We start from the raw sequence: 144,179 nt of genomic DNA, 5'->3' as shown, positions 1-144,179 counted from the left end.
CATAGAATCATAGAATAGTTAGGGTTGGAAAGGACCTTGAGATCATCTAGTTCCAACCCCCCTGCCGTGGGCAGGGACACCTCACACCAAACCATGTCACCCAAGGCCTCATCCAACCTGGCCTTGAACACCACCAAGGATGGAGCATTCACAACCTCCCTGGGCAACCCATTCCAGTGCCTCACCACCCTCTCAGTAAAGAATTTCTTCCTTAGATCCAATCTAAACTTCCCCTGTTTAAGTTTTAACCCGTTACCCTTTGTCCTATCACTACAGTCCCTGATGAAGAGTCCATCCCCAGCATCCTTGTAGGCTCCCTTCAGATACTGGAAGGCTGCTATGAGGTCTCCACGCAGCCTTCTCTTCTCCAGGCTGAACAGCCCCAACTTTCTCAGCCTGTCTTCATACGGGAGGTGCTCCAGTCCCCTGATCATCCTCGTGGCCCTCCTCTGGACTTGTTCCAACAGTTCCATGTCCTTTTTATGTTGAGGACACCAGAACTGCACACAATACTCCAAGTGAGGTCTCACGAGAGCTGAGTAGAGGGGCAGGATCACCTCCTTCGACCTGCTGGTCACGCTCCTCTTGATGCAGCCCAGGATGCAGTTGGCTTTCTGGGCTGCGAGCGCACACTGCCAGCTCATGTTCATTTTCTCATCAACCAACACCCCCAAGTCCTTCTCCGCAGGGCTGCTCTGAATCTCTTCTTTGCTCAACCTGTAGCTGTGCCTGGGATTGCTCTGGCCCAGGTGTAGGACCTTGCACTTGGCATGGTTAAATAATCCTTAAATCTGAATGCTGCACTATACATTCTGTGGTTCTGGCTGAATAATCTGCCACATAGCATTAGTTCATCAAGTTTTTGCTACACAAATTGTCAGATGACTCAATTTTCTGGGCTCCATAGACTAAAATTCAGTTTTCTTTGCCTAAAAGCAGCAGTCATTAAAAAAAAAAAAAAAAAAAAGAGAGAGAGAGAGAGTTAATGAAATTCGAGTTGCCTCTATTTAAATTGAGAGGAAAATGCTGTTAAGGGAGGAAGTGTCTGGTAGACATGAAGATAGAAGTTCACTACACAATTACAAATGAGTTGCATGTAAATTGCTCTTGTTGAGCTGTAATAGACCCTACTTCTGCAAGGAGCTTTATGAAACCATTGGCATGAAGCTGCCCACTTGAATTTGATAGCAAATTTCCCAGCAACTTCAGTGCCTCTGGGCTTCGTTGAAGACTAATGAATAACAGCATCCTCACTTAACAGCTGTGAAGTTCCAGACAGTATTTCACATCTATGGCAAAATATCCAATGGACCATAGGATCCATAGGAGATTTTTGCGAGGTCTGGGACACAGAGCTCAATTATTTAAGTGTTGTAGCAGGGAATTTGCAGAAAGACTAAAGATCATCATAGGCATCACCTTGTCTCTCCTCTTTGTCTCTATTTAAGCGCAATGAATGTGACAAATAGAGATGAACATCTGAATGATTTGTGTGTAATGACTACTAGGTTACAGAGAGGCTTTTTGGCGGTAACAGTAGTGAAATCAAGTTTATTTTGCCTTTAATGATGATTTTAGCAATATGCCACTTTATGATTTTAAAAAAGCTGGTAAAGAATTAGCTACTACCAATCGTAATATATTAATAGTCAGAGGTAAATCTCATTGAAATCAGTAGTAAGGCATGTATTAACTTTAACAGGCATGGGATCAAAACTTTAATGGTACATGACTTGAGCTAGGTACCTTTTAAAGATCTCACTTCAGAATAAAAGAGGAAAAATTCTTAAAGTTCTCTTTCTGTAGGAAAGGAAAAGATGTGGGTTTAGGTTAAAGTTGAAAAACCTATTAAATGACTTGGCAAATCTGATTATCCGACATGAAACTATTTAGCAGATTCCTATATAGAATATCAAACTAGCAACTGTTTTCATGGCATTATTAGTAATCACAGCTTTATTATTTAGAAATTGCATAAGATGAAAACAAATATAAAGGATATGTAAGTTATTTAATCCTTGGACTATGAAGCAGTAAGAATGATCCTGTTAAAAATGCTTGAATGCAGAAGAGGGTTTTCTCCCCCTATTTTTAATCCACTATTTTTCTGGGTCCCCTTTGACACCTTTTAGCAACGCGTTGGTTTTCTGAAAGAAGGGCTGGGTGAAACATTTACCACAAGAGCAGGTTATGGGTGAAATTTCCATCTTCCCACTTCATACTGTTTCTGCAATATAATATCAACAACATCTTTATTGAATTTTCAGGAAAACAGTCCTTAGGCATGGGTGAAACTGAAGAGTGAATTTTATTGAATTTTGCTGTTTGGCCAATCAGATATTTTGTGATGTAGCTCAAATGATTTCAATAGTTCTCTATTTCTTATAACCCAAAGCCTATGCGTTTTAAAACATTTTAAATTTCCTCAAGGTCTCCATTTTGCACAAAGGGCAACATCTTTGAGGTGCAGAACTGGGAAATGATATGCAATGAAATTAAGGCTAAAGTTCATACAAACAGGAATACTAAACTCGTGAATGCTTGGTTTCAGTGACAGCTGCAGTATTCAGCCCTTGGGAAGTAAGCAGGGAGACCTGTGTAAGCATTTATGTCTGTAAAACTTTTGAGATAGCTTTCTTGGGAGGTGACACAGAAGCCAACAGACCTGAGACCTAATACTAGTTCTACTACCAGCTGCCTGTAATACAAGCAGCACAGATACAGGTAAACATGGTAAACAGCACAAACATCAGCTTTCTTCCACTTGCCTTACTCTTGAAGCAGAATACTTGCAGTAATGAAAAGCTCATTCTTTCATCTTGGACCTAACAGTTCTGAATGATGTCATGTGCTCTGTCATAAGCATGTTTGGTCTTCTTGAAGGTGGACTGAGATCCTCTCACCCCTCTCATAGTCCATAAACCCCTCTATTGCACTGAGTAGGACTTTCATGCTCATTTTTGGGAGACTACAGTTCATTTTTTCCATCTTTTAGAGGTTCCCTTCATGTTCATCACTGTAATATTTGAGCATATTACTCACCTCCCAGTTAGCTGCCAGTGGTAGCACTGTAAAGAAGATAAATGGTCACATAAACATTATTTTCTTTGTGTTTTGCTGCATTTAAAGATGCTATTGTGTTCTTACTGTTTAATTTCATTATATAATTCAGATTTAAAGCACCAGCCTGTGACTTTCCACTGGAGTGTTTTAAGAGGGTGTCTGATTTCCCATCTATTTTATAACTGTTCAAAAGAAACAGAAAATTTAGGATACAGATTTTCAACACAATGGAGGGGAAAATGCTGAAACACTAAATGTGCTGAGGCTTCTCTGCTAATGTGAAATTGGGCTTGTCTCTGCCTATCAACATGGGCTGGGATCTGGAGCAGCTGTGAGACCTGTGCAGCCTCCAGTTCTGCACACTTACTTACCCTGCACAGCCAGAGCTATTGTGTTGTGATGGAAGGGCCACAGGTGAAATAGGAGACCTTTTTCCCCGTAATCCAGGGTGAATTACCTTTCCAATAACATATGGGTGCATCCTTCAAAGCATCCGGATTCAACCATGAAGGTTATTCAGAATGCAGAAATCATAGAAGTGAAAACACAAAATTCATTCAAATAAGCACTTGTTTTCTAAGAAGGATGAATGCTGAACCTCTTTTGGAGCCTAGCTGGAGTTCTGGACACTCATGAAAATCAGTCTTTTTATGCCTAGAGATCGAATACAAGCCACACCCAGGCATATTAAGCACAAATGTTGCTTCGCAGAGAAATGCAAAAAATAGGCTGAAATGTCAACAATTCATGACTGAGATTTTTCTTTTAATTGAATCCTGGTCTTCAGCAACTTTTATTGGTGGTTTTCTGCCTCAGACCTAAATTAAGGATGATTGTAGTTAAACTTGACTAGATGTCCTCTGGCTATTCTCTAGAAAGGCAAATAAGACCTGTGTACAAAACACAACTCTAAATACTAACAGGGTTCCTACTAGCACCAGGTAGCCTTTGTTCAAACACTGTTTCTTTTTTCTTGATGAGTTTTTGCTGTGTTAAGAAATAACCGCTTGGCCTTTTTATTCTGAAGAGTACTGGTCTAGAAAGGCATAGTATTTTTCAGTAATTCCAGAATTTTTAGCTCTTCAATATCTTTAATGTATTCTTTTGGCAGCAGTTCATGCTGCCAAAGATGAGTCCCATTTTCTTATTTATTGGAGTATTATACATAATACTTTCATAATACTAAAGGTTACAGCACAGGGAGTTTCATAATCTTGTGTGGTGTTTACCTGTACCTGGACAGTCCCAGACCATCTGCTAGGATTGTTTTTCCTTGATTATGGATCAGAACAGTTATAGTGACAATGAATAATTATTTTCCATGATAAATCAGGAGGTGGATGACTCAAAAGACTAGTAATGCCTAGAAAACAAGCCTTTGGCTTCCAGTTCACTGATTCAAGTGCAACTTGAGCAATGATGGACCAGAAATCAGGCCCAACTAATTCTCCAGGTACCGTACAGGATAAGCTTGGTCATATTATTTTGGCTGTTGTGGCACTTTATGAGTAAGTGTGGGAGAATGAGAAAAGAGTCAACAGAGTGAACCTCTGGACAGATTCAAAATTAAGTTGAGGTAGATAAAATGATTTGTGGAAGGATTATGTATACTAGCTCTGTCCATCATTTACTCTCTCCCGTTCTTTAACTGAATGTACTAACATGCTGGGGCACGGGGTGACACAAAACTCACCATTAGACAAATATATACCAAGATCTTCCCCAGCCTGCAAATGATGGCGTTTTACTGAGTAAGAATAGATCTGGGCATTTACACTAGCTATCTTAGCAGAAAGGTTGTCAAAATAGTAGGACATGGAAAATAGACTCTCTGTTACAGGGAGCTAAATCTTCACTTAACTTGTACTTGTCCTGGGAGATGGGTAAACTAAAATACAGTCCTAATATGAGTGCCAATAAATGCCTTTACTCTGAGCTCTCCACACCAATGGGAGCTGCAGAAAGAAAAAAGCTGTGAATATAGCTGGAGTTACAGCATTGCTGCAGGGGTAAAGCATTGGGCTGGGCCAATACCTGCCTTGGTGGGAAGGGGTGCCTAATATTGTTGTACTTCAGGAATCAGGTGCTGTCCATTGCTCTCTTTATCTATCTCCTTTATTATTCCCTTCAAGATAATATTGTTAAGATGGTTGATTGGATTGCCTAAGAGAAAGTCAATGCAGAAAATTGAGTTTATTTTTCCCTGGGTTTCTGAGCAGATATTCCAGCTGGCATTTCGTTAGTGATCCCTTTAAATTTGAACCCAACGCTTGTTGCTGTCAATCAGTGCTTGGCAGAAAGATTAGAATAATAACATTAAACATCTACTTCCATGTCAGTAATATGATGCATCAAGAAAAGGACAGCTCCTAGTGGCCATGGAAAAACATCCAGTATTTAAGTGTCTCTCCTGGCACACATGGGAACCAGGCACCAGGCTGTGATTGCATCTGCTGAGGAATATTAGCAAAGCAGCTGAAATACTAGCGTAATAGAGGCAGTAGGAAATCAGTCCTTGCAAATGGTTATTAAAATATTAACGATTTATACACTTAACGTATAAGCTTTCATCTGCATGTCTCAAATGGTTTTATAAATTCCAATGAATTAAGTTTCCATGCACCCTTGTGAGATATTTTACTCCCATTTTGCTCCCATAATTATTGTATAAATAAACGCATAGGGAGCTGAAGTGATCCGGCAATAGAAGAGCTGTAGGTTTATGTGATATAGTATAAAAATAAGGCCTAATGGTCTCAGGTCTTTGTACCACAGCCATTAGATCATTGAGCTTCCAAGGGCATCAGTTAATATACTCGGCTTGTCGATTAGCTGCTGGAAAGAAACAATTGAAATTAAGTGGATTTCTGTGAAATAATTACAGATATATTCCCATTGATCAACTGATGTCTAGCTAGGTATGCTAGTTTTCCTGGTTACTTAAAGAGATGTTTCCCCATGCACAATGATCTCTCTCCCCTATTAAAAGGTGCTAGCAGAAATACCCCTTTGAGTTTTTTTAAAAACTATTTAAAGGTTAGGGAGAATTATTATGTATAATGATCAGCTATACCAACAGGGAGTATGGAAAGAAAAGGCTCAGAGATTTATACTGAACTTCTTTCTTCTTAAATTCTCACTGTGTCAAATAGATTTCAAGTTTGAATAGCTGCAGAAAAGATGTATTATAATGTCTCTTTTTTGATCTAGCAAATGGAACAAGTTCTTATTCTTTGAAAAATATAATTCTGAGCAAAACCAATATCAGCTGTCTTCCTGTAATCAAACACTCTTCCCTTTAATGATTGCTGTATGTGTAAGGAACCTTGTTGTTGTATCTTCTGGTTTCAATATTTGGTTCAAAGCTCTGGTCCACTTACAGGTGCTTTCCCCATCCTTTGAAATTGTTTTGTAAAGGAGACTTTGTTTGCCTTATTTCAGGAGAGTATTCTTTATTTATATCACTGGGAAAGGAGGAGTGGCTGGGAAATGACAGGGTGGGGCTAGAGGTACAGCAGGCAAATCAGGAGCTCTTAATAACAGCTCTGCATCTTACTGTCAGTCTTAACTTTCTGCTTTGTTCTGTACTTCAATCTCAATCACATAAAGCCTATGTTTAGTGTGTAGGTAATTAACAATAATAAGCACTGACTTATATATATAACAGGGATGAAGCACAGCCTTCTGCACAAGTAACTTTGGTTACAGTACATGGGGAGAGAGAAATTCCAACATGCACAGTTTGAACTGCATTGGCTTTCCCTCTTTTTCCTTCCAGAAATGTGGGGATAACGTTAACTTTTTTTTTGTTTGTTTTTTAATTTTATTTGTCTTCAGTTCCAATTTCAAAATATTAGCTGCTCCTATACTCTTACCTATAGATGTACATAAATCTGCTTCCAGAAATATGAAATGTCTTTTGGGGGAGATTGTCAAAATCTTCCTTAAAATAAAGGATTAGGGAGCACAAATAATTGAACTTTCAAATGTTCACCTCCTGTTTTAAACCTTTTTGCCTGTACATCTGAGATTTTATACAAGACAGTATATTTGTTTCAGTTTCTTCATAGCTTGGTAGGCTGGCCACTGAGCTGTCAGTCAGCTCAGGTGATGGCATATATGGCAGACATGCTAGGATGTTTGAAACCGAGACCCATCCTAGCTCTTTCATATATAAATCTTTTTCTACTCCTTTAGTCACTCATACCACTGAGTACTTTACTTGACTCTCTTCTGCAGCTGTGAGAGCCACTGTACAAGGCTTAAAAAATAAGCCCTTAGCTTGCTCTCTTAAGTGATGTATTAGAAAGCAGGATTTACTTGAAAAGATATACTCTCATTACATGTTTAACTGGAGAGAAAGGTTGGATTGGCCTCATGTCATCCTTTTTTGAATACCTGCAGTGCAAATCTCTCAGTTACCATGGCCCTGTAATTCTACCTGCTTCTCCGCACTGAACTATTCTTCCATAGCCAGTTGTGTTATTTGGTAGAAACACTATCATTCAGGGAGCAACTGGGGGATGGACAGTGAAGGACTTCAACCATTCAAAGTCAGCTTACCTTCATGATTTCTGCAAAGTGAGCCAGTTCTGAATGAAAGCAGCCTTATGAATTGTTTGCATTGTAGGTAAGCAGCCCTGCAGCATTGCTTGAACATGCTCCCTTAGTCAAGTAAATTAGCCTGAATACAGAGTACTTCCTGACATGGGTTACAGGTTTTCCTATGCCAAGGGATTAAAGTTTATTCCAAGGGAGACTCCTATTTAACTGTATATTAATAAAGCAGACTTTCAGCACTGACAGAGATAAATGATGCCCAGCACTGCCTGCAGGGTAATTAGACTTTATATGATACTGTGCATAAGCTGATAAAGTTTTCTATGAGAAAACTTTTCATACATTTCATACACACATTTCATACACACAATTAGAAATAGAAAGTGAACCTGGAAAATAAACTGATTGAAAAATCTTTCTTGTGGCTGGAGCTTGGTTGGAAGTTTTATCCAGCTAAAAGTGGCAGTAGCTAGCCAGTCTATGCTTCATGTCTTCACGGTTTCCTCCACAGCTGCACAGGATGGGATCACAGCCTTGGATCTCTTTTGTCTTACAGTTTCCCTGCTAGGGAAAGGACGTGGAGCATGAACAATGTCCTTCAGTTCACCTGCTTTCTCCATCTTCTTTTTCTTTTCGAGTTGTGCCTGTAGGTATTTTATTAAAGGTTTAATTTTTTAGAGGGGCTTAGGGAGATGTTTTACCGTGTGTGAGAGCAAGAGTGAATCTTTATGCGCCTCCCACTGTGCAATCAAGTTTTTGGAGCTTGTATGTTGTCTTCTGGTCTTATATTCCTCTGTCCCAGTATCTTTGTGACTGACATGGAAAGATTGTCATGTGTTTATGTGTCAAAGAAATCTGGTTTTAAAAGCAGGGTTTTTAAAGGGGTTTCAGGAGTCTAAAAGGAAGAAAACAAGTAGAAAATGAATGTGAATAGTGAAATGTATGGCTAAGGCAATTTTAGACAGCAGGCACAAGCCTTTATGTGATGCCAAGATACAGGGGATGCTTGTGTTAAAATAAAGTGCCTGGAGTACTAAAGAAATCAGCAATTTCTCAATTCATTGTAGGAACTGGACTTCCAAGGAAGTGAAGTAATTGAAATCAGACACTATTAGCCAGAAGTGAAGGCATAAATCACTAGCTGGGAAAATGAAATGACAAATGGATAGAAGTGTTGGGTACTTATCAGTACCTAGCCTACCCTAGTACAGCTAAAATGACAACAATAACAACAAAAGATAAAATCCATAGCTGTTCTACAGAACCAAGTTTTGTGGGTGGAGAGAAATAAGGTATCCTGATTTACTTATTTTTATTAATTTAGACTGCTGATTTCTTACTACACGCTTGTCACTTTTATTTTGCTAGTGACAAAATGCCATGACAGTGGGAAGTGTGCAACATATTTGGAAAGGCTCCTCTAGGAACAGTGTAGTTGGATTTCATAGGCAATGTGTATACCTGCATAATCACTGGTATTTTATGTACATGTAATGATTTTATTCTATAGAAGACACTGGCTATTTTGCAGTAGATTCAACTGTTTTCTACTCCAGACTTACATCCATACTTCAAGCTGGGACTTTTTGTCAAGGAAACTTGACTCCAGACTTTCTGGACTGTTTTTAATCTGAAATTATTTCAGTTTAGATTGCAAAATGCATTTTATGATAAGGGAACATGAAGTAACAGAAGCTAAACTTTTTCTCAAAGGTAATTCAAGGCTGCAGTATTCAAATATAAATCTGTACATCTGACATGCTATTTTTTTCACCAAAAACCCCCCAAATCCTCAAAACAACAACACAATTTAATGGCATTATTTAGATATAGAAAGGCTGATCTGACACAGCACAGCACTTTCCACTGAAAGTTTTATTCTTTGACATGTTTTAAACACAGTGTTACATAAAATTAAATACTTAACCTTTTGTTTCCTTCACAGGAGCCTCCATAAAGCATTTAGCATGTATTTCAAAATCTTTTACTGTGCAAATTCTCTTAAATCTCAGGTGAATATTCCATTTAATTCACACCAGCAATCTTGCTGGGGAAACCAGCCCACCTATGCTTTGGACCTCTGACTTGACAGTATCACAGTATCACAGTATGTTAGAGATTGGAAGGGACTTCAAAAGATCATCTAGTCCAATCCCCCTGCTGGAGCAGGAACACCTAGATAAGGTTACACAGGAATGTGTCCAGGCGGGTTTTGAATGTCTCCAGAGAAGGAGACTCCACAACCTCCCTGGGCAGCCTGTTCCAGTGTTCCGTCACCCTCACTGAGAAGAATTTTCTTCTCAAGTTTAAGTGGAACCTCTTGTGTTCCAGTTTGTACCCATTACCCCTTGTCCTATCATTGTTTGCCACTGAGAAGAGCCTGGCTCCATCCTCGTGACACTCCCCCTTTATATATTTATATACACTAATAAGGTCCCCCCGCAGTCTCCTCTTCCCCAAACTATAGAGACCCAGCTCCCTCAGCCTTTCCTCATAAGGGAGATGCTCCACTCCCTTAATCATCTTAGTTGCCCTGCGCTGGACTCTCTCCAGCAGGTCCCTGTCCTTCTTGAACTGAGGGGCCCAGAACTGGACACAATATTCCAGATGCGGTCTCACCAGGGCAGAGGAGAGGGGAAGGAGAACCTCTCTCGACCTACTAACCACCTCCCTTCTAATACACCCCAGGATGCCATTGGCCTTCTTGGCCACAAGGGCACAGTGTTGGCTCATGGTCATCCTGCCATCCACTAGGACCCCCAGGTCCCTCTCCCCTACACTGCTCTCTAACAGGTCGTTCCCCAACCTATATTGGAACCTGGGGTTGTTCCTGCCCAGATGCAGGACTCTACACTTTCCCTTGTTATATTTCATCAAGTTTCTCCCTGCCCAACTCTCCAGCCTGTCCAGGTCTCACTGGATGGCAGCACAGCCTTCTGGCGTGTCAGGCACTCCTCCCAGCTTAGTGTCATCAGCAAACTTGCTGACAGTACACTCAATTCCCTCATCTAAATCATTGATGAATATATTATATAATACTGGTCCCAATACTGACCCTTGAGGCACTGCACTAGATACAGGCCTCCAACTAGACTCCGCCCCATAGACTACAACTCTCTGGCTTCTGTCCTTCAGCCAGTTTGCAGTCCACCTCACTACCTGATCATCCAGACCACACTTCCTCAATTTAGCTATGAGGATGCTGTGGGAGACTGTCAAATGCTTTGCTGAGGTCAAGGTAGACCACATCCACCGCTCTGCCATCATCCATCCACCGTGTTATTTCCTCATAAAAGGCTATGAGGTTGGTCAAGCATGACTTCCCCTTGGTAAAGCCATGTTGACTGCCCCTCATAACCCTCTTATCCTTGACATGCCTTAAGATGGCATCAAGGATAAGGTGTTCCATCACTTTCCCAGGGATGGAGGTGAGGCTGATCAGTCTATAGTTACCCGGGTCCTCCTTCTTGCCCTTTTTGAAGACTGGAGTGACATTTGCTTTCCTCCAGTCCTCAGGCACCTCTCCCGTTTCCCAAGACTTGGTAAAGATGATGGAGAGTGGGCTAGCAATGACTTCCGCCAGTTCCCTCAGCACCCACGGGTGCATCCCATCTGGACCCATGGATTTATGGATGTCCAGATTGCTCAACTGGTCCCTAACCCATTCCTCATCGACTAAGGCAAACTGCTCCATTGACCTGACTTCATCTGAGGTCTCAGGAGTACAGGGCTCTTCAGGACTGCCTCCGGCAGAGTAGGCTGAGACAAAGAAGGCATTCAATAACTCTGCCATCTCTGTATCTTCTGTCACCAGGGCACCCACCCCGTTCGCCAGTGGGCCAACCTTGCCTCTGGTGTTAGTTTTATCAGCTATGCATTTGAAAAAGCTCTTTCTGCAGTCCTTGACCCCTCTTGCCAGATTTAATTCTAAGGAGGCCTTAGCCATCCTAGCTGCCTTCCTACATCCTCTAGCAGCAGCCTTATATTCCTCTCGAGTGGCCAGCCCCTCCTTCCATGACCTGTAAACTCTCCTCTTCCACTTGAGCATACCCAGCAGTTCCTTACTTAGCCACGCAGGTCTCCTGGCCCTCTTCCTTGACTTCCTACGTGTCGGGATGCTCTGCTTTTGAGCTCGGAATAAGCAATTCTTGAATGTTAATCAACTATCTTGGGCCCCTTTACCTTCAAGCAGCCTTGCCCATGGGATTTCCCCTAGCAATCACTTGAAAAGGCCAAAGTTTGCCCTGCTAAAGTCCAGGGTTGCCATTCTACTTGCTATTGTACTGGTCCTACCACACAAGATCCTGAATTCCACCATCTCGTGGTCGCTGCAACCAAGGCAGCCCTCAACATTTACTGCTTCGACAGACTTCTGCTGTAAATATTCAATCTGTCTTTCTGTTTCTCTATGTGACATTTTCTGCCCTTTCATTCATTCCAAACAGGTTTTCTCTTTAACCTTGTGGTACCAAAACATTTCATTGTATTTGAAAGTAATGTCATTTGGTAACTGGCGATGCACCAAGTGAAAAAGGGCACCTCCAGTAATTTACTTGAACGCTGTCTGTATAAAAGCTGAAATAATTTGATTCTTCAGCAAAGGGGTATAAGCATACTAACAGCATCTTCCAAGCCATTAGTGTAGAGAGGCTGATAGCAGGATGTCTTGGATCTGTATTTTCCCTTTTACTGGTTTAATTAAAATTAATCAACACCTATTGATAAGAGGGCAAGTAGTACAGTTTTTAAAGGGTTTTGGAGGGTTTTCCATAGTTGTTTTAGTTGCATAGGTTGTATAGTAACATTACTGTAACTCTACATTTCAATATTTAATTAAAAGGAGTCAGGAGCTTTTAGTGTTATGAATAATTTTCTGCTATTTATTTGAAAATTCAAAATGTTTCACATGATGAAATTTTTATTTTCTGACCAATCCTAAGTATTATCTGTATGCATAATGATGGAGAAAGAAAATGTGTATAAATATACATTTGCGTGTGGACATGAGTGGACACAAAAGGAAGAATGTAAAAGCATCTTTGTGGACTAAAAGCCAATGTGAGCCACAGGGCTGGGTACAGGGCTGAGAGTTAGAACCTAAGAAGGATATAATGCTTGAAAGAAAATTACTGAAATACAAGATTGACCATATGACATTACATGAATTGTCTAGTGTGGTTTAAGTTTCTCTTTCTTCAGAATGGATACAACAAATTAATTCTGTGGAGCATTTTGAGGTCATTAAATATTTGATCCAGACAAGGAGGGACAGGCAGAACAGGGATTCTTGCTAGCTGCTATTATTTTCTTCTGCTGATACAAAACCAGAAACATCCATTTTGACCAAGTCTATTATCTTTAAGTTAGTCTTGTTCATCTGAGTAGGCATTATTATCTAATTATTATAAAATCATTAGCTAAGTGTATGTATATTGTTAAGCTACAGGTGAGAATAATTTGCCTGAACAGAAAAGGGGAAAGGCACAGGTGCATAAAGTGATTTGCAAAACCATATGGCTGAGAACCCCCACTGGAAATAGAAGAGTTTTCTAGATACGTATTTTGATTTGTTAGGCGCTTTTTTTTTTTGTCTACTATTTCTCATTCAGGGCAATCCTTACTCATTTGCATGTCATTATACAATGCTGATGGGCTTCTTAGTAACAAGAATTGCATAAGTCTGCAGGTTCAGCAGTAGTTCAGCTACATAGATAGATGTTCATTCATTCTTAATGGCATTAGTTTGGGTGACGTTTGTCTTTCAGTGCACATAATTCATGTTCAATTATGGTGGAATAGATAAAGAATTGAAAGACACAGCCACATCTGTGTTCCTGAATGAAATGTCACTGTGTCATGCTGATAGAGACTGAAGTGTCATCCAAGTGAATTAATTATAACAATCTGTTTTCCCATTCAATCTGGCAATTATTCCCTTTTCAGAATCCTCAGCTTTCATTTTGTTTACAGATTTTGTACAGATTCTGCAACAGACCCATAACCATGTCACCAAGTCACCACCTCTTCGAGAGTATAGGGAGACAGCTGTGCAGCTGTGGAGGTTACAGTGGCATTGAGGCTGGAACGAGGGCTCTCCATTCTATGCCATCACCTGAGAGCATCAGGGGAAGTCTATCTATGTGAGTTATGGATCAAATTCCTGAATATGGATAATGAAGCAGTTACCTCAAATTACTCTGGTTCTCAGCCCTTTCAGTTCTGAAATCTTAATTTGTCCATAGTGCATAAGATCTACTTTGTGGAAGTGATAGTATAATTGTTTTTCATAAAGTATTTTGATTCATTCATATTGGAATCTCTAGGTCGAGAAAAGCTGAATGTGGCTCATGTCTGTCAGTGTGAAAGTATGGAAACACCATTTCTTGTTAGAATGAAGTCCCTTTTTAAAATTGTTATAGTGTCTTGTGATGTTTCTTGCTATGAGAGTTGTCTTCAAACTGCAGCTGAATTTCATATATGCTGCCAGGGTGCCTTTATCCTCAGCTCCCTTAGAATTACATACTTCTGTGCTAATACTTTTTTGGCCTCTACAACTTTAAAATAACTCTGTCCCTTTGGACATTTTAAGGTTAATATAAACTATTATTTTTCCTTCTATAAACCTAAACATAGTGAAATATAACAATCATTAACATTCTTTCCCAATAGTGGAATATCTCCAAATTAATCCTTGAAATAACTGGCAGTAAACCTTGAAGTATTCAAGACAAATTCAGATCATGAATAAACAGCATCTGGATTTACATCTTATTACAGCAAGTCTGAAACTGTCTCTTACGCTTCTTTAGTATCCAGCACAGTTTAACTAATGGTCATCCGCAGTAAATTTTGGATGGATGTGTGCGTACAGGTATATGTGTATAAAACTACGTTTTTTCTATCAAAAAAGATTTCATTGAATTTTTCAACTTAAGTGAAGAACTTAAGGTTGAGGGGGAATTTTTTTTAATTGAAATATGTTAAGCATCTCATGGTTGTTCAATGAATGAATCCGTCATGATAGTGCTGTCTCCAGAGAAAATCTGAAAGCTATTACCTGGAATCTCAGTGAAGATCAATTATCTCCTACCACCTCCATGCGTTTAAAAGATGGCAACTGCATGTAATGGAAATAACGTCAATGAAAGGTTTTTTTTCTCCTTCTGTGTATCAGTCATAGTAATCAGCTGCTTCTTTCTGTGTCATAAAAGATAAATTATGAGGAGAAAGTGCTTTGAATACAAGGAGAGATGTTGTCTTGCCCTCACTATAGGATGCTGAAGGAGCTGGCAGAGAGCTTGCTAAGCCACTCTCCATCATCTATCAGCAGTCCTGGTCTAGTGGGCAGGTCCCAGAGGATTGGAGGTTGGCCAACATGACACCTCTCTATAAAAAGGGCAGGAAGGAAGGCCCCAGAAACTACAGGCCTGTCAGCCTGGCCTCAGTGCTGGGGAAGGTCATGGAGCAGATGGCTGTAAGTGAGATCATAAAGCACATGTGAGAAAATGGAGAGATCAGGCCCAGTCAGCATGGGTTATGAAGGGTAGGTCCTGCTTGACCAACCTGATCTCCTTCTACAATAAGGTGACCCACCTGGCTGATGAGGGAAAGGGTGTGGAAATTGTCTATTTGGACTTCAGTAAAGCATTTGACACTGTCTCCCACAGCATTCTTCTGGAGAAATTCAGAAGGAGAAGGCTCATGGCCTGATAGGAGGACTGGGTTGGAAACTAGCTGCATGGCTGAGGTCAAAGAGTGGTGGTAAATGGTATCACATCTAGTTGGCCACCAGTCACCAGTGGTGTCCCTCAGGGCTCAGTGTTAGGGCCAGTGTTGTTTAATATCTTCATTGATGATCTGGATCAAATGCACCCTCACTAAATTTGCAGACAACACCAATTTGGCTGGGAGTGTTGATCTGCTGGAGGACAGGAAGGCTCTGCAGAGGGATCTGGACAGGCTGGATAAATGGGCTGTGGCCAGTGGTATGAGGTTCAATAAGGCAAAGTGCCAGCTTCTGCATTTGGGCCACAACAACCCCATGCAACGCTCCAGGCTTGAGGAAGGGTGGCTGGAAAGCTGCTTGGCGAAAAAGGACCTGGGGGTGCTGACTGATGGCCAGCTGAACATGAGCCAGTGTGTGCCCAGGCAGCCAAGAAGCACAATGGCATCCTGGCCCGTATCAGAACTAGTGTGGCCAGCAGGGCTAGGGCAGTGATCATCCCCCTGTACTGGGCACTGGTGAGGCTGCACCTCGAATCCTGTGTTCAGTTCTGGGCCCCTCACTACAGAAAAGACACTGAAGTTCTGGAGCGGGTCCAGAGAAGGGCAAAGGAGCTGGTAAAGGATCTGGAGCACAAGTCTTCTGAGGAACAATTGAGGGAACTGGGGTTGTTTAGTCTGGAGGAGAGAAGGCTCAGGGAGGACCTTATCACTCTCTACAACTACCTGAAAGAAGGTTGTAGTGAGGTGAGGCTGTTGGTCTCTTCTACCAAGTAACAAGTGATAAGACAACAGGTAACAACCTCAAGCTGTGCCAGAGCAGGTTTAGATTGGATATTAGGAAAAAATTCTTCATAGAGAGGGTGCTCAGGCATTGGAACAGGCTGCCCAGGGAAGTGGCAGAATCACCATCCCTGGAAGTGTTCAAAACCTGAGTAGATGAGGCTCTCAGTGATATAGTTTAGTGGTGGTCTTGGCAGTCCTGGGGTAAGGGTTGATGATCTTAAAGATCTTTTCCAACCTAGTTGATTCTATGATTCCATGATTGTTTGGGCCAGTGTGCCATCTAAAGCAATCTCAAAAACAAGGAGGGCCCCCTACTAGCTAGGTTTCTACAACAGAGCAGACTTTCTCTGATAGATCAGCTGAAAGTCGTACCTTGGGTTTGCTTTATCAGCAAGCACTGCTAATTACCAGAAATGGCAAAGCACAGGGAAACACAGTCAGAGCTCTCCCTGCAGCACTGTAGGAGAAGAAAAGATTTTTACAGGTGAAAGAACAGTATGAACTGCTGCAGAAGTGATTCCTTTAATGAGTCATGGATCTAATTATTATTGTTATTAATGATGATACCATGGTTAGAGCCATCAGTACAAATCTTAAATGCAGGGCAAGCACTTTTTTTAATAGCCTGGAATTACACAGTCTAAGGAATATTCATACTGGAAAGCTGCATTATAAAAATATGCATTAGGATATCAGTTCTGCTGAATTTGTCTCATTTATGGATTTGCTTACAAATCTTTATTAGCCACTGTGGAATTGAAAGCAAATAAGAGATTACAGAAAACAAAATAAAACTTTTAGATAAAATCTGTTAAATTATGAGAATGAATTATCTCTCTTACCAAGAATAATAAATTAGCTGACTTTAGGTTGTACCACAGCCATAGTACAAAAGCATATTTTAGTCCTGGTTTTCAATATTCAAAGCAAGTTGGCTTTTATTTGCATGGAAGCAAGGACCTAAGAATATCGATTCTTATGAAGGTGCCATCAATATATATAAGACAAGGAAGCTGTGGGTTTGGCAATGTCCTACATCCTCTGAAGTTAATGGCAAGTATCTTCAAAAATAATATGCTTATGTAAAATGCAGACTAGCTTTGCCACTTTCAGCACTAAAGTGTTACATACACCACCAAGAAAATTAAATATACAGTGACTGGACACTTCGAAAGTTTTGGGGTGTTGATGAGAAAAATCCCATCACTGACAAAGATCATCAAAGTAACCGAAGAAACCAGGGCCTTGGGGCGAATGGTGAAAGAGTCTGGGGCTCAAGTGATCTTCTCCTCACTTCTTCCATCTTCCGGAGATGATGTGGGACTGAATGGGAAAATTCAGTCCATAAACAATTGGCTACAAGACTGGTGCTGCAGGCAGGGCTTTGGGTTCTTTGATAACAGCTGGTTTTATAAGGCTCCAGTCCAGATGATGGCACGTGGGAAAGGTTTATCTCACAGAGGCAAAAGGATGCTGGGGCATGAATTAGCAGGGCTCATTTGGAGAGCTTTAAACTAGATTCGAAGGGAGATGGGGTTGTAACTGGGCTTGCCCCAGTGGGGCAGCACTCTAGGATTGATGAAGACTGGGAGGCCTCCTATAATCCTAGGGTGAAATTGGTGAGCTCAGCTCCCTCCTTGAAATGCCTGTACACCAATGCGTGCAGCATGGGAAATAAGCAGGAGGAGTTGGAGACCTGTGTTAAGTCAGGAGATTATGATCTGGTGGCAATTACAGAGACGTGGTGGGACAGCTCACATGACTGGAATGTAGTCATGGAGGGCTATGTCCTTTTCAGGAAAGACAGGCCAGCCGGGCGGGGTGGTGGGGTTGCTCTTTATGTGCGAGAGCAGCTGCAATGTACTGAGTTCTGTTCAGGGACAGGGGACGAGCAAGTTGAGAGTCTGTGGGTGAGAATTAAGGGGCAGGCTGGCAGGGGTGATACTGTTGTGGGTGTCTGTTACAGGCCACCAGATCAGGGTGAGGAAGTTGACGAGGCCTTCTACAGGCAGCTGAGAGTGGCCTCACAGTCACAGGCTGTGGTCGTCGTGGGGGATTTTAACTTCCCTGATGTTTGCTGGAAGGACTACTCAGCAACCCAGCCACAGTCCAGGAGGTTCCTCCAGTGTATGGATGATAACTTCCTCATGCAAATGGTGGATCAGCCAACCAGGAGAGGAGTGCTGCTGGATCTCATCCTCACTAACAAGGACGGTCTGGTCGAAGCACAAAGGTTGAGGGCTGCCTTGGTTGCAGTGACCATGAGATGGTGGAATTCAGGATCTTGTGTGGTAGGACCAGTACAATAGCAAGTAGAATTGCAACCCTGGACTTTAGCAGGGCAAACTTTGGCCTTTTCAAGTGATTGCTAGGGGAAATCCCATGGGCAAGGCTGCTTGAAGGTAAAGGGGCCCAAGATAGTTGGTTGGCATTCAAGAATTGCTTATTCCGAGCTCAAGAGCAGAGCATCCCAACATGTAGGAAGTCAAGGAAGAGGGCCAGGAGACCTGCGTGGCTAAATAAGGAACTGCTGGGTATGCTCAAGTGGAAGAGGAGAGTTTACAGGTCATGGAAGGAGGGGCTGGCCACTTGGGAGGAATATAAGGCTGCTGCTAGAGGATGTAGGAAGGCAGCTAGGATGGCTAAGGCCTCCTTAGAATTAAATCTGGCAAGAGGGGTCAAGGACAGCAGAAAGAGCTTTTTCAAATACATGGCTGATAAAACTAACGCCAGAGGCAAGGTTGGCCCACTGGCGAACGGGGTGGGTGCCCTGGTGACAGAAGATACAGAGATGGCAGAGATATTGAATGCCTTCTTTGTCTCAGCCTACTCTGCCGGAGGCAGTCCTGAAGAGCCCTGTACTCCTGAGACCTCAGATGAAGTCAGGTCACTGGAGCGGTTTGCCTTAGTCGATGAGGAATGGGTTAGGGACCAGTTGGGCAGTCTGGACATCCATAAATCCATGGGTCCCGATGGGATGCACCCGTGGGTGCTGAGGGAACTGGCGGAAGTCATTGCTAGCCCACTCTCCATCATCTTTACCAAGTCTTGGGAAACGGGAGAGGTGCCTGAGGACTGGAGGAAAGCAAATGTCACTCCAGTCTTCAAAAAGGGCAAGAAGGAGGACCCGGGTAACTATAGACCGGTCAGCCTCACCTCCATCCCTGGGAAAGTGATGGAACACCTTATCCTTGATGCCATCTTAAGGCATGTCAAGGATAAGAGGGTTATGAGGGGCAGTCAACATGGCTTTACCAAGGGGAAGTCATGCTTGACCAACCTCATAGCCTTTTATGAGGAAATAACACGGTGGATGGATGATGGCAGAGCGGTGGATGTGGTCTACCTTGACTTCAGCAAAGCATTTGACACAGTCTCCCACAGCATCCTCATAGCTAAATTGAGGAAGTGTGGCCTGGATGATCAGGTAGTGAGGTGGACTGCAAACTGGCTGAAGGAGAGAAGCCAGAGAGTTGTAGTCTATGGGGCGGAGTCTAGTTGGAGGCCTGTATCTAGTGCAGTGCCTCAAGGGTCAGTATTGGGACCAGTATTATTTAATATATTCATGAACGATTTAGATGAGGGAATTGAGTGTACTGTCAGCAAGTTTGCTGATGACACTAAGCTGGGAGGAGTGCCTGACACGCCAGAAGGCTGTGCTGCCATCCAGCGAGACCTGGACAGGCTGGAGAGTTGGGCAGGGAGAAACTTGATGAAATATAACAAGGGAAAGTGTAGAGTCCTGCATCTGGGCAGGAACAACCCCAGGTTCCAGTATAGGTTGGGGAACGACCTGTTAGAGAGCAGTGTAGGGGAAAGGGACCTGGGGGTCCTAGTGGACGGCAGGATGACCATGAGCCAACACTGTGCCCTTGTGGCCAAGAAGGCCAATGGCATCCTGGGGTGTATTAGAAGGGGGGTGGTCAGTAGGTCGAGAGAGGTCCTCCTTCCCCTCTCCTCTGCCCTGGTGAGACCGCATCTGGAATATTGTGTCCAGTTCTGGGCCCCTCAGTTCAAGAAGGACAGGGACCTGCTGGAGAGAGTCCAGCGCAGGGCAACTAAGATGATTAAGGGAGTGGAGCATCTCCCTTATGAGGAAAGGCTGAGGGAGCTGGGTCTCTATAGTTTGGAGAAGAGGAGACTGAGGGGTGACCTTATTAGTGTATATAAATATATAAAGGGGGAGTGTCACGAGGATGGAGCCAGGCTCTTCTCAGTGGCAAACAATGATAGGACAAGGGGTAATGGGTACAAACTGGAACACAAGAGGTTCCACTTAAACTTGAGAAGAAAATTCTTCTCAGTGAGGGTGACGGAACACTGGAACAGGCTGCCCAGGGGGGTTGTGGAGTCTCCTTCTCTGGAGACATTCAAAACCCGCCTGGACACATTCCTGTGTAACCTTATCTAGGTATTCCTGCTCCAGCAGGGGGATTGGACTAGATGATCTTTTGAGGTCCCTTCCAATCTCTAACATACTGTGATACTGTGATACTGTGAAATGTTCATCCTCAACAGAACTGGAAACCAATTGCTGTATTCAGGGCACCTATCTGGATACCAGCACACACTCCACTTCTCAGATCCAGTGGAAACAACTAGTCTAAGAGAAAACCTGATAGCCAAAGGGGAACCAGCAGCTGCCAGTACTGTGGGACAACTGGAAACTCAGAGAATGAGTGAAAGGCCTGGAGGTGCCCTGTGCTGTTTGATTCTGATTACTGAATTTCAGCAGTAGTGGCTGTAGATGCGATACTGAGGGAGCAGCAGGAATGAAACTTTTCCAAGGCCCTGTTCTCCCCTTCATGTTGCGTAGAGCAGATAAAACACACTCCCACACTAGCTGTGCAGGAGAAGGGACAGCTTTAGCTCCTACAGCCACCCTAGGAAATCTCTGCTTTCATTCAGGATAAGTGGTGAGGATTCACTGACTCAAGGGCCAGCACAGCCTATCCTGCTTATCTAGTTTGGAGCCTTGTACACGGAATATTCACTAGAAAAAATGGTTTATAGGTATTTTTTTTTTAAACTATCTTGCATCATTTTCGAGACCCAAAGTGATGCTGCTACTGCCTAGGGAAATTACCAATGTTTAAACACCTCTGTTACAAGGAAACTTTGCCTGTTTAACTGTTAAACGGCACCTTCTGAGCCACTTGGTCATGTGGTGCCTTTCTGGCTAGCCAGGCAGAGAAGCTGCCTCCTGTCACACACGTTTTCAATGTCTAAAAGCATAAGGAAGTGATCAAATGACTTCTCAGCTTTCTTTTCATGTAGTCAAATATATTGAATCCTTGTGACATGCAATATGGTTTTCTAGCTCCTGGAAAATTTTTTGTGAAATTTAGACTGCAGCAGAAAGGAATTCACATCTTTTAAAAATTGACAAGCAGTTCAGATTTTATCATACAAAATAAGCAGCAGAGAGATGCTTCTCTCTTATTGTGGGCTTATCTATGTTTAGCTACTAATAAATCAAAATCTCTCTGTTCACTGGTGTATTGCCAAAATGTCACAGCTGTTGAACATCTCATTTCTTTAGCTTTAGTGTTCATAAGACTTGCTCTCTCTAGGAATTACCCTGCCATAGTTAGTGGTACTAACAAAAATTTGGACTATACTTCATGTGTTGATTTCCAGTCAAACCAAGAGGAAATGCATTATTTCATAGATATGCCTTCACTTATGTTACTAGTGCAGACTTAGACTTTAGCCTTTTTTACCTGAAAGGTCAGTAATTTAGTAATGTCAGCTAGTTGGCTCTTTTCTTATAAATTCATTAATATAACAAAGGGCAGCTATAACCAGAATGGTGATTATGGAATGTATGTTATGCCCATCTGTTACAGTAGGATAAGGAGAGCCTAGTGAGGATGATTCATAATTCTGAGGCAATGTCCTATGGATAACATGCAACATGATGGCAGATGGAAAATGATGGATCTGAGCAGATGGATCTGGGTGTGGTTCATGTCACACATACTGGTTTAGACTGGAGCAGAGCATCGGTCTCTTTTCCCACCAGCAGGAACAGCCTGCAGTGTGGCACTCAGGGCGAAACCAGTGATTACCACATTAATTCAGCTGAGAAGTCAGATGTGCTCACAGGGCTGCGTGTCCTGGTCCAAGCACTGGCAGGGAGCTGCACTGGTAGAACCAAGGGCAGTATTTTACTTCCGCAAATAGTATGCCAGAGCGACGAACTACATAATGTGTTCCGTTATGAGTGCTGGCGGTGTCTAGTTTTGCTCTGGATTGAGTGATAGGGCTTTTCAGACACACACAGCTACTAGTTAAAAAAAGTAACTCTGTAGTGACAGTGAGGTGACAAGCACATTGACGACAGAGTGTACTGCATCATCCACTGAAATGGTGATTAGTACAGGAATGCCAGAATTGCATGAAGAAGGCAGCTTTTGTTAACACTCAAGATTAAGGTTAGACTTGCAATACAGTGTTTTCAAAACAATGTGGCAATACATGAGGTGATACTCGAAAAAGCAGCCTAATCAAATGAAACCTTTAGTGATGACAGTGTTTTGGAAAAGTGAATCACACTGATTAAATACTATTTTCTGTTTAAAATTTGAACTTGTTACTAATATCATAAGTGCTAATCATTCTATGAAATAGGGCATAGCCCAAGTCTCACCAAAGTCACTAAGAATCTCTCATCACAGAATTATTAGGGTTGGAAGGGACCTCTGGAGACCATTGAGTCCAACACCCCTTGCCAAGGCAGGGCCACCTAGAGCAGGTTATACAGGAACGTGTCTAGGTGAGTTTTGAATGTTTCAGAGGGTGAGACCCCACAACCTCCCTGAGCAGGCTGTTCCAGGTGCTCTGCACCCTCAACATAAAAAAGTTCTTCCTTATGTTGAGGTTAAACTTCTTGTGTTTTACTTTATGGCCCTTGCTCCTCGTCCTGTCATTGAGCGCCACTGAAAAGAGTCTTGCACCATCCTTGTGTCACCTGCCTTTGAGATATTTGTGTACATTAATAAGATCCCCTCTCAGTCTTTTCTAGATTAAACAGGCCCAGCTCCCATAGTCTCCCCATAAGAGAGATGTTTCAGGGCCCCTAATCTATGTGGTCCTAATGGTCTGTTGGGAACTAGCTTATGTCTTTTTTACACTGAAATTGATTTTGTGAAGGAAGTTGCTCATGAAAAAAAAGATTACAATCTGAGATAAGATGATGAGAGAGAGAAACGAGTAATATACCTTTATTACTGTTATCATTAATCACTTCTCTAACTTGATTTCTGTTCAACTCACAAACTGTACAATGTCTGGACTTGAGGAAGAAATATTCCTTATGTACCCTCTGCAGGGGGTTTCAGACAAAAAACAGTTCTGGGTAATGGCATAAGTTTCCAGTAAGCCCACTTAATTGAGTCTCTCCACTTAAAACTACATTTTCTTGCTTTCCTTTGATCTTCAGGTAGGAAATGTCAGAATTCATCAAGTATATTTTAATTAATAGTGGGGTTTGGAAGTACAAATAAATAAACGGTCATTTCAACAGCCTTCTGGAACCCTGTGAGGTTATTTCTTCACCACCATAGCTACCTGCAAAGAGACAGCTTGAGGGAAGAGAAAAATGTATTTGAAATACGCCACAAAGATACCTGCTCCCAAAGGATGTCAGCAGAAGCCTGTGTTGGGTCTCAAGGGTACACTGTGATTTAGGAGACATAACTTTGCAAGGGCCTTGTGCATGTTTGACACCTCTCTCCTTAACATGCACAAGAAGAGCTCATGTGTTTTTTCTCAATGCAGGTAAGCAAGAGCCAGCTCCTGCGAGGTCTCAAGTGACTGTTGGATGCTCAGCAGCCTCTGCTCTTGTGAGCATCAGGGTGTCTTGGATCCTGCTCTTTGAAGCTTCTGGATAAGCTATAATTAATGACATAACAGGATTTTGAGGACCTCTCAGGATCTTGGTAAATGGACTTCTGCTGGAGTCTCAGATGCTCAGAACCACTCAGCATTGGCTTGTAATGAAAAAAAACAGCACTGTAAAATACACTCTATTTAATAACTTTGCACACTGCTAACAGTAGTATAAAGTTCAGGAGAAGCTCTGAAAGCAGGAGGCAGATGCATGTTGGTTGTATAGTCACATTTGGTACCTTGCTCCCTCTCCTTTCCCTTCAAGAGGATTTTTATAGCTACATTTCCCATTCTGTACCTTCTTCCTTTATGCCTGTATTATAATTCTCATTGCCCTGAGCTGAAGGCATCAGCTGTCTAGCAGCCTTGTCTATTTTGGGAAATCTAATGTTTTACCTATAAACAGAAAGGCAGATGTCTGCAACGTTCATCATAGTAAGCCGTGTGCTTCTAATACAATATTGATTTTCTGTCATCCAATAATTTATGTCTTCAATTGGCTTGATCAGGCACTCTGCTATTTTTTCACAAGACACAGCAATCAGCAAGGGGGTTAAGGTTTTTTTAGAATAAAAATGTGCAGTTGCTTTATTTAGAAAAGACAGTATATTCATATGCAGCTTTGAACAGGGTGTTATTACAGACAGATGAATCCCTGCAAGGCAAGCACCGTTGCCATACCCAAGGGAAACACGATTTTATTTTTACACTTCGCTGAATTAATTTATCGAAGTGGTGCATGTTTAGAGTTAAAGGTCACTATGTGACTTCTAATGGCTGCAACTTTTTATGTGAATTCTCAAGTGCCATAGATAGATAGAATAATGAAAGCCAGGTTGAAGACAATGGGGTTCTCCTATTCTGTGCTTCTGAGATTAAGACTGCTTTATAAGAATTTTCATGGTTTAGCACCTCAAACTAAACCTAATACTTTTCAAACACAAATGGCTGACAGCAAGGAAGAAATAAAATGATCTCAGAACAAAGAGGCTATTTTCAGAGCTCTGTATTGTCTGTTTGGCACCAGTTTTCTATAACGATTTATATCTTTGCTTTAGGAGGTTTATGTGTGGTGACTGACTGGCACAGCCACAGACTTCTTTAACCTTTTGGTGCAGTCGCTGGTAATGCAAATGCTACTGGCAACAGCAGCTTGCTAATAATAAATGTAAAAGAAAAATGGTTATTTGGGAGAGAGTGCCCATTAAAATCTATGTTTTTATATTCATTAGAAAATGCAGACTGTGCTGGTGACCTGTGTTTAAGATGTTATAATATTGGCTGGGTAGGAGTGGCCGTGTGATACAGAATGATTATCTTGTCATGGTTTCCCATAATTCAGGGAAGGGAATTTTCTTGGCTACATTGATCCTCTGCAAAGCCACGTTACAGCAGTCTTAGGGATCTGTGACTGTGCATGTACACCTGCAAGCATGCTGCTCCCCTGCTAACACGTGCAGTACATCCTCAAGGAGAAGTAATGCCTGACACAAGAAAAGAGCAAAGCAACATCCCAGAATGACAGCATGATAGGAGAGGGTAGTGTGGGCATAGTGACTCTGGCCCAGCAGATAAGCCTCTACCTCAATCAAAAGCCTTGTATGTGGCTTAGTATGAATTACAAGTATGGCTATTGCTAACAATTACATAAACAGCTCTGCACAGGATCAGGCCTGTATGTTCCTTCAGTATCTGTTTTGTTTGATCATGTTCCCAGAAGGCCAGAAATTTTAGATATCATCCTTACTGACAAAACTTTCTGGCATGTATTTTCTCATTTTGTCTTGAATGGCATAGAGTAAAAATGAGGTGTCCCTGTCCATGGCAGGGGGGTTGGAACTTGATGATCTTGAGGTCCTTTCCAACCCTAACTATTCTATGATTCTATGATGATTCTATGAGTTTCTTTTACGAATTACACAACTACTTGTTCTTGAAAAAAGATTGTGCTAGTAGGAAATAATAATAATGATGACAATAGTAGTAGTTATTATTATTATTTTATTATTATTATCATCATTTTATGTTAGTGGGAGGAGCTATTGAGAAAATTACCAAAATATATTCTGAGATGAAAAGCTGAACTTGGTTCCAACACTTCAAAGACTTGCAGTTACGGGGTTTGAAGCTGAAATCGTGATTTCTTGCCAAGAATTTATATTCCCAGAAGATAAATGTACCACTGGTCCTCCTGGCTCATTATTGATTAGTTCTATTTTTGTTGCTGTAAGTGTTGTTAGCTTTGTTTATAACTACAGACCATGATAGAGTCAATACTAATTGAGATAAGAGCATGTATCCTCCTGTGTTCAGCTCTGGCACAAAATACTATTCCTAGATTGCAAAAGGGAAAAATGAAGGACATTTTTCAAGGTTCTTGGTCGGGAATTATAAATAGAAGAACTGAAAGAGCCTCAATTTCCTTGTTTTAATTCTTGATTTCCTTACTTTGTTTGATAATGTGAAAACATATTTAGTCTGTGGGTAGGAATGATAAAACAATAGAACAACATTGTGTATGCATTTTTAAAGCAATTGTATGCTTTACGGAAAACACAAATACCCACAAGGAGCAGGTGCATTGAAGCAATCTGAGAACACACAAACATGTGAGGTACTGAACGAGGGGCTATTAGCAATAGGTGGGAATCTATTGCTTCCTCTTTCTCTCATGTATTATACTGGCTAGGGGAAATACTGAGTTTCAAGTTTTTTCATTCTCAGGGACTCTGGCTATGGCTACTTTAATTAAAGAAAGCTTTAGATAACAGTGGTAACAGGCTATAGGCATACAAACCAATTCTGAAAATTCCTGTGTGTTTCTGGTGGTGCTCGGAGACCCTCTGACAAAGACTGTAAGCCAAGTATTTAATACTAACAATGTGATAAAGAGCTACAGCCATTGCACCTTTCATCTTTGCTACCTATGTACTCTCCTGTCATCAAAGGACAAATTCTGTCATGGCTCAGACAAGTGCTGTCACAACTCAATATTTGAAATCACAACATGGAAGCAGAACAGGTCAGGGGGAGATGTCACTGATGTGTCAGCAGATGAATCACCCTCAAAAATGGCAATTATTAGGCATTCCCAAAGCTTCCTGTGAATGCCTTCACTACTCACTCTAAGAAGCTTTTCTGCTGTGTGTGCAGTGCTATTCACGTGCCCATCCCACAACGGCTGGACTTTTAACTGCTTCCTTGGCAAGCTGTATTTACAGGATATGCAAGCAACAACGTTCTTGGGGGAACTGGAAAAGCTTTTTGTTTATCTTGCGTCAAGCTCCATGGTCAACAGCTCAGAGAACTTTTAATTAGGTATAGCTCACCTAATCCTTTGAGCACCCCATTGCAATGCCTGCATATCTATGAAAGCATTTTAAAGCAAATAAATACATTTAATACTTTCCTCATTGCTACTCATATCTGAGAATATGAAGAGATTTTTTCAACAATGAAAGCTGATTAGCTGACAATGATTTAAATTTCTTCACATGCAACTTCTGAAATTAGACTAATGAAAAGACATTTCCATAGGAGGGAGGGGATGATGGCGTCATGACATTATTAATTACTGCTTCTGTAATTCAAGTCTTGAAGTGTGGATATTAATTTTATTTTTAAGAGTCTAGATGTTAGATTTCATACTTATGTATTAGAAAACCATTACTGACTCCTTAATTAGGTTTTCAAAGGATTAACAGGGGTTTTGCTAGTGAATTTAGCTCATGCATAATTAATTTATTCTGGTGTCCCCACAGCCTGATTCATGGCTGAATTTCTAAAACATGGCTTCAATTGGTACCCCAGCTTTTAATAAATGTTTTTTACCTTAACTAACACTGCATTGATGGATTTCCTAAAAATAGCTTGTGAACCATGTATCAGTATCTGCTGAGTCAACAAGGTTGGTGGAAGACTCTCAGCCCAGGAAAACTGCACTCAGTAGATGGTGCAGGACAAAGAAAATATTCTTTTTTAATTTAACTAACACAAACCCATCTCATTTTCTGGAAATTTTTCTTTTTTTTTTGCGTTTCATTGCATAGAGGAAAAAGCATCCTGTTTTAAATAGGTAGCTGTTATTCCTGCCCAACATAGCACCCTACAGTTATTCTGTGTTTATTCCCATATAATTATTAATATGATGTAAGGGCTCAGCAAGATTCTTCTCATTATTCTTCCCACATGAGAGCAAAATGAACTAGCAGTGAGCTACCAAGAGCTAAAGCATTGTGTGGGAGATCAGTATGGTGCTAAAAGGTTAAGGATCAGACCTGCTGGCCCTCTGAGGATGCATATGGCAATTTTCCAGTGAGTGTGCACCCAGCAGAGTGCTGAGTGACACTTAGCATTTACAAGTTGGAAGCTTTCCTGAATAAAAGCCTGATGTGAGCTGAAAGTTCTGGAAAGAACCAGAGCTCCACATAGCAGCAACAGGAGACTTTACTATCCAACAGCTAATTTTGTAATAGATGTAAAGCTGCCTTGCTCCACTGAAAGTATCTTCTCATTATGCCCAAGAGTCTTCATTTTCATTTAGATATGAAAGCAGATTGAGAGCTTGTAGCTGTTATTATGGTAAATGCACGCTTTCTGACCCAGCCAAAATATTGATACCTAGTGACATATTTTTTTTCTTCGCCAACAACATGACACTTCCCTCTACAATGCAGTGGATCAAGGTTTCATACATTTAGTATAAAATTTATTGTTTAGTAATAAGGATGTAAGGATGTGAGCAGAGATTATGGTACAAATATTCTTCTGGACATACAAGACAGCAAGGTGGAGCAATACAGAAGAATGAAACTGGGGAAAAAGACAAAAGAAAAAAGAGAATGGATGTCAAGGACTAGTGAAATGGAGGCACCAGTAAAAAGAAGAGCAGCCTAATGCTTCACATTGGACAACCTAATATTTATATTTTTCTTTGTTAAATTTAGTATTTAAATACGTATGATAGAACCAGCAAAATGAGAGTTGATGGTGTACTGCAGGTCATTATTTACATTTTAGTGTCCAGGTATGTCCTGACCGTAAAAAAGAGAAGTACCTATAGTTCAGCGCAGGGTTTAATTCCTTATTAGCTTTAATTCCTTGTTCTAGTTACAGACATTTGGAATTGTGTTTGCGAATCACATTATTGAAATGTCTTTTTTTTTTCATTTGAATAATATAGCTTAGAATGAAAACTGACCACACAGGAGCAATGTTAATAAATGCTAAGAATTGAATTCGTTCCATACTGTTTCCTGAAACACATAAATCACTTTGAGATGAAGATGAAAATTGTTCGGAAAATTAATTAATGTATATTTTGAGTTCTAGGTTTGAGAAGATTCATAGGCATCACTGAAGTAATGAAAAAAGCTTGTGCAGTTGTTCTTTCTGGTCTTAATACACGGAAAACCATGAATATAGCAAAGGATGAAGGAATACTAATTGCAGTTACAGGGAAGAAAAGAAAGCAGTGGTATCAGCTAAAACTGTAACTGGCCTGTTGTTCTGATTTTGGCTGGGATAGAGTTCATTTTCTTCCTAGAAGCTTGTATGGGCCTGAAACAGCGATGACAACACAGGGATGTAACTGCTGAGTAGCGCTTACAGAGTCAAGGCCTTTTCTGCCACTCAATCCCCCCCACCGGCAAGCAGGCTGAGGATGAACTAGAAGTTAGGAGTGGACACAGCCAGGACAGCCAACCCCAACTGACCCAGGGGGATATCCCAGACTCTGTGACACCATACACAGCAATAAAAGCTGACGGAAGAAGGCAGGGGGAATGTTGAGAGTGCTCAGGTCATGAAGTTGGATACTGCAGAGTTTAAGAAGTGATGTGGAGGAACATGACTCTAATGCAGGAGCTGAAAGGTCTGATCATTGTGAAAGCGTGAAGGTGAAAATGTTTTATTGTACTTCTGGGAAAGGAATGTCTGCAAAGAAATAAAAAGGTAAAGCATGAACGTCTTTGCAGAGTGAGGTGGCAGCAGCTGTGTTATTCAGCAGTATATAGTATATTCTGATGTACTTGGAGGCTGATAATAAGAGAGCTGTAGCCTTGGGAACTCATCTGCTATAAATGCCCAAGGAAAGGAGCTGACCGATTGCAGGGTGAGTTTGAACTGCTGGTGAAATGTATCATACATGTGCTGGTGTGACGTATCAAACAGGGTGTTTTAGCAGACACAAGGGGAGCTTCACAGCAGCTCTGAGTGAGCATTGGTGGTATGCTGGAACTGGTGCCAGTCCCAAGAACAGAGCTCAGCTAGAACCCTAGAATAAAAGGCTAGTGGGATGAGTTTGGGAATCAGGGGCTTATCAGGCTAGAGGCTGGAAAAGCCTGGTTTGTTTAGCGGTATAGATGGCTATCACTTGTGAATGTATGTACATATTTATACTGGAATAAATACTGGGCAGAAAGGAGACACAATTGAGCAAAAAAGTTGTTACAAAGAAAAGCAAGCACAAACCAGCTGTTAATAAACCCAGGCTGAAAAAAAAACCCCTATACAGGTGTTGGTGTTAGGCCTTTTGTTTCAAGCTCCTGGGTCTGATGATTCACAGCCTGACAGCTTGCAGAGGCTGAAAGGATCATGACAGCTCACCCTAGCTTCACGGGAACTCGGGGTGCAGTGGCCAGCTCTGTTCCAGACTCCCTTTTCTTCTGCATAAGAAACACATCTTTAAACTAGGTTTTTTTTTTCTGCTCATCTATAAAGCCTGTCTGGACAGACCAAAATCGCCACCTAGCAAAGACAATCTCTCAGCTCACTCATTTCACACAAGTCTGCTGTAAACACAATTGAGACAATTGTCTCTATGCAATATTCTGCTTCATTTCTTTGAGTGAAAATGGTACATAATACTTTGCAAGAGCAAATCATGCATTGAAGGTAAAAATAATTTGCTGAGGTGACAGGAAAGCAGGCATTTTCCAGAATATAATTTGCATCCAAGCATAGGGATTCCTATCACTTCTTCCTGTAATCATTACGGTGCTTATTTTAATGTCTTTGGAGTGTATTTACAGGGGTCTTGAGTAAAGAGCCAGATTAAAGTCTGTACTGGGTGTCTTATGCCTCCTCCATAAGTAGTGCTTCAAAAGGTCTCAGACTTCTTGGTCCTGGTTTCTCTGAATTAATTGTCAATAGTAAGTAGATTGTATAGTTGGCTAAAAGCCACAGAAGTGGTTTCACTTGTAATATGTCTGTAATGAATTAAAACGAATGCACAACAAATAAAAGATAAACCTACCTGTACCAAGTTCGCAATTTTTGCAAAGGCTTCTAACTAAATCATTTTGCAGGTTCCTTTGGCTTGACCTGAGTGATTGAACAGGCATCTGTAGTCTGTAAAACTTTTCATACCTACCAAAACATTCTTGAACTTTGCACTTTTATATGTTTCTACCCTAACACCCTTTGTGGGTGGCTTCCTGTTACAGTTAACTGAACATTAAGCTTTAAAAAAACATATAGCAAATGACTGTGAAGATTTTATTAAAAAAATGATGACATTTAAAACATACTAGATTTTGGATCCTTTTTTTTCCCCCTCTCCTACATTTAGGCACTTTAAATTCATGTTGTCAAGACTCTTACGTGCAGTGCTAAACATAAAACACAAGAAAAGGTAAGGAAAATACGTAAGAACGTCTGGGTACAAAAGCTGTGATTTTCAAATAACCACACGAAAAAAAGCTGTAGAAATCATGAGTATAAAAGTGCTACTGGAAGAACAGGGTTTTTTTTTTTTTTGCTTTGGATTTTTTTTTCCTTCAAATAAAGTTATTTCCCTTGACTTCTCTTGGTAGAGATGGAGTTGTGGTGTTCAATGATGATAAATATCTCTAGATCTTTTTGAAACTGCATTTGCTGAGCTTATCTAAAGTGATGTAACAGGGATCTAAAACCACTTTGTGACTAAATTTTTTCCTTTCCAAAAGGAGTTAATTTTAAACTGCTAAATGCTACTGCCTAACTTTATTTCCTGCTTTCCATAAAGACAAATTATCCTCCAAGTGTGAACATTAGACTTAGTGACGATATGTGCTACTCAAACAGAACATTGGGAGTTACAACCGGCTTGAAATTCCAATGCGAGGTTAAATGTTGAGTCACTGGCAATGCCTTCAGAATATTCTGTAGTATCTTACTACTTCTGCTATATTATGAGATTCCTTGGCGATATGTGGGCTGGCTTCAGACACTGTGCTGTGCAGCAACAGCCATATGGCTGGGGAAGACTGACACTGGTCATGTCAAAACAGGTGTCCAAAAAATTACACCCTATATTTGACACATTTCTGTCACTAACTGTAACAAATGCAAATGCAATATTGTTTTCCTGTAAAACATCTCAGTTCACATGCACTAACTAAGCTGCCAGTGACACGGCTCATTCTCTGCACGCCAAGGAGAGCTCACTTCTGCCTGCATGGGATTACCATGAATGTTTCAGCAGTCACTGAAAGTTTGACTTTTTCTGTTTTGTTGTTTTTTGTTTTATTTTGTTTTTCTGCACTGTATTGTCAGAAGGAGCAGAGAACTTTGCTGAGGATTATTCATTGTGTTGCAATCCATAAAGATAAGCAAAGATGATGGGTGAAGCCATGTGCTCATTCCCTCATTCTGAGAATCTCAGGAATTGCTCCATAGATATTTGAAATAGGAGTTCCTCTTGCCCTCTAACTGTCTCAGCTTCTTGCCTTCTTTCTTATTCAGGAGTCCCTGGGTCTTCTAATGTGAAAAGATACCTCAGAAGGTGAGTTGCCATAAGCCAGCCCACTTTGTGAGACCTTAGAGATGTCATGCTTGAGATCTGGTGGCTCAAACTAGGATACTAATAGGAACAATGAGGTGTCAAGGGAAGGGAAGGGAAAACAATGGGGAAGAGCTGTGTCCTGAGGCCACTGGCTGCACACTCTCACACCTAGTAATCATCTGTTGTGTGTCTGGATGGACTGTGGAAAGCCGAAATGGAAGAGACTGTAATAGCTGTGGAGCCTAGAGGGTGACCTGAGGTGGACTGCTTTGTCTCAGTTTTTCATCTGGCATCCAGAAGTAGTCTGTTCAGGGAAATACGAGGGGAGGATGCATTTTCACTGGAGCTGTCTTTTCCAACCCTACCTTGTGTCCACTGGAGCGAAGCCGCTAATTTCTGCAACCCAGAAGAGACAATCTCATCAGTCATGCCTCCTCAGTCTCATCAGTTCATTCCATTTAAAGATGTGAGCCTGAGGGATTCTGCCTATGCTGCTTTTACAGGATGAAGTAACTGCATTTTCCTCACAGTGTTTCCTCACGTGTGCAATTAAGTATGTGAAACAGAAGACAATGTATGAAACTCCCCTTTAACTGTAGCTTTCTGGATTTAGTACTTGCCATGACATCTGCTACAGTACCAGCTATCAGATGAAGGCAACTGAGGCAATGATTTTTTCCAGTAGCACAGTATAATTTTAAGATAGGGCTGGGATCAAGATACAAACTCTGTGCTAAAATGCTAGAAATTTGAAGCAAGATTGCTCCTGGGTGCAGTTCTTCATTCGGGGTTGGAAAAGCAGACATTACTTTGCACATCTGACGTTAAAATGGAAGAAGCTTTTAAACAGTGAGAAATGACAAGTAAGGTTGAGTTTCCACAACAAATCAAAACAAAGCTTCACCTGGGATGGAATACAGCACAGATTTGGTGATATTAGGACTAGCTCTTAGGAAAAGCTTGTGAAAGTTATCATCTATGGTAAATTAACTCCAGTATCTCATCTGAAAAGCAATGTGCCACAGTCACAAAAATAGTCAAAGATAGTTTTAGAAACAGAACAAAAAAGGAATTGACTATTTTTCCACTGTCCTGGGTTCAGCAGTGGCAGTCAGTTTTTTTTCTCCTTCTTAGTAGCTGTTGCAGCACTGTGTTTTTGACTTTTGGCCTGGGAACAAAAAACTGATAACACTGATGTTTAGACTGACCAAGGATTTTGTGAGTCTCATGCTCTGCCAGGGAGGAGGAGGGGCCGGGAGGAAGCGGGGACAGGACACCTGACCCAGACTGGCCAAGGAGGTATTCCATACCACAGCACGTCATGCCAGGGGATGTAACTGGGAGATACCCGGAAGGGCACATCCCCTTTTTCGGTCGGGCTGTCTTTTCCGGCGGGCGGTATCGTATTCTCTTCCCTTGTTATTTCTCTTGTCGTTGTTATTGTTGGTGGCGGCAGTGGTGATTTGTGTTATACCTTAGTTGCTGGACTGTCTTTATCTCAACCCGTGGGAGCTGCATTCTTTTGATTCTCCTCCCCGTCCCTCCAGAAGCGGAGGGAAGAAAGGTGGGGGGGGGCAGTAGATTGCGTGGTTCTGATTTACAGCTTGGGCTTAAACCACGACATCCACCTTTTTTTTTTTTTTTTCCACAGGTGTTTCATGCCTCCACTGTTTTAGCATTCCCATTCCCCATTAGTGATGTGATTAGTATATATGTGTATATATACTGATATATATACTCTGATGTTCAGTGAGAGATGCTATGGGACATGCATTCTTGCTCTGCTGTACAAGGGCTGGATAGAGACTGTAGATGATATACCCTGCTGTCAGTGCCTTTGTGTTGGCACAGAAGAGGATCTCATGGTGTCTTAGGCAGTGTCGTTGAAATTCACCTGGATCAGGCTTTACACTTCATTTGACACACCCTTTACTGTTTTCTGTTTGGGGTTTTTTTTGGTTGTTGTTAGTTTGTTTCCCAAGGCCCTAGTCTAGAACAGACTTTATTGCTTTCTAGGATATTACAAGATTTAGGTGAAATAGCTTGGTTACTTTAAATTCATCTTTGAGCAGCCAAAACATCCCTATGCCAGCTTAGGCTTTGCAGTTTGTCCGTAACACGGTCATTGTGGTGCAGCAGTAAAAGAAAAACCTTTATGTGATGAACAAGGTATTTCGTTCTCTTTCCCCTTATAAGCACCAGAGCATCACTTCTCAGATGCTGCCTTGGATCAGTGCCGCTGGGGACCCTGTAGGTGCCGTGGAACAGACAGCTTTAGGCAGGGGCAAGCTGCCATCTTGCAGGGCTTTCAGACCATGAGGAGCTGCTGTCTCATTTGGCAGTACTGGCCTGTAGGTGCAGCAGCTGCTCCTGGCTCCTGTGCAAGCAGATCTTCTGCAACTGTGATCATGCTGGTCCCAAATGCCATAACCTACCCATGTTCTCACTCTGTGCAGTGTGGAGGCATGGGAAAAATGAACAGTTTGTTCCTTTACCACCTTAGAATAGAGATCTAGACTGATGATGACACTGATGAAAAACTTAAGTAATATGAAAGTGTCTAAAATATGCCCTTATGCTCCCCTTCATTACTGGTATTAAATTATGAGTGACAGCACTGAAGATTGTCGCTAGACTTACCAGAATTATTTTAGTAGTGTCATTCTCTGTGAATGGAAACAGGAAGTGGAATATGTTTATTTTATAACTCAAATTCACACTTCCCTTCATCTTAGGGGCTCTGAAGTTAGAAGTGTTACAGACTCAAAAAAAAAAGGAAAAGGCTAGGCAAGAGTCTCTGTCAGTCTACAACCATGTGAGTCACGACCCCACTGACATTAAAAAAGCAAAGCTGATATGTAGCTACATCAGAAAAGAATAATGATATGCATCATGATGGCACTGATGCAGGTTGTGGCTAAGATTCTGGGAAAAAAATGAAGTCTGAAATTCCACCAGCTAGGTTATCACTGTTCACTGGAAAACTCCCAACTTACAAGCTAACCTATAGCTCTGCTGCATTTTTGGCACATGGATTCTGCTTTAAGGGAATCATTGACATATAAATTCACCTTTCCTTTATTATGCTGACAACACCACCATTTGGCACTGACATTTCATATGCTGTGGATGTTAACTAAATCACCGTCATAGCCCTTTTAATTATCCATATTCTTATTGTATAGATCAGGAATTGAGATAGGAAATATAGTGACTCATCGAGGGCACACATACATTAATGTTTTTAGGCATTGTCTGTGAGAAAAGTGGAATTTAAATGCATGCATTTCTTCTTGCCAATAAACAAATATTTGGATTTTACAAACTTGTTTCTGTAAGGAATGTCCTTGCTTTGCGAAGTGTTCCTGTGGATTTGCACCTGTTTTTTTCCTGCAGAGCCATCAGGAATTCTAAGTGGAATATTCAAAAACAATAATACACATTGTGGACTGGAGCCTGGATGAAGCCATTTCTGCACAGTGAAAAGTGCCTGTCTGGTAACTTGAAAAGTTAAAAAGAATACAGATGTTCTTTTTAACACGGCAGGATGTTTTGGTCCAGCTGGAGCAAACAAATTTGAAGAGAGACTGAAAAAAGTGTACATTATTAGGTATGTAAGAATAACAAGGTAAACACACAAATGATTGAAATGTAGGACACTGTAGTCTCTACATCTAAGTTTCCTCTTTCCTCCAGAGGACTATGATTTGAACACTTCAGAACACCTCAGAACAATCTAAGCGATTAGGTACCTACATTTTATTATCATAAAGTGATAGGACCTTGGACTTACCTGAGCTTTTTCAGGAAGCCCAGCCTATAGGCCTTCATTGTTATTGTCTTCGTTTATCTTGATGTTAACTTGCAGCAATGCAGAGAGGTACTAAAGGAAATGATGCTATGAAAAATATCCCCACAGACTGAAGTAAGCTGGTTCAAGCTATGGCTTTCACAAGCATTCGTGGAATATTAGAAAGTATAAATTTTGTGGAAATTAAGCTCTTTTCAGAGGGTCAGGGCCCTATGTTTACCACAGAGTCTGTGGTTTCTTCTCCTGCCTCTTTAGGGTTTAGCTGCCCGTGCAAATGTCAGGGCTCACATGGTGCAGCTAAGACCAGCCTTGTGCCTTGCTGATCCTGACCATGCCTTCCTGACTTGGCCTCCCAGCTTGACCTCAGACCTGCCTCATTTTTACAGATTTGCCTGGTGATTACAGAGCTGTTGGCCAATGCTGGTTGTCATGGACTGATCTGCTCTGTGTGCTGTGGGACCCTTTGGCTTCTCAGGATGTTGCCCAGCCTGCCTGGCTCCCTGTCCCTTGCAGATCAGACAAAATTTGGCTCAGTTTTGTTACTTAGTTTTAGTTTGCATTATTTTTTATTCAAAATAAATTAAAAGCCCCAATAGAATCAGCTTTCCAAACCTTCTGGCTTCTGGAAGGTTTAAAAATGAACCACTGAGTTATTTTTTCCATGAAGTTACAGTGAAGCTTGGTTCTGCTTTTTTTTTTTTTTTTTTTTTTTCCAGTGCTGCAGTGAAATTTCACACTCTGTTGCAAAATACATAGATAATACATAAGCACAGGAAATCTGTGGTGAAGTAACTTGCACTGTTGCTTGCATACTTTTTCCTTCATAACATATAAGAAAGTATTACAGAAAAAAAAAACTCACATCAAAACAAAATCCAGCAAATGGAATCAAAGAAAAGAAGGGAACATAGTTTTTTAGAGGGGCAGCAACAGCCAGAATACTGACATACACAGTTCATAGGATCAGATGACAATTCAGGTTGGAAGGCACTTCAAGAAGTCTCTAGTCCAACCTTGTGCTCAAAGAAGGTCAGCTATGAGGCCAGACCAGGTTGCTCAGGGCTTTGTTCAGTTCAGTCTAGAAAACCTGCCAGGATGGAGTATGTAGAACATCTTGGTGCAACCTGCTCCACTGTCTGTCAGTCATCGTAGTTCAAAAGTTTTTCCTTATATCAACTCTGACCCTTCATGCCTCAAGTTACACACATGATTTATTGTCCTCCTGCTAAACACTCTTCTGAAAAGATTGGTTCCATCTTCTCAATATCCTCCCTGCAGGTATTGCAAGGCTGCCACTAGGTCCACAAAGTCTTCTCTTCTCCAGGCTGAACAAGCCCAGCCTCCTCAGTCTCTCAAGGTCCCTTTGCAGAATGTGAAATTAATCAAAAGTATAAATAGACACAAACATGAACTCATGAAAACAATAGAAGTGGCTCTTTGTAATAGAGAAATTTATGATTTACAGGCAGAGGGATCTTCTCATAAGAATTTCCATATTGCTTGTGACCACCGTATGCTTATCCTCCAAGTATAATGTCAGACCTAGAAGTGTACTGAAAAAGCGCTTGTCAAAATCCTCATACTCTTTCCGCTACACAGACTTGCTAGAGGAGGACTTTTTTAAGAAAAAAAATTTTCCCTATGAAAATGGGCAATCACCATAACCAAACATTCTTCCTGGCAGCTGAACAAAAGTGAAAAGGTTGTGAGAAGAGAGAAAGCAGACTTTTCATGGTATTTCAACTCTTTTCAGAGGGTTCAGTGCCTGCTGCTACCAGGGAACCCCACTGCAGTTGCAGGGGCCTGTGCAACTAACAGGCCCCTGAATTGACAGTTGTACTTTTATTTGTGCCAACTTCAAACTTTTAAAAATGTGGGTACTTTAGCTGCCATTCTTAATGTTTGTTGGTACATTCATGTCCTTTGCTGATTTGTCAGTATTGCTTGTTGGTTTGTGTTTGATTTTTCAGAACTGGCAGACTGAAAGCCTGGGAATGTGCAGCCGAGGCTTCCATGTACAGTTATGCAAATGGATATAAACCTTCTTGCTCTACTGACTCTGCAAACATAACCACACTCCAGATTTCAGTTGTAATAAGCAAGGTTAAAGACTGATCCTTTATGTTGTGGAGATGGGAAACCTCACCTTTCAATCTTTCTCTTTTCTTCCTGAATATATCGGCAAAAATTTCATCTGAGTTAAAACACTGGTGTCTAAAATTTGGTTCTATATAGGAATTTGAAGTAATGAATACTCAACTATCTGAAACTTGGTATTGATATTGTAATGAAACTACACGACTTATGGTTATACATCAGAACATATATTTTCCAAAGAAAACAAAAGCTGAAAAGCTTAAGAGCAGATAACTACCTGTCCACATGAGGTAAACAATTTTAAGAAATGGCTAATCTCAGGGGTATGCTGAAGGAGAACTCAAGTCATTACTGAAACACAGGAACCACAATAGCAGCATAAATCACAGCATGACATTAGAGAGAACATTTACCATCCTACCTCTGTATGCTCCTTTCCCAATCATTTGAATGATTTTCATGTGTGTGCTTTATTCACTTCTATCACAGTACTGGTTAAAAAAAATAAATAAATAAAATCCCTTTTGGGGCTCCTTCGCAGGTAAGCTTAGATTTCAACTCAAACTTGAAAACAAATTACTAGGTTAAGAGGACTTCAGCTTCCTCCAGCTTAGTATGTGTATGCCCAGCATGTGGGCTAGCTAGCAAGCTGTGACAGAAGTATTTTTGTGAGAGATCCTCAGTAATTTTATCAGTGTGTCATGGTCATCTTGACTGTGCATTTGTTTGTCAACATGGATTTATGTGCCATGTCTGATTTAAAGATACGTGTTGATGCTGCATGTATTTCATTGCCTGTATAACAAGTTCTTATCAGCTCCAGCTATTGGTTTCACTTAGATTAGTATCAGTGACTTTTGGAGTATTTCCTAGTTACAAACTGAGGAAGAATTTTTCTTTCTTTGCTATTTACATTATGCAAATTTGCTTGTTCAGGAATTTTTGACAGACTCCATTTCACAGAAAGTTCTGGAGATGATCAGTTCACTGCTCTTTATAGCAGAACTGCACAGGGCATGGTCTTTCACTTGGTCTCCCTCATGCTTTTGTAAGCACAAGCAATACCTGAGCAAATTCAGTATGTCTGTTCGTGCAGTTTCACTCACAAAGCAGTAAAGAATGGGATCAGCAATGCAATTCAAACTTGTTAAGGCTTGTGTGATTCTGTAAACCTTATACATCAACTGCAAAAGCTGTGGGTCACTGGTGTAAGGTTCTTTGATGCTGCGAATAAACAACATAACATGATAAGGAGTAAAGCAAACAACAAAAGTAACGGTGATATTCAGAATAAGTTTCCTTACTTTTTTCTTTTCTTCATCTATTGTGGCTTGATTACACCTTACTACTTGGTAGATTTTATGGTAGCAAAACACAATGATTACCAAAGGGAGCAGGTACCCTGAGCATATCCGGAATAAATTTATCTGTGCCTGCCACCATTCCAGGGGGTATTTGTCATAGCATAATGTATGATTAGTGAAATTGCAAGGATCATTGAACACTTCTTTGTGAACCAATATGACTGAATTGAAGGTGCTTTCCAGAAGCCAAACAATTATGCTGACAATCAATGAAAATCTTCTTGTGCGCAAGTGCTGGAGCTTCAGGGGGTGAACTAATGCCAAATACCTGTCAACAGAGATGCAAGCAAGGAACGCAGTACCAGTGTAGAAATTCATATACATAAGGAAGGCAGAAATCTGACAAAGCAAGGCAGAGAGTCTCCAGTTATCTCCATTCCAGGCATAATCAATCCACATAGGCAGAATTAGAGAGTACAAAAGGTCAGCCAGGGATAGGCTGAAGATGTAGACTGCTAACTCATTCTTTTTCCTCACCTGAATGCAAGATGCATAGAGGCTTATGCAGTTGATAGGAATACTGATGATCATCACAACGCTGTACACAAGTGGAAATAAATACTTATCCAGGGTGTGATCATCATGGCACTCAGCAGTGTTGTTCATTGTCCAGTCTGAGTAGTATCTTCAGGCTAATTCTCGTCTGAATGCAGTAAGAACCCCTCTGTAGTCTGACGGGTGATCATCTGTTTGTTAGTTCTTCAGGACCTGGTTGGTAAGATTCCAGCCTTCTGTTACCAGAAAGGAAAAATATCAGCTATAACAACATTTTTTTTTTTGTATGGGCTTCTTGGAGAGTGTCTTTTTTAGAAGAAAGAAACCGTTGTTTGTATGAGGTTTTTAAACACTTCTAGAGTTAGGAGTAAACAGTAAGGGGAACCCAAATATCTAAAGTGATCAAGGTAAAGTTAGATTCAAGCTTCTATAGCAGAAGCAGAATGAGCAAAGACACTTCCAGAAGGGTAGGGTTCTGCAATTCCAGGTCTCTCCTGTATGAGAGTTGAAGGAGATCAGAAAGTGCACTACAAATAAAATACTATTCTGATGAGCAGAACAGGGTTTTGGCCATACAAATATGGCAGATTTCTTATCCCAACTAACATCTTCCCCTGTAAGTCAATGCAGAGACAAAGATAGAATGACACAGATTCAGGTACCACTAGATGTTGGGATCTGCTCAGAAGAGAACGTGTGGCTTGTATGCAAATCCCTCTCCTATCTTGTTGCATTCTCATGCTTCCCTGCTCCCCTCCCCTCCTTTGTATGTGATCCCCCAAAAACTTGCCATCAACTGTGCTATTTTAGCAAAGCTTATTACATGTTCCAGAAACCTTCAAATGAAACCTCTCAGGCTAGTGGGTTCCTGCATGCACAGGAGAATCTGTCGGTGTGTCACTCAGGCTAATATGAGGTGGAGCTTTTCTGAGTGCTGTTTTTCATTTACGCTTCTTTCCTGTAAAAATTGCAGTTGCCACATATGAGTTTATCAAACCATCAGCAATTAAGGTTATCTTATGCACTGCCAGGGCTGTGGTGTCAAGAGCTTCACCATGAAAATATCAGTCAAATGGCAGCCCTGACTAAAGTAGTGGGGCTGGAGGAATTGTGTGCATTAGCCTTAGAAGCAGTTAATAAAGCTGACCTTTAAAAAAGAAAGGGTGTACAACCATAACTATGAAACAGCTGGTACCCACTGATTGTATCACAGCTCTAATGCTCAGTAATTCTGTTCTCCAAAAATCTAACTGTTAAGTTAAGGGAATTTGAGAATGGGGAACATTTGTTGTAGTTCAGTTCTACTGATAAAAATACTGCTTCGGAGACCGTCTGTGATAACTTACCTGTGGTTTGAATCTAGACTGCCAGCAGAGTAGGTGAACAGGTGGTAGAACAAGTACGTTGCAAGCCAGCACTACCTACAAGTGTTCCCATGTAGGAAACAGCACAAACTGAAGACAACTTGGGTGCAGGGATCTTCCCATGTAGTAGGCAAATTCATTCTGCCTATTATTGGTTTGATGCATGTGTGTATGTGTGTGTGTAGGTCTGTGTGTTTATCAGAGAAACCCGAGTAGGTTTATTGCCTCTGTTGAGAAGTTTTTATATGGATCACTTTTCCAGAAAAAAAAACTTAAATGTGCATTCAGAAAAAAAGGAGCAATGACAGAACTAGTCAGAAAGCCCGTATTTAGTGTTACCAGTCACTGCTTTATTTGATCAAGTTGGCTAACTTTTCACAGTTACAGCTAAATACATTCACATGCTTGAAAGACAAAGAAAATTCTTGAGAAGGACTTGCCAATCTGGTCCATTGAGCAGCTTTACTTACATGGTAACTAGTTAAAACTGCAGATGTCTGCTTTTCAGTGTGGTTTAGTAAAACCACACAGTAAATAGGACATTGTAAGCTTACCAGTATAGATAAGTATCATGAATCAAAAATCTAGCTCTACAAATTGGATCCCAGGGTTTTGCTGACCCACTTCTCATCAAAAGCAGAGCAAACATATGCAGACTGACCAGATGAGTAAAAGATAGAATACCTACCTCTTCTTCTAATCACATTTTAGCATCTCTTTTCCTATGACAGGTCTCTTCGTGTCTAACAGGGAAACATGCCCTTTCAGAAGCATGTGTGTAATGTAGCAAATATATGAGGCAGTGCCTACTAGTCGTGTGACTGAGAAACTGGAATTCCTTCTCCCTCCCCCACAACCTCTTTCTCCATTGTTAGTCGAGTTGTTACACTACAGACTCATCATCCTTACAAGATCCCAACTTGTCTCCATGTTACTCACAATAGCTTCTCTCAAAGTTAGCGTTATCAGCTGTTTCATACGTACTCACAGACCAGCATGCCAATTTCTTGATACCACCCACATTTTTTTCCTTCAGCTTTCTCTTTTTACCTCATTGTTTCTGGAAGTTGTGTCTGTTGATCTTATTGATCGTAAGATGAAACACTTGTCCTCATATTGCACTTGTCTGAATAAATCCCTTTTTTTGGAGTGGGAGGCGGGACAAGACTTTGCTTTGATCTGTTGCCATCTGCATTAAGGAACCAGTATCTTAAGATATAATTGGCTAATGGCAGGCCAGGATGCTGAAGATGGGATTCAGAGTTGAGACCACATGAAATTTGCCACCTCGGCAACTTTCTTTTGTCCATTTTTCACAGGTCGCTGTAGCCAGTGGCTTTAATTTTATCTTTAACCAGTATCATCAATACTGTCTAGGAATGAAGCCCTGGAGGCTGTTTGAAATTCCCCAGGTAATGTCCCAGCTTTGATGACACATGGATGCTACTTATATGACGACATGCTTTCAATGATAATAGTAACAAGAAGTGTGTCATACTGGCATGCATCAGTGACCTATACTGAAATGTGTTAAAGAACCAACAAATGAATTATACCACAGAGCATGCAGCAGTTTCTTAAAAAGAAATATAAAAGCAGAAAGCACTGTTTTGCCCCAGTTACAACACATTTCATTACAGTTACTAGGGGAAAGTGGTCTGTATCATACCTCTTTGCTTAGGTTTTCTCTGATAATTACAACTTCATAATGCAAAATGATTCGTCTTACCTGAATTCAACATCTGAAGCATTACCAGGTTTTCTCTCAGCTGCTGAGCGGACCTGCTGGTTTACCCAGGAGGATGTTATTGGCTTACAGCTTTCCTAAAACACAACGTTTGATAATTTTTCCCACTGATTTTTAAATGGATTTATTTTTAATTGATTTTTTTTAAATGGATTTTTTCTAAAAAACTATTGAGGAATTTCTGTTTATTGATATGTAATTTAATGGTTTGACTTTCATGTACCAAACTCACTATGACTAATTCTCTAGACTTGTTACTTATTTTATAGGCTTTAGTATCAGATGTGTTCCAAATGAAACAACACAAAACACCAACAAACCCAATCAAGCAAAACCCTGCTCAACAGTAATTTTTTCTTTTAGCCACGTTATTCAATGATTATCATTGTCCCTGTCTGTCATTTTGCCACAGAACACCTGCTGTACAAGAACTCTGACAAAAATCAGTCAGACATAAAATTCACAGAAATGGACTAGCAAATGCTATGCTTTGAGTAACGTATGCAAACAAGCCTGTAAAGGAACCTTGGGAAAGTTTTTGGAGGCAAGTACTCATTACATATTGTATTTGTATTGATGCATTCCTACAGTATCTTTTCCAGATTCAAAGAGAGCTTCATGCAGTCTTTCAACATTTTGAAAGCAACAATGTAAGTATAAAGTTATACTGTCATAAACACAAATACAAAATGATATTCCATATTCTTATCTCTAAACAACTTTCTAAGGGAAGAATGAAAGAGTCTTTTTTTATTTTTCAGATAATTCTGAATACAGAATTCTACTATAGCTTGGGGAATTGGGACAGACAGAAGACTGTAAGGATTTTGTGTTATTAACAGAAAAGATTAGTCACTAAAAAAGAATAAATAAAAATCTTTCATAAGTTTAATTTTGGGAACATCTGCAACATTTCGCCCTTTATTTCAAATTCAAGTTCATCAAAGGGCAAATTGCTGTAAGCAGTACTTATTATAATGTGCTAAGTTTTTGCAGGTACTTTGCTTTTTAGGTAAGCTTCAGGGGAAGAAAACAATGCTGTGTGAACTAGTGCAGTAGCTGCTGTACTGGTGCTACTGTATATCAGCCATGAGACGGAAGGACATATGGTTTTCTTCATTTCTTTTTTCTCTCAAAGGAATTTCAACAAAGTAGATATTGCTTTATGCTCTCAAAAAAGTTATAGTGCCAAGCTGATTTCCTCAAGCACAAGGACCTTCCACAGCTGGATCTTTTTTTCTTCATGAGCAGATCTTGAAACTCAGTTCTGAAGAGCTTCACAGTTTGGGAAATCTGAAACATGCCTTTCTGTAACATGGACGATGTGCTTAAAATGCAACACTAAATGCATTTGCTTTCTCATGCAACACTATATTTCACTCACATCTCCGTAAGATTCTGTAGAGACTTCAACAGGTCTAAAAGATCTCTCAGTCTTTTTAGCTTTGAGATAGACTTTATGGACCCCATGGCATGGGGACTGGAACTAGATGATCTTAAGGTCCTTTCCAACTCTAACTATTCTATGATTCTATGACTGTTTCATACAGCATAAAAATTCTGTTAAAATATAGCAAATAGAAAAAGAAAAGCTATGTTTTGTTAGGATGTAGGCCATGTAGGCAAGTAATATTTTGCTATATCCTTATGTGCATCATGCTTTCATATATGCATACAGAAAGATGCTGTACAAAATATTTTCATGACACTTGGTATTCTAAGAAGCTACTATTTTAGCATGGCTTATATTTCTGCTAAGTTTTAAGCATTGTGTATATTCATATAAATAGTGCTGAGTATCTTATTAGTGCCATAAAATATGAAAGAACAGTAACAGAAAGGCTACTGGAACCACCTGTGGGGCTTGATGCATTTTTTTGCAGTGAAGACAGGACAATTCAGAATCCTGAAAACTCACCCCCAAATACTGTCCTTCTCCATCCTTTCCCCTCTCCTACGCAACAAGTATCCTAATCATGGCAATACCATTACAACAATAAATCAAGCTGGCATGTATTTCCTAATTCAGTCGTTTGATGTCATTTGCCGTTTGTCTCATGTTTCACTTGTGCTGGGAGTGAAATACTTCTTCTCTCAAAGCAATCTGTTCAGTCCCTTTTGTGTCCCTTCTTTTTGTTGCAAGATGTCAACATCACACTAACAGAGAGCCAGGCCAAAATCTGTACCAGGAAATAACATCTGTATCTGACTTCTTGGATTTTGAAGACTTACCTAGGCAGACGTTTCACCACAGAGCAGAATCACTGCGATGCCATCAGTAGTGTAACCCATGTCTGCTTCTGAAAAGAGAACTGCTTCATCAGATAAAGCAACAGGAAGCTGTTCTTGAATACACCAATGAGGCAACAGCTCACATGTCTCTTAATTATTTTTTTTCCTCTTTTTTTTTTTTTTTTTTTTTTTTCATTTTTAAATATCTTGCTAATCTTAAGTTATCCATGGGAAAAAAAAGCAACATAGTTTTGTAGAAGTATGCACAAGGATGTAGCAACCTCGGTAAATCTAGGAATACTTTCAGTAAGTTGATCAAAGTTTTATTGAAAATATTGCCTAATTATGTAAGAGGAGTATATTACAAAGCTCTTATTAATGTTCAAAACATAGGGTCTTTTTTTTTGACTGAAGGGCTTGTCACTTGCCTGTCCCAACAAATTTATCACAGAAACATCTAAGAATCCACCAAAGAAGAGCCCACAAAAATACATCACAGTGACTTTAGTGACTTCAGGAGGTCGTGCAAAAAGAATTAAATATTTTCAGAATTTGCATTACTTTTTTTATTTGTTTGCCTACTGAGGGGAGGAGTTTTGTGAACAGTTCTAGTTAACAAAGATAACAGAATTTATACACTGCAGTAAGTTGCATATTTATATATTTTTATATAAACTGAATCTGAGGTTGGATGCGGCTTGCACAGGAGTGATTCTTTTAACAGATAATTCTATTCAATTAAACAGCTGGAAAGTTTTTACATAAGCACACTTTCTCTTTTCACTATGTGATAGTAATTTCTTGTATACTCTGATTTTTTTTTTTTTTTTAGTTCTGTTTGGAACAATTAAACTCAAAAATGGGTACAATTTCACTTTAAAAAGTGAAATTACATCGATGGGGTAATACAAAAACTGGCCTGTTTGATGATTAAGATGCAGAGGAGAAATGAAACCAATAAGGAAATTTAAAAGCTCTAAAATAGGACATCCTGACATTCTTGAGAACAATAACAGGCAGCTCTATAATATTTACCACTGGATGTAGAGATTTGGTTCCTCTTTTCCAACCAGAGCACAACTTTCTCATCCATTTTTTCTACTAATTCACTTTAATATGAAGCCTGAATTATCAAAACATTCTATACTTGTGGTCACTCCTGAACTGATATCATAGCCCTCTCCAGTTTGGTAAGAGGGAGACTTCGCAGCCACTTGGTTAGACCAATCTCTAAATTAAATTTTTGTCAAACCTCTATTTTCACTGAGAGAAAGGTCATTATACAAAGACCTGATTTATCACTTTTCACCAGCCTTTTCATAACATGGTACCTACTAAGAACAGTGTCCGGTTGAGCTGGTTCTGCTGTTCAGTTGGGGGTTCCTATACTTCACTGAAGAAAAGGCATTTAATTTCTGATGCAAGCAGAACAATATTCCAAGAGTTTTTTTGAGATCCGGACATGCACAGTATTTCAAATCAGTCATCTTGGAACAAGAGGTGTTCTTCAGGTTGGCTGAGATTAACGCACTATCAAAAAAGAACAACTGAAATAGAAAAATATTAACAGTGCAAAATTATCTTATTTACAAAAGAAGCAATGAGTAAGTCCTCAATAATTTTATTGGCTATACTGAGGCTTACATAGGGTCCAGATCATATTATCTTTGGATCATAGACAAAGGTAAAGCAGGTAAAAAACAAGGTAACAGTAAGGTCGAGATTCTTAATGCAGAATAAAAGTCCTCAGAGTCCCACCAAAACATTCTCTTCTTTTCACCAAAACAGATACTAAGAATGTTTTTCTACACCTTTTCTTTCTGAAAAGGGAAGGCACTCAGCATATCATAGGATGCAAATATGAGTTTTGAAAGCTGACACTTTAAGGCACCTATGAGTGAATAAAAGACTGAATTCCACAGCCGAAGCCTTCTACCTGGAATAAATTGATGCATTAAGATATTATCAAAATTAACCCATCATTCCTGATGATTTTGCAAACGTTCCAGGTGTGCAAAGCTGTACAGTCCACTGGCATGAATGTGAATTAGGACCATGAATGTAATTCTACTTCTGTCACTGACTCACTGTAGCCTTGAGGAAGTCACTCTGTCCTTCTTGCATGCCATAATGACATTGTATAGCTCATTTGGGTGTGAGCAGATTCATTAGTTTGCTATTGATATGGCTGTAAAGTGTAAAATGTTTTGTGTTTAGTATTGTTATTAAAAATGAAACAAACAGGAAACGTCAGTCAGATAATGTCATCACTAAGACATTAGATCCCTCAATGACATGTACAAGAGAGGCAGTGGCTCGAATAACAGCATTCTTGATGGAGAGAAATGTGCAAAACCTGGGCTTTTCCATGGCTCTCACACACCGCACACAGGATGTCAACTACTGCATCTCCTCACTCCTCAAGCACAGAGAGCACCGCCTCTGTAGAACACTTAGGTCAGCAGACAGACACTTCCCCTTTAAAGGGTATTTTTATAGGATAATCAAGCCGATCACCAATCTCCTTTTTACTCTTCTCTGAGTCAAATGCTTTCATGAGCTGGAGACTGAGCGAACACCCTGGTTATTCTCACGGAAGCTTTTAGCACGTGCACTGCACTATCTCAGCTGGTCACAGTTCCATGTGGCTGCCCTGCCGTGTGCCTCGTGAAGGCTGTAAAACAGAAACCCACTCCCATGATCCCCCTCTGAGGACACAGCTGCAGACCCAACTGGACTCCCCGGGAAGCCCATAGGCTGCTAGCCCCTCTCCCGGGCTGGCCCTCTCCACGCCTGGCCCTGTGCCCCGGGGCCACTCCCTGCCTGTTCCTGTGCAAGCAGGCACAAAGGTCTTCGTCACCACGCCCTGCAGTTTTGTCCTTCAAAGTGCCCAGTTTTGCCTACTTTACAAGGGATTTAGCGTCAGCCTGAGAGTGCGGCAAAACCAGTTAACTAGCTGCTGGCGAGGGCTTGGAAATAAGGTTCAATGGGAATCACCATTCCTCTCCCTGAAAAACTGACATGCCTTGCCAAAGGCCCCCCCCAAAAAAGGTCACTCTGGTGTTACCCTAATATCGCTGCTCAAGCTCCACTAAACCCAATTTCGCTGCGTACCCGCAGAGAAACCCTGTCCAGTCGTGACGCCTACCACCCGCCCGGCCGCCAGCCAGCTTTCCCACATCCAAGATGGCTCCACAGTAGCTTCACTCGCCATTCAGTGCCCAATTCCAGCATGGCGGTAAGCTTCCCACCAGCCCGAATTTGCCTTGCCCTTTCTCAAAATGGCAGCCGCTAACTTCAACCCGAGGGTTCATGTGTGCCGTAAGAGCGGACAGCCTTCCCCTCCCTGAGCCTTTCCCTTTACCAAAATGGCGGGGAAGAGCTCTCACGCCCCGCCCCTTAGGTGATTGCCAGTTTGTGCTGTCACGTGACAAGCGAAGCTAGGGCGGCGAGTTGCTGCAGGCGCGCGGCGGTGTGGAGCGGGTGTGATGGAGTGTCGTGCTGTTTTGGTGTGGGGCTGGCTTCTGCTTGGCTGCAGCTGGGGCCCAGGCCCCTTTGGAGTCGGTGCTGCTGCGCTCTCGACGGCCACCTATGAGCTGGACGATAGCTACGGGCTGGGGAGGCAGTTCGACGGGATCGGCGCTGTCAGCGGCGGCGGGGTGAGCGGCAGCGGCGGGCTGGGCGCGGGGGTCCTGGGGAGCTGCTGCCTGCGGTCCTGCTGTGCTGCTCCTCGAGGCGGCGGTTTTCACGGGCACTTAGGCGGGGAATTCCTTCAGTGCGAACGTTCGGTGGCTTCGGTGCAGCCCCTTGATGTATCTGTGAGGGAGCCGTGTTGGCTGGTGGGGGGCTCTGAGGAAGCCGTGAGGAAGACGTGAGAAAGTGGGGGTATGTGAAAGGGAAGGTGGTGGAGATGGGAGGACGTGAGTGGAGCTTTGAAGGGGAGCTCTGCCCTGAAAGTCCTGATGGGAACCTTGCGGACAGTGGTAGTGGCTGCGGGGGCAGTTGGCTGGAGCCGGGCCCTGCTTTGTGTCTATCCTGCTGTCAGATGTACAGTGGCTCTTTCTCACCAGGCTGCTTGGGTAGCCGAGGGCCAGCCACTTCCTCAGTGCTGTTGGAGGAGAGCTAACCAGGGCGGGTTTTTTTTTTCTTTTTTTTTTTTTTTTTCTGTGGAGGGTCTTCCTCACTGCTTGTCTGTGTGAGCTTTAAAGTGTTGGATGAAACAATAGCCAGTCGTATGCTTTCCTGTGGTCCAGCAAACAGAGCCGGGAGCTCTTGCAAGTTCTTACCTGCTCTTGGACATGCGGAATTGCTTTCCTTCACCTCCTGCCTGTGTGTCCAGTGAACTCCCATTGCCTTTGGTGTAAAGTGCACCAAAGCAGGGAGATACGAGTAGAAGAGGATAAAAGGTGCTGGGAGGGGACTGCATTTTGCTTGTGCTAATTCTGTTCTCTGGATTCTCTTTGCATTAAATTGTGGGTAGCTGAAGTACAAGGCAATTGCAATCTACAAAACTAGAAATGCACTAATGAAGGGTTAGAAAAGACTTCTTGTAGGGGCTTAGCTGAGTTGCTGGTGCTAGAATTACTTTTGTTGTTTTGTTAGCTATGTGAAACTTGTCAACTGATAGACTGGGATGTACTTATATGTTTGAAAGTTAAGTTTTCATATTTTTGTTTTGTTTCCATTTTAGGCCACATCTAGACTCCTGGTGAACTACCAAGAACCTTATCGCTCCCAGATTTTGGATTATCTGTTCAAGGTAAAGTTGGTTTCACTGATACAATAATGTCTAATTTCATCCAGAATTTCTTATTACATAATGTTAGACTCCTATAGCGTATTCAGTACTACTTGAAATTGGACAAAGTTCCATCTTATAAAGCATCTCCTTTAATATTAGCTTTTGTTTTTGACAACAAGCATATGGTTCAGGAGCCTAATTTTTCTGATTATTATGAAAGTTCCTGTTATGTTTTCACAGTATGTTTTCGAAAACATGTTTTCAACATATTTTGATCATTCATTTGGTCTTAATGAGGATGAAATAATTTTTGTGGCTAAAATTAAGGGTTTAGCTGTTCATAGCAATTGCAGGGTGTGCAATCATTGGGACAGTTTTGTTTATTTTTTTGGAGTACAGATTCACATAATGTGAAAACAGTTGTGCGGCCTGCAACATTTCAGTACCTTATGTATTCCAAACTAGTTTCCAGTATAAGTGCAGTTAGTTACTCTAGAAGGTGTGTGAATGTTACTGGTTTGTAAGAGCTTTAAGTAACCTTTAAAAGCTTTGTAACCTTGGAGTTACACAACTTACTATATGGTAAAATTATTGCACTGGACAGTAATAACGTGTTTTGCTTTTGGCACTATAAATTACTCTTCTGGAAGAGGATGCCATGTCACTTTCAAGGAGTGTAATTCAGATGGCTGGAGAGAAATAGTTTACTGTGTAGTTTAAAGAATTGGTTTTAAAGGGTAAGGTTAGGCATAATGTGTGACTGGGGGATCAAACCTATGTGTTACAAATATGGGTTTACTGAAGGAATCAATATACATGTGGTAAAATAAAAATCTACCTGAGATCATGATTTTCAAAGACTTTTTGACATGTTCTTTCACCAAAACCTGTTAAGCTGTCATGAGATACCTGGGAGGAGTATACCTTGCCTCATTCTCTCTTGTCTTTTAATGTCAGTCAACTTTTGTGATGGGGATAGGAGACCAAATATGTTAGAAGTTTAAAATCAGAAGTGTCAGGAAGAGAAATGGTAAATTGGGAGTATTTGCTTCTTATTTACAAACAAATAAAGAAATCCAGAACTTGTAAGCCAAGCAAAATATTGTCTGTGCAGCATATTTTTTTAATCAAACTGCATTCTGACCTCTTAAAACTTTTTTTTTAGGTGCCAAAATTAGACTTGGGCAATTCCATTGAGGAGGCCAGCTCATTAGTGATTATTAAAATAATGATTAGCTGCAATTCTGGCTTGAGCAACTCTTAAGCCACTAATGGCTGGAAGAGCATACTAGGAGTATGTTCTCATACTCCTGTATGAGCTTGAATTTTGTATACTGCTCCACTAGTCAGATGCCAGGAAAAGAGGATAGTGGACTAGGTAGCCATTTGTTTCCCAGCGTGGTGGTTTTTTCTCTCTTGCCTTTCTACCTGTAGCTAGTAGATATTTTTGACCCATATGTATGCTGTTTCACATAAGCTGTACAACCCTTTTCATCAAAGAATTACAGAAATATTAACTTCAATTATTTCTTTTTTTTTTTTTTTTTTGAGAAAACAAACTTGACTTTAATGACATTAAAAATACTGTTGTGTTCCTCATATAGCCCATGTTCTATTTAAATAGTGCTTCTGTATTTTTCTTGAGCATAATCAATTTAAAATCTGCAGAGTTGGGGAAAAGTGTTGTTAATGATGCATGAGTCAGCGAAACTGACTAAAGATAAGTGTACTATTTGTCTTGCTCAATTTCCTTGTGAAACAGAATTTTGTATTATCTCTCACTGCATTTATAATGGGTGTGGGTTTTAATAATAAAAAAATTATTGAATTTTTAGCATCCTCAATGTACCGTTATTTATTGCATTTTTCTTATTAACAGCAGGATTCTGTTTGCTTTTCTGTCTTTCTTTTTTAGCCAAATTTTGGTGCTTCTTTACATATCCTCAAAGTAGAGATTGGAGGTGATGGACAATCAACAGGTATGGATTTAGCATGATCAGGGTTTAATGTTTGGTTGCAGTGATGAAGTAAGTAACATGTCCTGCATGTGTCACTGCAACTGAAGCAAGGAGGTGCATTCTGTAGTGATAGTGAAGTTACAGAAAAACTTAAGCAATGTTTGCTAACTTGTAGAAGGGAAATTTACATTAGCGTTCTGGAGACAGTTCTCTCTATCCCATGATTTCAAGGTTGCATTCTAGAGCAAGTTCTTTTTTTTCCTCCCTAAGATTAAGGAAACTCTAGTAATATTCTGAATTGCGGGGCATTTCTCAAACACCAGTTTTGCAATACAAATTGTAACACTTGTGTAGGACTAGGTGGTTTATGTCTTGAAAGCATGAAAATGCGAAGACTGCTTGTCAGAAGTAGTTATTTTTCTTTCATTTAATGAGCTGCTACATTTCACTGGAGTTGCATTTTCTGACAGTAAAACCACTATTGTTTGGTTGTTTTGTATTAGTAAGGACTGTAGTGATAGGACAAGGGGTAATGGATTCAAACTTAAATAAGGGAAATTTAGATTGGATATAGGGAAGAAGTTCTTTACTGTGAGGGTGATGAGGCACTGGAATGGGTTGCCCAGTGAAGTTGTGAATGCTCCATCCCTGGCGGTGTTCAAGGCCAGGCTGGACAGAGCCTTGGGTGACATGGTTTAGTGTGAGGTGTCTCTGCCCATGGCAGGGGGGTTGGAACTAGATGATCTGAAGGTCCTTTCCAACCCTAACTATTCTATTCTATTCTTATTCTTACTCTTATTCTGACCTCAAAGGAATTTAATTGCTGTTCTGTGACTCTGACAAAGAAGGAAGTATCATTGGAAGAAATCTGTAACAATTAGGCATATAGTGCATGCAATTGCAACTGTAACTCATCTGAACAAGTTATTGACTTCTGTGTGTGATGACTGCCCATGCACCACTGATTTTTTTGCAGCTTTCTAGTTTCCTTCCAAACCTTTTGCCTGAGGAATTCAGTGCATTCCAGAAGCTTTTCCTGTAGTCACAGAACACTGTTGAAATTATAAACTAGATCTTTGCTATAAATACAGAAAAATCTCTTTCCTGTCACTGAAAAACTTCATAACAGTTCTTTTCTTTTCTCTGTCTGGACTTGTCTTGCACAGATCAGCAAGTTACAACCTTATTTTGTTTGCCTTTTGATTTAGATAGAACCTGCTTCTACGTCTGTTTTTTTCATTCCTGATCTCAATGCTGTAACTTTCCTTGTGGTTGCTGGAACCAAGATAATCATGAATGATTTAGTATTATCATAGCTAGGGATAGAAGATGCCCAATAGTTAATCACATTCTGATGTTGAAAGCAGTCCCTTAAGAATAAAAAAATATTAACTTTTTGCTAATTTAATATGCCAGGAAGGGTGGCAAGTCTTTTGTGTTCCCTCCCACTATTCCTTTTGCTTTGAAATACATGCCAAAGAATATGTGAACCGTATTGGAGATATGTGCTTGCATACCATGGCAGTGAGCAATACAGAAAGCTTTATAAGGTGTAACAGCTTATGACACAGAAGATAATTGTGAGCTATCTGTCTCTTTCCTTCCTAGATGGTACTGAACCCTCCCATATGCACTATGAAAATGATGAGAACTACTTCCGGGGCTATGAATGGTGGCTAATGAAAGAAGCTAAAAAGAGGAACCCCAAAATTAAACTTATTGGTAAATTGCTTCAGGTTTCAGGATATTATTGCCTTTTTCCTGGAAAAGAAATTACGTATCAGACACTTTATTAGGATATTTATTTTAATGGACAGATGTTTTGATGTTATAGTAGTTAAAGTAGAATCTCTGGTATTTGATAAGCTTGCCTTGATGCTTCTCTTAAATTTACTGTGTTTTACTTTGTTAGAGAAGCACAGTGTTCTTATGCTGTGCTACTGTAACAAGTAGCATAGGATAAGAAATGACTTATCATTTGCTTGTATGAAGTAACATTAATGCTTAGACTATCACAGGAAGGAGCATAAGTGATTTATCATGAGAGCTGAATTTCTGAATAATAGAGTAAAAAAAAAAAAAAGGGATAAAATAAACTTATAGGAAGTATAAATCTGTAATTCCTATACACACTAAATTACATGTTCTCAAAACAAACCCATCGCCCCATCCCCACTGTAGTGGTTCTTGTCTTCCGATTTGTCTTATGTACATAGTTGAGTTGTAAGAGGACTTTCCTGTCTCCCTGGTTGATCATGGGTTGTGTATGTGCTGTGATGTTACAAATGTGGAACCCTAGATTTTAACTGAAATGCTTTACAAAATGTATTTCACATGAAACAAGGTAAGAAATCTATCAATTAAAAAGTATCTAATCCCCCTTGTTCCAGGGGTCCAGGATTTGTGAAGTCCTGCATGACTTCTTATAGGATTTGCTAGTCAGGTTTTGTTAGGCACTATGACAAGCAGTAAGCTTACCATCTAGGACTAATTGCTATTATTAACCTCTTTCTTCCCTCATATCAAGCTCTCATAAAAGAAAGAGAGTTTGCCTTTCAATTAGCCTGTGGTGTCTTATATGAAGTCAGCTGAAAACTTAGCAGGATTTGCTTAGCTTAATTTGATGTTTCTATTTACTACAAGATCCAGTAACAGCTGAGACTTGGCTTTGCTTTTTCATGATCCTAATCTTTCTTCCTCTATTATGATCAGATCATCACTTCTTCTGAAATTCAGATTAACAATTTTTGGTGTTCAGTATTGATTCCTTTGTCTATAACTTTGTAGATTTTTATCCTGAAGTTGGACTTTTAAGTGTTGTGTCCTCTAGTAATGAAAGTTTTCTAACTAAAAAAAAAAAAAAAAAAGGCAGCTATAAATGCTTGATCACAATTTATATTAGAGCATACTCTCCACTTAAGTTATGTTTCATTGTCTTCACTGGAGCTATGTGAATTTGAAGTGCATATCCACTCCTTCTTTTTAGGTAGAGCAAATTACAGCTTGCTATTGAAGCTTACTGAGTAATGTTGACCAATGACTTATTAATTTGTTTTTCTTCTCTTCCCAGGATTACCTTGGACATTTCCAGCATGGATAGGGAAGGGTGAAAACTGGCCCTATGACTATCCAGATGTCACTGCTTACTACATTGTTTCTTGGATATTAGGCGCTAAACACTATCATGATTTGGACATTGATTATGTTGGGGTTAGTAAAGCAAAATCTCCTGTATATGTCTTCATTCCTAAGATCTTGGTCTTGTCTCTGTTGATTACTGGAGGAGGGAGATGGGGAGAGAAATTGTTTTGTAATTGCAGTTTTGGCTTTTTCTGTTGCAGGGTGAAGGGCAGAAGTTATGTTAGTTCACAGTCTTTCTGCAGTAATGGCCATTAAAGCAGAACCAGTGTAACATGGCTAGTCACCTGTCTTTCCAATTCTAGAACAGTTATCAGAGAACTTGAGAATTCTGAAATCTGAGTCTTGGGCTTGTATTTTTCTGCCTTGTTTGTTCTGCTTGGGTGTCGGTGGTTACTAACTAACAAAAAAGTTAAGTCAGAGATTATGAAAGTTAGCTAACATTGCTTCTTGGCATAAAATATGGTTGCTGTTTTTCCACAGGGCAATCCTGTACAACTTCTTCCATTTTTACCTGCATTATTTATAGTAGATAAAGGTGCATGTGTTACAGTACTTTAACTACTGTACTGTGTTATAGTTCAATATATGGAAGTAGTGAATAAATGTCTGAGAAAAATCTCATAATTTGGAGATGAAACAGAACCAGACAATGGAAAAACACTTTTCAAGGTCATTATTTGACTGAGATTCAACTTCTTACTTTTTCTTCTGATTGAGAAAATATGTGGCTAGGATTCTTCTAAAATCAGTCCTATACTTACTGAAACACTATTTTAGACTTCTAAGTGTTTTGATATGAGGCAGTTGTTTAAGTGCAGAAAAGCTGGAAAACATTTCAACAGTCCAGAGCAAAGCTTCTGAAACTGTGATTCTCATCCCTCAAAGGAAGTCTGACCTTTCTGCTGTAACGTGGGAAGGTATATCTGATGTGTATCTCCTCTGGAATGCATCTCCCTTGGTGTTGATGATTCATTTCAGCTGAGTCAGTCTTGCACTTTGGCTAACACAGTGCCACTGCAGCAATTCAGCTTGAGGGGGGACAGGGAGAGAAAGTGCTGTTGTTTGTTCTCCTTACTGTGCTCTTAGAGTAGACGGGAAGTTCTGTACTTTACATATTGCAGTAATGTCTGGTTTCTGTGTTGTTACTTCACGGTGATTGGCCTTCTGAATTCTATCCTTCCAAGAAAAGGGAATTTCTGCTTCTACAGGCAATGTGGTGACATTGCATGTTGTCTGATTTCTTTGTGGGTATAATCTGAAATACGGGAAAGCAGTGAGGCCTATGGAGGCTCGGAAACTGTCAAAACAATTTTAATGCTGTTCTGGTTCTACATTGTTAGTCTTTACTGCTCTTTTGCTTTATAGTATATCATTGTTTGCTTTATGATGAAATAAGCCTTTCAGTAACTTTATGATTGGCTCATTTCTGAAATCATGTGTTAGTGCTTATGCATTGAAAGATCTTGAAATATCAAAATCAAATGGACATATGCCGTCTGTAAGAAACTGCTTGTACGTGATTGGGTAATCTACACCTATGGGGGGATACTTTCACCTTTACAGGTGAATGTGAGTTATAGTGTTCATGTTGTGGTTAGAAAAAAAAAAGGTTTCTGACTATGCATTTTATTGCTCAGGGTATTTGGTAGAAAGGAAGACCAGCATTTCTCCTTTTGAATTTTGAGCTGTGTTTAGCTTAAACACTCTTTCTATAAAAGATGGAAAATCCAGAGCAACAGAAATTAGATCATTTTGTGTCTGTTTACTTAACTACGCTGGATCTGTCTTGTGTTCAAGTATGGGTATAGTCCTGTGTAAATTAGAAAGAACTGTGCCATTGAATAACCCGCTGAGGCTGTAGGCAGTTGCGCAATATGTAACTTACTCTAGCTCTGTCAGTGCGTGGCAGCAGGGCCCATTCATAGGACCACACCTTGAAGCCATGATGTATTTTTCAAAGACTTATAAAACTGTAGACGCATCGGTAAGAAATGTAACTCTGCTGCCACTGTTGAGCTCAAGTAGGTCCAAAGTTCTTTTTCAGCAAGAAGGCAATCAGTAGACCTCAGAGACAGATAAAGAAGCAGCCATTTTGAGCTTTCATACAAAATTTTCCCATGAAGAGCTGATAATAAAACCAACCAGAGTGCTTTCCTCTAGCAAATGGAAACCACAGAGTTCATTAATAGATTGTGTAATCTTATGTGTACATAAATCTTTCATTAATCTTGACATATCCTGATTTTTTTCTAAATGGCTTTTTACTTTTCCACTTTAGATATGGAACGAAAGGGCATTTAATAGCAAATATATTAAGGTATGTATTTTTTCTTATTTCTCTAAAGTGAAATGTTTGTTATCATATGTAAACAAATAGCTTTTCTTTCCTTTTCCCTTTTACTTAGAAAAGGGACCTTAATGCTACAACTACTTCATTTACTGGACTCTGTTTCTTATAGTTGCAGGCATGGAATGCTAGCAGGATCAGATCTCTAGATTTTATTTTTTGTGTGTGTGTATCTGAAACTGTTTTTTGGAACTTGAAGTGTGTCAATGTATGCTAAATGTTTAGGACTTCTACATTTTGATGAAAGCTGCAGTTGATGCTACTGAAATTGTACAAATTCATCATCTTTATACTGGCTTTGATATAGTTATAAGTCCAAGATCTAGAATTATTCAAAATTCCGTAGCAAAGTACCAGTCAATATAATGCCCTTAAATTATTGCTATAGAACTCCAGGTTCTTATTTTATGGAAAACATAATAAAGGCTCTGTGTTTTTAGCTGTGCAAAATTGAGTATGTCCTGTTCTCAAAGCGTTGGAAGAACATGGTATTTCACGTAAACAACCTTGACATGTCTCTTAATGCTGCTGCCTGCTGCCTCCCTGCACTTCTTCAAACACTTCTGTTTGTTATGTTATGCTACATTATGTTGAAATGGAATCTTAAGAACGAGCTTCTGCTTTTTTCATTTCCTTGTTGCTGCTTTGAGGCTAAGAAGCAATAGCTTTACTCCTTAAAATTGAATAAGAGTTAAATTGAATGTGCAGAAAAACTGTTGATTTTCTTTTTTTCCAGAATTTGCCAGGGATTGAATCTGATCTACTTAAAATTAGTCAATTAGTGGCTTTTAGAAAAGTTTCAGTTCTTATGGTTTGTGCACACTGGATGAGGTTAGTCACACCATTTGTACTGGCAACTTCTGTAGTTATTTTGTTTAAAGATTAGTTTTAGGAGAATGATCGGGAAAATGGTGTGCAACTGTTAAACTTGACATTGCAATAAGAGCAAAAAAGTATCTTTAAGTATCTTTCATGAGACTGGCATGTATAAAATTCCACCTACTCTTGAAAACTGAGAATGATCTCCTATAAAATTTTTATTTTTAAAATTATATTTCATAGAATGCAGAATTAGATGGTTGCTCTTACAGCTGTTTCCTATTATTTGTGCAGTGCTTTGACTGAAGGAGGGCAGGAAGCACTGGCAGAAAGCTCTGTGCTGGTTGTATACCTTGTGCAAAGAAAGAGGAATACCTTATATCCAGCTTTGTGGGTTTTTTGTTAACAAATATGTTAATCAACATGTTTTTAAAACTGATTTTCTGGGTCCACTGCCACTCCAGTACTTAGTTTCCAAGTCTTACCACCTTTTAGATCCCCTCTACTCTGCTCTCGTGAGACCTCACTTGGAGTATTGTTTACAGTTCTGTTGTCCTCAACATAAGAAGGACATAGAACTGTTGTAACAAGTCCAGAGGAGGGCCAAGAGGATGATCAGGGGGCTGGAGCACCTCCCATATGAAGAGAGGCTGAGAAAGTTGGGGCTGTTCAGCCTGGAGAAGAGAAGGCTGCGTGGAGACCTCATAGCAGCCTTCCAGTATCTGAAGGGGGCCTGTGAAGATGCTGGGGAGGGACTCTTCATTAGGGACTGTAGTGATAGGACAAGGAGTAACGGGTTCAAACTTAAACAGGGGAAGTTTAGATTGGATATAAGGAAGAAATTCTTTACTGAGAGGGTGGTGAGGCACTGGAATGGGTTGCCCAGGGAAGCTATGAATGCTCCATCCCTGGCAGTGTTCAAGGCCAGGTTGGATGAGGCCTTGGGTGGCATGGTTTAGTGAGTCCCTGCCCATGGCAGAGGGTTGGAACTAGATGATCTTAAAGTCCTTTCCAACCCTAACTATTCCATGATTCTGTGAAATCCTGTTACATATACTTCACTCCATCACTTATTTCATTAAAGGTATATTCTAGGTTCTCACTTTTGTAGGCTTAGGCCATTAGTTGCTTTTGGATAGAAAGGTTTGGCACTAGAGTTTTCTAGTGACTAACAAAATCCATTCCAGAGATAAGACCAATATACCAAAGTGTGACACAGCAGGGTATCTTGGCCTGTATATCAAGTTGTCTTGTTTCTTTGGGCATGTCAAGTAACAAAACTCTGATGGTTGTGTAGATGCTTCAGATTTTGCCAGTGAAGCTACCTAAATCACTGTCTAAACTTGTTCAGTGGATGTGCTTAGAATCCTCCTAAAATATCCAATCCCAGTGTGTTTTCAGCACAAACCATAGCCTACCTTTTTTTAAAGCTAGGAAATGAGTTCATAGGGGGCTGTCTTTATGACAGAAAACCCTCAGGAAATAGAAGTTTTTTTTGTAATAGATAGCCTCAGAAAATGTGGATTCCAGGCTTTTCTTTTTCAAAAAGAAAAGTGTTTGACTAATCAGGTATAGGCTAGTGGTAGAATCACTAAGGATACCTGTAGTCTCCTAAAGGATAATCCTAATCATAGGTAAGTTATGCTAGTAGGGAAGAAGGGGGAAATAGTGTGTGTGTACTTCAAGTAGAAATCTCTAGCTCTTCAGTATGTATGTTACAGAAGCAAACACAACAGAAATGAAAATACTTATTTGCAGGCTGGAATAAAACAGTTGCAAGTAAGAGGGAACATAAATAGTGAGATTTTCTTTTTTTTTTTTTTCTCCACTGACGAGATGTTATATTGCTTGAAATTCCTATGAGACTGAACCCTTTGTGAAAAGAATCATCAGAGTGAGAAGGCAGATTGTATAATTCAGATACTCATTCCACTATATCACTGATTGGCTCTTTTTTAAAGACTGTTTTTCTGACTTCCTGTATTTCTTGTAAGAAGTAGGAATGTTCTGTTTTACTTAGCCTTGTGTCACCTGAAGGCTTTCACATCTATTTGTTTTGGCTTCCTAATGTGAGGAGAGTGAATGTGGAGGACAAACTTTCCAGTGTAGGTGTGGCTTTCTGCTTGTTAGCTTTTTAAATGCTGTTGAATTGGGACTAAGCTTTTGGCTTCTAGAGCTCGATATTAAGTTTAAAATTTGATCTTAAAATCACCCAAATATTTGCTGAAAAGTGGTAGCCTTCCCTTCACTGTATGTTAATTGATACAAGGCTTTTTAAGTAGCACCTGTTTTACCATTCATTCTCTTACAGTCTGCAGTGTTGCATGACATCTTTTCTCTAGTCAACATGATAGTTCTGTTTGCAGTTCTGCCATTTTTAAAAAGGTCTATTTATTGTAATGTATTTTTACACACCAGGCATTTTCTTTAATGTCTGACAAATACATGACATAGATAAGCACTTAGTTATCTTGCTGAACTTTTACTTATAAGAAGGTATTTTAGTTACTTCATCCACTAAGATGCTTATTGTGTTTCTTATTAAGTAGATACTGCTTATAAATTCTTATTCAAGAAGATCCCATTCTTTCAATTGTATTTTTAAATACTGTTATCTTTAACTTGAAATTTGAGGAGTATCTGTATATAAACATGAATACTAGGTGTGGGAGAGCCATCTGTATATGCTGCTAAGGGGTGCATTTCAAGTGCCTACAGTTCTGTGTCCTTGGTACTTAGCTTTCAACATAGAAGTTCTGCAGCCTTTCTAGTTGTTTTGTTCTTCTGAACTATCTCTATGGTTTGGCAGTTTTTCTGAATGTCTAGCTAGCTAGAAATCTTTAAATTGCAAGGACCATACTGTAACTATTTCTGCCAGTATGAATTTTTCTTCTGGTAAACTTTATACTTCAAAGGCTTCAAGAAGCTGAACAAAACTTCATTGCTACTTTTCTTCTTCTTAATAAGTTTATGTCCTTTAGATCTAGGCTTTCATTGTCACCAGTACTTTGCTTTGTATTCTTATTTGATTATATGTCAAAACAGATATGCTCCCTATTCTCTTTCACATTGCTGGAGGGCTCTTACGGGGAAATATTTAAGGTTTCATGCCTACTGATCTTGAAATGGTTGGAAAAAGCTTTCTTATAGATACATACAGCATGTAGGACACCATTCCTTTATATCCAAGATGGAAAAAAGGGCTTTAGACTGTGGACTAATGTCGTTTATCAGGTGCAGCTGTATGTGAAAGCTGCTGAACATACTTTTTGAAACTTGAAACTTTATTTTTTTATTGAGCGTTCAGATAAAACATGCTTGTATAATACCACCCCTCTGAAAGCCTGGTTCATTCTTAACTGTTAGAGATTGGGTGTATTTTGTCTATGAAGTTCCATAGTCTGATGTGAGAGGTTTATCATCTCTGACAGTAAAATAGTAAGGAGAATGTAGGAATACAGAATAGGAATTCTCTTCTGTTGGCATGTTTGAATTCAAAGTTGATTACCTTCAGTTTTGTTGTCAATATGCAATTCCAGTTTTATGCATTACATTGCTGAAAATTAGTGAGACATATGAGAGTCAAATAGTGGCTAAAATTAAATGTCTGACACTTGCGACTTCAAGGATTATTTTTTGTTGTTGTTGTTCAGTAAAATATCCTTTGGAAAGAATGTTTAAGTGCTCTTCACTTGAAAAAGACAGATGTTTGGCAAAGGTTTCTGTTGTTGTAGATAACAGCATAGTTACAAGGTCTTTTCAATTTGAAAACATCAATCCCTGTTTTCTCAACATATTTTTTTGGAATCGGGTTAACTTTCACTTCTGATCATTGTGGAGGTATGTCCTTTCCACATTTCCAGCCAGTCATCATTTTTGGATGAACTTAAGGTGACTGACTTTATAATAAATGCATTACTCGTATGTCGTGAATTACATGCAAACAATGGCCAGAATCAGTATGCTGAGATCGTCCAAGTGGAGTACACATGCATATGCACACAGGGTGTCAAAAGTAATCCAAGTGATAAGCCCATTTTTGTTTAACAGGTATCTGAATGTCATAGATTACCTTTCAGTGTTAAAAATACTTATCATTAACTTTGTCTTAGTTGTCATTATGGTTCTCCTTTGAGGAGGGAGAACTGTTCTTGCCCATCTTAGTCTGGAGACAAATGCTTCTACCAACTCCTCCTAGAGTTCTTAAATTGTTTTCAGTCTTAAATTTTCATGTTGCCTGCTTGATGGAGGCTGTACTTTAAGTGGTGTTATCTGTTACTAAGGTACTTCGACAATCTTTGGACAGACTGGGTCTAAGGAACATTGGCATCATCGCTGCGGATGGAGATTGGAAAATTTCAAAGGAAATGATAGTTGATCCCTATCTTAATGATGCTGTTGAGATAGTCGGGTAAGTCTGGGAGAAGGGAGGAATTTTAAACATTGCTTATTACTTTATTTCAGTAAATTGTCATCTCCCTTTTGAGAAGTCATATTCTTATTTCATACTTCCCAGCCATTCACTGTCACCATCATGTGCAGTGGTGACTGATTGCTCTTTCTTGTCCTCATCTCTTCTTTCAGTTTGGTACCTGTGTAGGGTATCCTTACCACTCTTCCATCATTTCTTTCAAGTGTTCAGTTAGGAGCTGTGTCTTAGTCTTCTTATCTTAGCACTAGCAAATGACAGGAGATTTCTAGCTCTTCTGTATGTGCATCTTCAAAATCAGAAAACTCTTAGGACTGAACTCTTGGTCTGCAATCAGTTTTAATTTCAGGTGGACTTGAACTTTCACACTGGAACTTGTCACCCTGGGATTTGATGCTTCCACTTTTTGCTGTCACGTCCTAAAGCTAGGAGTTTGTTGCTTATCTGATAACAGATGGTGTTAAAAGTGCACACACAGACAGTGAAGTAGAAGTAAAACCAAGTTTGTCTTTAAACTAATACAACCTGTCCATTTTATCAGCCAGGAATGCCCACTATTGCTATTGTAGCAAATGACAGCTTGATTGTTTGCCAGCACTCTGGCTCCATAATACACTTTCTTACTATGTTGCTTCTGTCAACTGGCTTGATGCTTATTTTGCTGCTCTTGCTTTTTTGTTAATCTCTGATTTCTCAAAACTATAAAAAGGCTTTAAAAAATTGTAGCATGTTCACAGTGGAAATTACCTGTATGTGTATAAATCGTTCACTTGTGTTACATTTGTTAACTTGCTTACCTCTGTTAACCTTACTGTGATAAGCACGTGTATGTGGTTACTAGTGTACCATTTATCCTTATCTATATATAAAGGTGTGATAGGCTCCTAATTGATTAAACTAATGCATGCCAATTAAGCAGGGATTTTATAATGAAACTGCTTTCATATGTGTTGAGCTTGTAAACACTGATCGTCTGGGAGTGGCTGCCTGAGAAATACCGATTATAGTGCCAGCATTGAGTAACTCATTTGGTTTTAAAACTTGTAACTTTCTTAGTTTAGGCAGGACTTGCATCTCACCAAGTTATAGGGCATTAAGAAATGTTTTAGTTATGATTTTCATGGCAATGACACTTGCAGAATAAATGCACTGAGTGTGTATGGCTCTTAATTCTTTAAGAGCTTGACAGAATCAAGTCTAGGAGTGCCTGGTTTTGTTTGTAGCCTTTAGGACAGCACATGTGTTTTAGTTGTTCTTTAAGATGAAAGGTCTTTTTGTCATAGGTTTTTTTTGAATGTCATTTGGATTTTTCCCCAACTGCCCCTACCCTGCCGATTACAAAAAGTGAAGATTTAGGAGAATATTTACCGTGCAATAGCGTTGTTGTCTGTCAATAAATGAAGGTTAGTTGTAAAATGAGAATATAATGTTTCTCAGCCAGTGCTGAGTTTAAGGCAGCAGCTACCACACAGACTTCTTGCTGACCTAGAAAAAGATAATAGTATTTAGCTGTCTGCCCTTCAAATGCTCGGGTTCAGAAAGTTACTTAAAGTGTGCACTATCTGTATGTCTTAGATAACTGTGTGTAGTTTGCAAAATCTGCTAGTCTGTTTTCCTAAAGAGTCTTAAATTCTTTTCTCAGAAATCCTGTCCTGTACATTGTTCTGTAATCTCTTTTCAAGTATAACCTTCTGTGTGACTTTTTCTTGTTTTTTCCATTTTGGAATGAAAACCTGGGTTTAAATTTGTATTGTTTTATTTAGAAATTATCAAGGCAATTGAAGGGATTGCTTTGGCATCCATCCACAAAAAGTAACTGACCTTTCCATTTTTGTCTTGTTTCTTTTCTTTTTCTCTTTTTGTTGTTTTCCACATCAGATAATTTTACCTTGATACCATTGCTCCTCATGGAGCTCTATCCCTCCCTAAAATACCATTTGCAAGCTGAAGCATATCTAAGGTAGATTTAAAGTAAAGTTTCTATGTCTGTTTTTTCCCCTCCGTATTTGCTGTCTGTTGGCTTGTGATTTGAAAGATATAGGTCTTCATGTTTTCTCATTAGAACAAAGGCTAACAAGCTGTTATTCAGTGTGTTTCAACTTCATTGGTTGAAGTAGTGATCTTCCTGAATATATTGTTTGCCATCATTTCATACCCATGACTTGCAGCAATTGGCATTAAAAACAGGAGTTGTGTTAGAAGAAAGAAGTCTTTATCTGCTACTAAATCAAATTATTTACCCAGTATTCATAATGTGCTTGAAAGTGGAAAAAAACACATTTTAATATAGTTAGCTCAATTCTTAAACTGTGTTATGCTTCCTTATTTTGTTTGCAAGACCATCTTCACTACTGTCTTCCTATGCTATTTTGATAGATGCTATTTCTGTGTTTGTGTAGTATTTACATACTATATATTACTTTTCTCCCAGGGTGTATTATGGCTCACTACTACATCATCTGTGTTAGACATGGATTTTTTTTTTTTTTTTTGCCGTGTTTAACAAAGTCTGTAGAGGCCATAGTTCTGTTTGGCAGGTCCTTTCTTAAAGACCTATATGTCATTCCTCAATTAGCCTTGAAGATAGTTTAAGTTATCTTTGACTTTTAAGTCATTATTAGTGGACAGTCATTTTATGTTGTTTGGCGGGAAATAAAAAATCTGCCTTCATCAGATTATTTACCAGACAGAACAAATCATATTTTATTTTTAGTTGGTGTTGCATAAGTCTTTTCTAATACAACCACCAAATAGCAGAAACAGTTGCTGCTATTTCAATTTGTGTTTTTTTTCCTGTGTCCTAGTGGCATTAAAAAGAATCCAAACAAAAACAAAAACAGCAAAGCCCAAAAGATGTGATAAATCTTAATTGATGTATTTAGAAGCTATTTGTCAATGACTGTGGCTTCTATGTAAAGGATTCTTGTACTGTTGATTTTCATAGGTAATACAGTTTCAACTTTAGAGGAATCATTAGTCTTATGATCCAGGAATGCTGTCTCAGTTCAGTAGGAAGAACAAACTTGGTTCATTGTTGTTTGTTCTTTCTGGGGTAAAAAAATATTTGCTCCAATGAGGAAAGATGAATTGACTTGTCTAGGGCTATGCTAAGCTGGTGGATTAATTTTAGAAAATACTGGATTTGTTTTGTGATTTTGGACCATGCTGCTTTTGCCATAATTTTAAAAGGGATTTTTTGTATTACGTGGTTCAAATCACAAGCTAGAAATTTAATTTTGGATTTCTGTAACTGATCTCAAGACAGTATGTTTGTCTCAATTTAAAACAATAGATTTTACTAGTAGAACAACCTGGTTTGGATTGTTTGGGAATTTTTTAGGCCTTATTTCAGAGGATGTTACCTGTAATTAGGTAGAATTATTGACTAAGTTGATTTACACAGGACCTCTGGAGGTGATCTGGTTGGACACCTCTTCATCAAGCAGGTACAATTAGATCATAGTGCTAGGTCTTGTTCAGTTTTAGTATTGTCATGACCCCTTTAGGCAACTTACTCCATGTGTTTAACCATGCTCATGCTCTTTTTCTTTTTTTTTTTTTTTTCTACTTTACGTGTTTACACCTGACTGAATTTTTCATCAGTCCACAGCCTGTACGGTTGCAAAGGATTAATCTGTTCCAGGTGCAGGACTTTGTCTTTGCATCTGTTGAGCTTGACAGGGTTCCTGTCAACTTTTTTTTTCCAGTCTGTTCATTTACTCTAAATGTCAGCCTTCCTTTTCAACATAAAAGCATTGGCGTGGGTTAACCCTGTTAGGCAGCTCAGCCCCACATAGCCATTTGCTCAGTCCTCCCCAGGGGGATGGGGGGACAGAATCAGAAGGGTGGAAGTGAAAAAAATGGTGGTTTGAGATAGACACCTTACTAGGGAAAGCAAAAGTTGTGTGTGCAAGCAAAGCAAAATGTGAACTTCCCGAGTTTTATTAAAGACATCAAATAGCATTGGCCCTCATATCAGCCTATGGTGACATCGCTAGCCATCTGCACCCTGATTGGACTTTTCTATCAACCATCGTGGGAGACTTTGCTAAAGTCAAGGTCTAGGATATCCACTGATTTTTACCTTGCCTTCACAGGTAGTCATCTTGTTATAGAAAGCAGTCCTGTTTGTCAGGCATAATTTTCCCCGGGTAAATTCATGTTGACATTCCCAGTCATCCTTCTGTCATTTTTGTGCTTGGAAGTGGCTTCCGGGGAGAGTTGCTCCATAACCTTCCTGCAGAATGAGGGTAGGCTGATGTGCCTGTAGTTTCTCAGATTCTCTTTTTGGAAGACAGGCATTAAAACTCTTTTTCTCTAATCATCAGTAACCTCTCCTAATCGCTGAATACTTTAGCCTTTGTATGTATGTTAAGTCTGCAAATCAAATACTGCGTTATTCTAATGCAAGATGTAACAGTGTCCTGGGTTCAGCAGTAGCAGTCATTTTTCTCTCTCTTAGTAGCTGGTGCAGTGCTGTGTTTGTGACTTTCAGCCTAGGAGCAACGCTGATAACACCGATGTTTTTAGTTGCTGCTCAATAATGCTTACTCTGACCAAGGACTTTGTGAGTCTCATGTTCTGCCAGGGAGGAGGGGAAGCCAGGAGGAAGCAGAGACAGGACACCTGACCGAAACTAGCCTACAAACTACATATTTTCTATGTAATAAATACAATGCAGTGTTCAGCCAAAGTTAACACTGGGGCAGGAAATCTTGCTGTTTCAAGCTACTGTTGAACTGCATATAAACTAGTTCAGATTCTGATCTGTGGAAAAAATAAAATTGTGCAGCACTGTTTCCTGCAGGTAGTGTTTCCTGTTAGAGCACATTATATATGGCAGAAATCTACAGAATGACTTGGAAGTTGTTAGGCGTTTGATGTTGTCTGAGTTTGCAAGTACAGCAAGTGCTGTTTAGGAGACCTCTCCGCTTTAAGAAACTACATCCTTAGACTCGATCTTACATGATGTTTCAGATTTGTTTAATTGATTTTCCAGGCCTCAAAATGTCTCTGGGGAAGTGCACAGTGGCTGCAATTTGAAAACTGGAAATAAAACACAGTTGAGTAGGAAGATTTATATGTGTCTGGGTTTTTTCTCATTGGTTGTGTTTAAGAAGGGCTGCTCTTGTTTTTGTTGCTTCACTGTTAAACTGAAATAGTTGATTAGCAAGGAGAATATGTGGAATCAAATCCTTTTCTTAATTACATGTTTACTGTGCTTTCACAAGGTTTATAACTTATAATTCAGTTGTCCTGTATAATACAGGACCCTGTATTGTAGTCCTAGTCAGCATTGTGACACTGAAGTGGTTGATCTGCAAATAGAGTGTCTTGCATGAATGTGATATGCTTTGTCTGACTTCATCTGCAGTTTTTGTGTGTCAGAAAATGAGTCAAGTGTTTTTAATTTTTCTGTTCATCATGTGCTTTGGGGTTTGGCATAGTAGAGGAAGATGTCCTTTGAAGGCACTTTCTGCTTGACAATCTATTCCATTTTGTTTGATGTAGCAGTTGTTGTCCAAGTTCTAAAAACAAGAATTGAAGCATTTTTTTTTAAAATATGTTCAAGTGGTGCTGAAGAAGATGCTGCCTTTTCCAATAGAAATTTTTGATGAGATAAAAAAATATTTATTTGTCTCTTTTCTCTATTCTTTGCTCTCTCTCTTTTCTTTTTCTTTTTTTTCCCCCCAAGCTCTTGAGATACACATTGGATAAGCATGGTCTGCAGCAGGTGAGGATCATAGCCAGCGATAGACTGTGGGAGCCCATTTCCTTTGTCTTGCTGCTTGACTCTGAGCTCCGTGGAGTGGTCGATGCCATTGGGTAGGGGGTTCTCTCTTTTTTTTCTTGGTAGCTTGTTCATAGTTTGTCTTCATCGTGCTTATTTATTACTAGTACAGCCAAAGATTTACCTCTCTATACTCTCACCTGCAATGAAAGGATTGATACTATAATCTTTCTTACTAACTCGCATCAAATCACATGAAATGTTGTCGTGGTAACAGCCTGAACCCTTTAATTGCAGCATGAGTCTTCTCTTGTGTGGAAGATTCCTATTGTCTGTGCCACATGTTTGATAACTTGAAGTTTTTTTGGACAACCCTGTTTATTCTGAGGCTTGTTTTGGTTCCTTTATTTGATAAGCAAAAGGTTCTTCAGCTATACAGCTTTTTACATAGCTTTGTGTCACTGTCTTCCTGGTCTGTTGCAGAAATGGGTGTGAGCCAGAAGTGAACTGGGCTATGATTTTTCAGTTACAATAATGTCTTGATTTTTAATTCCCATTTTGCTTGATAGGAAGGTTGTGTTTGGAAACCATGTAACCAGCTGACTTGTTTTGATAGTTCTGGGTTTCACTGTATGATGCTAATATTTTGTGAAAGTAGTAGACTAAATTTGAGATTGATTACTGACTTGTAGGCTGAATGGAAATGTGTGTAAGACTTGCTTATTAACTTTTCTTTTTATACTAGCTCTAAATTTTAATTATGTTCCATAAACTTGCCTGACCCAATCACATACATCAAATGTGTTTTCCCTTGCTTCATCTTGAGTCTTTTTTCATTCATCTTTATATACCTGACGCATAGGAGTTGTAGATATGAAGGCTTTAACTCCAAATACAGACAGGCAGTTAGCGCCCCCTCAAATGAATTCCCCACCCCAACTTTTGAACAACAAAAAGTATCCTGGCAGTGTTTTGCCAATGGAGTCTTGGATCATGTGTGGATCGACAAGTAAAGGAATTGTGAACTCCCTTTAACTGGATGCAAATCTGCTGTAATTACTGTGATCCCAGTGTAGTAGGTATGCTTCCTTTTTGGTTTTTGGCAGCTACAAGTGTGCACCCAGAGTCAGTTCCTGAAGCTCAACTATTTTTAATCTGTCTCAGTAAACTAGTTGCTTAACTCTTTGGAAGTGTTTTACATCCCTACTCTGATTCAGTCTTAGCAGGGAGATTAAATACTCTTTTGTGAGGTAGATAATCAGTTGGCTGCTGGACATTTAGTGGTGCACATCATGGTATCTTAAAAAAGAAAAAAACAGACCCAAACCAAAAAAATCCCAAAACAAAACAGCCAAAACCAAAACCCAGAAAAAAACTGGTGGTTGGCTTTCTTTTTTTACTTGAAACTGTAAAAAGTATTTCAGATAACCAGGATTTTAAATGAATGTACATAAAATCAATTTTGGACTAGCAATGTGATTTGTGATCTGTGAGGTGTCTCAGACAATCTGGATGGGATATTAATTGTAATTCTCTTCCTGCTATTATTTTCATTGCCTTTTCTCCACCAAGATCCAGTCTTTTTCCCTTTTTCATGGTATACATCAATTTTTCCTCTCCTCGTGTTTTTCTCTTATAAAGTATCTTGAATCTCTGCTCTTTTGAGCAGAGAATCTAAAATCCTGCTGCTTCTGATGAAGCTTCAGATCTGTAAGAATGATGCATAAAGTCCTATCTTTTCAGGCATTAGAAAGGGTAGGTTTTTAGGAGTCTGTGGTTTTTCTGAAACATTAATGAGGATACTCAAGTCTCCAAATGGTAGATGTCCTTGAGTGGACCAATTACTGCCTGAGAGTGATTGGAATATAGTTGCTATTTTGTAAGAGTTTTCATTTCCAGTAAAGTAAAAAGATTGTTTTCGCTACTGAAGGAACAGAGCACGCTGTTCTGGAAACAGCTAATCTGCTGTCCTTTGCCGTTCACCTTGTGTTAGTTGTTGAGGCTGTAGAGTGGCACAAAATGTCTAAAGAGGGCTGTAGCATGATCTAGTGTTTTCTTTAAATATAAATTACAAAGTTCAACATATCCAATCTGATTGCAAGTGTTCATTTTGTGCGTTTGAGTGGGTCTTTTTAAAGGTTGCACTTCCAGTGCTGTTAAAAGTTAAAAATAATAAATTGGTGCACTTATTAAAAAAAAAAAAAAAAATTAGTTTTCATATGGTGTAAGTTACACACTCCTTAGTCTTGTCCTATACTTTTTAAGGACTAGTTTAGATATTAATGAAAGAAAAAAAAACCCCACCTTTTGGGTTAACAGCAGTGTAGGTGAAAAGCAGTACAGTATAAATTTTATTCATTGACAGTAATAGAAATTGCATCTGAGAGCAGAGAAAAATTATTCATTTCTTAACTGGTGATGGAAATATCTTACCTGATTGTGTATCAATGGTACAAAATAAGAATGTTGTGTGTGGGTTTTAAGTGGAGCAAAGCTGCCGATAAAGATACACTGAAGGAGTCTGCCTCTAGAACCTCTTTATTCTCCCTGTAACTTTGGCACTGCTTACCAGTTTATTTCCATGGCTTTAGTGTCTTTACATTGATTTATTTTTCTTCTCTCTTGTTTCAGTGTTCCTGTGTGACCTTATTTATGTAAAGCACTCTATACCCTGCTTTTGTTTTGTTTTCTTTTTGTAAAGTACAGCTTGTATTCACAGAGATGTTGACTCTTCATATTTAAGAAATAGCTCTTTAAGATATGGAGTGTAGAAAGACAAGTTATTCTTTCTTTGCTTTGTCTTTGCAAGCTACGTATTTATGCCATTAGAAAGAACTTTGCTTGGTATTTAAGTAATACTTGTGTTTTCAAGCCAAAGGGGAAATACAATAATCTGTACAACAGAGAAGAATGTAGATAAAATCTCTATTATCTGTTGCATTATCATCAGTGAAGCTGTGTATGAAGGACAGTAGGTCAAAATAATGGAAAAAAACCCCAACAGTCAGTCTAGAAAAAACTGGTGTTTTTCATGTCCCTGTCACAGATGTATCAATTTGTCAAGTTTCAGGCTAATAGTAAAGGAAATATTTATCCCTTCCTTCTCAGTGCTGATAGTTTCATTTTAGTGTATGTATGTAATGTGTTCAACGAGTGTGCTAAGTGAGGGGAAAATAAGAATCGTGTTTTCTGACAGCAATTTTAAAGATTTTATTTCAGTCAGACTAATCTGGCACGCTGGATCAATGTTGTGGTTGAGTTTAACCAGTAGTCTTCATTTGGGAGAAAGCATCTCTCCTCATACTAAGAAGTATTTTGGAAAGAGCATTAGCTTTCATTATATGCTTCAACTGTTTTCAGTTTTATACCTCTGTAAATTTTATAGTCTAATGAGCATCCCTTTTTAAGCCTGAGTTTATTAAAAAGGTGTGTAGAACTAGCCAGGTTCATGTTTAGGTCCCTAGACAACTAAGACTTAAGTTCTTAGTACTGTATCTTACTGTTGATTTTATAATTATTTGTGGTTTTGTTTACGGTAGTACAAGGTAGCATGTATTTTGTCTATTTAGCACAGAGCAGTTCTGAAAATCTTCAAGCTCCATTTCAGGATAAAGCTTAGCTTTAGCAAGTTGCAGAAATTGCATGATGTATTTAAAACAAGGTTTACTTACATGCTGACATATGTCAGAAGAGATAATCACCTACTGATGTAAATGCAATAAGCTACCATATATTACAGTTCTCTCTCAATCCATTTCCTTTTATTCCATTTGTATTATTCCAAAGAAAATTTGTTATTTCATTTCAGCTTGGAGTAGGTGTATCATTGCTGCCGAACAAACTTCCAGACTTTCATTTTCTGTTTTTTGCTTAGTGCTTTTTCTTCTTAAAATATTGTGTAGGGCTCACTATCCTGGAACAAAAACAGTGCCAAGTGCCTTGTTAACTAAGAAGAAACTGTGGTCTTCAGAAGATTACAGTACTTTCAATGATGAAGTTGGTGCAGGCTGCTGGGCTCGGATCCTGAACCAAAACTATGTGAATGGAAACATGACCTCGTAAGTGTTGTGCATTGTTGCTTGCTTTCTCAACTTCATATGTAAGGATTGTTTAAAGTACTATATAACACATGCGTCTGCTATGGTAAGATAGTAGGTAAACTGAAACTCTCCACTGTCAGTGTGAATTCTAATATAGTAAGCTATGAAGTCTACAGCCCTTACTTCTTTCTGAGGTAGAAGTCACACAAGTTTTAATGTATTCTTGAGTTACTGTTTCACAGTATCCAATAACATATGCAGGTGAGTTCAGATACCTTTGAGACTCTGATAACATTTTTTTAAAAAGAGAATGTTCTTAAGAAGAATCAACAACTCAAAAAACTTTGGAAGAAAATAACGCTGAAGCTAATTTATCTGTATTTTTCTTAAGGTCTTTATCGGGTTGTTTATCTTCAGTTAAAAGTAGTAGGTACAGATAAAATTATCTAGTTTTTCCATGCAACTTCTTTCTCAGAATTCATTCTAAAACAGGCTGTAGTCTTTTGTTATGTTTACAATTTCCCAGATGTTTTCTTTCCAAACTGAAATCTAGAAGAAAGTTGTTCTATTTAGTAGGAAAATGCATAACTTGAAGTTACAGAAAACATACTTTGATGTTTCCCGTGAAACAACTACTAACCTGGAAAAAAAAAAAAAAAAAATGCCCAAAAGAAAATGTAGGCATCAAGATCTAAGTAAAATTATTCAAAGCTTTTATTTTTTTGTGTAACTTCATTTTGGAAAAATAAAGAGAAGTCTTTCTGTCTGAAATCCTTGAAATAGAGCACAGCACAAAGCACTAAGGTTGGAAAGGTTGGGTTTTTTCCCCTTAAGCTTCTTTTCAATGTATGCTGGAGGAAAAAATAAAAAGATTAAATTCTTGTATTAAATTCATCTAATATTATCCATATGAATGGAGCAAACAAACCTGTGTTTCTACTAGAACCATTGCATGGAACTTGGTGGCTAGCTATTACGAAGAGTTGCCCTTTGGTCGATGTGGATTAATGACAGCGCAAGAGCCGTGGAGTGGCCACTACAAAGTAGAAGCTCCTATCTGGATTACAGGTAAAAAGTTTGCAGTCAAAAGTTTGTTGTTCTAACACAGGGCATAATGGTATTTTCTGAGGCCTTTATTTATTTAGTGGGTTAAATTTGGTACAAAAAATTATACTCATAAAAATAGATTTGTGGAAAGCCTTGTGAATGCTTTAAAAAAGCAGCAGAAGAGAAAATCTCCTTTTAATAGAAAGCAGAATGATCTAATAGCAAGGAAAATCTTAATATGTGACCGCTAGGTACATCAGAAATTAATACACTACTGCCTTTTATAACTGTTAAAATATTTTGATCTGAAGTGCCCATAAAGGTAGTGTGGTCTCCAATTCCTTTCTTCCTTCTTTTTTTAATCCTTAAGTAGACATTTGATGCCTATCAATTTAGGAAAATGAAAAGAATCTCTGTATTCTTGTCCCACTGGAGATTCTTGGCTTGTGTAAATCAGCATTTCCTTGTGCTTGGGGAAAGGGGAGTATGTCTATAGACACATGGATTCAGTGGCTACTTTGTAGTCCTTCTGTAATATCTTACGGTCTTTGCCACAGTTCAGTAGAGCAAGTAGCATGTGCAATGCCATAAAGGGGAAACAAGGCAAAAGCCTTCATTTTCAGTCTTCAGCTAGTTACCTGCATATGTAAAAGCATTTTAAAATATAAGAGAGATTTGGAAAAATCTATAAATTTTGATAAATATTCATATTTATCAAATGATTGACTTACATAGTGGTGTAGTGTTTTCTTTCTGTCTAAATCATTGGTATAATTTTTACTGTTTTGTCTGCCACAGAGCTGATTTTCTTTTTAATTGTGCTTGGGTGTATGTTCATTAATCTTTGTTCTTCTATAGGTAAAAGTTGTTTTGCAACTTCCATTACTTTCTTCCCAAAATCAAGTTTTTGTTCTGTAAGCATGTATGAGAGAAATTTTAATTCGGATCACAAATGGTATTTTTTTTATTAAGACTTAATTATTTTCTTCTGATTTTTGTTCTGATTTGTCTCAGCACACACAACACAGTTTACTCAGCCAGGCTGGTCATACTTGCAAGTGGATGGACACTTAGAAGGAGGTGGCAGTTTTGTAGCCCTGACAGATGGCCTAGGAAACCTTACCATCATAATTGAAACTATGGTATGTGCATCAGCAATTCTGATGAACTAGAAAAGACAAAGGAAATGTCTTGTTATTAGGAACCTGTCCTGATTTATGTAGTTCATTATCTGTGAAATATCTTCTCTAATGCTTGTAAGTTTGTCAATGAGAACACTAATGGTCCTTTTTTCTATCTAAACGTAGATATAAGCTAGAAAAGCTAGTTTAATCTTCCTGGAAACTGGTGTATATTTCATCTTTCTAACACAAATTAGCTTTAATTTGATGACACGCCCTGGGAGGAAATTAAATCATTCTTTTTTTTTTAAGCAGTACTCAAAATAAAATTATTACACTGGTATAGTTGTAGTTATGAAGATAACAATGAAATAAATGGCTGCAAATTGGTCCTATGTTGATGTTTTAACTTCAGTTTATGCTGTATGTTCTTCATGAATATTGCCAGGTGATGCATTCCACTAATGTATGTCACTTTGTTGCATTATTTTTTTATGTTCAGACTTACAATCACTCAAAATGTATCAGGCCTCCACTGCCTCATTTCACTGTGATGCCTCAGAAAGCAACTTTCTACCTCAAAGGGTCATTTGTAAGTAGATCTTGAATACATTTGATCAGTCTTGTAGGATGAATTGCTATCCATAATCAAATAAATGCAAAACAATATTTCAGGTTAGCAAGAAGCTGGAGTTCTTTACCTCTAGTACCAGAGGCTGTTACACACCTGGAAAAGTGTTAAGTATTCTGGTTCTGCTTTTTACCATGAGATGTAACATCATAACTGAATTTGTAGAATTGCTACCTCCCTGCCTAATCATCTATGTATTGAAGAGGAAATTCCCCAGAACAGAAATGCAATTGGATTTTTCTTTAGGATTTATTCCAAGAGTGGGTGCTCTGTTGTGCTGATTTGTGTGTTGGGTTTTTTTTATTTGTTTGTTGGGTTTTTTGTTTGTTGTTTTTTTGTTTGTTTATTTATTTATTTTTTTAATATTGTGTTTCTTTGTAGTACATGATAAAAACCCTTCAAGTGTGGCATTCTAGACTTGATTTTGAATCTGGAAGCTCTAGTCTTTTCCAGCAACTCCATCCTGTAAAAGTAAGTCTATCGGTTTTAATTACAGTCTCTCTGCAATTTCAGGTGTTTCTTCCCACTTTGCTGGAACTCCTTGACTCTCAAGCCTAAATTGCATAATTAGGGCATGTTTTATTAGCTCTTTTGATGACAATTTTACTAGCTATATGTAAGCTTACCTGAAGTTAATAAAGAATTTGGGGGGAAAGGGATTTTCAAAATAGCTCAGAGATATTAAATGTTGTGGCAAGCATACAGGATTTTTGCCTTAAATCAGGACTTTAAAGGATCTCCTTTAATGCAGGAACTTGGGTATTTTGTTATTTAGTTGTTTGATTTTTTTTTTTTGCAGCTTGAGCTTTCTTTAATTCCAGGTGTGGAAGGGAGGTTTTTCTTTAGATTTAAATGTGGATGAAGTCTATACATTAACCACACTCAAAACTGGGCAGAAATGTGGTTACCCAGAGCCTCCACCACCTCAGCCCTTCCCTTCAAATTACAAAGATGATTTCAATATTCGTAAGTCAGAATTCTCTTATCCAAAAACTTAATTTACACACAGATATGTCTTAATGTAGAAAGGCAATAATAATTACGTTGAGTCCCCTAATGAAACAGTCTGAATGTGTGTTTTGTTTTTGTTTGTTTATACCTGATTCTCTAACAAGCTTACACCTGTATTCTTCAGTTGCAGTGAGGTGTATTTAATTCTGTGTCTTAACTGGGAGGTCACTAATAGTTTTAAAATTCTTGATGCAAATCATATAGCTTATCACAATAGTGAAATAGTTTTTGGCAGGAAGATAGGGAACATGGTAATTTACTTTGTTCATGTATTTGAAAAACTGGGGTCTGCTTTAAAACAAAACCAAAACTAAAATCCCCTTCAAACTCCCAAAACTTCAGCTTTGGAGCCTGTGCTTTGATAAAGTCAGTCAAAATTCTGGAGAATATTTTCAGAAAACAAGAGTACAGAGAAGAAAAATAATGTTTTGGTGTTAATGTGTGTTTTATTTTCTGAATAGGTAATCCACCTTTCAGTGAAGCCCCAAATTTTGCAGATCAGACAGGTGTATTTGAATACTTCATAAATGCTTCTGACCCAGGAGATCATGTGTTCACGCTCCGCCAGGTGGTGGTTCAGCGACCCATCACTTGGGCTTCTGATGCAGATCAGACCATCAGCCTCATAGGAAATTTTAAGTGGTACATAAATACTATGTTCTTGTGACATCTGGGGAAATGTCCGTCTTACCAATGTGAATTATGATCAGTTAACGTGTCACAAGCCTCATTTCTCTTGGAGAGCGGGCTTTTACGTTCAGACTTTCTGTAGACATGTAGAAATGATGACTTAAAGGGACTTTAAAAAGTCATTGAGCCCTGATCAGGGCTATTGCAACTCTAAGAGATCAACTGAGTCTTTGTCTAAATGATTCTTAAAAACACCCAAAGATGGAAAGTCCACCTTAGCTCTTGGTAGCTTGGCCCACTGCTGCATTGTCTTGGAATTTTTTTTTTTAACTAATGTCCTGCTGGGCATATTTCTTCAAGCTGATTTTTCAGAATAATGGATCTGGCATACTAAAAAGACCAAATAAAAATCCTGATTCGAAGTGTGCACTGAGTTTCAATAGATTTTAAAATGGACAAAAATTTGATTCAGTTTAAATTAGTTAATTTTGAGTTTTCTTGCTTGTTTGTTCATGATTTGATCAATCTCATATCAATGAAATTGCTTTGGTGTTCGTTTGGTTACTTGTTGCAGGCTGCCATCTTCTGAGCAGTTCCTAGAATTGTGTGTATTTGATTCAACTGCTGCTTAAAAGAGTTTTAGTTATGGGTAAACATGACTGAGATTTAATGATTATGATTGATGGGATCAAGCAGCATCATATTTTAGAATAATGTTTATTTAAAATTAAAAAGCCTTTGGGAAAGAGCCTGTTAACTGATTGGTTTAGTAATAGTAAACAGTAATAAACTTTATGCTTAAGACTTTTTCTTCTATTTGGAGTTCTTTTTATATGTTTCTTTAAAAGGCCATTCTGTCTGGGTTTTTGTTTGTTGTTTTTTTTTTTCCTTTGATTCAATCATTGATCCCTCAAATGCCTGAAGTGTCACCTCAGGAAAACCAAATAATCTCAACATATTTGAACATTCTGTTTAAAAAGGTTTGTCACAATTAGGATTACTAAATCTTTCCGCGAACAATTTGCTGTACAATGTAGGGAATGCTCTTCTATTTACTGCCTACCTTAAAAAAACATGTCAATTTATTGCTTCTTAAAACACTAAACTTCTCTTCCAGGGTGAACATGACAGTCACTTGTGACATCTACATAGAAAAACAACGTGATGGGGGTGTGTTTGTTGCAGGAAGAGTTGATAATGGTGGGATATACGTTCGACGTACCAAAGGAGTTTTCTTCTGGGTTTTTGCAGATGGCACCTACAGAGTCACTGGTGACTTAGGTAAGCAGCTCTTTGCTAAGGCGGATGCTTCTGTATGGGCATGTCAATTTGATAGCCTTGATAAAAATTACTAGCATTCAGATTTCATAAATCAGTTGTCATCACTTACGAATTTAATCTATTGTGCTCTAATAATGGCCACAATTTGTATGTTTAGAGAGCATCTACTGGCTGGTCCACATCTCAGCCTCAGCTTTCTGGGTTTTTTAAAATTTTTTTTCTGTTAACAAAGCCTATTTTACACTAGCAATTGTAATTTATTTTGCTTATCATAAATAATTTTATTATAAAGTTATAAATACATATATAATACAAATATATACTGGTAAAATATTAAATACAGAAAGGTTTGATCTGTACTCTTACACTGCACCTAAAAAGAAAATCCTGCTTGAAATGCCTGTTTTGTAGAGCAGTGCAAGATAATGTGCATACATCTGGCTTAGACGATGGTGAGTGCCCTACTGTTTCGACAAATTATACATTCTCCTGTTATTCTAGCTCAGTGGAGTGAGAGCATATTCTACCTGTGTTCATCTGTAGAGCACTTGATGGGCATATGAAAGAGTGTATGTCATAATACTTCATCAGTAACCAAAAGTTCTTTTTAATTTGCTTTGAAATAGTGGCAGGCTTTGCTGTTTAAATGCATTTCTCATCACTTCATGAGTGTAAATTAAAATTTTCAATACTTTCTCATAAGTCAACGGGAACTTCTAGATCTACAGTTTATCTGATACAAAGGCAGCCTATAATGACATGTTACTAGACCTTAAAATAGTCTCATCTTCTATTTGGTAGCTGTAGTTTCTCATTTCTCCTCATTTTATCTTTTGGGTTTTTTTAATGTTTTTTGTTTGATTCTTTTTTTTTTTTTTTTTTTGGTTGGTGGGTGGGTGGGTTTTTTTGTTCTCTTTTTTGCCATGGATGGGTAGCATAAAGAAGGCTTTACATTAGCTTCTTTTAATATACCAGTGCTTCTAGGAAACCTGCAATGTCTAACTCCGAACAACTTAAGCTTTGGCTGTATATGAAAAAATATGCATGTTTAGAATCGAATCTATTTATTTTTAATAAGAGATATATATTTAATACATTAATATATAATAATATATATATTTAATAAGACATAAGGATTTATTTTTAATAAGACATTACCCAATTAGGTTCTCTGACTGTCAAAAATCATTTTTCCTAGATGAAATGAGACGAATTTGATTAACCATCTCGTTATTTCAAACTGAGACACTTGTTACTCAATGTGGTAATTTTTTCCTGTATGGCTATTTTCAGTGATCTTTATATATTTCGAGAAGGGAGCCTGAATGTTAAATTGCAGCTGAAGCTGCCCAATGAATAATTGAAGATTCTACTTGTAGCACTTAATTTTTTTCAGGTCTTCCCTCAAGGTGTCAGTCACACCTAATTTTTGTTTAGCTTAAATTTTTACTAGAACTAAGTAACAACTGGCAACTGGGACCCTCCAAGTTAAAAAAAGTTCCAATATATAAACAAGGAGATCTATAGAACAAGCAAAGCAACAGCTACTGTCACACTTCATGAACCCATACCCTCAGCAGAGGGAATCCTTATCTCAGGCTGAATTCCCAAGAACATTGGAGATGTCAGTGGAAAAAAGGTCCTGGCAAAACAGGAGAATGCACTGATAATGTAGAGTCCACATTTGCATGTAAAACCTTCCATGCTGCAGCTGAAATTGGTAAGATGTCAGCTCTGAACGCTTCTGAAAAACAAGTATTTTGCTTTTGCTTGATTGTTTTTTGTCAATCTCTGCAAAGGGATGAAGTATCACTTTGCTGACCTTAAGTGTTTTTTGCAGCTGGAGAAGAAGTATTAATGAAAGGACTTTCTGGTGTCCGGGATAATGCGTGGCACACACTTACTCTCAACATTCAGGTAACAAAGGCAAAAAAGCTAGAAAACAAGTTATGAACTTAACTAGTACTAGATGGCCTTTGAAGTTCCCTTCCAACCCAAATTCTATGAATCTATGATTAGTTTGCCATATCTAAAACACAGTATCTCTGTTATTTTAAGCCAATCAAGTTCTGTTGCCAGTATTTTTAGAGATCTTGAGAAAATCAAGAGGGTATAGAAAATAACTGGAAAGACAAGTTCAAAGCTGGAGATAGGAGGGCTAGAGAGACCAGTCTTTTGTTTAATGAAAAGATTATGACCTGGCTTTGTTCTGAAGACTCATCATTAAACTACTAAACTAGCCCATTTTACAAATCTAGTTCCCACCAAATCCCTTTGCATGAATTTGAAAACAAAATGATAAGGCCTTGATTGTGGAGCTAGTTAACCACTGGCAAACTCAGTTGAGCTGCCATCATTCTTTCCTGTACTGAAAAAGCATGGGCTGTAAAAATGGACCACCATTAATGAGAAGCCTGTCCACAGTTTTTCCTTTCCCCTCACTCCACCCCTTCTGGCCATAGTCACTTGCTGAAGAAAGTAGTCCCAAGCTCTCCTTTACATATACCTGTGTGCTTAGCTGGGTGTGACATTGATGCAAGAATATGAAAGGCTTTAAGGTCCTCTGCTGAGTGTCTCATCGATTTGCCCAATGTAACCTTTGCAACTGCAGTGTGGCCTGAAACATGGGGAATCTTAAATCCTAGGTGGGGAGACCGTCTACTGAAGCAAACTCTCTTTTAAAATTTTGCATTGAGTCTTCCCCTCATCCTAAAATGTCAGTAAACACTAGAAGCTGTTTTTCATCTTTTATGCTTTCACACTGGGAGACAGAAACATGGTTGTACCTGAGGCATTTACTGGAATGAATCTAGTTTAGTTTTGGGTTTTGTACGCCCACACTTCTCTGACAGTGATTGCCGTCTGTAAGATGGGATATTTGCTAACCTGAATGGGGGACTGAAGATGAACATAAATCATTTAAAACACAAAACAGTGATGGTAATCTTAAAATGATGATGCTACAAATTTCTATCTATGTATTTTTTACCAAATAAGTCTTTCGTGTAATGACAGAAGTGTGGGATCCACTTTAAAGAATTGTTATGCTGACTCCTTGAAATGCTTCTTTGCTTTTACCTGTGTCTGTAATTGTCTTTTAGGTTAAGAAATACAAGTAAACTGAAGTATTTTTTTTCCCTAAATACTGTTTAGTGGAACCCTGGCAAGATAAATTGTACCTTTTCCTGAAACTGCTTTCAATTTTAATGGCTCCAAATGGCTTGAATAATACTTGAAAGTTCTACTGCCTCTCTTCTCCTCAGCTTAATGACTAAAGTACATCTGTCTTTCCTCTTGACTTTTGTAATTCTGCAGAATTGGTGCCAGTTATATCCGCTTAAGGCAGTTGGGCTGTCGGGGGAGCCTGACAAATATGGAAGCAGAAAACCAGTTTACCTTTCAGATTGTACAGTGAGTTTACAAAGCTGAGAGCTAGGGGAAGATGAGCCTTTTATATATTCATTCTAAAGACATTAGATCTGTTTCACAGAGCTGATAGGCACTGGAGGATTCCATGCAATAGTCAGAAGCCACTCTGCAAGAAAAAATGTGTGAAATGTTGAACGTTGACATCTTTCTGCCTTGTCTCTTCTCCCATGTGAGTAGGCTTAGTGTCAACACAATCATTGGATTTTAAAAAGCTAACTTTTTCCTTTTTTTGACAGGGCACTTCTGCCTCAGGACTGCTAAATGGTTATCCACTTTGGGAGAATGTCACCATTTCTCAACCAAGTAACGGCTGGGCTGCTATTGGAACTCGCTCCTTTGAGTTTGCACAGTTTGACAACTTTCGTGTTGAAGCTAGCTGAGGTGGCTTTTGCATTTAGGGAACCCCGTTCTTGTATTACTTTGGATAAGAGCCAGTTCAAACTTCGAGGACAACTTAATGCTATGCTGAGATTGAACTGTTGGCAAGGAATCTGAATTCTGTCCTTATTATTTGCTAAAGGTTTACTTGAGTAGATATCAACATGACTGTAACTTTATTCCCTGGTTGCTGTGGGAGTTTTGCCCTTTGATTTTTGAGGGTAACTTTTAGTTCATGGTAATGATGAAAACAAAATGATAGATTTAAATCTTTCTCAATAATCACATCGTAACTTCATAGCTCACTTTTAAGATAACTTTAGAAGTTAATAGAAGAGGCATTCTAGCTACATTTTAACTTATATGATTGTGTCCATTCCTTTCACGCTGAAAGAAATAGTTAAATGCCAGTAAGCCTTATGAGCCAGTCACCCTATACTTTTGTAGGTCTGTCATTCTCAAATTTGGATGAAGTACCTATTTTTTCTATAGTAAAAAACGAAAAGATGTTTTGCCTGTTTTTTCTGCTGCTGTCTGAGGCTAAACAGTACAATACTCCCAAGTGCATTTGATTAGTTTTTCCTGATTACTTCTTCTAACTTTCATTGCCAGCAATAAAATATATCATATTTTTAGTGGAATGGAAATGTGCCATATGGCTGATCAGGCAGTGCAGGATGCGCCTCACTTCTAAACTACCTCCTCTTTCCAGTGAAATGGTTGAAATGGATGAAAAGAAACCATAACATGCAGTTTGTTAATGATAGCCTTGTGGGGTTTTTTGCATGGTGCAAAGAATCTCAAGTTTGCCTCATGGATGCTGGCAAGCAGAGTGCTTACTTTCATGTTAGATCGTGTGTGGAAAAAATGACCTTTTTCCCTAGTAATCTGGACAAGCATCTCTCACTTTTGATGGATCTGAAGGTTAGAGCAGAAAATAAAGGCATAGTAATTTTATTTAGCTTAAGATAAATCACTGTAGCACAGAGGAGATATGGATACTATCACATCCGGGTATAAAAGAAAACTAAAACCCCAGGCTTTGCCTGTAAAAGCTTGCAATTTATTAATAAGGTAAGTGACAGCAGGCGGATGTAGACAGAATTGTTTAGTGTGGCAGGCAGTCAGATCGACAGAATAGTGTCTGGTTTTAAACTTCTCCTGGGCATCATGAAGTTCAGAGGAAATTTCAGATCCTTGGGAAATAAGGGATTTTGTTTTGCTGTTGCTTCATCGTTTGTGGATCTGGGTTTGGGTTTTGGTTTTGGGGGGTTTCTTGTTTGGTTCATGGTTTTTTTTTGTTTTGTTTTGTTTCAGTGGTGGTGGTTGTTTTTGTTTTGTTGTTTGGGTGTGGGGTTTGTTTTTTTTTTTAGTTGTTTTTTTTTCCCCAAGTTTTTGTGCTACAACAGAAGGGAAAAAAAAAAAAAAAAAGAGGATTGAGAATATAGTGAGGTGCTGAATGAGATTTTCATCGCACACACTTGAAATTCAGGTGGCTTCTGAATTTTTTCTGTTTGCTGTTGGTCAGTTTGTATGAAGATGATGTTGGTTGCCATAACAAAACATGCCACCTGTGTCCCTCTACTTTTTGCATTCACATCCTATGTAATTGACAGGCAAGTAGTTCCACATGCTTGATAGGATGTTAATAGCTGTATGAGGCTGTCCGTAGCAGGCAATATCTTGATAAACGGATTTGCAGTGTACTTTGATTTATATAGATTAATATTCTGATCCACTTTATTTTGAAGGCTGATTCCAGTAAGTGTTAACTTTAGTCTTCAAAGTTGTCATCTAATGCAGAATTAATCACAATATCAATCATAATCAAAATAGAAATCATTACTGAAAAACTTTTATAGAGGTTATTTTCCAAATTAGCCTTTGGAAAAGAGTTCTTAAAATTACATCTCTAATAGGTAAAAATATTTTAGCTGTTACACTGCTATTGATTGGTTATGAATCATTCATACATGCAACTTTCATACATGCCGGTAACCTTGAAAAATGGTTCAAACCACTAAACTTGAACTCTGTAGGCGGCTTCCAAGTATTAAGTAACTTAACTGGGTGAAAAATGAAAGCCATTTTTCCACTTCAGTTTCATTTGATGGTTGAAGTTTGGATGCAAATCTGTTCATTACTTGCTTGATTTCGGAAGGGGTGTCACTGGTAACTCAAGATGTGAAGGAATCTAATTTTATGTCCTCATATTCAAGTAATAAGAGTACAGGAGAAGTACTTCTTGATAAACTTTTTATCTGTGATGGATTTTCCTAGTAGGATACTTCTTGGAGACTTCCTGGTAGCTTGTGTGGCTGCAAGCTGTGTTTGTGTAGGAGATAGATCAGCAATGATGCAGTTATTCCAAAGCAGCTGTCATGGTTTTTTACCTTTTAATGCACTAGTGTAATAAACTGTACTGTTCCATTGTGTACTAAACAGAATGTATTTTATCACTGGAAGTTTTTCTTTTTTTTTCTAATCTTAATTTATACTGTTTGATGATTAAACTGTTATGAACAGAGTAAGTGATTTAATGGTGATATAATGTTATTCATCTTTTTATGTCTGTAATTCTTCACCCTTCAGCAGGCTGTAATATGTTTGGCAATAACAAGCTGTCAGATCTTTCACTGAGGGGTAGATTTATGCTGTTGGTTATAAATACTAATCATTCCAGATGGACAAATAAAACATTTAAAATGCCTTTATTTGTGCAGAATGCTTCTGTAAATGGGTCTTGTTTTTCCCAGTATGAAAGCTGACAGTTTTTCCATTGTGATTCTTGATAAAGATGCTTGGCATTAACTTAATTGGTTTGGAAGAGTTTTTCTGACACTGAATAGCCAGACACTGCTCATTAACAAATATCTCAAAATCCATATGTATTAGGACTTGTGCTATTGATAAAATTATTATTTTTTAGGGTTCAATATACATTTTACTTCTTTATATTTTTTAATTTAGTTGAGGGAATTAAATTGTATTTGAGGGCCAGTCACACAAAACGGCAGAGTACTACGGTCTTGTGAGATTTAGCTGAAAGTCTGTTTCTATGTATGGAAACAAATAGTGCTGTACAGATGTACTTCTAAAGTTTAAATGAGGCTTCTTTACTTTGAGTATCTTTTTGAATCTATCCTCAAATGTGTTTTTTTTGTTTGGTGGTGTTTGTTTTTTTTTTTTTTTAATGTTATTTATTACCCTAAACATAATGTTTAACTTTAAAAGGGGAGGAAGAAATTCTATAGGGCTAGCCATGTTTTCAGGGCTCTCATGCCAGTAGATTTGGATTACCCTGGAAAATACTCTTTTCCAGTAGCTGGGTATGTGCTACCACCTATACAAACACTACATCAAAATCAATTCTGTCCTTTCTCTGCCACTCTGCCTTTGAGGTTGGACATGATAAGCAGTTCTTGGGATTTTCAAATTCCTGCAAAACACCAGGAGTCCTTTGCTTTAAAACTATGGGAGACTCTCTTACTTTAGGCTACTGATGATGGTTCCTTTTGCAGCTGCTTCCTGATTTCACTATATCAAAAGTAAATTTCTAGTTCAACGTTTGATTAGGAGTGGTATTGGTTTGCTCTTTCCTTATTGAATCAGTTTTATTGTGTGGTAGCAGCAGGTTGGTTGTTTTCACTCATTTTTTCATTGGTTTAGCTAAAGTTCCTATCCAGAATCCATTTTTCTGTGTGTATATTATGAAAATAGCACCATAATTATTGCTGGTTTTGGTTATTTCAGCAGCATGGCAAAAGAGGGACAGTGCTCAGAGACCTTATTATCCTCACTTTGAGGTTCTGAGTCTTTTGGGAGTGTTGGATTTTTTAAACCACTTTGTAAGTATGTACAAGTCTGGCACATGTGGGGAGTAGGGGGGAGGTCGTCAAAAAACACAAACCCTAATTTTTAAAGACTTGCTAGGCTTGTAGCAGAATTATCAGGAAGCCTGGAGCGTATTGTACTTTGATACTTGAGGAGGAGAAATATCATGTGCCAATTAATGTCAGGGCTTGCTGAAACAGAGAAATAAAATGCAAATAATTATCCATTTTCTTAACAAAGTTATCTTGGATAAAGGTTAAATGCTTTTTGGGTGTGGCTGGAACCTTAGCAATCATCCTGACCATATTAGTAGTGCATAAAAATTTAGCGTAAATTCCTTGCCACTAGATATGCTCCTTCCATTTATGCTCAAGTGTCACTGGAACAATAGAGGTGTTGTTTCTACAACTTCTGCTTTTAAAAAAAAGCAATTACCTACTAGCAATTGAGCAGAGGAAAATGTGTGTTGCATCTGTGTTGCCAAGCTTTCACTATGTGCCAAGATTCTTCTGTGTGGTTTTCATACTGACTTAGACAAACAATTGTGAAACAGTATTTTTTCCCTCAAGGAATTATATTTTCATAAGGTTAGAAACAGATACAGAACCCAAACATCAGTTTTGCCAGGGGGCTTCAAGTAGCTTTGCAACTAGTGTGTTAACCCTGTCCTTTACTTTGGTACGGCCCAGGCAAGCCTGGACGTATCTCTGGGAAGTGAAGACAAAATGCAGAAGTGTAGTGGATGGTGGCTTAGTGTGGTTACTAACTCGAGGGTTTGCAAAAGAACATGGAACCTAGTGCACTAGGCTACTCTGTGCAGCTATGGTCTGAGAACCTTTGAAAGGTCTAAGACAGAGAAGGTAACACAAAGATAATGATTCTTTAAAAAGAGAAAGCCAAAACACAAAAATAACAAAACTTCCAAAACAAGCTCTGTGCACATGCACCCCAAAAATATGGAGAAAGTCAAAGAACAGTCCAGGTTTAACTTGACCCTTTGTTCAGTTTCTGCTGGGAAATGCAGTTGTCTTCCATGCTGTTTTCCATGAACAATAACTTAATTAAATTGCATATAGAGAATACAAGACTTTATTGTTCCTGAAAAGCAAATGTTGTTCAGCTAATTATAGACACTGCCGTTTTCCAATGACATTAGGATTAGAAAAGGTTAGAAAACATGTCAACAGGTTATGTGGCTGACAGGCATGCCTGTGATGTGAGAATCAGCCCTGTTCCCAGTTGCAGAAGGTTTCTTCTCTAATAGCATAACAGTGGAGCTGTAAGAAAAGGGAAGATGTTTCTCTGTTACTGCCACACTCCTTCCAAGATTTTGGGAAGTTCCACTTACATCAGCCAATGTGAGATTTCACAGGAGCAGCTCCGTAGCCTCTTAGCTTGATTATAGAAAGTTAACCTAGTGATTTGAAAGAGCATGTGGCATTGATGAACAGCAAATCCTATTAAGGATGTCTGTATTCCCTTCTGATGTGATTGCTCTTGTAGTGAGAGCAATAACTGGTACTGTTCTCTGGCAAGAGATCAGACAGGTTTTGTGCTGAGCTGAGGTGCATGCAAATGTCTCGGTGCAGAGATCTATAAAGCTGCATTGGGATGCACAGTGTCTCTGGCGTAAGCTGCCTGTTTCCTTTCAGTCTATGATTGCTGTTTAATGGTTCAACTTCCTTCTTTTTTTTTTTTTTTTTCCCCCCTCACTGCTCATCTGATACTTTATCCTAAAAAAAAATAAATGTTTTGCCAGCATTATAGGAAATGTGCTCAACACAGCAGGGCAATTCTGTCCCAGAAGGAGGAGGGTGAGAATACCCTGTTGATCATTCCAGGCCCTCTCTTTGCCAAAAATTTTTTTTTCATGTTGTATATTTTTGGGGGCCTGCCTTGCTTGAGTGCTGAGGCAAAACGGTGGAAGAGCTTCCGCTGCTCTTTCGTAGATGGCTATTCTGCTATTGATTTAAAAAATCCAGCATCATTACTTTCGTTTATGATTTGTGTAAGGGGTGGAGGGAGATAGTTCAGCTTTTCTTCCCAATTCATAATAAAAGCAAGGTTGATACTGCAGAATGTGTCTATTATTTATTGAGCTCTACTATTTACACGTAGGTGGCTTGAGTTCTGCATTAAACACCTGTGCTTCTACCTTGAGGCACAAAAGCTTGGATTAGATGAATGCATTCACATAGATACATTGACTATGAATACCCACTTCCTAAGCCATTAGGAGTTTCTGTTACGGTATTACTGAACCTATGTGGTACTCCTTTCAAATGCCATAATTTGAAAGATGTAAATATTTTTTCTTAATGATAATTCTAGTAGATTTCTGCAACAAAAATCTTACTTTCCCCAAATGTAAAGATACTCTTTACATCCGTTGATTTCATTGTTCCTTCCCCGTTTTCACTTTTAAAATGGTAAATACTTATAGATATCTGTTGCCCTTCCCACTCAAATAGTTACCCAGGTGAAAATGCAGTAATCCTCATCCTTTGTGCAATTCAAACTTTTTAGCTCTGCGTTACAGATAATTTTTTTCTTGCACTGAATCTGAATATTGTCTCTTCACTGGATTTTGCCACATTGTCTGCGGTTAATGAAATTGAATACATTTTCACTGGAACCTGATTTTTCTAATAAATAGAATTCATTTGAACCAGGGTCTGCAAGGAGGCGTCAGCAGGACCCTGTAGACTACTAAACTTGCTTCTGGTGTCTTAGCTGCCAAACCACAGGTCATCTCACCTGTATTTTTTCTTCCCTACCTTTATTGCCCCACACACTCCTCAGTGCCACCCATATAGGATAGCTACCACGGTAACATTCTCAGTGGGTAGTAATAAGAATTGAAGGCAAGTGTTTTACTTGTGTTACAATGGTGAATTAGGAATGATCTACTTACTAATTAGGTAAATGCCATTCTTTTGCACCTTCTTTGTAGAAGTTGATGTCCTAGAAGTCAGGTAGGGTTTTGATCACTTTTCTTGTACACTCAAGCATTGGAGTGTCAGGAGTCCATTTATCATTCCTCCTTTTACCACCAAAATATTCACATTTGACACTGTCTTTTAATTTTTTTTCCCTCAGAAGACTGATGCAGAAGGGGTGCTGGCTTGCTTGCTTTTGTTACATCAAAACCTGATTACAGTAATTATGTGTTTAACAACCTCACTGTGAGTATATACTGCATCCTCAGGTGCCTTTGAAGACTTCTGCTGGAGGTAGCTATCCATACCAGGTCATTTCAGAAAGCAGTTTCTCTGAAAATGTTGCTGGCTTCCACTGGAGTAATGTAAGTGTGGTGATGTGACGTTTTAGCCGTACATTGTCTAACTGAAATGTAGTTAGCTGAACTGAAATGTAGCTTCTGCCAGTGCTTGCTTGTTTCAAAAGATTGTGGACCACATCCCACGTCTTTAATCCTGCAAGGAGCTCAGTACCAATTAAATATTACCTGTGCCCTCTAATGCAAATAAAAGAGAAGAACATATTGCATGCTCTACATTTCTGATGATCTTCAGATTATCTAAGTTTATTTCTCTTGCAGCCAGTGCTCTGAAAGCAGAATATAATGAACAGACCTGTGAAGTTGTATTGACTTTTCAGAATGTACTGTTCTGTTTTTAGGTGATGATGGAGCACTCTGTGCAGTCCTGGATTTTTTAATAACATTTAAATTCACTACACTTACCAGAGCTTTAAGTGAGTGGCGGATGAAGATTTGGTGCGAACCAAAGGACAGAAAACTGCAACTGTTGTTCAAAGTGCTTATATAATCCAGAGTGAATATAATCAGTTTAAAGATTCAAACAAGTCTTGGATGTCATAGTATGGTATTTATTCCTAACATGGCATCCTGAGTTCACTCCATGCCTCAGTTTCCTCATTAGGAAGTGGATGCAGCACAGTGATATAGTGGCACTGAGCACTCTTGGTTAATAGACCTGAAATGGAGCTGCTGCTTTAACTTCTTTCCTACAAAGACTGAAAGTATTAGCAGGGAAAAGCACTGATTAAAAGCTTGGTGTAGCCTGCTATCAAATGTGTAAGTGGGAAAATGACAGTGCTCTAAGAGCAGGCCACTGTGGGTATCTCTGCTCAGCAGTTGTCAGCTCTGCATTAGTGACAGTGGGGGATTGGGAGTGGTGACTATTTCCTTTTGAATCTGCCACTGAACAAGCTGCCTTTTCTATTCTTCATGTCAGCTACAGTGCATAGGGCAGTGATGATGCTCTGCCTCTAATGATAGTCACACTATGGGTGTGGGTCTTTTCACAGAGCTTTGGAAGGGACTCACTGAATTCCAGTACGCTGGTGTCCTGTGGTTTCTCTGTCCACCAGCCTCACATCAGGGAAAAAATAGACAAGTGGAGTCAGTGAGCTGAAACAGGCACATCACCAACAGCTGCCTCTACCTGCAAGGAAATCTGGAGAAGGTGAGGCAATGTGCTGTGACATGGAGCTACCTTCCTAGCAGAACCGGTAGAATGAAGATGATTAGGATAAGTTGGAAGTTACCTTGTTTGGTGAGAAACACATATGGGAGTGATGCAAAGGTTGCATAGTGTGTCCCTGGAGTTGTATCAGTCCCTGTGTGCTTATGACTTAACAAGGTATGAGGAATTGTGTTAATGCATCTATAAAAAGCCTGACTCCATAATATACCCCCAGAAATGCATCATCTCCAGCTGCTCTTCCTTCTTTTTGTTGAAAAAAAGGACACAAGTTGTAGCTAGCAAAAGAGCAAAGTGGTATGAGAGGAAAACAAGGACAAGACCAGTTGTTACATCTGCAGTCACTTTTTCTCAATGTTGTATTCCTGAAGCTAACGAACGCTGCTCATGTTATTGCTTAACTATAGCTTCTTCTTGTCCTCCAGACACCTAATTTCTTGTGAAAAGTCTCTCAGTCCTAACCAAAATCAGGTATATGGCAATGCTGTTGCAGTTCAGGGAGTGTGACTGACACAGTAGTATTTGAAACTGCCACTCTGCCCAGAGTCAGGGAGGGTAGCTTGTACTTTGTACTGCAAAAAAACCCACCTCATTACAGCAAGTCTGAGCTCTACTCAGGAAAAAAATCTGTAGTGGTATCACAAAGATTGGTTTCCGAATGAAAAATTGAGGTTTGACATGAACCTCAGGACTTTTAATCTTTTATGGCAAGTTCATGCAGAAAAAGAACCTTGCAGTCTGCGCTGAAGGCACTAGATGGCAGTGGAAGTATGACTAAGAAAACAGCCATCTTGAGGGGTTTGGGGCCGGCCTCTGAGCCACAAAAAGGAGTGAAGGCAGCTTTACTTGAGAAAAAGATAAGGTTGAGACTACAGACGGCCTTCTGCGCACAAACCCCAATGTTTCACTTACACGGAACACTAATTTATCTCTAAGTAATTTTGCATCTGCTTTAAGCAGATTAACCTATAAAAAACACCCTCAGAAACAAAAACCAAAACCCCAAACAACAGATGCTTTGTAAAGCATCTATTACCTCCAGTGGTTTGCCTGGATCAAAGTCATTAAAAGAAGAAAAAGCCCCAAATGTGCAATTGCTGCCAGTGGCATAGCTTTTTTTTTTTTTTTTTTTTTTTTTGTGAGTCTCAGTAATCTTTAACTTGTATGTTCAAGCTATGAAAGGATTTGCAATGATGATTTCTAGTGAACAACGAGTTTGCTCTTCACTGATAATGATGCTATGACAGCCCATGTCCTAAAAGTCTCTTATATGTGACAACCCTGATCTTGGAAGGTCTCCCTGCGAGCATGCACATGTGTATTGCTGAATATGCAGCTGTATGTGCTCTGCTGAGACTGTACAGGAGAGCTGCACACATACATGCACAGACATGATCCTGGAGCGAAGCCCCAGACTAGATGTGTGTCATGGTTTTAGCCCAGCCGTAACTCACAACCACGCAGTCTCTCTCTCACTCCCCCATTTCCTCTCCCCGCTCCCAGAGGGATGGGGAGGAGAATCGAAAGAATGTAACTCCCACGGGTTGAGATAAGATGTCATGGTTTAAGCCCAGGCCATAAATTAGAACCACGCAGTCTACTTCCCATCCCCCCCCCCCCCCCTTTCTTCCCCCTGCTCCTGGAGGGATGGGGAGGAGAATCGAAAGAATGCAACTCCCACGGGTTGAGATAAGAACAGTTTAATAACTAAGGTATAACACAAATCACTACTGCTACCACCAATAATAATAATGATAAAGGAAATAACAAGGGAAGAGAATAAAACACCTCATGACCCGTCGACCGATACCTCGCCCCCCACCCAGCAGTGGTCTAGCCCTTCCTGGTAACTCTCAGTTCTACATCCTGGGCATGACGTGCTGTGGTATGGAATACCTCTTTGGCTAGTTTGGGTCAGGTGTCCTGTCCCTGCTTCCTCCTGGCTTCTCCTCCTCCCTGGCAGAGCTTGAGACTCACAAAGTCCTTGGTCAGCGTAAACATTACTGAGCAGCAACTAAAAACATCGGTGTTATCAGCGCTGTTCCCAGGCTGAAAGTCAAAACCACAGCGCTGCACCAGCTACTAAGACGGAGAAAAATGACTGCTACTGCTGAACCCAGGACAATGTGACAGCAAATGAGAAAGGCATAAAGGAGCTTTTTAAAGTGTACAGCTGCAAGATTGTTGCTTCCCATCACTTTGAGGTTTTATGAGGTGGTGGGCTTACATTTTCTGCTTTAATTTTAAGATATCAAATTGTCAGCTTGGGCAGCTGCAAGGAACACTTTGTGAGAAAGAAGAGCATGTGGCACTGGTAGAGGAATTGTCATCCAGCTTACCCTTGAACAAGGCAGCTCTTTGCTCAGAGAGGTCTGGAGACAAGGAAAGGCAGCAGCCTTCTAAACACATGTGAAGGGAGGACAGAAAGAGCACATCAGAAACTGGACCTAGATGACTTTGGGGTGATTAAGAAACTTATAAAAACAAAGGGGTCAACAGTGTGAAAGCAGAAAGGGAGGATGGTTTTGGCCATTATCAAGTGTCTCAGAACAGCATAATCAGAAATATGGGAGAGGTAAATGAGCAGTGATTACTGGGAAAGCAATTCACTCCCTCATGCCAGGTTTTCAAAAGCTTTATGTACCATAGGTTAATAGCCAGCTATTTGTTTTTACTGTGGATCAAGCCCCAGATTTCCTGAGGTGATGTCCTTCCCTGTCCCTCACAGGCCACCAGTGTCAGACTGCTCAACACTGGGCATAAGCATGGGCTTTCTCAGCAAAGCCCCTCTGGTAACACCTTGTTTAAGAAAATCCTTAGCTATGGGATCACTAAGTTAGTTTTCTGTGGGTTTAGTTTTTTTGTTTTGTTTTGTTGTTTTCTGTGTCCTTTGCACTGACACAGAAAGGGGCTACCCAGATATGTGCAGGGACTGGGGGACAGAAGGATTTTGTGGAATTTAAAAGAAAGATACAAGATCCTGACATGAAAATGCATTGCTATGCCTTGAATCCTGGGAAGCAATGTGAGAAATGTCTCTGATTTTGATGGAGATTGTGGCAGTACCCAGAGGTGTGTGAAACTGAAGTGGGAACTGTTCTTTAGTCCTTCTTTAATGTAAGGCATCCATGAGGTTTGCTTCTCTAAAGGATGGGTACATCATTTGTGTGGTAGGTAAAAGGCACAAAGCAGGGAACTTGGTGCTTTATTTGTCTGAAATGATTCTTCCAGCCAGCATTTCATATGAGTTTCTGTGGAGGAAGAAGATAATGTTTTCTGTAGGAGTGTCATTCCCCTCTGTCTATAATCAGAAGGAAAGTATTTTTTTGAAGAAATTTTGCTTATTGGTTTATAACCTTAATACTGTCTGCGTATTTTTTTTTTTTGTTCATTTTCTTGATTAAATTCTTCTGAATGCTGTTTGTTATCCTTACTGGTCCTTAGGTGCTCTGTGCTGTCTGGGTCACAGCTCTTTTTCTTGAAGTTTGCTCTGACAGAACATGATCTTCAGGAGCATTACAGGTTTTCATTTTGTCTTTTCTTGTACCTTTCCATGAGGTGCTAATGGACCAAAATGCAATCATTAAACCTTGATAGTTTTTCCCTTTCACCCACAGTACTTTGAAAGCAAATTGGTTACAAAAAATGTGCTTGGATAAATGAAGGATATACAGAAAAGTGGAAGAGAAATCCCAAGAGGACCTGTAGAGGACAGTGATTATTTACAAGTGTCTTTGGAGCAGGTGAGATATGGCCCTGTCTCAGCCAGCAAGATAACACCAGGAAGATAACACCAGGACAACTGTGTTTTGTGTAGTCAGTGCAGGCATGCAGCTTGGCAGCCTGTTAGCAAGGTTTTGAGTAATTTTGAAAAGTTCCTTCTGGATTATTTAGTGAGTGAATTTACTGAAGACAGAGTCTTCAGCTCCTGGGAGAGAAGAAAGAGCCCAGATGAGTCACTGCTGTAAATCTGTGCTTGCCAGTCACTGGCAAGAGCTCCTGTTTCTGGCTTCCCTGCTCATAATGACAAACCACCTGTTTAGCCTCAGTGCTGCAGTGCTGGTGGGCGCTTGGGCTGCTTCGTGCTGTAATACATAGCACAGAGCAGTAAAGTTAATAAGAAGGAGTTCTAATAACAGCACTGAGATATAAGCTGATGCCTCAGAGAGCCATATATAACGCTCAGCAGAGCATAGTCTTCTGAGAGCCTTAATGTGGAAAATGCCACATCAAACAGAAGGCTCACACCAGGCTCTAGACCAGCGGAGTAAGGTAGGGTATTTGGGAACAGCTGTCTGAGGAGCAACCCTCTGTTAGTTAGAAGATGTTTTAAGGGAGGGAATGGACCTAACTCCCAGAGAAAGTGAAGATCCTTCAGATAGAGCTGTGCGTAGTTAGCCCTTTGGCAGATCAGATCCATGATGTTTTTCAATTAGGCTTCATTTGTTCAGTCTGTCCTTAAAACTCACTGAGTGAAATGACAGGAAAGCTACTCAGATAATTAAGGAAGTTTAGGAGGCAGGATTTCACCTTCAGACCAAGTGGAAAGGATGCCATCATCTTAATCTGCTACTGGCTTTTAGTACCGCTGATACTCCTGTAGACTGATAGGTCAAGTGTTGACAGCTCATTGGTAGAGTTCTAGGACTGGAGAAAAGAAACCCTTCTGTACCTGAAATTGGGGTGTTTGTGAATTATTGAAAAAATACCTAGTCTTGACATGTGTTCTGGAGTCAAGATTTTGTAGGCTTTTGCTTCTGATGTGAGTTTCTTTTATCTGAGATTCCCCGTCTGTAAAATGGTGTGCCAGTGAGATTATTCCATTCTTCCACCTTTGAAACTTATTCATAAAAATGATATCACAAATCCAAAATGTATAACTCAGACAATAAACACAAGAATTAAATCTTTTGCCTTTTAAAATTTCTCACCCTCTGGAAATAATAGCTTCCATTACAGGAAGTCAGCATCATGTAATGGAATTTACCCTGGAGAACTGGAATACTAAAACTTGGACTGCAGTTTGGTGATGGCATCACAACAACTGAGAAATGAAAAATGAGTTGCTACACACACAAAAATGGTTTAAGCTGGGACACTGAGACTTGCTTCAGGCATGGAATTGTGGCCAAGACCTAAGAGATATTCGTCTGTTGTGTAAAGTATGCCTAAATATTTAACTTCATTTGGATGAATGAAATGATAAGGCTTTCTTTTCATATTTTATTTATTCATCTTTTTATAACTGTCATGGAAAAATGGAATTTCCATCCTGTGGCAAAAGATGTCTTTGGTATGGGGAAAAAATTAATCTTGGAAAATTCTGGGGGAAAATTCCGCTTGGAGAGAACAATGACAATTGTTCAGTTTTCTTCCTAGCTTCTGTCAAGGAAGCCAGATCTCTGGGAAAATGAGGATGCTGAGGAAACCACAGTCAGCTTCTCATAAATAAATGATGGCATTGAACCAGCACTTTTGAGGTAGCAAAAGGGATGACAATATGTTCCTTATGGTGTTTTCAAAATTACTTCTGCAAGAACAAAGAAAGACCCACCAATGGGCAACTTTCAAAGCCATCTCATTGTCTTGTGCTCAGTGCATGAAACAGGGTACCTGCCACCTGTGCCTGTGGTTGCAAGGGGAGGAAAAAAGTATCAAGGCAGTGATGTTCGTAATTATGGTTATAAAGAAAAGAAATTTATCAATTGTTGCTTGAGCGACATCTTTCTCTGAGATTCCACTGATTACATACAGATCAGGATTTTAACTCTAGGAGAATTAAGATTGAGAAGCCCCACTAGACCCACTGCTCACAAAAAACATGCAAAATGGAGATAAGAGGCCTAATAACTTTCCTGGAGAAAGAAGAATCTTTTTCAGTATGTTCCTTTCTTGAATCCGCTTGGTACATCTGGCATGTCTCCTTGTCTTTGATTCAACCAAGAGCATCAAAATAAGTGAGTTCAAGCTTGACTTCAGTGCTTCCTGTGCATACGTCATCGCTTAGGGTAGATATGGGCAGCCCTTCCTAATACTGATCTTAAAAGGATATATTACCACCCCAGAGCAAATCAGCATTTTTCAGATAGAGGAAAGAGGAGTTCATACTTCAGAGCAACATACAGTCTGGCAGCCAGGTTGGTGGGTCTGAATTTGGAATAAGAAGATTCAGACCTTTGTTCTCTCTGATTTAATCCTGAAAATTAAACTGTCATTCTGTTTTTCCCTAACCTTAAGGTTGTTTGCTATTTTGGGGTGGAGGTGTACATGGTGGTTCACTCTGGACTCAGCCTCATCTTATAGTGTTTTACAATTGCTGTCATATGAGTTATGGTATTTGAGGTAAAGTGTCGTAAAAACACATGTACATTCTTAGCTTGCAACAAATTTCAGTAATTTAATGATGCTTAAGACAGCTCCAGCATAGAGAAGACACCCTATTAAAAACAGTAAATCAAGCTTTGCAAGCATGATAGCTGAATTGGAGTTTGAGCTATTTATTCCATTATCTTTACATTCTGCTGCTTTCCTGATATGTACGCTCACAGGCATATAAAATATTTGCATTTATAGTTTTGCAATTCAGTGTGTTGCTTAGAGGCACAATGCATTTTAAGAAAACAGCACAGATTTTGATATCTTCAGAACATTGGGCCAGCCATCACAAATAATGTTAGTTTTGCTTCATCAAATCTTCTTCAATACATTCCTTCTTGTCCAAACTGATTATCTTCATAAACCACATCTTGAAGCATCTTGTAAAAAGACTAAATACCTGAATAATGACAAAATCTGTTTCCCATTCACCACTGTCTGAGTGCACAGGGATGGAGTAATGTTGGGGGGGAACTCTTTTTCCTGGTTCTGCGTTGAATGCTTCTAGCAGTATCCATATCACAGCAGAGTGGAAGAGGGAGAAATCTCAGCAAAGGGACTGTGACATAAGAAGGCATCTTGAACTGTGCTCAGCCTTAAATTCTAGTTTCTTTTATGGAATACGAATGTTAAATACCAATCCCAGTTTACTCTGACAGATACGGTTTAACCGATGGGCTCTCTGGATAGGAGATTGGTACTCATATTATCTCTGGCTTCAGAGCATGGTCAGCTACTTTCTTTTCTTCCACCTTCAGCTTTTTGTATTATCTTTGTATCTTAGACTACGGGTGCACAAAGTCCTTCCATCTTTTACCTTTCAACTACACAAGGCAATATTGCTTTAAATTCCAGTCTTTCATAGTCCATGAGCCTCTGTGAAGTCAATAAATGTCAAAGAAATGCTGGATTATATATGTATTTATTAGGTCTATGCTACATTTCTGTGAAGACCTTGTGGCATTTAGTCATCACACCCTTAGAAGACACAACACAGGGCAACACACTGTAAATGTATCAAAGGAATTTTGACATTCCCACGGTACAATAAATCTGCATCATTCTTGAGACATTATTGTGTTGATGAAGAAGGAAGCGCTTTTTCATTTCCTTTGCCAAATGACTTGCTCAGTGTTCTTTTTCTTTGTGCACTTTTTTTTTTTTTTTAAGAATCCATAAGCAAATTTTTAGTGCAAAAGGAACCAGGCTGGCCTTAGACTTGGTATATTTTAAGCAATTATTTTTCTCAAAATCAGTTCCAAGTCATGAGTGCGCTCTCATAACATATGCAAAGACAAGAATCTCATCAGGATGATGCTTAAACCTTTCTGTAGGATTCAGGTAAAGATTTAGAGCTGTAGTATTGATGATAGTGTCTTTCTAGCTGCACAGTTGGTGTTCTGTAATGAACTGCACTTCCTGCTGACACTGTTTGACCAGGAACGCTCTGTCACTAAGCTTTGGCTAGTTACTGGTAGGGTCAGCACAATCTACCCCATCGTGCTTGAATCATCTGGTGCAAACAGCAGTTTTCTCTTAAATCTGGGTATCCTACCCATTGAAGTGATGAGCTGTCTATCGTCATGCCCTGCGGTGATCTTTCTGGAAGTCACGCAGCTTCAGCAGCCTTTGAAATAGAAATTATTTGCAGAGACTAGAAAACCCAACCCTGGCATCAAGCAGTCCAAGGGGTTCCCCTCTCCCCTTCCCACTCCTCCATGCCCACAACTTCTGTGTGCCCCTTGTTTTGATCGTGGGCTGTATTTTAGAGTTCAGATGAATTTGCTTATGGGTTGTTTTTTAGTTCATAAGGGAAAGACAAGCTGACACTTTGTTAGTGGTGTTCAGTTATCGTCTAGTCTGGTAAATGAAAGGGAAAGGCAGAACCTGTAGCTTTCATGGCTCTGCACTAAGATTTCAGATCAGCATGAAAAGACAGGGGATTGCACAGAAACAGACATATGTGGTAAGCATAAAATAAAAAGTCACCATTCACAGCTTTGCAACAAACAGAAAGGCGAGTCATGCATAGCATGCAGGACTTGAGAAGATTGACCAAGGCCACTGTTGACAAATTCTTTTCCTTTAATGAAAAGCTAATATATGATTGTTATTACCCTGTCAGGGAAGACTGCTTTCTAAATCTTATCTGTGTTCAGTAAACATCCCGATATGTGGCCTATCATCCATAAAGGGACAAAAGGTTGAGTGGATGCCTGGATTCAAGTCAGTAGTTCATGGGCATTCAAATATTTCAAACACACTGTGCTCAGATTACTGAGGCATATCTTCTGAAATCCAGCATCTGCTGTGCGTGATATTTAAAGCTGGTAAACTGGTAATGCTCATTTAATGAATTCTAATCACTTCTTCATAAGCCTAATCTGTCAATAGGGTCTGTTTTCTCTATGCATTTGTCCATTGATCTGTTTACGTGAACAGCTTTCACTCTGTTATTTACAAATCATTCTCTGCGTTGTTCTCCTTTTCGAAAGTGCTCACAGCTGAGTGGACAAGATGATGTTTTTGATCGGACAATCGATGACCAGGTCATTTATGCCTAACAAGAAATAAATCAAAGGCCTTTTCAAATGGTCTTATGGACATTACTGGCCATTGGCATTGTGGTGGCATGTTTATTTTCTGCAATCGCTTGCGTGCACAAATACATCACTCATGTCTACTCGTTAAAGTAATAGGAAAAGCTGACATCATGCTAGAAATGAACAAATATCCACTGATGCCTTATTGTTGTTCTGTAATATTTTTAAGGCTTCTGGACGAGTGTTGGTCGCTTTGCAGGCCAGACAGGCACATAAGAACAGATTGCTGAGATGATTTTGCAATGAGGCATAGTGTAAGTAACATCTGGGGCAGCAAGAAAGAGAACTGTAAAGGGGAATGAAGGTTACCTCTAAGATATTGTTCAGGTAGGTCCACAGCTTGATGGCTTACTCAGTTGGATGAAAATGCATTCACCTAAGTGTGCATAAAGTCTTATTACTTTTTTAATGTGTCAATTTAGGAGTAAGCCCGAGAATTCTAAGGTCAATTATTTGTATTTTTCATTACTCTAGGAAATAAATAAAATGGCTGCCAATGTCATTGGGGTACCATTTTATTGACTATAAAGGTGGAGTGCTGTAGGATCTGCAAGCAGGTGATAATTTTTGGCAACACGGGCCTGCAGTCACCTGGGAAAGGAGTTTATTGCTGACAGAATTTTTATTATGCTGGCTGTAAGTTTATTAAGCACTATACTGAGTAATTTCTGTCGGCATATTGCATCATTTTCTGAGCCATATAATAATATTGCTTTGAACTTCTACAGTGCCTTCCATTTCTGTAGCTTCCTAAAAAGTTATACCCATGTTAATTGCCATGGCACCTCAGAGAGAAAAAGAAATGCTCTCCTCCTCCTCGGATAATCAGTATTACTTTTAGCACTGAAAGTGAAGGGAAATGAAAGGCTCAAAATCAATCTGAAAGTTAGTCAGGGCTGGGCTTACAAAGGAGGAACATGTTGTGTTTTAGCTGTTAGACTGACAGGTCTCAAAGCAGCTGGTCTTGGCCAGGCTTCCTGTGTGAAAGTTAGTAACCCCCTTTTGCCTCAGTTCTGCAGATGTGGCTGTATTTTCAGCACCTAGTCTTCATCTTTGCTTTCCTAGGAACTGCTTCCTTGGGGCAGTATGCTTTCTGGAGTGCACTTTGCTCAGTGTAGGTGGCTGGGTTCTTTGGGCCACTATGCTAATCACAAAAAAACCCAACCCCCCCCCCCCCCAATAACAATGTATATTTAAAGGAATGTCATATTTCCCTAGATGGCAATAATACAACTTTCCCTGCATAGTACTGCACAAATATAGTTCCTCCTGCAACAGCTTGTGGATGCAGCTGAGGCTGAAGCCGAGTGTCTTTGATTATCTCAGAGTATGCTCTGAGCACCAGCACCCAGGGACCCTGAGCTCATCAATCTTCATAAGCAAGCCAGAAATTGAACAGGAAACCTATAAGGGAAACCCAGGATGCTGCAGGCCACTGAGGTGGAGATTTTTCTCACTGGCCCATGCATCAGCCAAAGGTACACAGTGATGTTAGGATGCATGGTGCTTCCTCAATAACTGCTTTTAGATGTGGTATGAGATAAGGCCTGATTATTCGTAGTACTTAATGAGGCAGTGTCAGGCTTTGCAACACTAAGGCAGTCAGCCCTATAACCTGTAATAATGTGCACTGTGCTCTGCCTGCAGGTACTGGTTTCTGATTACTGATACACAATCATTTTCTGCACTGCTGTTCCTCTGTGGTGTGACTGTTTCAGCAGTGGGTGTAGTGAGCAGGAACTATTTCATACGGAGTACTTGGATTACAGGTGTGATATGAAGTAACTGCTTTGTGATGCTTTGTTCCAAACTACAGAAACAACCCACCCGTTTCAGGATGAAACAATCTCATTTGCTCTCTTCATGGCAGAGCAGGTGATGGAGCACAGAGGAAAAAAAACAGTGTCCACTTCTGCATCCTTCTTATCCTGTTGCCATAGGAGCTGGAGGCAAGGTTTCTGCAGAAGAGAACTAGGTCTGTCCAGCCTGGAGCAGCAGATCTGTTAGTTGCTGCCTTGATTCTCCTGTGTGAATGTCCTGGCTCCCTGCCTGGGATGCACAGATACAGCCGAGGGCTCTGAGCCTTGTTGCCTGCCTTTTCCATGTAAGCACTTCTGCTGCCTGCAGAGCCTTCTACTCCTGCTACAGAGACAAGTAAAAGAGGATTAGAGTTTGACTTTTGTTTACCATAGGAATCTTTAAACCACTGCCCCCCTGTAGACATGAATCTGAGAAAACTTGTGTTCCTTTCTTCCTTCATATAAGCCCCTTCAGCCTTTGTAATAGACTTAGATTTGTAAACACCTCAGTGGGACCAGTTCTGTGCTGGCACAACTTGCCCTAAGCAGGTCAGCAGAAAACCGTCTTTATAAAAGGGTCATTGACACCCTTGTGCCTACTATTTAGTTAGCACTGCAAGGGTGACCTGCAGAATCAGATTTTTCCTCTTTTCCCTATATTTTTTTAAGGGCAGAAACAACTCAGAAGGCTTTTATCAAGAAAAAATAAATAAATAAAAATTCCCTTACATTTCTTTCCACCTCTGTCTATGCTGGGAATGTCAAAATTAGGTTTTCTGATTTGACTGGAGATTCCCGTGGAGGGTAAGGAAGGGATGAGCGGGGTTCGAACAGTCCTAAGAACAGGCAGAACTGAGGTGGTAAAGTATGGTTCTCTAATGAAGAGTTCCTCATTTTCAGGATTTTGACTTCCAGGACACTTTCTCAAGAGTGTTGTTAAAGCCCCTTTTTTACATGAACAGAGCAGCCAGCAGCTTCTGTTCTGCCCTGTGATATCAGTGATAGGGAAATCTTGAGTACTTTGGAAAATTAGGTCAACTTTGATTAATGAGCTATTTGTAGAACTAATCAGCAAGATAGGTAGAGCATCCACAACTCAGGCAGATCTGAGGAAAGAGTTTTGAGATGAACAGCACTTCAGAATGAGATCATATCAAGCTGTAGCAGCTATATTGCATCAGACTTACTCCTTGCTCTTTTGGCATCTTCTTTAGCCTGCCTATTCTACCTTTTTATCTATTTTTATTCTAAAAAGGATTATTGCAAAACTTGCATGAAAATATTTTTTTTAGTTTTGTTAGGTCTTGTAAAAGAAGTGCATGTATTTAACATTGCCACAGAAGAGAGAGAAAAAAGGCAGTGGGACATGGTGTTTACCCATCAAAACAAAGAACAGAAGTAAATTCCAGAGAGAGCTGTTCCAATTAATAGTCCTGCTTTTTACAGAAGGCAGAATTCACCAGCCTAGCAAAGGTGGAAATACTCTTGGCGGATCACTGGTGAAGGAGATTGAACTGAGCCTTGAGGATGAAACACCTACATTGATGAGAAATAGGTTAAGTAATGCTCTGCTTTTCAATTATGTTAGAGCTGTAGGTGCTGAAGCCTGCTCATTAGCTGAGGCTATAAAATGCCACATTTATTGTATCATTATTCTTTCAAATATTTGCCTGGTGGTCTTGTAAGACATTCAGCTCTTGATGTTTTAAATTCCCAGTGGTTCTACCAAAGGAAGCTTTCTCTCTGACTCTATACTAAGAAATGTCAAACCCCCAACTGTTACCTCTCCCTCTGTTAAAGCAGTGCGTAGTACTAACCTTCTATTGCCTAGTTCTTGTGGAGACAAACCCCGTGTCCTACTCATCCTCCTGTTGACCATCAAATCTGAGCTGACTCTAGGTAACCCTCCAGGTTAGTCCATCCTGGAGTTTTACTCGTCACTGAACTCTCCAGCCACCTGAGGCTATTACCCGAGTCAGTTTTTCTCCACAAAATGAGCATGTGGCAGCTTGGCTTTATTTCAAGTCCTGAGCTATTGCTTTATTAATCAAACAGTAACTCTATTTGCCTATATTTAGCACTTGTCTAAGTCAACCTTCATTACCCTTCCAGCACTTTTCTTACCCCAAACCATCCTTGAACTATCACATTTTGCTTTGCTAGTCACAGGGCTTGGGTTTTAGTATTTTGTTGTTGTTGCTTGTGCTTGAAATCACTTTCAGTGCTCTTTGCAGAATGTGCTTTGCAGCAATGCAATATAATTTCTGAGTTCATTTTGGAAGCTGGATTTTTGTCTTCCCCTTCAGTTCTGGCATCAGTCAGTCTCATGTAGGGGCAGCATGAAGGAGTTGGGAGAGTTGGGAAGAAGTGTGTCAGTAGATGATCTGTAACTTAATAAGAATCAAGAATATAGTTCAATTTATAATATAAATGAAAAAATTAAATTCTCTGCAGGGATTAACATGCAGAGTTTTTCTAACCTGTGTGCTTGTACATACTCATAGTGAATTACTATTATTACTAAATCTAGGAGGAAGGGAAACACAGCATTTCCCTTTCTCCTCTGGGTCTCTGCAAATACAAGCAAGCTAGTAGGACAGACAGCACATGCCGTGAGAGGTGCCTAGAGATATCCGTTTTGATAGTTACAGTGCTTGCAGTGTTTTGTCTCAGAAGCAGTGTTAGTATGCAAGGCAAACCATATAGCTGCTTTCACTCATCTTGCCTCTGAGCCAGTTGGTGTCTTCTGTGGAAATGTTTTGAATAGAGGATGTGGTAACACCCTTATGAATTGAAGACAGAATTTAAATGTATCTTCAGGGACATCTGTATGCCAGGCTTGTACCATTTCGGATTCAGACAATGGGCTCCTTTATTTCCAGAGCGGTGAGCCCACCCAGCCCAGTGGCTGTACAAACATCCTGTTTTAGGGGGTCATTTCTTCTTGCAGACTGATCTTGTATCATCTGTCTAAACTATGGGTACCATTGGTCTTGTAATTCAGGCGGTTGATGTCCCAAGCCTGTCAGTGTGTAAGAGGTGTTTTGACAGTGTCCATAATAATTTGTTTTAACTTTTGGTCAGCCCTGAAGTGGGCAGAGAGTTGGACTTGATAATTGTAGTATGTCCCTTCCAACTGAAATATTCTGTTCTAATTTGGCTTTGAGTTATATTTCACATTTTTTCTTCTTTTCACAGTTCTCATGTCTCTCTGCTTCAGATAAATCACTTTATGATATGGCTCTAGAAACAAGTCCAGACAGGTTTGTTACATATTATTATACTTATTGACAGTAGAAGCAATTCCCTCCCATAAAAGTTGAAGTCTAAGTTACAAATTCAGTCTGTTTTGAGAGCTGTTCTTTCTTCATTTTGGAGGGTTCAGTTGTGCCATATACTAAGTATTATTAGTGTAAGTTGTATGTTTGCAAAGAAATACGTAGATGTAATTGAAGGGAAGAGCAATGGGAATAATCAACAGCCTAGAGAAACATGGGTTGTGAGGAAAAAAAAATGAATGTGTGCCTGTTTGATCTTTTAATATACATAAAAGGCTTCTGCAAAGAGGAAGGCAATAGTTCATTTTCCATGCCCAGGGCACAAGTAGTTACGGTTTTAAGCTTCAATTCTGTGTCTCTCTGAGCATTCTCCATTGCCTTGTATTTCTTTCAAGTGACTGATTAGTCACCTCTTTGCTATTCTCATAAAATGTGCTCTAGTCAGAGCTAGGCAGTGTGATTTCTATGTGTGAACACTCTGTGACTCTCCAGACAGTGGTGCTGTGGGGCAGCTCTCTGCTTTAAATGAAGGTAGGGCAAAAATCTAATGTAGGTTCAACTTGGAGCCGGGCAACAGAGCCTGGGAAGAACCTTAGATCTGGGAATCAGGGAAGATACTGATACAGAAGAGGGGCAGATGTGAGCCTGCAAATAAAATCACTATTCAGGAGTCTCTTACCTCTGAGAGCCTGACTTCAGCATCTTCCTCTTTCCTTCTTCATGACCTCACTGATAACCATCATACGGCCCAACTTGCATGACCCAAATCATGACATGAGTACTCCTGTTCCATAGTCTGTAGCGGGTCAGAAAACAGTTAGGCTATCTGCTCTGATAGTAACACAAATGTTATCTGTGACTGAGGGAAACTTTATACTGTTTTTCAATCTGCTGGACATCCTGCTTGGAAGGAGGAGTAATTTTTCAGCTGCAGGAAAACCATGCAAAGGAAATCTTTTGCTGCTGTTTGACTGATTTTTCACACTGACTAAGGGAAATGATCAGTGGAAGTTATCAGCCCAGGAAAGTCTATCTTCACTTTTTCCCATGTGAAAAATTCACCAGCCTAGAATAAGATCAATTCTATCATGAAGCTGGACTAGAATTTAGATACTAGCATTGAAAAGGTGGTCTTTCCTCTCAGACCTCATCACATTTACAGTGTGCCACGGATGCAGAAGCTGAGTGTTGCTGTCACTAAGGCAGATCTACCTCATACAGATTCCAAGACTTGAAATCAGAGCTGTCTGGGTAATGCTGATATCACTTTAAGTCTCTGAGAACCTACTTGGTGTGACAGACTACAGATTGATTCATGCAGTCATATCTGCCACACCTGCAGTCCTAATTTTGAATCTTTTGGGTTTTTTCTCCATTTAAAAAGGTGGCATTAATGTTGGGTGTATGTTTAATGGTCCTACTTGGGCTTCGCATTCATCCGGTAACACATAGCAAAAAAAAAAAAAAATTATAAAGGAAAGGGAGCTAAAGATGTATGATTGTTTCTCTTATAAATGTCATCCCCAAAACCACAGGATCTTCTGTAACAATCATTCCCTCTGCTGTAGTATGGAAAATACTCTTAGTCTGCATTTCCCCCATAATAATGATGCAGGTAGTGTTTCCTTGGCTGAGGCTTCAACTCCTTTTCATTTCCTCTCCATCCCAGTCCCTGGATCTATCCCCACATGGCTCACAATCGTGCATGTCTGGCACTGGTGTGCATCTGCTGCTCTCTCCTTTCTCAGCCGAAGGGTTGGGGGAAGGGAGGTGTCTGTTCTAAATTATCATTTCTTTTGCTTTATCCTTGTTCTAAAAAGGAGGTTGTATTTGTTCAGATGCCAATGGGAACTGAAGACTCTTACAGAGAGGAAGGAATACCCAAGCTGACTTTATAGCATAAAGAACTAGGCCAGGAGTCTTAGCTCCTTTGTCACACAGTGGGTTCTTGGGTTTTTGAATTCACCATTAGCACTCAGTAACTGTTTGATCTCGTTATGCTGTTATGCAGATGATGCAATTCACCAAATTGTGATCCCTGATGATTTTATGCCAGAATTAACCAAAAGCTTATTGCAGCCTGATAGACCATTTGTCTTTAGGCCAACACTTTGTTGCATAATTATGGTTGAAGTAGAAGAGAGTGTTGGTGAAGGGGCCTGAAAAGCAAGCCAGAGGAGCCATAGGGCAATGTGCTCTGCAGCTCATGATTCAACTGGAACCTTACGCTGGGAGATCAGGTTCCAGTCTCAGTTGAAATAGGTCCATGTTCTGTATACAGGAACTAGAGAAAGCAAATACACCTTCATCATATCCATATAATCTTAAAAAAACCAAGTTTCCTGGTTTTTCACGTGGTTCATGGGAGATTGGAAGCTTAAACCTAGAAGAATCCTGGGGAAAAAACCACCTTAGTTATACAAAGTACCTTTGCAATCCTATAGCCACAGGCATGTCTGCCTTCCTGCTCTATTCTGCCTCTTTGTTTTAGAGAGAAATGGCTCATTCTGGTAAACAGAGCAGATGACTGAAGCAGGGATGGTTTTAGCCAGAATAAGTACCCTGTAAAAAGAATGATCCACAAGAATAATTTTAGTTACTGTTTTTCTGATTCCTGCAGCACATAAACAAACAGACAGACCTGCCACAAATCTAATCCAGAATCTGTGCTGGGTCTGATAACTTATTTCAAGACATATAATAGTTTGGTTATCTTTTTCTGTTTTATCTTTTCCTGTTTTGCATTGGCACTTAGACCATACTGGTGTGGAAAGTGCTGATATCTTCATTGCAAGCAGGGGCAGTGAAAGGAAGAAGTCTCACACAAGTCCTCCTCCCTGGAGATCCAGAAACTGTCTCAAAGTCTCAAAGAATTGCTGTGCTGCTTTTGCTACAGTAAGGAAGGACCAAAGAAGTTTTCATCAGAGGCTAAGTGGTACTCTTCAGGCACAACTCTAGACATTGAAGAAATGTATGTGTCTGCTTGTTGGAGAGTTTTAGGAGGTTTTGTGCTTGAGAAGCCACGAGAAACAGCACCTTGACTCTATATACTGCTATTCACTCTCTGCATGCTTCACTTAAATGGGAAAGCAACTGACAATCAAATCTGGTCTTACAAAATATTAACAGTCCCCACATAGGTACTCAAAGAAAGGGATCCTCTGCTTTGTAACAATCACTGTCCATTTTAGTATTTGGTTTACTCCTTTTCTATCAGCAGAATAGTCCTTGACCATTTTCTGTTTGGATACATTGAGTCCAAATGAAAATGTACTCTTCACAATACAGATAAGTAATTACATTAAAATAAATTTATCTTGAACCAACTTCAACGAAATAAATTTACAAACAAACCATTCTGACATGGGCATGAGTAAAAAATACATTTGTAATCAGAGATCACCTACACACAGAAAGGTGTCACTCCTTTATACTTACTGAGAGCCACGCGTGCTGTACCATAATCATGTAAGATTTCTGGGGGGTTGAAGTATCCTGTTGAGCATCACATTTGCTCCATCTAATTTCCCTGGTCTTCTACAGCCTGTATTATTTTCCTAAGTAAAAGGAAACAATTTGCTTGCTAACAATACACTGGTTTAAATAGACCTTCAGGTATAGATTTTCTGTAAACCAAGAAACCAGCCCAGCTTATCTGTTGGCTTTTAATTCTGAAATTTATTAGCTCTCCACATCCATTGCATACACAGGCACAGTCTTAATTGCTCCATTTTTATTCTCACAGAAAATGCAGTAAATCTTAACGGTTGTGCTTCAAACATTAAGAGGCAATGTAGTAGCTGTAGGAGAAAAGTATTCAAAAGACATTAAATTAGTAAGTGCTTAATAAAGTTTTCAAGATGTTCATCAGAATCTATTTTGAGTTTGGAAGAGTAAATGTCCCAGGAATTCTTAAAGGAGACATCTAATATGAATAATATTTTTTCCAAAATCCTTGAGCTTTCTGTAAGACATTTTCCCCATTCCTCCTCCCCTTCTGAGATTTTCAGAACTGCAAAACCAATATTTTTTTACTTTAATTATAATGCTAGTTGAGAATGTGTTCTGCTATTTTGGCTGCATTACCAGCTCACACACTGTTTATAGCTCTCTGAAAAGCCATTTTAATAAGGTCAGATTTGCAATTTAAATTAACTTTAATATTTCTTGCAAACTCCAGCTCTGTTTGTTTATGCAAAGGGTAAACACGGTGGAAATTTATTGTTTTAAGAGTACATCCCCTTGTTTTATTTTCAAATTGGTACATGTCAGGTAATAAACAGTCTTGTCATATATTTTCTTGTACAGAAAGGAAGAAAACTTATTTCTTCTTTGCAGGGGGAGAATAAAAGAACATGGGAGAGTGGGAAAGAATGAAATCAGTTATTAAAAATGGAAATTTCATCTGGAGAAAAAATTCACAATGAACAATTTATTTTACAAATTATGACCCTTTTCCTGTCACATATTTTTTTCTAGGGGACTGCTGATTTAAATGGATTTGACTATTAGGATTTCTTAAATCTTTTGTAAAACAAGTATCTACCCATAAATAGCTTGTGACTACTCACTGGGAATTTCTATTCCTAGGCTGGAGCTGAATCCTAAAATCCAAATTGGCTAGTAGGTCATCTACACTATGATATAATCAGATATGATTTTTTATTTTTTTTTTTTTTTTAATTAGGTGACCTGAACTTTTTTTCCTTCAGAAAAAAATATTTCATCCCTTTCTATATCACCTGTAGATATTTTCAAAATGTGGCATTTTAATAGCTAATGCTACAGTCTTCACAGAAGACACTGCTAGGAAGCTTGAACATGAAACAAATTCAGTTTTGCAATCAAATAAATATTGAAGTTAAGATTTGCTTTTTTTTTTTCCTCTCTCCAGACATTCATGAATATCCTCCACGTGTATCACCTATTATGGCAGACTGCCAAGAGGAATGTGAACATCACCAGAAGAATTTCTGATAAGAAGTTCCTGAAACAGTGTGAAATCGTTGTTTTCATTTTTCACTATGTTGAGCCGTTAATATTCGATATTGCCTGGTTTCTATAAAACTTGCATAACTGTCTTGCTGTAGATCATAGGGATGGCTTAATTCCTGCTACTTTGAGCTAGTGGAGTGACTGCATCATCTCACTGCAAGCTACTTTATTTTCCGAGTACTAGCAAAAGACACGAAAGACATTCTTGGCTGGATATGTAGAGACCTAGATCTCCACTTGCAGTATTTTGATGCCTCTCACCTGATTTTCACCCACCCATGAAGGCTCTCCCTAAAGCCAAAAGCCACTGTTGCTAAAGAACATTGTTTACATATATGAAATTGTGGGCAGATTTGAAGTGACAGGGTCTTACTACCTGGATATTGGCAGACAGGCAGGTAGGTGGTACAAATGCACCCATGGTCAATGGACTCCTGCCATTCCTGCATTCTGTTGGATCCAGGGTAACCTTGTATGTTTTCCAGCTCTTTCTTTCCTTGCACTGGTAGATAAGGACCTCTTTCCTTTTCTGCTTTCTGCCTAATGGCCCTCCTGGTAGAGGTGGCAGTCGAGTCTGCCAGGCTCAGGCACCTGCTGATCTTCTGAGACTGCCAGTGGTGGGGCCATGCAGTGTGTGTGGCTTTTGTGCTTGTGGATGTTTGTTTGCTGAGCTTACCCTACACCCTTCTCATAAGGAGGATGTTGCTAGTGAAGCTAGCTATGAAAGGACCTGTGTTGTGCCTCGGTATTTCAGGAATGCTGGCTTTATGGTTGTTTTTTGTTTGTTGGGTTTTTTTTTTTCGTGCCTGCCTGCTTGCCATTTTTAAAACAGAGATAAACACAGACCACCTCTTGTGAGGTTGTCAGTAAGCATGTGAAAAGTGCAGCACCTTTTCTAGGCAGGAGGAGGGAAGAGAGGACAAAGCTTGAGAAGCTCAAAATAAAATAGGATGCTAACAGCAGTGACACAGAGGTTATGTTCTGGATTTATTTCTCTCAAAGGTTATTCTGTTGTTTTTAAGAAGGGAATTTCAACTTGCTTTAGAGAAACACAGCTCTTGAAATACATTTCTCTCTAGCAGCAGCAGAAAGAAAGGCAGGTAGGCATGGAGCAGGATTTTGAAAGCTGTGATAGCCTTTGCCCTGCTTTGTCCTAACTTGTCTGGAAATGGCAGAGGCATGGATGTTAGTGAGGGCAGAGATTATTCTTGTGGCTATTATAAATGAAGATATTTTCGGCCTATGAGAAGACCTAAGCGGACATTTTCAGCAAAATATCTTTTGTTAGAGAACTCAGTATAAAATTGAAGTTCTTAATACAAATACATGAGCTTTTACTAAGTTGTTTTCTCAAGAAAATTTCTGACGTGGAATCTGAGTCAGATCACAGTAGAAGAGTGAACTACCAACCCTTGTCATAGAATCATGGACTCATAGAATGGTTAGGGTTGGAAAAGACCTTAAGATCATCTAGTTCCAACCCCCTGCCATCAGCAGGACACCACACACTAGATCGTATTATCTAAGGCTCTGTCCAACCTTGCTTTGAACACCACCAGGGATGGAGCATTTACCACTTCTTTGGCCAACCTGTTCCAGTGCCTCACCACCCTCACGGTAAAGAACTTCTTCCTTATATCTAACCTAAATTTCCCCTGTTTAAGTAAGTTTAAACTGATTGCCCCTTGTTCTATTGCTACAGTCCCTGATGAAGAGTTCCTCTCTGCATCGTTGTTCAGATCCCCTTCAGATAATGGAAGGCTGCTATGAGGTCTCCACGAAGCCTTCTCTTCTCCAGGCTGAACAGCCACAACTTTCTCAGCCTATCTTCATATGGGAGGTGCTCCAGTCCCCTGATCATCCTCGTGGCCCTCCTCTGCACTTGTTCCAACAGTTCCATGTCCTTTTTATGTTGAGGACACCAGAACTGCACACAATACTTCAAGTGAGGTCTCACAAGGGCAGAGCAGAGGGGCAGGTTCACCTCCTTCGACCTGCTGGTCACGTTCCTTTTGATGCAGCCCAGGATACGGTTGCTTTCTGGGCTGCGAGCGCACACTGAAGCTGGCTCATGTTAAGTTTCTCCTCAACCAACATCCCCAAGTCCTTCTCTGCATGGTTGCTCCGAATCTCTTCTCTGCCCAACCTGTAGCTGTGCCTGGGATTGTCCTGACCCACGTGTAGGACCTTGCACTTCACAATGTTGAACTTCATGAGGTTGCCATTGGCCCACCTTACAAGCGTGTCAAGGTCCCTCTGGATGGCATTCGTTCCCTCCAGCGTATCCATTGAGCCACACAGCTTGGTGTCATCGGCAAACTTGCTGAGGTGCACTCTATCCCACTGTCCATGTCACTGACAAAGATGTTGAACAGAGTCAGCCATAACACCAGCTCCTGAGAGACATCCCTTGTTACCCATCTCCATTTGGACTCTGAGCTATTAACTGTAACTCTCCACATGCAGCCATCCAGCCAATTCTTTGTGTCACTGTCAGTGTGACTAGTATCTTGTCACTTAGGACATACACCTAAGTTTGGAAGTTCCCACAAATCCATGCAGCTGAGCTATCTTATAAATACCTGGATGTTTTGGAGAAGTACACTGTTTTACATCAAAAAAACCAGCAACAAAATAATGTAAAACGTAACTTTAATTCATCTAAAACAATTAAATATCCACAGCTTCTCTCTATGTGTAATGAAAACTCTTTTTGAAACCTTGGCTCTTTGGCAGAGAAGTAGTATTGTTTTCTTATCAATCTTAAATATAAGCTGCCTCCACAGAGTTTCCTTTTGCTGTCACTAGAGAGAAAAATTAGATGAGTAGGAAAGATAAATTTCCCAACTGACTGTCTGGGAGTTTAACGCAAGCTTATGGGAGAAGAAGATGATTTCTTCCCTGGGGCTTCTGCTCTTGAAGAAATACCTCTTTTCTAGTTTTCCCATGCTACACCTGGTGCATCAGAGCTTGCTGCTGTGTGCCTTTGTATCTTCTTAATGGAGCATGGCTATTGTGTTCCTGGCTGAATCTATTAATATATTTTATAATTATCCACGCCATTTTTCTTCTCTGCTCCATCTAGCTGTGCATTGCTTAAGGCTGCGGCACTGAAGTTTTCACCTGGTGGATTCTGTTTGTTGTCAGTATCATTGTAGGATATATTTAATAATTTGTTCAGACTTTGGAGGTTGAAGAGAGAGGTTAATCCCACTTAAAATGCAACATCTGTCAAAGCATTTAAAATCCAATTTAACAGCTCCATGAGCTGACTCCTTCTGTGTACACAAATAGGAAAAAATAGTTACGTTACAGAAGATGTCTTGATGAAACATTACCCACGCTCCCCTCCACCCTTAATAAGTCGGTGGAAGTGATAGGTTTGGCCCTGGGATGCTGTTACAGTGCAAACATCATTAAGGGGATAAAACTGGTTCAAAACTTGTTACTGAAACTTTTTGCAATGTGGAGAAATACAAAATGATTGAAATTACTCCTTGGTCAGGTTAGAAATCAAAATGAACTACGGCACAAAGTTTCAATCCATGTCCAAATTCTTAAAAAATCTTAGGGTAAATACATCCAGTTGGATCAGCCTGTTTCTGGGGATGAGATAACCTTTAGAAAAGAATTCCCACATTCTGGTATATTTTTTTAATCAAAATATTTATTTTTTTTCCTGGCTTCCATTCCCCACAGCCTGACTGCAAATCTCTCATCTGGGCTGCAAGAGGTAAAACTGAAGCTGACTGGAAAAATTTTTCTTTCAGAGGATCCTCCTAGAAGACTTATGCTGTGCCTATATGAGGACAATAGGTAAAAGTCTTCCTTCAGGATTACTGCCTTAGGACCAACTCCTCCAGTGCTTGTTTTCTCTGCATTTGCTTTCCTTAGATTTTGATGCTTTTTTTTTGCATCAAAGTCTCCTGTTTACAGTAACTTCTGAGCCTGCTGATGACTTTAATCTGAACTGAGCTTAAAATGAGCTTAATTTGGAGGGTTTTGTTTTCAACCACACATCTGACAGCAAAGTGCCAATCTTGATCAACCAGTAAAGCCATTCACCTGGAGAAATGTTGTATTTTAATGAAGATTATAACACATCTGTTCAGTTATCCATTATTGCTTGTTTTTACATCTCATTTCTCACAAAGTGTTGGATGTAAGCTTTTTAATCTATTTGCTGCCTGTTCTTCTTTCTTTCCACTGGTAGATCACTAGTACCAATTCTTCCTTTTTTTCCATGATTCCACCTCACCAGACAAGAATGCAGAGTGAGATTGATTTGTTGTATAACAGTAAAGTTGTGTTCAAGAGCTTGCAGAAATCTTGTTTTTGTTTTTTGACTGTGCAATGTTCCCTCAGTGGAAAAAGCCATGAGCTTTTTCCCTTTTGAAATGTATAGTACAACCATATTTAATAATCCCTAAGAAGATAACTATCAAGCTGAAGAATGAAATGAGAGGAAAGGAGTGGTCATGACCTCTGCATTGGCTATGGAGCAGGAGAAGGGATTGATATGAACCACCTCTTGCACTGGAATGCATGTTCCAAGCTGCTCCAAACCATGCTTGTGAGCAGAAGCTACGGGAGGTCTTATTTCCTACTAGGTTGGAGCCTTTGTACTGTTTTAGACCAAGAGCACTTAGCATAGAATGAGGACCCTGGCATTAGTCATTGACTTCCTACATTACTCTATTTCAGTTACTTAATCTCTGTACCTTAAAGTGGTTACAAAATTAACATAATTTTACCCACTTTATATAGATGTTGAGGTTTATGTCTTTTTTGTGAGTGACAGTATTGTGTGATCTGTAACAACCAGGTTGCTTGTCCTTATGCTCTTGGCCTATATTTCGTGAGTCTTCAGTGAGAAGCACTATTGTAATTAGTCGAAAACTGGGTATATCTTGGCTTTCCTCTCCCAGAGACACTTCTTCATTCACTATTCATCCCGTTGTCATAGCACTGCAGCAGTACACAATGATCAATCGCTGGAATTTAATATTGCCAGCTCCAAAAAAAGTTGAGCCAACAGCACTCAGAATAAGTGAGTTTCTTAACATAACACATGGCTGATAAAAAGGGAAAGATAAATGAAGCCTGTAATTCCTTCACTTTCTGGTAGTGAGTCGTATCAAGTTGCTGAGTAGGATTTTGAATGAAACCCCCTTACTATTTGTCATTAAAAAAACCCAAACAAAACAACAGTTATATAAAATAAAGTGAAAATAGCCTTTAAAAATGAAGTGTAACCAAGCACTACAGTTACATGAAATCACTTTTCTTTCAGGTTTGTTACTTTTTGATCAGACCTTATACAATGAGAATTGAAATTAAATTAAAAAATTCTCTGGTGCATCAGAAAATAGAAATGTAAATGGTGTTAATGCTCTGTCACTACACAGTGGCTATCATCATGGCTGTCATTGGGTTGCTAGTGGAATTGCTAAAAAGCTGACTAGATGAAGCATTGTTTCCAGAAGGACTATGCACACATTAATGGATTTTTTGTCCATTCTCTGGTCAATCAATTTAAAATTCAGCTAAGTACTGTGGGTTTGAGAGTCTGACAGAACCCCAGAATTTATTGGTTTCCTGTTTTGACCTGGATCAGCTATCATGAGAAAGAGCAGAGGGAAAAGCTGAGAGGAAAGCCAAGTTACAGATGGAATGGAAAACTGATGACAGGGTGGGAAGTGCAAAAAAATTGAATATGACTGAATAGAGAAAGATGGGTGGGAAAAAAGGCAAAATGCTAAGAGATATTTCCACTATCTTGTACAAAATGATTGTTCCTGCAATTTCTTTGGCCTTATTATTCTGCCGTGACATGGAATGTAGCCCTTGTGTTAGTTTAAGAAATATGCCTTTGTTTAACTTCCCAGATAAGAGATTTTGGGAACCTTGTATCATTTAGCAAATCCATAGACAATCTGAGAGATTTGCTTGGCTTCAGAGTCAAGGAAGTGCCCTTTCTCTGCTTATGATATTGACAAGTAGTAGGAAATAATGTACGCTGCCAAGTAAACTGGAAACCTCTGGTAGGAACTGTAGTCTGGGAAATTTCACATAGCAGCTTATTTTCTCTTCTACGCTTTCATGTATATAGTTGCATTATTAGGAGTACTGATTTATGAGTACTTGAGGCTTAAGTCAGGAGAGGAAGTTTTTATGAGGTGAATACAATTTAAAAACAAAGGGTGTTTCTAGGCCTGTCCACAGACATATCATCCTCTTCAGAAGTTACTTTGTAAGATCTTGTTGAAATATTTTACACAACAGATCCTGATAACTCATCTAAAAGCAGCAGCATAAAAGGGACAAGACAGAGTTTGATTTAAAACAATTTTTGTTAAAAATTAATAGATTTTTAAGGCCAGAAGGGATCATTATGATAATCTAATCTGACCTGTAGGAGGCCGTGAAATTTTAGCCAGTAATTTCTATCTTAATACTGATAACCTGCACTTAAACTATAGTGTGCTTTTTCTTTCCCTTTCCTAGAGGCAATCTTGATTTAAAGCAACCGAGTAATGAAGATGTTGATGCATTCTTTGCTAACGTATTTCAGCATCACAGTTGAGGAAGCTCTGTTAACAATAGCATGATTTAATGGGGTCATGACTGACATAGCAGTGGCACAAGGCTTCTTGGGTTATCAGTGGTTATCCTTGTTGATGCGTATAATACATTTATATGTGTGAGTGGACTCGCTTTGACCACATATTGCTTCCAAGTAAGCCTAGTCTCCTTTTTCTGGATTCCCAGAGCCAAAAGTGATACAAACACTTAGATGCAGAGCTTATGCATGTGCATATACAAATGCACCAAGCATGGTGGGTCAAAAAATGTTGAAAGTCTTACTAAAAGGTAAACCTTCTTTCTAGAAGGTTTCTAGTTTCTATCAGCAAATCAGTGAATTTAGTATGAATTAGACACTGAAGTCTCTCTGTAGCATTTCTTTTAGGAGTGAATGTTTGTGTCTTTCTGTGGGAATAATAGTTCTGATAGGACAGTTGACCTTCTATTGACCTAGTTCTGCAGGTGTCTGTGTTTATATCATCATGTTATCCAATTCCAATTTAGGTGGTTATTATCAGATTGCTTTGGGAAAATTGATACAAATTTGGTTTTTTAATTGATACAAAGCCTTACTGGGAAAGAAGCAATTCAAGCTATGATTTTTGTACTCATTTTTGATGACTGACTGCTAGCTTCTGACATTTAGATCTTCACATGCTAGCCTCTTCAATTGTGATCTGCAGCAGTTCCTCATCTCAGTGATTGAGCTTGTCAATTGAACACAGCTGCATGTACAGAGCTGCATCAAAACACTCTATTACATGTGTTGAGTTGGGAAAGAGAAGGAAATATTTCCCCCTGCTTTTTTACTTCTAGACTATGATGCACAAACAACTCTCCTACTAATTGTTTCACTTCTTTCTTCTTTATTTCTTGACAGGATAAACTTGAGCTTTGAGGACCAGGCTGACAGATAGATGCAGCAATGAGGAAGCCACCGCGGAAGTTCAGTGTTATCTTTATGGGACAGTGAGGATGTTTGGAAGCTCCTGATGATACTTGGTGTAGAAGTCTCACATTTCTGTTGTAAAAATGCAACAGGCTGCTCAATCTAAAAGGCATTGCCCACTAGGTATTCAGAGACTTAAATAAGAACTTGTATTTTTTCCCCCTATTTAGTATGCGTCTGTGCATGTATTCAAATGCCAGGTATAGAGTTGATGGCTGCATTATATGTATAAGGCCCTGCCATCCCTCTTGCTGCTTTTTCCCCCTCTAAATCCAACTTGTATGGTTATGACAATATGGGTTATAATTCTGAAGTGTCTGTTTGTTGTTTCCTCCTATTTGGATATTCCTACACAGCTGGTATGTGTAGGAATACAGATATAGGACTTACAGATTAGGAACTAATTCTCCAATCAATTGTAAGCCTCAGGGACTGTGTATTTTACGTGCATGAAGGTGAGAAGTAGAATTAGTTCAGAAATGTTTTATCTTCAGACACTTTTGTGGACCCTTTCAGTGAGTGAAACACAAGGAATTAGGACGTTGTAGCTTTGTTGTACAAAGAATCTTGTGAGGAAATCTGTGTCTTCATCACAATGACATGGTCATTTAATTTCTTGTTTGGAAAGTACAGTCGTCTTGCTGTCTCCCACTAATTTGCATTTACATAGTTGTAGGAATTGGATTGTGGAAAGGAAAATGTGCTTTTGTACTAGTTCAGTTCCTGAAAAAAATGTCTCCCTTTGGAGACAAATTTCCCATGTTCTCTGTAGAGGACATGGACTATACAATGCAAGTGAAAATGTAAAGCCAGAAGATGCCTTCTCAGGGTTATATTAAAGTTCATGCTGCTAATAAATGGTGGTAATAGATTCAGTGGTATCCTACCTAGCCATAGACTCCCTACTTTACAGACTTTCCAAGCAAGACATTCTCCATAGATAACTATAGTGATGAAACAACTGGAGGAGAAAAGAATTTTCTCCTTCTTTCTACCTGTCTCTCATAGAAGAAGTAAGTTGCTCTATTCCATTACTGAATTAGAAGATAACTGTGCTTGAGAGTTACATCAAAGAAAGTCAGAGCAGTTCCACTAATGACAATAGCTATCTGAGAGAATATTGTAGCCAGGGCATCATTTCAATAATGAACTAGTTTGAAGTACATTTAAGTGATATTTCTGATTACTCTAGTTGAAAATCGATGTCATATGATAGAGCTGTAAGTTGTATTTTTAAGGTTCTTGTCAACACTGTATTTTGTGGAAGTGAGCAGAAAGCTCATCCTGAAGGGTGCTCCACTAAATGGATTTATGATATATTGCTGTCTCACTGTGTCCATCTTATGACTAATACAAACTGATCTGATTAGTGCAGATTTTCAATTGTTTTTAAATTACAGAGCAATTATGGGTTTACGGAATAAGAATTGGGTGACTTGTGCAAGAACCTCAGCAAAGGAGCACTACAATTTTAAGCAACTCTATCTTGGTAGATCTCATTATCAGGAAGTTTTCTTCAGCTTTTGCTCAGTTTCTGATTATTACCCTGATTTCAGGGCTGGTCTTCTGAAGTCAATGCAAAGTTTCTTATTGATGACAATGGGTTAAGTCTCAGATATGATATATGAACTATAGGTTCATATATATGAATGATATATGAACAAGGTTGATTTACTTGTGAAGCTGTTTGTGAGCTTTTCCTTAGGCTCATTGTCTTCACAAAGTCCTGCTCTGTTTTGCAGTTCCATGCATGATGTTTTTCTTTCCTCTATGTTTAAACTCTTAGTATATTTAGAAGCAGTTTTCCCTCTTTTGCTTTTTAGCAAGCTATAGAGTGTTGCCATATACAAGTACTGATTCAAAATTATGAAGTCAGAAACAGGGCACTCCAGATGTCACATTTGTGTGTATGAGCAGTACAATATGTTATTTGAACATATAAAAGTGTATCTTTTTTCCTGTGGGAACCCTGCCTCATTCAGTCCATGGAGTGATGCTGGGTACTTTTCAGTATTTTACTTCCTTGTTTGTCATGTAGCATTATGTGTTATTTTCTTCATAATCCTGAAAATCATTTAAATTCTGCTCTAGTAATGGAAAACCTCAATTTTCTATGTTTTTTTGAAGGCTGTTCATCTTTACGTTGACTGTACTTTTCATAGATAATCGTTAATTTGTTTCTAAGTAATTCTCTAATGTGAAGGTTTATTATTATCCCCTTTTCACAGATGGAGTGGTTTACAGCGAAGGAGAGGTACAATGAGATTATGATCAAAGTATCTGTGAATATGTGCAAGGAATATGAGAAACTCAAGGCCTGTTTTTTTCAGGGACAGGAGGTGAGACTACTGCGAATCACCAGCTGCTGACCAGTGCAAACCATCCCCTCTCATAGGATGGGGTGGGAAATCTGTGGCATGACAGAGAAAGACTCTGATGGACCAGGCTGGATTTCAACAGCTCTTAGGAAGGACAGTACATAACGCCTCTTGCAATATTCCCTGCCTGACAGCACTTCCAGCTTCTGGCACAAGTTTGACAGGAGCTCTTCCACCCTACACCGCACAGAGATCTTATTCATGCCTAGAATTTATTTTTGAGAAATGAATGAGATAAATACAGTCTTGTAAAAAAACCCCAACAAACCAAAACCAAACCAAGCCAACCAACCAACTAAAAACCCACAGAAAAAAAAAAAAAAAAAGGAAAGAAAGAAAGAAAGAAAACAACCCCCAAAAATTAACCCAAACCAAAACCACTACATGAAAGGCAACAGAAATGCTGAATTCAGGTTCAAAAGGTAAAAAAAGCCATATGTTTGGCATACGTATAGAAAGTGGGGAGCAATGGGTGTACCACAACACTGTAACCAAGCCTTTCTCAACCTTTCTACTGCTTCAAACACTACATTTTGGAAAAATGTAGATTCAGCAGCGTTTCCAATTGGATGGAGTGGCTTTGAGTAACTTTTTCTTTAATGTTAATTCTGTTTCTTGTGGTGGTTGGGTTAGTTGTTATGTTTAGCCTAGGCTGGGTGAAACAGTGCATGTGGTCATTATGTCGTGTGACACACTGGGAATGCAAGAGAGAGTGTATGTCCCCCCCAGTGTGTGTAGGGGTAGTGTGTAGAGGCAGCTGCACTGCCAGCTGACCTCCTCAGTAAACCTGACTTCAGTGAAACTATGATTGCATTGCTAATGCCATACACTTCCTAAAACTAGAAGTTGTATGTAACTGGCTGCTTGGGAATGCAGGGTGACCCAAGAGAAGTATTAAGAGGTGGATACTTTAATGCTGAAGGAGCTGTTTTGACCTATAGTTCTACCAGGCAGCTCCAGCCATGTTTTTGTTCCCTTTTACTTTCCTCAGTCTGTGTCAGGAGAATATTCTGGTGTCTTAGCCTTCAAAACTACCCTCAAGGACACCACCAGCTAAGTTTCTATATTTTACCAAAAGCAGATGAATGAAAGTCTGAAAATCACGTAACTCTTTAATCCTTTGGAAACAAAACTGCCTTGGTTTCTTTTTTTTTTTTTTTTTTTAATAATTTATTTAAAACACGCCTGTGAATTAAATACAGCGACAGCCCAGGAAAAAGAAAGAGAAGCAGTTGTTCAAACTTCCTTGACATACTGTTTTGTCCCTGAGCTTGACAGGACCTCCTTTAGGACTGAAAATTTGAGGATGAAATGACTGCTGTAACACACAGGAAAAGTGACTTGAATACACCCTGTGCTTATGCAACATGAATAAAATACCTCCCTGCTATGAAAATCTCTCAGTCTAAATTGGGAGAAAGAAATAAGTAGGATGATCTCCTTTGATTATCTGCTGTGCACAAAATATCATGCCACTCTCATGGGGCTTGGCTGCCTTTGTAGATGGGCTCTTGTCTGCCTGTCTCCATGCACATAGACTGAGGCTCCTTGGGCACTGTTAAACCATTGGAAATGAAGGATTTGATTACAAAAGGGCATGGACGTCCTGGAGGTCGACTGTAATTCTCTTTCTTGCTGTGATTTTCAGTGCTGTCGGAGGGGAGTCACAGAAGTGAGGCTGCAGTGATGGGGATTGCATGGGTTATCCTTAACCCTGTTTGACCCTCTGAAGCACATAAAACAAGACAAGTTCTTACAGGGTCCTGGAGCGTGAGACCTTCTACATATCATAATATGTTTTTAGACTTCAGTCAGACATGCAAAGTGGTAATTTATGCCTACAGAAAATACTGCAGGATTTGGTTTAATCATAAAACAGGTTAAAAAATTTAACTAGTGAATATTGTTTTGTTTCATACAGGATACCTAAGGAAGACAAAGCCATGCTTTGATTTAAAGCCATATGACCATGCTTGCATAGTACATGGTTTGAGCTATCGCATCTTGGACATATCAAGGCTTAGTGGCACAGTACTGCCACTATTTAAATATAATCAAATGGACTGAAGTCTGATTGCAGATTCCTTTCATTCATCACCAAAACATCTGTTAAAAAGTGCAGAAGTCTCACCTTAATGAAGGTTTTACGTGGAGCTGCATGTTCAGAGAATGCAGCACAGTCCCACAGAAATATAATCTGCACATCTGCCAGTCCCTGGTTTTGTGTGTTTGCCTCCTTGCCATCTCCTATCATAGGGCATCACATAGTGGTGCCTTGAGTTAGGATGCAGATATACATTTCTGGAGTGACATATCCCATGAGTTACCCTGGCCCTTGAGGTGTGTTGAGTGCTGTGCACTCATTCCATTTTCCAGCAAAAATTTTCAATTTTGCAGAAACAGTGTTTTCTATTGAAAAGTCATTTTGACAGCAGTGTCCCAAAGAGCCTCACCAGTCAGCTTTATGTGAAGGAAAATGAAGTTAATAACAGGGCAAAGCTCAGCTAGCAAACAGGAGAAAGCAATGTAAGCAATGTGGCTCAGGACAGACTGCCAAGTATTGACAGTTTGGGATAAGAAGCAAATAGTAATAATCTGTTAGCCCCAAGTGGAATAGATAGAATGCTCTGTTTCTGTAAGGATGTCTCCTGGAGCTGAGACATAAAGCAGAGAAATCTTACAAGCGTCTGTCAAACCAGCTCAACAGAAATAAGATGTATCTCCTGATAGCAGCAGCAGACTGCCAGCTCTGTGACAGGCTCTGAATAAATTCCTATTTTCCAAAGATTTCTTCAAGAACAGAAACATGAAATTGAAAGGGAATACAAACAAAAATCCCTACACAGTCTCCTTATCACCTGTGCCTGACTTTTAAGCAAGAAAGCCTACTTAAGTATAGATATACTTCTGTGTCTGATGTCTCTTAGAATCTCTGAATTTATCACTAGTGTCTTTGCAAAATGATCAAGCCCAACAGCAAAGGCTAGACACTGTTCTCCACTTTTGGATTGGTGTAATTTCTTCTGGATCATCCACAGCATGGGGGAAAAAATAAACTAGTAACAACCTATGCTCTGCAAGGAGGGCAAAGCTGATCTCATTTATGCAGTTTCTTTTTCACTAGTCCTCCAAGGGGTTAAAAGGATGCATAAATTACAAAGCTGTTGGCTCCCACAAGAAGAAAAACAGGAAAACCAACAAAGTGTGTGATCATAATTCACATTCTCCCGGCTCTGTTACTATAACCAGGTTCCTGCTTAGCTGTTTCCTCTTATCTTTTCTCCTAGCTCCTTATCCAGTTGCTGTCTCTCCTCTGGACTGCTGTTGCACCCTTGCCAATGATGTTTCTCAGTCCCAGGCTTCAAAATCCTTGTGCAGTTTCATCCCTCTCCAGCAGTCAGCTCTCAAGTGAGGCCAATGCATGTCTGAAACACGGGGCAAACCTCCATTTTCTTCTTTGTGCCAACACTCACACTGATCTCACCCATTTTTTTGCATGCTCTTTTCCTTCAAGCACTTCCCAGTCCCAGTTTCCTTGTCCTCTACTCCATTTACTGCTTTCTGTACTAGATGCTGAATAATAACACACAACTATGAGCTTGTAACATTGGTCATAGAGAAGCATTTCTAGTGCTGCTGTCACACATGTTGCAAGTTGTAAGTGCTGGGTATGCTGACTGCAAGTTTCCTTACGGCCACATTAATCTTTCTTCTGAATTAGCATAGGATGCAAGCTAAAAGACAGTAATATGTCGATAATAATCTCAAGTGTGCTAGGTTCCCTGCATCATAGGGTTTTTGGGTCAGAAACTGTCTATGAAGCCAGTTGAATGACAAAAAAAATTAAAAAAACCCGAGGGAACAGGAAATAAAACTGTAAAAACTCCTAAAAATATTTGACATCCTCTTAATCATTTATGTGCTACCAAGTGTTGCCTGCACCTTTTTTTTCAAAAGTTTTAAGCATAATTACAATAGTGAAAGGTATTTTATTTTTCCTTTGTGACTGTGTGATCACAGAGTTGTTCGTTTGACTTTTGGTGCATGTGTGCTGAAAACAAAAACAGTTTGCAAAGACAAAATCCCATCACTTACTAATGTACTACTGTACTAGCTAATAGTGTATTAGGGTTAAGGGTATCTGATGAACTGTGGAATAAGTCTTTTCACTCTGATTTCTATTAGGATTTTTATTATCCATCCTCAGCTTCTAAAATGAAATGGTTTCACAACTAGTGTATTTCCTAAGGTTCTGTCCAATTTTGGTTTTCAATTTTTTTTGGCACTGCTGTTTTATTGCCTGTTTTATTCAGGAAATAATGACAAGCTGGCCTAAACAGTGATCAGTGGCACGACTCCTAGTGATTTCAAGTTGCAACAGAATTTAGGTTAATGAATTCAATAACTTTTAGCATGTCTCAGATGTTGACTATTGCTATTATTAATCAGCCTGCTGCCAGCTGCTTGGACAATAGCTCCTTGTTCTTCACAGCCTGTTGCTTAATCAAGAAAGTTTTGTTGCCTGAGAACTTGGCAAGGACTTTAAGCCAGATTCAGATTTCATTTATTTCTGTGTGGACTTTGAGGGATGGTGTGGACATCAGTGGTGTTATTCTGGGTATGCCTTTGTATAAATGTGATCAGTATATTGCTGTTTATTTTTTAAATTAGTCTCAAAAGATTTGTCACATTCACAGGAAGCTTTTACAGCAAGCTCTTTAGCAGTGAAAAAACTCTTTGCTGTGGGTGCGTGCATGTGAGTGGATGTGCATGTGTTTATGCATGTTGCACAGAGCATTAAATCTTACCCTTTTCATTTGCCTGGTCCCTGCAGGCCAGCACAATACTAATTACCTTGGATAATGATTGATGTTTGTGTTAAAGCCAATATGCAGGTGGACTGTGTGTTATAATTTTCCATTCTTTAATTTATCTCCTGTTAACAGCTGATAGCTGCCTTGCGCAGGGGACTCTGAAAAGCTTTACCAAAGGAACTGTTTGGATACATACAAATTTAAATCACAATTGCATGATGGAAAGGTCTTCTCTTTTGTTCATTTTTTTTGTTTTTTATTTTCCCCCCATATGATTTAATTGCATTCATGTTGGCAATCTGAGAGGTACCTTTCACAGAGCTGACAAGTGGATGGGAAAGGGCTATGAAAGTGCAATCAAGTGAACAGGTAAATTAAGCCTGATCAAACATTTAAGCAGACTGTGGTGAAAAAAATAACTTTCCATTTAATCCTTCATGCTAGTGAGCAGACATCGCAGGTCAAATAATATTAAAACCCAAAGTTCATTATACTTACAGGAATATATTATTTCTATCTCTATAACTCTCTGCAAAGTTTTGATTATAAAGCTGGGATTTTGGTGGTCAATGTCGTGACCTTTGTCTGTTCCTAATAGAAAGAGGAAGAAAGATGTTAATATGACTCTGTTTCCTTGGACGTCCAAACTTTGCACAGTCCTCTTGCTTCCTGAGCCCACCAGTTACCCATTTCTTGACTTGTCTAAACACTCTGTTAAGTGTACTTCTGGAGCCTGTAACTTCTCACAATATGATCGTATTATCACACAGAAACCAAGAGAAAGTGCATAGAAGAATCAGAAATTTTACTTATCAGAAAACTTGGACGCATTCAAATTCATGCCTCTGGATCTGTCAGAAGATCCTTAACTGCTCAGACTGTATCTGGCAATAGGATTTAGCTCTAGTTTTACTAAGTAAGAGTGTAGTCAGGCCTGGGTGATAACACAGTATCTTCCTGCTGAAGTAGAGCCTTGAAGCTATTTTGTTTTGGCCTCTACACAAAAAGAGATCTGTATCTTTCTGTCTGGTTATCAGTTATGTGCTTTTTTTCTTTGAAGTCTCAGAAGACAAGGGGAGACAGCTAACATTTTGCTTTTAGTGGTTTGCTGTGTTCCAAGTACCAAGAGAACAATATGTTAGCTCTCCAACCTTCCAATGAACAACATGGAACCCCTTTTGTCATTCCTCTCCCCCAAGCAATCAGTCTGAAATTAAATTGGTTCATAGAAAAGAAGAATTAGAGATTACAAGAAGTATGAATGGTGTTGATCCAGTGGTAAAAATTCCAGCATAAGGCTGGAATTATCCCCAGTTCACTCAATTAAGTGGACCATTCAAGCAGAGGAATCAGATGCGTATAAAGTCCCTCATGCACCGCATTAGCTCCAGTAACTGATGTGGATAGTTACACCTGCCCAGTGGGCCAGCTAAACTTGAACACACTTTGGATAAGGTAAGTAAGTAATCATTTCCACATCAAATGCACCAATAATTACTTTATAGTGCAATAACATTAGAGAACAAATTTAGTATTATTACCAACAGTGGTACTTGCTACACTTTAGTCATTGGACTGAATCCTGTAAATGTTCCATACGAGAAAATCACATTAAAATTAATGGCCGTCTTTTTAGTAGAAGCATATTTACTACTCTCTTGTGGTTGACATTTTTAAAAGCATTTGCCTAGGTTTTCCCACTCTTAGTTCAGTAGTAAGGATCTTTTTCCAAAACTCTGCATGAAGATGGGTGAGTTACATGAATATTTTGAATAAATAAGTTTTATACAGCAACAGAATAGTATAGAATTAGGGTGCTCTGTGGGTTTAACGGCTAACTTAATTCATGTGCTTGTTCACCAAGCTGGCTTTCACTATTCCAGTCTTTTGCCTTTTTTCACAGTTATCATACTTAAGGTGCTTTTTTTGCTGATACTACCTCTGTATGGTTCTTTTGGGGTGCCTTGCAGAGTTTCAGGGTTGGTTTTATGATTTTTATACATCTGGGATATGTCCAAATGAGAATAATTTTTGTTTTTTGAGACTGTCAATTAGTTTTACTTAAGCTGCTTTTTAAGAAATGACATTTTCATGAATTAACTGTTCTTGCCCAGAAAAACACTGTTCTCAAATAGCCCCAGCCTCTATGTTCCTTTTTTTTTTAAATGAAGAAGTTCAATGCTTTTGGTCAAAATAGCACTTTGAAATTTTCAGTTAATGTAAAAAGTAGTAAATCTTAAAAATTCCAGACTGACTAAAACCTTTAAAATTATTCTTTTTTAAAAACTTGAGTTGATGCAACTTAAGTTTTACCACATCACCTGATTGCAAAATTGTTGTGGCGTTTCCAATTTTAGAATAATGAAATAGAAGGTATTTTTATTATTATGCGTTTTAGAAATATTAAGAACTAAATTCTGCCTAATTACTTACAGGACTATTACTCTCTGACTGCACAGAAAGGATAAGACAGTTTCTTGTTTCGGTCTTTATTTTTGTCTTAGGAATGACATAAGTCACAACTACTTCTCTTGCTTTCTCAGATGTATAATGTTGTACTTTTTCCTACCTGGGTAATTAATAGCCAGTGTACCCCAGTGAATTTGATTACTGGCAATGACTTTGAGGTGAGAGAGTTCATATCTCCTGCAGAACAGATGTTCCCATATCTGAAAACCATGTGACTTCAGGTGGGTGGGAAATGTATTTTCCAATAGATACAAACTCAAATATTTAAGTGGAACATGTACAAGGTCTCCTGAGAGATGCCTATATTATAGCTATAGGAGGAAAAGCAATAAACAGAGCACTTCAGCAGTGTTGAAACAATCTGTCACAGAACAGACATGAGGATGTTGGCATAGCTGCAGATAATCTGTTTCCTGCATCCACTCATAGAATTCCCAGGATCCTCATCCTCTATGCTATTGATTTCTGTGCTATTTCTTTGATAAATATATGCATCTCATGTTACTCTACCATTGCATGTTTATAACCTTGCCATTTCAGCATGGCAGAGAGTTATATTAATGATGAAGGTGAAGGGAAAGGTAAATACTTAATTGTATTGAATGCAATCCATCTCATGTCTGATAAAATGATGTTTCCTTGATCCATGCCATTTAATCATAGTAGAGAGATATATACTAACTTTAACAGGCATTGGTTGAATTTCTTCAATGTGTTCTTCCACACAGTAGAAAACTGTGGGTTTTAGTCACTGGGTGAGTATCAACATATAATTTAACAATACTGTGCTTATTTCAACTAGCTATTTACCTCTTTTCTTAATCATTCACATCTATGTTTTTCAGCAGCTCATCAGACTAGAAGCAAGAGTGTAAAGCAGTTGTGATAACTTGCCATTTCTGTTTTGTTAGAATAGAAGTTACAATAGCTACAACCCAGGTTAGCCGTTAGGAAAAAAAAACAAAACCAACAAACCCACAACCATTCCCATCAAAACAAAACAGTAAAGGTAGTGAAGCACTGGAATGGACTGCCTAAAGATAGGGGTCTGACATCCCTGGAGGCCTTCATTAGGCAAACAACAGTAACAGTGAAAGCATACGTCATCCCTCTATGAGTAGGAGAATCTATGATCTTAAGAAGGCCTATATAGCCGCATTTTTGCCATGATCTATGGCAAATATTGCTTTTACTAACTTGCACTTCAGAATGCAAACTGCAAAACTCAGTGCAGTGGGCACAAAGTAATCTAAACTAGTTGAGAGAGTTCTGTCTTTTAAAGTCCAGGTCTAGGTATCTAATGTAGTTAATGCAATTAAGGTCTGTAAACCAAAAATATGTATTTTAAATCTCTGCTTCAGCTGCAGTCTACCTTTAGAGTATCTAACCAAAGTTAATGATATTAACGGTGTCTGTAGCACGTCAGCTTTGACAGCTATGCCTGCTCAGATGTTTTTCTGCATTGGTGAAGTGCAGCAGTATGGTGTCAGCCTGCCCTCAGCACCTGCCGGTTCTCCCTCTTATCGTGTGTGAGTGGTACTCTCATGCTGTCTTTACCAGCTCAGGCTCTGCACAAGGTGTGGTGAAACATGCTGGTTTTATATAAAGCCTAGCCAAAGACAAAGATATGTTGTTGCTCTGTGAGAAACAAAATATTTACAGCTCTGAATAGCACAGCAAAGAGTGAAGGTAAAGCATGAGAGGGTCAGTGCTCTAGATATTCTTGTGAAGGTTGATGTGTTTGTACATTAGAGTGATACTGAAGATATGGGACTTGCTGGTTTTAAAACTAATGCCACTTTCTCTGGGCAACAGTCTGAAGGATCTGGCTGTACTTGACACTTTCTTAATGCTCCCTGATGAGAGGTTCTGAGCAAAGTGGTGGCAAGTGCCAGAGAAGTTGGCAGGAGAAGGCTGATTGCTTGGAGGGAGGAGAGCATGTTATGCACAGCGGGCATGGGGTAGCACAAAGGATTGTCAGGACTGGGGAGATAGAAGTGTAGTCAGGGAGAGTGCCAAGACACGAGGATGTAATAACAGAGGGAGAAGCTGCCATCCCCTGCAACTTTTTCTACTTCAGCCTTTGACATGGGATGTTCTTCTCATACCTCCCTAAATTAACAGAGTGAAAGCACAGAAAAATTTTATTTTTTCTTTTCCCAACATGAAGTTCTTCACAGAACTAATGCAATTTGTGTACTTCCTAAAACAACAGAGGGACCTCCTCCTAACAGGACAGGTGCCCAATAACACGGGTACAGTACAGCTGCAGTGATTAATTTTCAGCTAACTAGCTCCAATACTAAAAGCTGTGACAGCCTGGATCTTACCTGGAAAACATCCCTGCAGGGCAAATGTCTGGGCTGTATGCTAGTGCTGAGCTCCACACTGTTGCTGGCAAACTGCTGCCAGCTCCTGAACTAATTTATGGGAAGCTTGGATACCACTGCACTATGGCCATAATGCAGTGACTAACACTAAACAGGGGAAGTTTAGATTGGATATAAGGAAGAAATTCTTTACTATTAGGGTGGTGGGGCACTGGAATGGGTTGCCCAGGGAGGCTGTGAATGCTCCATCCCTGGTGGTGTTCAAGGCCAGGTTGGATGAGGCCTTGGGTGGCATGGTTTAGTGTGAGGTGTCCCTGCTCATGGCAGGGGGTTGGAACTAGATGATCTTAAGGTCCTTTCCAACCCTAACTATTCTATGATTCTATCAAGAAATATACTATAGGGTAGGTTCTCTCACCAAATGAGAACAGGATCAGTTGACCACTAGGTGGAAAATATCAACACCACATTCATTAAATACTTGTATGCCTCTCTAAACATTCAAACTGAAGTTATTAAATTTATTGCAATTAGTAGAGCAAGTTCTGTGTACTTGAACAAGAGAAATAAGTAATGTAAAATTTCCCACTCTGTTGAGAAAATCAGGTAATAATTTGAACTTTTCAGCTTCTTATGCTTCAAATCTCCTTGACTTGGCAGGAACTGGATCAATGATAGATATCAGAAGCTTTATTTTGGGAAAACTGCTCTTAGCTCCTTCCTTGTCCTGCAAAAATGCACTGTTAGCGCCTAAAAACACCAAGTGCCGTTATTCGCTTCTTAGTCATATAATGTTATGCAGTCCATAATATACTTAAGATACCTTATCTGTCAGATAGTAAATTTAATTTTAAAATTAACATAATGCATTAGCATAAAACTTGACCTTCTGTTTCAAAATGTATGATGTCAAAAATCTGATTGCACTGATATCTTTTAAGAATATTGGCTACTTAAACACCTTTATTACCTTGTCTGTGCATACTTCAAACTAATGTATTAACACATTACTCATTTTATTGTTTTATTATCTCATTAATAAAACTATAAACTGTCTTATGTTAAAGTCTTATATTTAATTCTCTTATATAAACCCACAAAACTCTTAAGAAGATAGGCCTTTCAGGAGCTAATTGGTCTTTTATTTACAGTGATAAGATTGGGATTTATATGACCAAGATTCATAGCTGGGATCATCTCCTGTTTTAGACATTTTATGCTGCCCTCCTGGAATCTCTGTGTTACTTGATACTTAGAGGATGCTGAGCTCTGGGGATACCTTATTGCAGCCTTTCAATACATTAAGGGGCAGACAAGAAATTTGCAGAGGGACTTCTTACAAGGACACGTAGGGAAAGGACAAGGGGGAATGGCTTCAAGCTAAAAGAGAGTAGATTTGGATTAGATATTAGGGAAAAAGTCTTCACTGTGAGGGTGGTGAGACACTGGAACAGGTTGCCCAGAGAAGTTGTGGCTGCCTCATCTCTGGAAGTGTTCAGAGTCAGGTTGGGTGGGCCTTTGAACAACCTGATCTAGTGGAGGGTGTCTCTGCCCATGGCAGGGGGGATTGGAACGAGATGGCCTTTAAGGTCCCTTCCAAGCCAAACCATTTTATAATTTTATGGTTAACTTCACCATGGGTATCAGAATGTCAATCCAGACCCCCTGAATGCCTGCTATTGTTCAGCTGATAATCTCAGGTTCAGATTTTCCACAGCAAAGTCAATATCCATCAGTGGGATGGTGTTGCAAATATGCACCATACGCATCTCTCTTAGGCTGCTCTTGACTACTCTTTTGACACTGGGATCAGAATATAAATTGCCCTGTCTTTTTATTTGTACTTTTTTTAAAACTGAAAATTAGGGCTAATATCTCAGCCCATAATTTATTCTGTGTGCTCTACAGCCTTAGTGCCTAAACAGACATCTCTGGAGGGCAATGTGTTTCACCTGCCTTAGGTAAAAACATAACCTGTAGTCACCTTGTGTTCATAGAATATGCTGTTCAGAGACACCAAACATATCTCTGCTATGTCGATCTGCCTGCAGTACAGGCTGCCTTCTGAAAAGTAAACATTTCAAATTAGAAGACAGTAACCTAAAAGTTTTCCACCATATATGTGAAAGCTCTATTTTGGTGCTTAAGGATATCTGTAGGAACAACAGCTTTGATCGTGTATCTCTGTTCTTAACATAAATACAGGCCTTACACAGGAATTCGCATGAAAGAATAGGATTATCTCATAACCCAAACTGATGCTGAAACAAGGCAAATGGGGACTATTTCAAAATTATAAGCAGTCATATTAAAACAATAATATATGTTAAACTGTTTCTGTCTTGTTTATTAAATATTATGCTTTGTGTAGGCCAAGAATAACAAGTTATCTTGTGTTCAAAATAAATAAAATAATACTTTTTAAAGCAGCAACCAAAAAATGTAGGGGATTCACTTTTTTGAGCTGTGGTGCTTTTCTGTAGAATTATAGCAGGGATTGGATTACTTATTTGATGAATAGCTGTGTATACAGTGATTTTGTAAACCCATCCCTTCATCTTTTGAATAATTACTAAGCTTCTACATAAGTAGTAAGATTAATAAAATATAAATAGGAGGGAAAACCAAGATACATCACAGAGATAAAAAACCAAAAAACATTTGTAGTCCCTTTTATGGAGGATTTTCTGCCTAAAGATTTAATCCTTAATTAAATTTATGTATTTTATTTGTAGTTCATTTTATTATTTTTTCCAGAACATGCTGACACTGCAGTGGTTTTGCCAACAGAATCTATGGTATTGCTATAATAAATATTATGGCAAAAAACCCCTCTGCACTATTTCCTTAAGTGTTAGCATTTTGAGAGTGCATTTGGGTTTGACCACCATGAATTCATGCTTTGTATATTGATTGTAAAATCATCATTGTTAAAATATATGGCCTTAATTGGTCTTAAACTGGGAAAAAAAAAAAAAAAAAAAAGGCAGAACTAACAAACAAGGAGAGAAATATGTGTATTTTGGCATAGAGCAGAGCTGCAGCCAGCAGCTCACCAAAGTTGTGTTGTTCAGTGATTGAAATAGTGTTTCTTAGGGTTTTGGGTTTGTTTCGTTTGGGTTTGGTTTGGTGGGTTTGTTTTTTGGGTTTTTTTTGGGATGTGGGGGGAAGGTTGGTTTGCTTGCTTTATGTCTTTTTTATAATTAACTCCCTTGTTTGCTTGCTAGCGCTGTCTCAGATTTGTCTCTGGTAAGTCTGCCATTAGCTTTCTTCCACCATCAGCTACGGAGGCAGTTCAGTGAAGCAAGGTTTGGGGTTGAGGTAGATACAGGAAAAGGGCATGTTAGCAAAAAACCCAATGAAAGTTAACTGGAAAGCCAAGCACTGAGGAAGAAATGTTCCCTTGATGCCAGACAGTAGACTAGGATTCATAAGCAGCTTTATATGCTGTGTGACTACCTCATTTAACAAATGTACATAAACAGATAAACTAAGTTACATTTTCAGACTCCATGTAGCTATTTTCTTCTCCACTGGGGAGCTTCACTGTAAGTCCCAGACAACTACTGTTACTGGGTTTAAGGATGATGAGGGTGCCAGAATGTGACACCTTGGTAGGAGTAAGGGCAGATTGATCTTGTATAAGGGTGGGACTCATCCCTCTTTATAGAGCAAATATTTCTAACAGAAAAAATATAAAAGATCAAGACAAACTCTAAAGATTGAAAAAAAAAACAAACCCTAATGTTTTGCAGAGCGATGCTGAGAACAGAAGGGAATTTTGGTGAAGATGCAGATGCTTCATTTTGGGATTTTATCACAGCAGAACAGAGGTAAGAGCCAGTAAGCAGAGTGGTAATTTCTCAGATGGAGAAATGGAACACATTACTAAACTTCCCCTCTTTCTTTCCACAACAGTACCATTACCAAAGGACAGTTTTGGAATAGAACCCAAAATTAATTGGGAAACAATACAATTGTATAGGGCTACATGTAAATCTTTTGACAGAGAGAAAGATGAGAGACAGTCTCATTCTGTCTTGATAGGATGAATAAGCATTGATCAAATGTTGATAAAGGTTGTGAGATCCAAGAGATTTTATGAGTAGGTTTTGCATATGGTCAAAATACTGACATACTTCTCAAACAGCACAGCTTAAATTCAGGTTTCTCTCTTCTAAGCAAAAAGGAGAACTGCTTTTCATAAGCAAAGTTTTTCAGCCAAGCAGGATGCTTTCCAAGGCATTAACTTTCTTTTGTCTTCAAGAAAGCAGTTTCTTAACCGGCAATTCAACTCTGCTAACCCAGTCATCTAGAGTGTCATAGAAAAATACCTTAATTTATCACAGCTGACTAAGAGTACCTGGTATCATATCCCTGCACTTAGGGCAAACAGCTGTAAATTTACTTTAACAGCAACAAATGAGAAAGTGGTTTAGGGGTGGGGGAAGAAACTCAGAAAGTGAACTGGCACTTTTGTATCAATGTGTGTTTCAGGTGACATGAAATTGGTACAACTGGAATGTAAGGAAGTCAAATGAAAGGTGATGGATGGTTTAGATATAGTTGATACTGATGTAAGAAGAGAAGATTAGATGGTTTCATGATCTTCCATGTCTATTTTGTACAGTTTTACAAAATTATGGTGAAATATATCTACTCGTGTACTTGGAAATCCTGATAAGGTGGCAATACATTGTTTGGAGGGCTTATTTTGGTTGATCTTATTATCTGCTTGTAATTCTCAATACTAAACATATTAAGTTTTCTGTAAGAGTTTCAGCAGTGTTATATGATACTGTATGACAAGTTTTTAATACCTTTGAAAACATAACAGATAGGGAAGAAGAAAATAGTATGTTTCTTGAACCTGAAAATATTGGGAAGATGCAAAGAAAGCAGTAGGTGGTGATGCAGTAATTAGAGACACAGATCTGTTTAGAGATGTTTTTTCTTCCTCTACTGATTAAATTTCTGAGACAAGACAGTGGCAGAACCTGGGCAAAATGTTAAAAAAGATGTCAAAGCACAGTTGTATAATATTAGGATCAAAGTGACAGATAAACAGACAAAAAGGAGAGACAGAAAGTTGAGAAGAAAGGGATAAGATTTCAGTCTTGCTGATATTTTCCACAGGGAACTCTCCCTGGGATACACAGTGATGATCCACATAGAGAGAGAATGACTAAACAGAGCCTGCATTGAAAACCAAACTCATCTCATTCAGATACTTTGAACAAAAAGCCATGTTCAGAGGTCTAGAGGTAGGTTTTGTGAGCACTAAGACATGAATCTGTGACCCAGCTGTGTACTACCACCTAACTCATCTACCTTTGAAGCAATCACAGTTAATCCCTGTGTCCTTCCAACAAAGCTTCCGTGTCACCTGCTAGGATCCGTAGGAGCCAGAGTCACAAAATCTCTCAAGAACTGATCAGGTCCCCATTGCAAAACATTTGTTAGGCTGAACTGCACAGCTTGGAGAAATGAAACCATGTCTTTCTCTTAGCCCTTGCAGGAGGTCTCTGACTGGTCCTTATCATGAAGCAGTCGTTCAGGACTCGGGAAGCAAGCTCTGAAGGATTGTTCTCTGCTGGCTATGGGGTACCAGAGCAATCAGAAAAGAAGAAATTCTAAGAAAAATACTGCTTTGAGAAAAAGAGAGATGGTATAATTAATTCCTGCAATAAGAATATGGAGCTATTAGAAGCCTTTACCTTGCCTTGATTCATTATAACCTTCCATCTGTTTTGGTCAAAGTTCATGGAAATTGATATATTTCTGGAATTTTCTGATGGACTGACATTTTTTTGATGGGAAAACCCTATTATTTTTTTCCAGAATATGCCATCAACTCTTGTGGGAAATTTTTCTTTTTTTCTGCATGGTAGGGATTTAATGATGTGTTTTATTGCTATTTATTAAAAATAGCAAAACTTTAACTGTTTTCAGTTGAGAGTGCTGGCCTCCCACACTTTCTTTTCAAATCCAAGCTACCACAGACATTGTCTGAAACATGGTGCTTGTTCTTTTTTGCCTTTTCTAGGTTTAAGAAGCATTTGTCAAGCAGGCAGCTCAACTCTACCTCTTGCTGACGGCAAGTATTGTCTGCGGTTTTGCTTTCCTGCTATCACAGTGATCGTAACTGAGCCTTCACCCCAATGGTAACTTGACTGACAGCAGTGGAGAAAAAGATTATACAACTAAATAAAGTATTTGAAAAGAAATACATTCAAGTCTGGATGCTTGAGATGGAGAAGAAATAGCAAAACATTCTAGATTTATGAGGGGCCATAAGGGGTATTGTACAGGTTTGTGTGAGCAGTTACATAATTTAGTGACTCTCATGTGATATACTGCATTATATTTACAATAGAGTGAACTACACCCAACTGTATTAAATAAAACTAATTTTTCACTAAGGGTTGCTGGTGACAGTATTCCTCCAACAGCTTGTTCATGTCATCAGAGCCCAGAGATAAAATATATAGGACTCTTTGTGTATATTTTATTATTTCACAATAACTGGATAACATGACACCTAATGAAAATTTACATTAGGCAGATACCTAGTGTAAATTTCACACTTTTTCAGTCTTATAGCCTCTCTTGGCTGGCGCAGTATACCTGTTCTGATGTTTTGGAAAAAATAACTTTTGATGAATTGTTATGAAATTAAAATATCTGGGGAGTTTAGAAATATTTTTTCAGAAGGAAAATAATTCATAACCCTAGTGAGAACGAGTTCTTTGCTTTAAAGTCAGCATGAGTTTGTTCCCATTAACAGGTTTGGAGCAATGTTTCAGAGAAATGGTAAAAAATGATTTTTTAGACTCTGAATCTAGCAAACAGGGATGTACTGGCTTAAATTTATACAAGCAACTATTCTTGCTAGAAACCCTCCTAAACCTGAGAGCATATATAAGCATCTGCAGAGGAAGCCCTCAGTCTGGTTACATCTGGCTCATCTGAAATCAATAAAAATATGTTCTTGAACTTTTTCTGAAATTTAAAAGTCCCTGTGAGTACTGAATGAAATTTGAGTTCAGTTCACACTTAATTACTTGGCTTTCCTTAATGAGACTAGTATTTTATTTTCAAAATAATAACTTTAATGGAGAGTGTTAGAGAGTTTTAAATAGATGTGCTTTCCAATAAACAGCAGTAACACTTTGTGATTTTATAGTGCCTTTCATTGTAGGTTTTGAAAGTGCCTCATGAATGTTTTAGTTTCACATCACCCTAAGTGGAACAGTATTGTTGTGCTTGTTTTGCAGGCAGGATTCTAAAACAGAGAGACTATTTGAGCTATGAAAAAGAAAATATTGAACTCTGCTAATGGCTGTTCATAGACTTATCCTCACACATAAATCTCTCCTCCCGTACTTACTAGCCACGTTACTTTGGATATATTTTTAGGATTAACAGCTAATACCTATGATGAAGATAACTACATTTTTGATTTGGCAAACTATTTCCAGTTAGAAAATGCTAGAAAATGTTAAAACATTATAATTGTTTTAAATAGGATTTAATAAATATGCTCAAAGCCAACCCTATGCTTACGTGTTTTCTGATTCAGTCTCTATTTGAGTACTGCAAGTGAAATCTAGTAGACAAAAGGATAGGTTTTATTTTCTGAATGGAGACCAGCAAAATCCATGCTCGCCTGGGCACTGACATTTGCCAAGCAGATTAATGCAAAGGTATGCAAAATTATTATCTAAGCATCTGTTTTCTTTAACACAGTAATAAAAACAGAATTCAGATATCCTATCTTTGTCTGTTTATAGAAAAGCTATTACTATTGTCTTAAATTGATGTGGTTTATGCCAAAATGTTGATAAATTCTGTAATGAACAATTTTTTGTGCCTTTTTTCAAACTCTGAAACTGTTACAAGCCAAAGGCTGAATTGATAGGAGTTCTGAACAGTGCATAGAATTTTTTGTTTCACATAAATGTTTCACTATAGTATAAAAGAATTCGTAAAGAAAATTATCTATTTGTATACAAATATCATTTTCATTTATAATAGAGCTCGTAAGAGGCTGACTGAGCTTGAGTATAAAATATAATTACACAGAATAGAGATCAGTTACTTCACAGTATCACAGTATCACAGTATGCTAGAGATGGGAAGGGACCTCAAAAGATCATCTAGTCCAATCCCCCTGCCGGAGCAGGACCACCTAGATGAGGTTACACAGGAATGTGTCCAGGCAGGTTTTGAATGCCTCCAGAGAAGGAGACTCCACAACCTCATAGCATTCCTATTCCAAACTCGCACAGTTATGCTGATGAAAAAAAATAAATTAAAACCACATCAAATAATTTGGAAATAATTGTATTCATAAGGTGTTTTTTGTCTCCAGTGAAGACTTCAATTAAACCAAGACTTACAGTAATTGTCAGTATGCTTGACCAATTGTTAAAATTAGCAAATAGTTATTGTGCCAAAAAAGAGCATTTCAAGCAAATAATTTCACTTAAAATATTAAAAAGCACATTTTTCAGTTTATACTGTTGGAGGTTATGGTGGCATATTTGATTAATGGGCTGTTTTACTGGTGATGCAAATAATGTGTAATGTCATGTGACCCACATGTTGTAGATTAGAGAGGTATTAAACTTACCTTGGCACAACATAAAAAATCTGAAATATCCCTCTGGTAAAATACATCATTCTAGAGGAGAAAGACATGTTGGCATTGCTTGTATTTATGCTTCTGATAAATTACATTTCATGTTTACTTAGTTTTAGTATCCAATCAAAATCTATTCTTTTTCATACTTTTGCTTCCCTTTATTTGTCAAGTTCCTCCTGCAAGTTATGTCTACAATGGTCAGCAACTGCATGTGAAACCCAACTTTACATTACCTGCCGGTTATAGACAAAGATTTGGAGGAAGACAAAAGTGTCTAGTTTTTCATAAAATAACCTCATTATTTATTGCCATTTGTCTAGAATGGTGCAAGCAGCAACAGAATAACGAAGGAATGTGCTTGCAGTAAGCACTGTGGGAAGGATTCTCAGCAAAGCCCAAGCCATCAAACAAAAATTCACCTGGTTCCATAGTGTGTGGGAAACCTGAACCACAGGTCAGGATCTATTTAAAGATTGACTGAGATTCTGGGTCCTTTGCGTAAAGTTTATTTGGGAAATGATAACCTGACATGTGAATCTAGCTGGAAACTGTATACAAAATGCCAAGTAAACCCCGAAATGGATGAAATGCATTGGTTTAGGTTGGATTTTACTTTGAAGTTTTAAATTCTGTTGACACTGAATGGTAGACTGGGAATCAGAAAGCACACCAGAGCTTTGCATGTGCTGCAACTCAATGAAACTGTTAAGTTTCACCTTATTCTCTACTGACCTAGGGCAAAATTTGGCTCTCAGAAATCTTTGTATGTTCTAGGGCCAAAAATGGTTACTTCTTCTGGTGATAAAATTCCAAATGAGAAGTAGCTCTCAGAGGAACACTATCTCCTCTTCAGATTGCATGTTTTCGTGCCAGTAAAGTAAGCCTGATTCCTCCTCCTTTGTTTTTCTCTCTGATTTTTTGGCTTTGGTAACCTCGGAAACACTTCCTTGTTGATCATGACCACCTCAGGTAGGATGTCTTCTGCCAGTGCACTGAGACTGTAAACTACACAGGTAAAATACACCAGCACATGTGACTATGCAGCCTATTTCTAGAATTTTTGCTCAGACATATGTGAAAACAGCCAACCGCATCTCTTGATTTAGAGAAAAATGTAAACATGTGATTTCCTACAGAAAAAGTCACTTCTGAAGGAAGAGGAAATAGACTCAAAAGCTTTAATGTACATCTAATTTTTTTTTGCATGTATGTTACTCTCAAGTACTATGAGTTTGTGAAAAAAGAGCACTTAGAAAAACTGACTGTTTTGATCCAATAACTGCAGTGGTCTTTCTTTGAGGGCAAGTACACTGAAACAAGATTTAGCCTGTGGATTGGACTAAAACCGAGGCCTTTGATAAAGGCATAAATTATGTCCACTTTGCCATCTTGGAGCATGGTGAGGCATTGGAACAGGTTGCCCAAAGAAGTGGTAAATGCTCCATCCCTGGCGGTGCTCAAGGCCAGGTTGGACAGAGCCTTGGGTGACATGATTTAGTGTGAGGTGTCCCTGCACACGGCAGAGGGGTTGGAACTAGATGATCTTTATGGTCGTTTCCAACCCTAACCATTCTATGATTCTGTGTGAGACCACTGCTCTTGTGTCTCTCAGGTCCCTTTTGAGGCTGTGTAGCATTGTCTTCTCCTGAGATACACTGGCAAAAAATTGTGCTGTGCAGTAGTTCTTCAGGCAAAGAAATTGTTGGATGGTATAAACTTGGGCTAAATTTATTTCCTTGAAATTTCCTTCTTACAGGAATTCTAGTTCCACCACTCTCTTTATAGCACACATTCATCTGGAAATGATCATCTGGGCTCTGGTCTTGCAAACACTTATGGGTGTGCTGCACTGTTCTATAGTAGATTGCTTCAAGGAAATCAATGGATGTGTTAGAAAGATGAAGAATGTACGTAAGTATTGACAAGATTTGGACCCTAGTCACCACAAAAGGATGTTAAAATACCAAGGTGGTGGGTGGGAAAAAATGCAGAGACAAAGGGCTTCCTTAGCCAGAGATCCTATTTTCATGCAAATGTGTTTTAAAAAATAAGATTAGAAAAAGAAAAGAAATATACTGAAAATGTATTTTATGGTAAGTAGACCTTTCTCCCTAGGATGCATCTAATAATTTTCCAGAAGGATCCAGCCATGCCTTAATCACAGGATTAGTTTTCTTATCTTGGTAGCATTGTGACACTTTAAAAAAACCTCTCATAACTAATGTAGCCTCCACACATTATAGAATGATCATGTCCAAAGAATAGACATTGACAGATTTGAAATAATTATGTAAATTTACCTAGGGTCCTATTTAAATGCACATTTTTCAGACTTAAAAGAAAGAAAACACCTTCAGCCAACCCCTGGTGATTGCTGAGGAAGCTATACATGCCTACATTAAACCTAGCACAACATGCTATAAAAACCTCATTACACATCCAAGCTGTCTTTGTGTCAGCATTAAATGCACTTCTATACACATTCTGTAAATTACACACTTATAAATTACTCATTTATAATAGCTGCAGGCTGACGGCTACAGTGAAAATTTCACTTTTTTTAGCTTTTTTTTTTTTTTTTTTATGTGGTTTTTGCTAATCTGAGCACCTGGTGCTCCTCAACTCCCTGTTAAGAGACAGCAAAACCTAAAAAAGATATAAGGAAATACTCCTGATACACCCTTTTTGGCTTATTAACTTTATAATAATACAACTGGAAACTGGTACTGGCAGACGTGGTCATATCTTTCTGCTGGAGTTAGTGTTGAATAGTTACTGATGAGTCAATAATGTAACACTCAAAAACCTGTTACAATAGCTCAAAAGGGCAAAAGATACTGTACTGCTTGCTTTTTCTTCGTGAGGGATCATGACATGCACTTAGCTCTTTGGAACTGTTACAATCAGGGTTTCCTGACAACAAACTGGATAGGTTAACAGGCATATTAATCTTATCCTTAGCTACAAGATACCTTCCTGTATGCTCCAGCATCCTTCAGTCAGATCCTGTGGTCCACCTGTAAAAGAATCCAGCCTTCAAAATGACCCACCTTACAGGCTTTCTTTGTTGCAGCAGTGCACTGTTCACTCATATTGAGCTTGTCGTCTACCAGGATGGCCAGATCCCTTCCTACAGAGCTGGTCCCTAGCCAGGTAAGTCCTAGCCTGTGCTGCACTCTTGGATTATGTTTTCCCAAGTACAAGACCTTACACTTGTCCTTGATGAACTTCCTAAGGTTCTTGTTAGCCCAGTCTTTCATATTTGAACCTTTTGACTTGGAAATTAACTTTAAAAGTAGTATGTATTCACTAAAAAAATAGAATGTACAATGTGACTTATGTCTCTCATCAGAAGTCTTGTGCTGCCATTTCAATAAGTAAATACTTATGCAGAGTGTGCAAAGAGCAAAAATACACCAAACCAACAAAAGCTCCAAATTAGTAAGGTTGCTTCAAACAGATAAAAATGTAACCTGCAGTTAAAGGTAGAAATTGCTGGAAATAGCAGGTTTTATATTTGACCCTAGTGTCCACTGCTAATGAACTGCAACTTTTGGAAACATGCCCCAGTACTTATGGTGCTATTTGTAAAAAACCTAAGATGACTTATCTAGGGCTATATTTAACAGTGTTATTCCCCATTTATGATCATGTATCTTTAAGCAACGCTTTCTGGACTTTATAATCTTATAGGCAGAAAGCTCTTGAAAAAGCAGGTTAGTGTTCAGATCCAGGACTGCCCCAGTCAGACCTTTATGGTTTGATGTTTGCACTGTAAAATCCAGATGCTTTGCTTTTACTATAAAATTTATATTAGGCATTTGCTGCAGTGGACTTTTACACCCTCCACTCCCACTTTTATGTTCAGATTGAGAATGACTCTATTTTTGCTTTAAATATGTTCAGCCACACAGCCTCTAGTTATTCTCTCAGTTCTCTCTTTATTGCTGCATTCAATCATTCTTTCTCACATTCTCTCTTTTGCAATCTAACTTTGAATTACATCTCGTCCCCAGTTGTTGGCACTCATTTTCTAGCACAATATAGTCGATTCTTACCTAGTAAGTATCAGTAAGTTAACGTTTAGTATAATTCTTTCCCTCTGTCTGTGCATTTGGTGGTGGGTGGGTGGAAGGGGTAATGTGTTATTTTTTAAGGTGCCTTTTGAAAAAGAAATGGATTTTTACAGCTGCTCCAGTGTGGGTTCTCTGCTTTTCTCAGGTCACTGATGAAAAGACTGGAGAAAACTGATTGAAAAACAAATTCAGAATCTCTCCACTTCTATAAGAACTGCAGCAGCATTACAGAGAAAATAAGTGATAATCTCTGACGATCAGTTTGATGAGGGTGACAATAATATATTCACACCTTGACTCCTGTTCTATAATTTTATCATGCAGGAACATAAGAACATATATTTCTTTGTAAATAAAATAAGAGAATTAAAACTATGTATGTTTTAATCCTTTTTTCTATTCTACTAAAAGCAAACAAAATTTTTTGGGCATGCTTTCTCCATGGATCAGTGTTACACAGCCATTTTCTCCTCTGAGTGGGGAAATACCATTGTGACACAACATCCCTTCTGCTCCATATTAACTCTGATTGCTATAGTCTGTGATTAATGAAAAACCTCTAAATTACCCATTTTAGTAACAAAAGCAAGGACTGAATACATTGGATGACTATTACACTATTTCAGTGAAGGTGAGAACTAAGGAATTCTTGTTGACAGCTTTCTCTAAGTATTGACAATATTCTTCCCAACACCTGAGAACTTGATTTAGGGGACATTTCTTCCCAAGAGTAGCTCAAATGTGCAACAGAAGAGAATTCTGAACCTTTATGGTAAGAAATTCAAGATTTTGATTTTTCTTGTGCTATTCTCTTGGTTAGGATTAATATTTAATCTGTTTGACTAACTGTTGGTCTTTATTAGAAGAATGGTTTATTTTGAGATGGATATGGTACTGACAAAAACTAGAGAGTATAATGATGATTTGTTGTCATTGCACTAAAAGTATATGTTTTAAATATAACATAATCCTAGGAATCTGACCAAAAGTAGGTGGATTCGAATTTCATTCAGAAGACATATATTTTTATTAGTAAAGTCCAGGAATGATTAAGTCCTTTAGCTGTTATAAATCAATTTATAATATTCAGCTATAGTGAAGCTTGTGTCTATTTATACCTGCTGAGGACCTGCCCAGTTAAGTTTACCTGGGTGAGAAAACAATACCTTTAGAAGTTTTACAATCTTTGTTTAGAATTTTTATTTGGGAACCAACTGACTTGAAGATTAGGTAGTGGCACAGAGAGGAGTTTAAGTTCATAATAGTGGTGGTAAACGGTATCACATCTAGTTGGTGACTGGTCACTAGTGGTGTCCATCAGGGCTCAGTATTAGGGCCGATGTTGTTTAATAACCTCATTGATGGTCTAGATGAGGAGATCAAGTGCACCCTCACTAAATTTGCAGACAACAGCAAGTTGGCTAGAGGGTTGATTTGAAAGAGGATAGGAAGATTCTGCAGAGGGGTCTGGACAGGTTGGATTGATGGGCTGTGGCCAATGATATAAGGTTCAACAAGGCAAAGCGCCCGGTCCTGCACTTGAGCCACAACAACCCCATGCAACACTCCAGGCTTGGGGAAAAATGGCTGGAAAGCTGTTCAGTGGAGAAGGACCTGGGGATTCTGACTGATGGCCAACTGAACATGAGCCAGCGTGTGCCCAGGCAGCTAAGAAGGCCAATGGCATCCTGGCCTGTTTCAGAAACAGCGTGGCCAGCAAGAACAAGGCAGTGATCATTCCCCTATATATGGCACTGGTGAGGCTGCACCTTGAATCCTGTGTTCAGGTCTGGGCCCCTCACTACAAGAGAGACATTGAGGTGCTGGAGCAGGTCCAGAGAAGGGCAACAAAGCTGGTGAAGGGTCTGGAGTACATGTCTTCTGAGGAACAACTGAGGGAACTGGGGTTGTTTAGTCTGGAAAATAGAAGGCTTATGGGGGACCTTATT

At 39.1% G+C, this 144,179-nt stretch overlaps 2 protein-coding genes across 6 annotated transcripts; one reads left to right on the top strand and one right to left on the bottom strand.

The window, feature by feature from the left end:
• Positions 1–39,628: 39,628 nt before the first annotated feature.
• GPR65 (G protein-coupled receptor 65) lies at positions 39,629–45,959 on the bottom strand (the record flags this gene model as incomplete). The annotated part of the gene is made up of 3 exons (XM_080618216.1): positions 45,899–45,959; positions 43,649–43,743; positions 39,629–40,791 (listed from the first exon to the last, which is right to left on the bottom strand). The coding sequence occupies exon 3, from the start codon at positions 40,664–40,666 to the stop codon at positions 39,629–39,631; it is 1,038 nt and encodes a 345-aa protein (XP_080474342.1). The 5' UTR covers positions 40,667–40,791; positions 43,649–43,743; positions 45,899–45,959.
• Positions 45,960–49,354: 3,395 nt separating this feature from the next.
• On the top strand, positions 49,355–85,342 carry GALC (galactosylceramidase). 5 transcript variants are annotated; one of them, XM_080620183.1, is made up of 17 exons: positions 49,355–49,557; positions 50,589–50,657; positions 52,555–52,618; positions 54,206–54,319; positions 55,668–55,807; positions 58,017–58,055; positions 69,029–69,159; positions 72,967–73,122; positions 74,048–74,172; positions 75,166–75,293; positions 75,775–75,864; positions 76,285–76,374; positions 76,725–76,869; positions 77,376–77,556; positions 78,662–78,825; positions 80,666–80,742; positions 82,491–85,342. In XM_080620183.1, exons 1-17 carry the CDS (start codon positions 49,387–49,389, stop codon positions 82,632–82,634), a joined length of 2,028 nt encoding a protein of 675 aa, XP_080476309.1. In that variant the 5' UTR covers positions 49,355–49,386; the 3' UTR covers positions 82,635–85,342. The 5 variants fall into 5 exon arrangements, with proteins under 5 accessions (XP_080476309.1, XP_080476307.1, XP_080476308.1 ...); XM_080620181.1 differs by having other exon boundaries at positions 74,024–74,172; XM_080620182.1 differs by lacking the exon at positions 69,029–69,159 and adding an exon at positions 63,188–63,315 and having other exon boundaries at positions 74,024–74,172.
• The last annotated feature ends 58,837 nt before the right edge of the window (positions 85,343–144,179 follow it).

The sequence above is a fragment of the Psittacula echo genome, assembly GCF_963264785.1.
Source record: "Psittacula echo genome assembly, chromosome: 5".
NCBI lineage: Eukaryota > Metazoa > Chordata > Aves > Psittaciformes > Psittacidae > Psittacula > Psittacula echo.
Note: the sequence above shows the minus strand (reverse complement) of the source record. Positions and strands in the feature narration are given on the sequence as shown.

What these genes read in the sequence shown, in the direction of transcription:
- GALC (XM_080620181.1), top strand. Translation starts at nt 49,387, where the DNA reads ATGGAGTGTCGTGCTGTTTTGGTGTGGGGCTGGCTTCTGCTTGGCTGC. An exon ending in TTAATAGCAAATATATTAAG is followed by an intron (nt 58,056 to 69,028) that starts GTATGTATTTTT and finishes TTTCCCCCCAAG; the next exon opens with CTCTTGAGATACACATTGGA. An exon ending in CAAAGATGATTTCAATATTC is followed by an intron (nt 76,870 to 77,375) that starts GTAAGTCAGAAT and finishes TTTTCTGAATAG; the next exon opens with GTAATCCACCTTTCAGTGAA.